The sequence below is a fragment of the Notamacropus eugenii genome, chromosome 1 (genome assembly GCF_028372415.1).
Source record: "Notamacropus eugenii isolate mMacEug1 chromosome 1, mMacEug1.pri_v2, whole genome shotgun sequence".
In the NCBI taxonomy this organism is placed as follows: Eukaryota; Metazoa; Chordata; class Mammalia; order Diprotodontia; family Macropodidae; genus Notamacropus; species Notamacropus eugenii.
In genome coordinates this window covers 140,379,492-140,523,670 of record NC_092872.1, presented here as the reverse complement: position 1 = coordinate 140,523,670, position 144,179 = coordinate 140,379,492, and the positions used below count along the sequence as shown (strand labels likewise).

Genomic DNA, 144,179 nt, shown 5'->3' with positions numbered 1-144,179 from the left:
TGTCAGTGAGTTGTAAACACATGACCTTACCACAAGGTTTCCCTTGGAAGTGGACACACATGCATATAACAGTTTTACTGTTAACATAGAAGAAATGGATGAATAAATAATATTTAAAAATAAGGAGATAATGCATAATAATAAACAATAAACATCAACCAAGCTGCTGGAAGCCCATTGCTCTCCCCAAACTAAGGAATTCCCCCAGATACAGAATTGATCTGGACCTTGGCCTTCCAGGCAATGCATGGCTTGCATCCTCCCTCAAACAGGCAAAGACATTTAACAACACCGTTTCCACAGGGTACTTAACCTATATTTCCTATAGGACTGGTCATCATATGCAGATGCAGAAATTCTAGAGTGAAGATCAGAGTTTACTCATGGACCTGGAGCTACGTGGTGAGACTGAAGTCTCATGGTTGATGATCTTGTCTTGGTCATGTTTTTGTTGGTGGAGACCTCTGGTCTTGGCTGGTCACAATTGACACTATGAATCATATCACTTCAATGCTTCAAAATTCTGTTTAAATCTTCTTGCAATTTATGGTCTTCCTTGACTAAGCAGAAATGTCCACATTTGTTAAACATCAAAACAACAACCACAAAATGCCGAATTATGTTAGTCCTATGCATAGATTTAGTTATAATTTCAGATCAATAAACATTTGCTATATGTTTACTACATATTTTCTCATGAAGATTATAATCTCGTATAGGGACACAAAGTGCTTCATGTGCATTATCTCATTAACTACATTTGACTATGTAGGGTACATAACTATTATTTTCATTTTATGGACAAGCTAAGAGACACTAAGAACCCTAACAAGATAACAATCCGATGAACAGAAAAAAAGGCTAATCTCTAATCCCTAATATATTCACTCAGCACTCTGTGTCATTCTGCTCACCATGCTCCAGTTGAGCTGCATAACCCAACCCATGTGCTCCACTGCCACCTCCACTCCCACCTCACAGAGCTAAAGAAAACCTTAAGTTACAAACTGGTTCTGGTTAGGACAACATCATGGCATCATGGACAGCATCATTTGTGCTGCCACGGTGCTTGGCCAGACAACCAAGGAACAGAGGGAACTGGGGTAGGTTGCTGTGTTTGTGGCTGTAAGGCACTCCACTAAGCTTGAGGAAAGAGTCCAGTATCCACCTAAGTCCAGTCTATCCTCATAGAAGTCATTTGGGGCAGAGACTGAAGCTGGTAAAGTATGAATTACCCAAACTGTAAGGAGGCTGAGATGACTTTGTGGAAGGAAATTGGAATGAGTCAGAAAGTAAGCCGTATGGGACTACAAAGAAAAAATTGAGTGAAATTAACAAAGATCTCAGAAGGAAAAAAACTCAGTTAAAGTCTTTTAGCATACTCTGATAAATCAGCAAGGAAGACTGATGTTATAGAAAAGTGTTATAGAATCCAGATCAGGTAAAAAAGTCCACACATCTATGAATAAATGTTGTAAGATAAAGGAAAACAAGTGGACACTTAGAGAGGCAAAAGATCTTGTGAATTCCCAAGAAAGTATGGGAACATAGCTGGATGTTCCTAAATGGTTTACCAGAGAAATGAGAATTGTGACAGCAAAAGTTATGGCCTATACATCAGAAATAATTGGAAAAATTATTGAATAAGAGAAAGAGAGAGAGAGACAGAAAGACAGAAAGACAGACAGAGAGACAGAGAGAGCTAGCAAGAGTGAGCGAGTGAGCGAGAGAGACAGAGAGAGAATGAGAGACAGAGAGACAGAGACAGAGAGAGACAGAGAGAGAGTGAGAAGGAGAGACAGAGAGACAGAGAGCAAGAGAGAGACAGAGAGAGAGAGAGACAGAGAGAGACAGAGAGAGACAGAGAGAGAGGATAACTGATTGGGAAAATAAATACAGAAGTAAAAGACAATCTAGAGGAAGAGAAACAAAAAGCAATCACATGGAAAAAAACCAACATGATCTCCATATAAGAAATACATAATGATCTTGAAAACAGGATACAGAGAAACAACTTGAGAATTGTGCCAAGTCTCCCGGAAGAACAGGACAAGTCAAAAAACCTAAACACCATAATGCAAGAAATAATACAAGAAAACTGCCTAGAACTTTTGAACGGAGAAAATAAAGTGCCAAATGAAAGAATGTACAAATTACCTCAGGGAGGAAAAAAGTTTATGCTGCAAACGTCAACATACAGAGTGATTAAATTTAATAAATTCCCATGACAAACAAAAAATTCTACAAATGACTAAGAGAAAGACCTTCAAACAAAAAGGAAAGGAAATTCAAATAATGGAAGACTTTTCTTCACCCATAAGAAACCACAAGAGGGAATGGAATAAAGTATTCCAAAGACCAAAGGAACCCAAGATGCAACTCAAGGTGAAATACCTTACAGACCTGAGCTATTAACAAAAAAAGAAACATTCATTAAAAATGAGGTGTTAGGAGAATTTCTAGAAGAAAAGTCAGACCTGAACAGATTATTTGCTTTTGAAACACTCCAGGAAACTGACATGTAAGAAAGGTAACCAAATAAAGCAACCAAGGACAACATCAAAATTACAAGAGAGACCATTAAGTGATATTTTTTTTGGTAAAAGCATAGGAGACAAGGTTGAAAGCAGATGTCAAATAGAAGTGATTATGAAGAAATAGGTCTGAAACATGATGGATTAAACCTTCCAACATATTGCCTACATGTGAATAAATGTTGCTGTGGAACTAAATTACAGAATGGGAGGGCATGTAAAAAAGAAAAGGGGAGTAAGAAGATAGAGAAGAATAGGTGATATATCCTAATCAAGTCAAAGGTTAACTATGAAGGGAAAATAACTCCTGTAGTTTCTCAGGAAGAAGAAGGCCTAGAAGAGAATGTTTTAGGAGGCAAAGGTAAGGATTGACATGGAGAGAACGAAAAGGGAAAACTTTGTTTCAGTGGTATGATGGGGTACTATTAACAACTGCTCCCATGGAGAAAGAGAGAGAGACATGGTGCCCTTACAATGGGTATAATCTGCAGGGATTTTGATGCTTACACAGACTAGTTATATAGCCTCAGGAAAAGGGGAATCAAGGCTCCATGAAGCAACTGACACCCAGAAGAATAAGAGGGTATGGATGCAAGGATGAGATTTCATGGCAAACGGAGAAAATGACCATGGGGACAATAAAGGTTAACAATGAACTGCACAATCAGGGACACAGGAAAATTACTACCATTAAACAACATTCCCTTTCTCACTTGTAGGTGGAGATCCGAGCAGGCTTCAAGGATGGAATCTCCAGCGGCCGAGCAGGTCCCTCCACCCACAGGTGCCAAAGGTCAGTGGAAGGGTTTTTTCAGCTTGTAGAGAGGGGAGGGAGGGGGGTCCCCATGACTCAGGCCCCCTCGGGAGGCAGCAGCGGACTGGGGCTCCCAAAGCAGGCAGGAGTCTGGATCCATTGTTGAAAGTCTCAGCATAAACCCCCTGAGGGAATTGAGCCCCATGAGGTGGCCCTGCCCCCACCTGAGCACCTGAACTTAATCTCACATTGAATAGCAGCCCTGCCCCTGCCCAAAGCCCTGAGACTGGGAAGCAGCATTTGAATCTCAGACCCCAAGTGCTGGCTGGGCAGATCTGGAGGCCAGGTGGGTGTGAAGAGGAAGCTCAGAAGTCAAGTCACGGGCTGGGAAAATGCCCAGAAAAGGGAAAAAAAAAAATAAGACTATAGAAGGTTACTTTCTTGGTGAACAGATATCTCCTCCCTTCCTTTCTGATGAGGAAGAACAATGCTTACCATCAGGGAAAGACACAGAAGTCAAGGCTTCTGTATCCCACACATCTCACTTGTAGGTGGTAAACACCAGATATAAGAAAACAGGGATTAAGATCTACAGGGTAATAATATGCTTAGAAGAGGGAACCCCAAATTGGTACCTTTAGAAGCTTTAATTCCAGAAAGAATATAGATTAAGGAAAGACTAAATAAATATAAGAGACATGAATCAAAGAATAAAACAATCAATAGAAAGGGAAAATAAATAATGATAATTGTTGGGATTGGAAGCTCAAATCCGTGTGGACGGTCTCAGGCGGGTAAAAGTGGGACTTCTAAATCTTAGAGTCTTATGAGGCCCTCCATGAACAGCGGGGGTTCGAGAAGGTCAGACTGAGCTAGCTCGGCTAGCTCGGGTATTTCCGCCTCTCCCCGGGAGATACGTGATGGGTGGAGTCTCCCTGCCCTCGAGGTCGTCCCGGATTGGAGCACACCTAGTTACCTAACAGCACGGTATTGAGATGCAAACTGTGTGGCTGAAGATTAAGTAGGATTGAGGAAGCCAGAAAGCTCTCTCTTAGCAGTGTGGAGCCAAGAGGACAGTAGGCTCTGCTTCTTTTCTTTCTCTCTCCCCTCCCCCTCTCTCCCCGCTTGTACTTCTACTTCCAATCCCTTAAGATCTAGCCTCCTTAGGAAATCTCCCCCTCTTCCTCCTAAGGAAGACCCCCCTGCACTTGTAACCCAGACCCTGAAATAAAGCTCAACCCCTGTTCGACTCTGGAACGTCCTTTCTCTCATATGTTTATCCGGTTTGGCCAACCGAAGACCTGGGACAGGTAAGAAAGACTCGGGTAGCCCAATACAGGCCTCTAGGCCTGGCAGTTGGTGCCCCAACAGGGATTGGGAGCGTAGATAATCCTGGGTGCTTTTGGGGTACACCCGGAAGGGGCTGTGAAAGAAGCGAGTCCCGAATCCTAGATTCGGAAGGAGAGAAAGTGGAGAGAAGCTTCCCAAACCCCTGGGAAAAGGGCAGGGATGAGGAATCAATTGCCAGTCATAAAGCCAGAGGAACAGGAGGTCTGGGCTGAGACACTTCACAGGGAAGGCAGGGAGGCGGGGGTCACAATAAAGTTAAACGACCTCCGAGAATTTTGTAAGGAAGGGCCGGAGAGGCCAGGGCGGGATTGGAATAAGAGTGGAAGCGGAGAGAGGGGAGGGGAGGACCCAGGCAAGCAGAAAGTTAAGCGGAAAGTTCTTTCCTCTCTCCCCGCTTGTACTTCTACTTCCAATCCCTTAAGCTTGGCCTCCTTAGGAAATCTCCCCCTCTTCCTCCTAAGGAAGACCCTCCCTGCATTTGTAAGCTGCCTCGGGATGAGGTTATCAAATTTTTAGTAAGGGCCATTGCTGTTGCTCTGGAGTCCCCACCCTTGAATTGGAAGTCAGACACCCCAATTTGGGTGGAGCAATGGCCTCTGACTCCAGAAAAACTCCAGGCATTACAAATATTGGTTAAGGAGCAATTAGCACCCTGGAATGCTCCTGTGTTTGTTAAAAAGAAAAAATCTGGGAAAGTCAGGTTCCTTACAGATGTTAATGAAGCATTTGTAAGCACCTGGCAGCAGCTATACCTAAGTAAAGAGCCAGTATGCATTCTTATCAATCTTACCTTGAAGGCGATCCTCGCTAAACAAAGAAGGGGAAAAGGTCGCCTAATACAATCAGAGCTTGATACAGCTGTCTCAAGGAGCGCACATACTACTCCAGCTATGAGACATTTTAAGATACTAATATGGGGTCGAGGGTATGTTTGTGTCTCCACAGGAAAAGGTCATGCGTGGATTCCCATTAGAAGGATCCGTAAGCGGGAACCGATGTCGGAGAGCCTGGAGACCCCGGAGAAGGATCATACACCACCTGAGCCTGCTGCTAACAGCAGACCTTGCTGCCCAGAGAGGAGGCAGCACTCATCGCAACCACAGACACTGCTGCTGACAGCTTCAATCTAGGCATCCTTTTTTCGCCAGCTGAATGAGGACTTTGATATCACAAACCCAGGACACTTGGGTGGGGAGGAGGTGACCAATTTTCCACCTGTATAGATCCATTTGCAAGATTAAGGGAGTGGTGATGTAAGGCGCCTACACCAGCTGCTCCTCTTAAAATATGCTTTGGGATTAGTTGATTGCACTTCCCCTGTTGTAACTCAGCCATTTAGTTTCATCTTTGTTTTATTTGATGCCTCCCTTTGTCAGTTGTGCTAGCTGTAGATTTCTGTGTGAATGAAGTCTTGTTGTAGGGTACTCATATGCTAAAGGCCTTCCTTAATCCACTCAGCCTCCAGCCACTGTTTGCTCCAGAGCCAGGTGCGCTCCGCGCATAACAAAGAAGGGGATATGTTGGGATTGGAAGCTCAAATCCGTGTGGACGGTCTCGGGCGGGTAAAAGTGGGACTTCTAAATCTTAGAGTCTTACGAGGCCCTCCATGAACAGCAGGGGTTCGAGAAGGTCAGACTGAGCTAGCTCGGCTAGCTCGGGTATTTCCGCCTCTCCCCGGGATATACGTGATGGGTGGAGTCTCCCTGCCCTCAAGGTTGTCCCGGATTGGAGCACACCTAGTTACCTAACAGCACGGTATTGAGATGCAAACTGTGTGGCTGAAGATTAAGTAGGATTGAGGAAGCCAGAAAGCTCTCTCTTAGCAGTGTGGAGCCAAGAGGACAGTAGGCTCTGCTTCTTTTCTTTCTCTCTCCCCTCCCCCTCTCTCCCCGCTTGTACTTCTACTTCCAATCCCTTAAGCTTAGCCTCCTTAGGAAATCTCCCCCTCTTCCTCCTAAGGAAGACCCCCCTGCACTTGTAACTAGACCCTGTAATAAAGCTCAACCCCTGTTCGACTCTGGAACGTCCTTTCTCTCATACGTTTATCCGGTTTGGCCAACCGAAGACCTGGGACAGGTAAGAAAGACTCGGGTAGCCCAATACAGGCCTCTAGGCCTGGCAGATAATAATGAGAAAATAAACTCCTTTTTTAGGAAAAAGCACAAAAAATTGAAATTAATAAAAAAAAAGCTAACAAACAAAACAAGTTAAAAAAGGGAAAGGGGTATTTTACTTGATTACTTAACTGAGACATAAAAAAGCAGCGAAGAATTAAGTAACTAGATAAAAGGAAAAAAGAAAAAATAGTAAGTTGAGTAAAACTTTAAAACTAAGGGATAACAAATGAGAGAGGGAAGGATTGAGAATGAGGGCCTGTGGGAATAGGATTGCCTTAAAGTATATTAAACTAAAATAACTGAAGAGATAAACTGTTGTGTTTAAAGAGGAAGAGGGATCCTAATCTGGAAAAATATTACAAATAAAATTAAATATAAGCCTAACATTCATAACCATAAAAATGAGTGGATTAAACAATCCAATAAAATGAATGAGATTGAGTTAGAAAACAAAACTCCACAATCTATTGCTTACAAGAAGCACACCTAAAAACTAAAGATATGCACAAAATAAAATTGAGGAGCTGAAACAAAATTTAATGTGTATCAGGTGAATAAAAAGCAAGATTTGCAATCATGCTATCAGATAAAGTAATAATAAACATTCACAATAAAAAAAGGGATAAACCATGACACTACATTTTGTTGAAAGGAACCAAGATGGCAAACTAATATTAATGTTAAACTTATGTGCTCCAAATGCCTTATCATCTAAATTCACAAAGGAAAAATTAATTGAATCACAAGAAGACAGAGACAGCAATATAACGACAAGAGATTTCAACATCCTTCTCTCGGTTTAAGAAAAGTCTAACAGAATGATAACAAAAGGGAAAATTTAAAATTAAAAGACGCATAGGAATTGAACCAAGTAAAGTGGGAGTCTAAAAACATTAGAGGCAAAAATAGTATGATGGACAAAATCATGATGGTGGTAAATCACAAAGTGTGTTCAGAGTGCATAAAGTATTCTAGCTTGGATAGAACATATAATGCATGAAAGGAAACAATATTAGATAAAGCTAGAAAAGTAGGACTTGACGACATGGAATCAGTGAAGGAGACTAAAAATTATTTAGTTTGAGGTAAGAAGAAAACCAAGAGAGTGGTGAAGTGGTTTCCAATCTGAAAAGTTGAGTTTCAAAAAAGATTAAATCATGTGACACATATAAAAAAAAGTCAGAAACTGCTACCAGATTTTCTGAATTACCAAATGAGACCACCTATTTTCTATTTACTATATTCCCCAAACTACTATTTATTTTGACCTGAAGAGATGTAGATATCAGAGAAAGGAAACTGTTTGCAGCCAAAATGCAGTCCCCTTTCCTTAGTCATTTTTCAGTTCTGTCTGACTCTTCATTTGAGATTTTTTTAGGCAAATATATTGGAGTAGTTTTCCACTTCCTTTTTTACAGATGAGAAACTAAGCAAACAAGGTTAAGTGACTTACCTAGAGTCACTCAGTTAGTAAGTATCTGAGGCTGGATTTGAACTCACAAAGATAAGTCATCCTGACTCCAGACCCAGTGCTCTATCCACTGTGCCACCCAGTTGCTCTCAGTTCTTTATAACACTTCTTCAATCTGGGTGCTATGTCATCCCAGGAATTTAAGACTATTTCTTCCTAAGTGTGCTTAGTACAAAACTTAATAAGTATATGAATACAAATGGGGGGGGGGGAAAGGAAACAATAAATATACCTGATGTTCTCCCAAATCAATAGGATTTAAAGCAATACAAGGGCTATTTGTAGTCCTGAAACAGGTAAAGCTACAGAAAAATTGGATGGGGGTTGGGGAGAAGAAAAAATATTAGAGCTGAAGACAGAAAAAGAAAAGAACCAACCAAAAAAGAAAGAAATGTCGCAGAGCCACAATGGCCTCTCAGTGGCAATAATCCTAAATTGCCTATCCTCATCTCAAAATAATGTGTTTATTTTGCTCTACTTAGATGTTCCCTTTAATTACAAACAAGGCCTATGTTATGACCAAAAACTGCAATATAGTCAGAGTTGGTAATGACTGCCACTTATCAACAACGACCTAAATACAAAGATTTAGTTAGAATCTTGAATCTCTATCTGGCTCATTGCCTGATCAAAATCTGTCCATGCTTATTTATGCAAGGTGTTATGATGGATAAAAACTATACTACTATTCAGAAATCAGATGAGCCATTTAATTAATCCATGGATTCCAACCGGAATGATTAAAGTTTCAGAATAGGAAATAGAAAGATATTAAATCACATGGCACATAGAGCAAAGCCAAAAAATAAAGTGCACAGGTATTGTGATTAAATAAACTCCGTACCTCTCTCCTAATGTTGGCATCCTACTGGGCAGGATAAGTCTACACCATAAACATCAATGTTAGTTTTTCTGAAATGGTTCTCAAAGTAATTTTGCCATAAAAATCATGTAGAAATCAGAAGATGGATATCATAGAAGATGGATTCCTGACAAACAACTGAAATTTCTTATGCTGTACAAAAGGTTCAGAATCCAGCTCATTCAGGATGGCTAAATGTTGGGAACAACATCTCTAGGAAAAGTCTTAAGTAAGAATAACATTGTAAGTATTCATTTTCTTTGGACAGTGTCTCTACAGCAAGTTTAGAGATGTCCATGGGACTCAGAACTGATTACAAGACTTGATCTAGTCTTTTCTAAGTAAGAGTTCAGAGGATTAGAGTTCTAGAATTCAAAGGGACCTCAGAAGTCACACAAGTAAATTTCTTCATTTTACAGATAAGGAAACTGAGGCCTGAGGAGCTTAAGTGACTTTCTCATCGTCACATAGGTAATAAGCATCAGAGCTGCCATTAAAGCCAGCTCTTCTGATTCCAGAGCTAGTGTTTCCAATATTTTTTACTGATAAGCCAACAGTTTTGAGGTCTGGGCTTCTCAATGATGAGCACTGACTTATCTCCCTTGACCTAGACCTGACATGCTGCTCCTTAGTCTTTGTACCTGACCTAGTCTCCACCTCTGGTCCTTTGCTAGTATGCCAGTTCTTACTCCAGGCTGTTGTTTGTCCACTGGACTTCTGACTTGTGAGTACTTACTATATATCTTCCTCAAATTAGATCTACTACTTTGCTGCTTTATGCGTAACCCTTGTCTGCTCCACTACCACTTTCCACCTTGGGCTTTTAGAACATTTGTCAAATCAACATCATTCCTGAAAAGGGCATTTCATTCACTATCCTTGTAACATCCTTGACAAAAATACCTCTGCCCGACCATCATTCAAATACAGAACAAATTACCTAAGGATTGAATGGATATTATGGATATAGGTTATTGGAGCTGGAAGAGATCACAGAGACCATCTAAACTAATCTCCTCATTTAAATAATGAGAAAACTAAGGCCCAGAGATATAAAAGTGATATGTGAAAAATTTCACAATGAAATAATAGCAGAATGACTAGAATTTGCCTATACTGAAATTAGTCTTTAATATACACATGAAATACATATATTCACTAGTTTCTCACACAAAATTAATAATAATAACTCACATATATGTGGCATTTTAAGATTTTCAAAGCACTTTGCTTGCTCTGTGTGTAAAATGGAAATGCTAATAGTTGCTATTAAAATAAAAAGTTATCCTGAAAAATCACCAGAAATTGGTTCTACTAGAAGTAATCGAGATGTACTTTTAACAACAAACAAATTTTACCAGTGGCATTAGGATACTTTAAAGTGATTATTTAGAGAGATGGTAAATCATGCAAGTAGATTATACATTCCATTTCTCTCCAGGAAATGTTAAGAGAAACTCAAATGTACACCTTTAATCTTTAGACTATTATTTCCTATATAACCCAAGTCCTTGTAGAGTAAGGATTGTGTGCTATTAGAGGAAGGGGAAAGGAATAAGGAATGGAAGCAAGACTGCCTTTCAATTCATAAGCCATGAGATCTGAATTCAGTCCTTGGAACTAGAAACATACACTGTAAATGACTGCCATCTTGGTGAAGTCAGAGATGATTTTACATGTAGCTTATACTGATGATACTTAAGTCCTAAAACCTTCATTGTTCTCAGGCCCTAACTTTGTATGCTTTCCATGAGCCTTCCTGTCTTTTAGCAGCTGTTGCCTGTGTTGGAGGTTAGTGGCTGAGAATTTTGAAGTCTACCACAAAACTCCAGTTGAAGACCCTGGAGAGAAACTATAGTAAAGCTCTCATGTGCCCCATATGTCCAACCAAGGGTCACCTCACCTCTAGTCCCATGAAGCAGAATATATTTTTTTTGCTCAAAAAAAAAATTAAAGATGAAGAGAAAATGAGTGAATGAGTGCCACAGGTCAGATGGAGCTATAGTTAGGGAGGTGCTGTATCAAACACACTTGAACACTAGGTCAGTGCAATTTGTTCCTGCACACACAATACATGTTCTCTTTTAAACCCTCCACAAAGTAAAAACAAACAAGAGGTTACATTAGCTGATCTCTATTCCAGCGGGACAAACAGGGCTTTCTTTAGGAAAGTATTCACACACAAGCATATGAGCAACTTCCTGCAGTCATCCAAACAGGAAGGGGTAAGAATGACTACCGGCAAAAACTGGACACACTGAATGATCTCTCTCAGGCAGACAAGTCAAGTGTCACCAGCCAGTGCATTCCTGTCTGGAGCAAGTCCCTAGAGTACTTAAACACATTTTTTAAATTTAATTTTTATTTTTTATCAACTATGTGCAAACAAGAATTTTTATCATTTCTTTTTCAAAATTCTGAGTTCCAAATTTTCTCTCTTCCTCCTTACCCCCTGCCACCGCTTCTTGAGAAGGCAAGCAATTTGATATAGATTATACATATGTAGTCATGCAAAACAACTTAAATACATTTTAATATTGTTAACCTCATAGGAGGAGGGAAGAAATTGGATTTAACTCATTGGTGGTAAAAGTATGGATGCCAAGGGAGACTTTAATATTGGAGTTACTACCCAAGTCCCTGCCTATTCCATAATCTCTCAATCCTGCAGTTTCAGTGTCACATGAGGCAGAAGGGAAAACAGAGAGTTACAATAGGACGAAAGAAGGAGTGTGACAGAGTCAGATCAGGACAAATGAGGATTCTATGATGTAGAAGAAGACATATGAAAAATTAAAGGAAAAAGCTGTGTCATAAGATCAGAAAATGTCTAGGACATGCAGTTTTCAGGTTGAAGCTAAACTTCTGATCACTGCCCCTTAATGAGGAAGGCTTTATAGTAATAGCTAAATTACAGCTCTTAATAACTGTATAATCCAAGTTTTGTAATAAGTTAACATTCATATAATAGTTACTAGGTACCAAGCACTGCGCTAAGCTTAACAATTATTATCTCTTTATACCCAAGGCTTGAATTCTTTCCTAACAAAAACCAGCTCCACAGTGACCACATATAACCAGTGGCAAAGCAACTCATTTATTCAAGTCAAATACATTCAACCAGGAAGAGTACAGAGGAATCTCTGCCTGGGGTACCTTTTCTCATTCAATTAAATAAATAAATATGAAGCACTTGTGGATGTATACTGCGATGAGTGCTGTGAGAGATACAAAGTTTAGGTAAGACCCTGGTCCTTGCTTTCATGAAATCTGTCAGAGGCTATAACATAAACACAAATAAACTACTGTATAAAATTGCAACCTGAGTTCCAAAGCTCATTGGTATGGGACTCTGTCTCCATTGGTGGAAATCAATGTCTTGTGTCTGGATGAGGGGCAGAGCACAGTTAACAGAGCAGGAAGGAATGCTTCAGTTTCTCCTGGTCTTTTCAGTGTCTTCAGGTATTGTCATTCTCTTCCAGTTCTATGCTTGCTTTAGGCACTTTGGGCTTTGGGCTTTGAGAGAGATAATGGACAACTCTTCACTCCAGTTTGCTGAAGCAGGAATAGGAGTCTGGAAAGAGGCTGACATGAGAGGAGCCAGCAATCTCCATCACATCTTTCTTTCCAACGTGCTACATTAGATACTTTGAGGACTTTCTACTTGTGTGAGATCTGAGAATCTCTTGGTTGTATTGATTTACCTTGCCCCCAATGGGAGAGTTCCTTCACTCTATACTGTCTATATACCTATAGTCTCCTATTACAATTTTGCTATTGACTTGAACAAATGAGTTGCTTTGCTACCGCTATGTGTGTTGATTGTGGAACTACTATTTGTTAGGAAGGAAGTCAAGTTTTGGATATAACATTATAGTAATTGCAAAGTGCTTAGCATAGTACCTGGCATATAGTAATCATTTTATAAATGTTAACTATTATTTTTATAAAGCTTAGGTCTTCCTTTCCCTATTAAAGAACAATGATAAGAAGTTTAGCTTGAATTTGAAAACTATATAACCAAGACCAGGGCTGAGGAACCTGTGGTCTTGAGGCCATATGTGGCCCTCTAGGTCTTCCAGTGCAGCCCTTTGAGTAAAACCAAACTTCATAGAACAAATCCCTTTAATAAAAGGATTTGTTCTGTAAAACTTGGACTCAGTTACAAGGTTGTATCCAAGGACCTAGAAGGCCACATATGGCCTCAAGGCTGCAGTTTCCCCACCCCGGCTAGACTAACAATATTAAAGGGCGAGGATATAATTCCAGCCTGGTACTCCACTCTCTGAGAAGAGAGTGGTCAAGTTTCTGCCTTCCACTTCCTCCTTCCCCTCCCAATGTGAATTAAAATCTCTCTTGGAAATGGGTAGGATTAGAAGAGTCTATTCTCCCTCCCTTTGAGCCACACAATGCCTTTATGCTACCTGTCAGAGACAGATTTTGCTGCAAAACAATACAAAGTACATAGAGACATGCAAACAAAGGGCTACATGAGGTTTGTTGGGGCCAAGATCATTAGTGACTTGGGAAATCAGAGAAGGCTTACAGAAGAAAATCTCATTAAAGATAGGTAGTATTTCAACACAAAAGTAGAAATTACTCAGAAGGTAAGTGTTGGTGGAAAGACATAAGAAGAAACAGATGAGCACACAGCTAGTGTAAATTTCAAGCTTTCTTTTGTCAGGGTCCTGCAATTCTCGCACAGATACACCAAAAGGAAGAGGGAAGGACCCAGAATGTGTTGCCAAGGACACGGTTGTCACTGACAGTGAATAACACCACTACTGCCCTTTATGCTATGTGGCACCTTAGGTTTTCTAACAGCTTTCAGTATAACTTACTCCAAGGGATTCTCCCTAGAGACACACACACAAACAGTAGAGAATTCAAATAAAGTTCCAAGGAAAGCCACTCAAATAGCCAGGTTTCTGGACCCACACTGCTTTGCCACAAAGAGCTCTCTCCCTGGCTCTTCTGAGCACAGTTCTGTCAACACAGTATAAGGGTCAATTTCAGAGAACAGCCCAGAAGACAGGCTTATCTCTGCTTGAATAAATTGGCTATAGGCAGCCTCAGAGCGAGGCTTACGCCCTTATTTGAGTTATTAACAGTTAACTGCTGCCTTCCTGCCCCACAGATCAGCCTTGCCTTTAAGCTAATTGCACCCATTTGAGGCATAGGTCTTAACACTAATCTTTAAAAAAAGTGCTCTACGTGAAGTTTCTATTTTTGGCATTTATTAGTAATTATTTCATAGCAGTTTATAAATTTGGAGCTGGAAGATACCTGAGAGATGATCATCATTATTTTTTTTCAGATGGAGAAACTGAGATCCAGCAGAGACTTGTCCAAGAGCATCAGTAACAGAGCATGACATGGATCCCCGATTCTTATGCCTTCCAAATCTAGTGTTGTTTCCACTATATATGTGTTCTTTCATTATCTAACAAATAACTGTAAGGTACTATATATGTGTATGGTACTGTATATGTGTAAGGTACTGTATATTAGGCACACGTTACAAGAAATTTGCCCTCTAACAGAGCATCAGCTTCTGTGGATCTAGCTATTTCTAACGTGAAAATGTTTTCTACCTTTGCTGTCCAAATCCGAAATCCATGTAGAAGACCAAAATTGGGGAGACTGGGGGAAGGTCAAGGAATTTTGCGGTAAACTCCAAGTACCAGGGTTCAAAAAGGTTTTGTTTGACATGGCTACTCTGCTGCAACTAAATTTTAAAAAAAATCTCTTCTGGATGAGCCAGATACCTGATTTTTTTTCCTTCAATTTAATTGAGCATTTAAAGTACCTGTTAGGGGTAAGGTACTGTATTTAGAACTAGGGATGGAAAGACAAAATGGATTGGTCTCTGTAGTCAAGGATGGAAGCTTTCTTGTTGCTTTTCACTCACTGACCTCCTTCTTCAGTGTCAGCACAGGCTACAGAGTATTCCTTTCTCACTTCTATCTCTAAGCATCTCGTTTCCTTGATAGCTCAGTTTTCTTCACGTGCTACTTGAAGACTTTCCTGAGCATGCCTAACTTTTTAGGGCTTCCACCTCCAAACTCTCAGTCATTTATTTTGCATGCACATGCGCATGTTTTTTCCTCCAATAGAACTTAAGCTTCAAATAGGGCATAAATTGTTTCTTTGTCTTTGTATTCACAGAGCCTAACACTTTGATTGATTGATTGACAGAAAGAACTTACATTAAACTGGGAGGATACAACTAAGTAAATACAAAGTATGGACTAAGTAATACAACATAATTACAAGAGGGAGAGAGTACCTTCTATGGTGGGATCAGGAAATGAATGGTTCCCATGAGGGGCAGCATTTGAGCTATGCTCTGAGGGAAGCTAGGCATTCTACAGTGGTATGCTGATCACTTAGGAGAGAGTGAAATAATAAAATTGTTGGCATGTAACAAACTATATTAAATCATTTAATTTGCAGTAATATGCCCCCCTTTGTCTGCAGTCACTTGCTTTACAGGACAGCCAGGTGGTGTAGTGGACACAGGGCCAGCCTTGGAGTCAGGCTCATTCTCATGAGTTTAAATCCAGACTCAGACACTTACAAGCTGTTTGACCCTGGGCAAGTCACTTAACCATGTTTTGCATCAGATATTCATCAGTAAAATGAGCTGGAGAAGGAAAAGGCAAAGCACCCCAGGATCTCTGCCAACAAAACCCTAAATGGTCACCATTGAAATGACACAACAATTTGTTTTATATAATTTATCATTGGGGTCACAACCTTTTGACATACTCATCAATTCTTCTTTTTGAAATCACACTTTCATCACCTTGGATATTAAATTGACCTTTGACAGTGCATTTTTTTTCCAAATCTAGCCTTGATTACAGTCCATAAATTTCCAGTCAGGCAAGTTCCCAGGCCATTGAAGCATGCTTATTTCTATTACTTAGATAAATTTCCTAACATTTCATTGATATGTGATATGGTATAATTTTGTAGTATTTCATTTCATTTGGGAATTTCTGTTACTGTAGAACAATTTTGCTTCTCAGTATATCAATATATTAATCAGAGTTCATCATTCTCTCAATGAAGAAAGACTGCAGGCCCAACTGAAGTAAAACAAAACAAAACAAAACTCTGAAACATTTTGGGGGGTTCATTAATTTTAAAGTCTAGTTAAGGTGACTCCAAAGTTATGAACTGGTATGATTGAACTGATAGTGTCAGAGCTGTGTTGATAAATGTTTAACCACTGTCTCTTGGGGGAAATACAGGATAGTACACCTTTAAGTTTAATCTGTATTATGAACACTTTCTTAAGTCTAGAGAATCAACAGTAGTTTTGTCAATTTCTGAGGTGTAGATGCTCACACTGAAAATTTAACAACCAGCTCTCCAAGCTGACTTCAGCACACCCTGGGAGACTATTTAACTAGACAGAAATAATACTGAATGAGGGACTGGATAGTAGCTGAAGAGATCTCCAAGGGAGGAAGTATAGAAAGGGAAGAGAATAGTGAGCCCAGTACAGAGAGTTAAAGGATATCCACATTTAACTGGTGAGAGAAGAATATTTATCCAGCAAAGGAAACGGAGAAGGAATAGTTAGATGGGAAGAAGGACTGAGAAAGAGCTATGTCATGCAAGTCCAGGAAGAGGTAATGGTCAACAGTGCCTGATCTTTGTCTGTGCTTGACAACTTTGTCTTTTGGATCCTTATTCTCTTGCATGGCATACCAGACCACACTTGTTTTGTTAGGTCTTTCCCATTCTGATGTTCCAGTAATGCTAACCTGTATTTCCAGATCTTGGCTACTACCTGTTTGCAACCTGGGCGATAAGAGACCTGTTGACTTAGTATAACTTTCCACTTACTTCTGATGCTTCTTTACAATCAGAACTATTTTTGCTACAAATACCTCTGCCCAGATTAGGCTGGCCTGCTAGCATCAGAAACCACTTCATGAGGTGATTAATGCTGTCACTCTGGGCTATTTCTGCACCTGTAGGTGGGGCTGAGAGAACAGCTCATAGAGGAGCTAAAACATGTATAGAAATCATTATCTTACAAGGCCATACATGACAAGTGCTGTAAGTACAATTATATCTAAAATTATATATTGTGCAACATAAGAGAGTCAGCCTTAGGAAGAATTCTGCCTCTGAACTATTGGTGAATTACTTAACTTCTTAATGCCTCTAAGGAAACTGTCAAAGACTACAAATTACAGTTATAGAAAATTTGTTAATCTTTAAGAGAGCCAGGCTTAGGAAGAACTGGGTTTGAATTCTGCCTCTGAACTGTTGGTGAATCACTTAACTTCTTAATGCCTCTAGGAAACTGTCAAAGACTGTAAATTACAGTTATAGAAAATTTGTCAATCTTTATCAATGGTAGGAATTTCCACAGTGAGAGCTTCCACATGGATAAAAGCCTGGGTTAGGACCAAAAATATATTTTTGTGTGTAACATATGTGTACAAATACATATGTATTTGTGTGTGTTTATGAATATGTATATATGTATACATATACATTCATATATAATGTACTTTTCAGTTTAATTTGCATTATTAACATTTTTTCATCACTTAAGTATAGATAAACAACAAAACAATGAATCACGCACTAATTCACAGTGTTTGTTCATTCAGTCCTGTCCAAATATTTATGACTCTATTTGGGGTTTTCTTGACAAAGTTACTAGAGTGATTTGCCATTTACTTCTCCAGTTCATTCTGCAGATGAGGAAATTTAGGCAGACAAGGTTAAGTGACATGCGCAGGGTCACCTAGCTAGCTAGTCTCTGAGGCCTGATTTGAACTCATGAAGATGAGGCTTCCTTACTTCAGGCCCAGGCATGCTATCCACTGTGCCACCTAGTTTCTCTTTGCTTTTAAAAGGGTAATGTTCACAAGGAAACCTGGTTTCTTTGTTATAAGGTAAGAGAGAAGAGATAGATATATTGAGAAGAAGTAAAAATAAAAAGATATTCATTGAATTAAATTTCTTTTTTTCTAATTTATTTTTAGTTTTCAATATTCATTTCCACAAGACTTTGAGTTTCAAATTTTCTCTCCATCTCTCCCCTCCCCCGCCCCAAAACATCATGCATTCTGATTACCCCTTCCTCCAATCTACCTTTCCTTCTTTCACACCCCTCCCTTCCTTTATCCCCATCTTCTCTCTTTTCTTGTAGGGCAAGATAGATTTCTATACCCCATTACCTGTATTTCTTATTTCCCAATTACATGCAAAAACAATTCTCAACATTCATTCCTAAAACTTTGAGTTCCCACTTCTCTCCCTTCCTCCCTCCCCATCTAACCCCACTGAGAAGGCAAGAAATTCAATATAGGTTATATATGTGTAGTTTTGCTAAAGACTTCCACAACAGTCATGTTGTGAAAGACTACCTATATTTCCCTCCCCCCCATTTATTCTATTCTTTTGCCTTTATTCCTCCCCAAAAGTGTTTACTTCTAATTACCCTCTTCTTCTCATTTGCCCTCCCTTCCACCATTCCACCCCACTCAACTTATCCCCTTCTCCCCTACTTTCCTGTAGTGTAAGACAGATTTTCATACCAAATTGAGTGTGCATGTTATTCCCTCCTTAAGCCAAATGTGATGAGAGTAAGTTTCACTTTTTCCCTCCGTTGAAAAAAACTTTTTCGTGCCTTTTTTATAACTTGCTCCATTCCATTTCTCCCTTTCTCCACCCATTATATTTCTCTCTCATCCCTTAATTATATTGTTAGATATCATCCCTTCCTATTCAACTCACTCTGTGCCCTCCCTCCGACTACCCAAATACTGAGAAAAGTCTCAAGAGTTACAAATATTATCTTTCCATGTAGGAATGTAAACAGTTCAACTTCAGAAAGTCCTTTATGATTTCTTTTTCCTATTTACCTTTTCATGCTTCTCTTGATCCTTGTGTTTGAAAGTCAAATTTTCTATTCAGCTCTGGTCTTTTCATCAAGAAAGCTTGAAAGTCCTCTATTTCACTGAGTGATCACTTTTTCCTTTGAAGTATTATACTCAGTTTTGCAGGGTAGGTGATTCTTGGTTTTAGTCCTTGTTCCTTTGACTTCTGGAATATCGTATTCCAAGCCCTTCCATCCCTTAATGTAGAAGCCGCCAGATCCTGTGTTATCCTGATTGTATTTCCACAATACTCAAATTGTTTCTTTCTGGCTGCTTGCAATATTTTCTCTTTGACCTGGGAACTCTAGAATTTGGCTACAATTTGGTCACAAAGATGACCAGTGAATTCTTTCAATATTTATTTTACCCTCTGGTTCCAGAATATCGGGGCAGTTCTCCTTAATAATTTCATGAAAGATGATGTCTAGGCTCTTTTTTTATCATGGCTTTCTGGTAGTCCCGTAATTTTTCAGTTGTCTCTCCTAGATCTATTTTCCAGGTCAGTTCTTTTTCCAATGAGATATTTCACATTTTATTCTATTTTTTCATTCTTTTGGTTTTGTTTTGTAATTTCCTGGTTTCTCATAAAGTCATTAGCTTCCATTTGCTCCATTCTAATTTTTAAAGAATTATTTTCTTCGGTGAGCTTTTGGACCTCCTTTTCCATTTGGCTAATTCTGTTCTTTAAAGCATTCTTCTCCTCACTGGCTTTTTAGGCCTCTTTTGCCATTTGAGTTAGTCTATTTTTAAAGGTGTTAATTTCTTCAGCAGGTTTTTGGGTCTCCTTTAGCAAGCTGTTGACTGGCTTTTCATGATTTTCTTGCATCTCTCTCAGTTCTCTTCCCAGTTTTTCCTCCACCTCTCTTACTTGGTTTTCAAAATCTTTTCTGAGCTCTTCCATGGCCTGAGACCATTGCACATCTATTTTGGAGGTTTTAGATGCAGAAGCCTTGACGTTTAGGTCTTCCTCTGATGGTATGCATTGTTCTTTCTCCTCTGAAAGGATGGAAGAAAATACCTGCCATGAAAGTAACATTCTATTGTTTTATTCTTTTCCCCTTTTTGGGGCATTTTCCCAGTCAGTTACTTGACTTTTGAGTTCTTTGTCAAGAGGAGGGTGTACTCTGGGGACCTGTAAGTTCTCAGTTTCTCCAAAGTGGCACAATCATGACATGCACTCTGGTTTGGGAGTAACTACAAGCACTCTTTTCTGCCCAGGATCTGCCAGTAGAATTCCCTCTCCAGAGCCTCCACCATCTCCACCATGCCAGTCAGCACTCCTCCTCCTCACCCCAGGGCTGCCACTCAGGGCTGAGATCTAGATCAGTAGCTCAAATCCCCCAGGGTCTTCAGGCCAGGGCTCTGAGAGTGGAAGCTGCAGCTGCCTGGGGCTGCCCTGTACCCCTAGGGTAGGAGGACCCTGCTCCCTTCTCACACAAGTGAAAGAGCTTTCTCATTGACCTTTGAAACTGCCTTAGGCATTTGTGGGTTGAGGTATCTGGGAATCGCAGCTGCTGCTGGTGGCACCTTGAATCCTGCTCCAGTTCTCTCTGCTGAGGAGCTGCCAATGTTGGGCTGTGCTCTGCTCTGCGCCTGGCGCAACAGACCTTTCCTGTTGGCCTTCCAGGCTACCTTGGACTGGAAATCTCTTTCACTCTGTCGTTTTGTGGCTTCTGCTGCTCCAGATTTTGTTTAGTCATTTTATATGGTATTTTATAGGCATGGGGGCAGAGCTTCTAGAGGTGTGTCCTTCTACTCCACCATCTTGTCTCTGCCCCAAATTACTTTTCTAAAATTCCTAAAATAAAGAGGTTTTTGGAAAAAATCATGTATTAGGGGAATACTGAATAGCATAATCCTTTGGATCAACAATTCCAAACATTCCACATGTATGGGGTGTTCTATCTTGTCCTGTGTGTGTACGTGTGTGTGTGTATTTAAAAATATAACAGTATAAAACCTACACTAAAATGTAGTACAATCAGTGTAAAAACTGTAAAAAGAAAGAAAAGCTTTAGTTTTAGTACTATGCTTCTTTTGTCCACAAACATTATTCTGGTGAATGCTGGTTTAAGTAACAAAGATCCTAATGTAAATTAAATGAATAAAGAAATTAATGAAAAAACATTCTCATGTGCTTACTATGCTAAGTGCTGGGCATACAAGTAGAAAAGTTAGACAGCCCCTGGTCTCAAGGAATCTATATTCTATGATGGAGAGACAACACATTTAGGAGGTTTCAGGAGAAAGTGCAATGGAAAAGCCCCAGTGATGTCTAGGGTACAGCAGCAATGCTTCTTCAGCATCATTTCCATTCATAAAATCATAGCTATTTTTGCTTTTGAAAGCATTCTTCTCCTCATTGGCCCTTTGCACCTCCCTTGCCAGCTGAGTTAGGCTAGTTCTTAAGGTGCCAATTTCTTCAAGATTTCTTTGGTTCTCCTTTAGCAGGGAGCTGATCTGCTTTTCATGCTTCTCCCTCATCCCTCTCATTTCCCTTCCCAGTCTTTCCTCCACCTCTCTAACTTGATTTTCAAAATTCCTCTTGAGCTCTTCCATGGCCTGAGCCCATTGGGTGGGCTGGGACACAGAATCCTCGATTTCTGTGTCTTTGCCTGATGGCAAGTATTGTTGCTCCCCATCAGAAAGGAAGGGAGGAAGTGTCTTTTCTCTGAGAAAGTACCCTTCAATAGTTTTATTTCTTTTCCCTTTTCTTGGCATTTTCTCCAACCAGTGGCCTGACCTCTGAATGTTCTCCTCACACCCACCTCGCCTCCTGGTCCTCCCAGCCAGCGTTTGGGGACTGAGATTCAAATGCTGCTTCCCGCCTTAGGATTTTTGGTGGGGGCAGGGCTGTTATTCAGTGTGAGAATTAAGTTCAGATGGTCAGGGGCAGGGCCGCCTCTCAGGCATAGTTCCCTCTGGGGGTTTATGCACAGACCTTCCACAATGGATCCAGGCTCCTGCCCGTTTGGGGAGCCCCTGTCTGCAGCCACCTCTCAGCCCCCACCTCCCAGGGGGGCCCGAGCCTTGGGGGCACCCCACTCCCCTCTCAACCCGCCAAAGAGACTCTCTCACCCACCCCCGTCAGTCACCTGTTGGTGGGGGGGCCCATGCTGCCGCTGAAGATCCCGCCTCCGGAGCCCTCTCAGATCCGTGCCTCTCGGAGCCGTGGCCGCCGCCGCAGGTCCAGGCTGGGCTCCGCGTCTGCAGCGCGACGGACCTTTTGCGAGAGGTTTGCAGGTCCCTCTGTGGGTGGGGTGACTCGCATGGCCGCTGGAGATTCCGTCCCCGTAGCCCTCTCGGATTTCTTCCCCTCAGTGTCGCGGCCGCGGCAGGGCCGCACTCTGCTCCCCGTCCCGGCGCCCAGTCCGTGGTGCGAAGGACTCCCCGCGAGAGGTCCGCAGGTCTCTCCGGAGCAGGAATCTCCCTCGCTCCAATACTCCATGGTCTCTGGGTGCAGAATTCGCCCTGGCTTGGTCCCCTCTAGCCGTTCTGTGGTTTGTGTTTTCGGAGCTATGTGTATGTGCGTCTTTCTACTTCGCCATCTTGGTTCCGCCCCCAATCATAGCTATTTTTGATGTTGAGTCATTTTACTCTGTCAAGGACTTTGGTGGTAAAAAGGTTCTTTTCTGTGTCTTCATTAGATGTGGCTGCTCTTCCTAGGACTGTAAGGCTCAGGATCCTGTGCTGCCTCCTCTTAGGTCTGATAGGAGGAAGTGGTTGAAGTGACAGCAATCAGTGGTCTGACCCACACTGCATATGCTGCTTCTTGTTTCTCTCTTAGGTTTTAATTTGATTAGCTTTTACATTTAGCGTGAGTCCTAGACTCAGTGAGAAGCAATTTCACACAGAGGTTAGAGGGCTAGCTCTATAGCCAAGGACTTGTCTTCAAGTTCTACTTCTGACACATGCTGTCTTTGTGACCCTGGACAAATCACTGAACACCTCAATGCTACAGGCAACACTTGAAGACTATATATTGCAAAACACTTGTCAATTTGTCTTGATAGATGGAGTTTCTTCACCAGGAACTCTACACACTCATGAGTTACAGCTCTAAAAGAAGACTCAGTCATAACTGTATTCCTTTATTGAATATAATTTTTATTGTTTTGTGATAAATAAAGGATGTTTAATGTGTCTAAGTGTCTGCATTTGTAATGTTGTCAATTTTTATAAAGGTGCCATGAATAACTTAGACTATTTATACTCCTTTCTATTGCCATTCACTAATTACCAAAAGTCTATCATATCTAACTTTTCTAACATTCTGTTCCTTAATTTGTTTATTTTCTTTAGATTTGCCTATGTCTGAAAGAGGTTACATTGAAGTCCCCAACTATTATTGCTGTCCATTTTCTTTGTGACCCTTGCTTCAAATATTTAGATGTTATGTCATCTGATGCACTTATGTTTAACACTGATATTAATTCATTGTTTATGGTGCTACCCCTGAATTCCCATGGCACCTACTAGAACCTCATTTTCCTTTATTGTTTCTCCATTAAGATATAAGGTTGTATGTGGTTGCCATGCCTTTGTATCAGCCAGAAAGGGGCTATAGGCTCTATAGACCTTGACAATTTGTCTCCAAAGTGCTTTACGTACTTTCCTCTAGCCACTGATTTTGATTCTGGCTTCTCTGCAACAATTTCCATGTTTCTATATTTCTCCTGCCCTTGGTCTGATTTTTTTCTTGTCCATTCTGTTTATAATTGTTTTACCCTTGTACCTGATCATTTGGTTTTGATGTTTAAGTTTTATCCCTGCTTGCCATGTAATAAACTTATCTGTTTTCTCTAGCAGTTCATAGAGACTGCTGGATAGCATTAACCATTAACCCTTTGCTTCCTACAACCCTTCAAACTGGTTCCAACAATATTTCATGATTCCTTATGACCTATTCACTGGGCATAGTCAATGATCTGTACCTAAAGTTTAGAGAACAGTTAATGATGTAGGTGACTAACTGCATATACAAAAAACAAAAATTAAGAATTATCCTAGAAGCCATGTTAACAATCAAAAGGAATGGATATCAAACATAATTCCTGCTTTATGCTAAGATTTAAGCAACCTTGATAATCACAGACTATCTACCATGCTAAATACATCCTCTCCATCAATCTGATATACATTTTTAATTAAAAATGATTTCACCATCTGTCCAAATGCTGCAGGGGGCAACTTTAATTGATTGTTTCAATTTTTCTGCATGATGAATAAATAGGACTAAAGCTCACAACTCTGGAGCCAAATTAAGATTTGCCAGATTAATAAACAGAGAATTTTTTTATAAAAAGAATTCAACTATTTTAGATCTCAAAAACTTGCATTTAAAACATATAAATGGATGATGAGAAGACGATGTATGCTAATTCACTTTTAAGGTTATAGTCTTACAAGCAAAAAATTCTAAGGATCTTATGGGTCTATATGTAATAATGGTATAGTTTTTAATGATTTCTTTAAAACCACATCTGCCTTAGGTGATCTCAAAACACAAATATTTAAATTTATTTCAGGTTAGAGAAACTGTCAAGAGCAAGATCTTTCCAATGAAGTGCCAGTTGAAATCTTCTCTAGACCCTTAAGAAGATCTTACATTTTGAGATTACCACTTGTGAAACAAAATCACAAATTCAAAAAAACAAAAACCTACTTGAAATTGGAATAACTGTGAAAATGAAATGGTATTCTTCACCAGGACTGATCCATGTAAAATGATCTGGATATGCTGGTCAGGGACGTCACTTTCAAACACGTTACCTCATCTGTAAAATGAGGAGGTTGGGCTATATGATCTGTAAGGTCTTTCTTCAGCTGTAATATCTTATATTCCTCTACGTAACTCATTCCCCTATAGGGGCATTCACCTTGTGAATTTATGTATGTATGTATGGAAACCTTATAAAATTGGCTGGGAGTCTCTCCTCCATTGGATCTTATCCAGTTTCATCAGTAGGAACAAGACAAAGAAATTTTTAGCCATTATGGATGTGAACTAATAGAGAGTGTTTGGAGGATGAACAAGGCTAGAAGTATATCACTGTGATAGCCTAGAGAATCTGGCTATCTTTCTTGCCTTGCCAAAGTGAAATGCTACTTCTTATGAAGTAGATGCAAAGTTACAGTTCTAAGACATAATCCTTTTCACCAACCGTGAAGTGACATCTCCCCTGTGGTCATGTGCAAGCTAGAATCCAGATTTAAGGAGTAGAAAAGAGCAAATCTTAGTTTGTCCATGTGTGACAGATATGGTCAAAAATCAAAGCAAGAGGACATTTATTAACTGTTTCCTGCAGAAGTCTATGGAGCACCTAAATGTGAGTGGCCCTGCTATTTTTGCTTTGTTTTATAAACAGATGAGTTATAGCACTCAATTAAACATTAAGTAACTACTATGTTCCAGGCACTATGCTAAACACCCTCCTCAAGGCACATGATTGCCGAGTCCATTACTGGATTTTATTTAGGGAAAAGCTCTGCGTAGCAAGCTAAGCATATTTCATAGTTTTGTTTTGTTATTATTATGATGATTAATTTATCATTAGAACAGGGAAAGAGAGAAGCTAAGTATGTGTACATATGAATATTTGTCTATTATAATCATGTGTAAGTATATACTAGTAAATGTTTATACCTGGCTCTCCAGAAGGAGAAAAAAAACCCACCAAAAGACACTGCTTAAAGTTTAGCTTGTGTCATTAATGTTTTCTCCATCATTTTCTTAAGTCTAGAAATCAATGCAACAATAAATCAAGCCTTTATTCAGAAAGTCTGCTGATTTCCTAGGTGTAAATATTCACATTGAAAATTTAACAATCAGCTTTCAAGAGCCAGTATAAGGTAACGTCCACATATTTTGTTGTATGTACATATATGTGCATATGTATGTGTACATATATGCATGCATTGTGGTTATTCGTGCATGTATGTGCATGTGCATACATACATGTGTGTTTATATGCACCTGTATGTTAACCAGGCCTATAATTCCATCAGCGTGAAGAACTCATGGTGAGGACTTGCCATATTTGTCTATACCAATACCTTTTCTGCATGGGGAATTCAGACATTAAGTGCCTTTCCTAGAGTCAATCAGTTTATGTCAGAGGCAGGACTCGAACCCATATCTTCTTACAGCCAGGGCCACTTCTCTATCCACTATGTCACCATGACTTTTGCATACAAGACATTTATGGGAGGTAGGTGGTGATATGAAGGATGCAGGGGAAAATGTGTCTTGATGAAACCACATTTAACCCCTTATTTGGGCAATATACCGGTATTGGAAATTAGAGCACTGATTTGGACTTTCCCATAATCTAGATTGCTAACAACTCCTGGCCCTGATATAGGTTGCAAAATTGGTTGTGTTATGATCATGGTGGTATAGGTCTAATATATGAAGAATTATTTTTCAGACTACCTAGCTAATTGTCAGGGACACGTCCAGGAAGTAGGCACGTTTGGCTGGAGATACCACATTCAAACCTCAGTTCCCTTTTTCCAAATTCGGCCCTCTTCTCACTATTCCTCACTACCTTTTTAATTTGAGTAAGTGCTTCCAAATGAGGAAAGACTGTGTATAATTTCAATAGCTCTAATCTGACTTGTTAAAATTAACTACTGACTCTGAAAAATGGGAAGTGTACAAAAGTAAACCTGATTCTATAGTTAGATACACTTTCCCTTATCCCTATCAAATATGCTGTCCCTAAATTTAGGGTACTTGGTCACTTCCCCCAATGTTTCCATTAATTCTACTTAAACAATCAGTTCATCCTTGTGGATCAGAATTAGGGCCAGAATAGTATTTCCTCATCACTTCCTTCACCTTTTGAAGGATGTAATTATCACCAATTACATGGTGGATATAAGCAGGTGTATCCTATTACCAAAAATAACTTGAATAAAGATTTCATAGACGATATCAATAAGCATACATATGACATCTGTATCAAAGAGTAAGGAAGAACAACCCCAGTGTTGCAGTAGAAAAGATCTTGGAAGGCTGCCAATATACTGGGCGGACACTCTATGGAGGTTTCATGGAGCTGAGAAAGAGCATTGACTCTAATGTCAGAGGACTTTGATTCAAATCCTGTCCCTGACATTTACTACTGTGTCCTTGAGCAAATCATTTAACATGCCACATCCTCAGCCTCCTCATTTGTAGAGTGAAGGTTAAATTACTGGGTCTCTGAGGTCCCTTTTTGTTTAATGATCTATGATGGACAAGAATCACAAGGAGTGAGAAGGTATGGAAGAAGTTATCTACATTAATAGATAAGAGGAGAGAAAAAGCTGTTTTCTTAAAGGCCAGATATTTAAATCTCAAAGTGTCCATAGGGAATATGATATATACTCTATAATATCTCCAGCTAGTTCTGGATAACTATATACACAGTACTTATATGTATATGATTTTAAGTGAAAGTGAGTAGTTAAAAGAACCTCGGGCAAAATTTTTGGATCATTAATGACAGTATCACTTCTAAATATGGTTGAAATGAATATTTGCCCATTTGTCTATTACTTGGATTGACCCAAATCATTTGAAATTTCCATTACAAACTATCACAAAACTGACTGAAGCAGCTTGTATTTCCCTTATGGTTTTATTTTGAAAAGGTACAAGATCCAAGGAGGAAATAAGCATTTACATCATACCTGTGCTGTGCCGGGCATTGTGCTGTTTCTTTTACAAATATCTCATTCAATCCTCACAACAACTCTATGAGGTAGATGCTGTCATTATTCCTATTTTACAGTAGAGGAAACTGAGGCAGACAGAGATTAGGTGACTTGCCCAGGGTCACACAGTTAGTAAGAAGTATGTGAGGTTAGATTTGAACTCAGGTCTTTCTAGCTCTCTGCACTACTCAGCTCCCCTAGAAAGCTTCACAAAAAGTAAGCCCAGAAGCAGAGAAAGACTTATCACAGAATATAATTCCATTTCACCTGGACTGCTGGAGAACAGTAGTAAAACTACACTATGAACTTAATTTATTAGAAATCTAGATTTAAAAAAATGACAAACTGAAGCTGAGGTATTTGTTAAATTTATAAGATAATAATGAGAGAAATGCAAATCAAAACCATGCTGAGGCTTCCCCTCTCACTCAACAGACCGTCAAAGATAACACAAGATGAGAATGGTTAATGTTGGAAGGCTCATGGAAGGACAAGGAACTCTGATGAAGGCATTAATGGCAGAAGGGTAAACTGGCATATGCCTTTCTGGATAGGTATGCCCAGAGAAAGTTGCTGATAAAAGCAAGGTCCAATATACACCAACATATTTACAGCAGTACTTTATTTTGACATCAAAGAAGTAATACACTGTAAAAATAAAATGAACCAGAAACTGAATTGGGAAAGACTATTTTTGACCTTGTAAACTCCATTTGGAAAAACATTATCTCTCAACAATTATTTCTTTTCAAAGGCAACATCATAAGAGATGGCAAGCATTTTCAAGATAATAAAAACTGTCTATAACTTCCAGCGTTAAGCCTTTTGGAAGACAACAAATACTATCTTAGAATAGAAAACACAAATTATCTGTTTAAGAGTTGAGAAGCTCTCAAACATTTTGGTGCTAAAAATCTGGTCAAAGAAGCTTGGCTATTGGAGCTTAACAGCTATTAAAAACCTAAGTTTTAAGTACTGTTATCAAAGGATTGAAGATTGAGAGCACTCCTCTATGACCTAATTTGACCTTGATCTTTGAAGTCAACCTAGTGAGTCTGAATGTGGCTACTGGCTGACTCTGATAATCATTGATTCTTAGCGGAGAATTAGCTATGGAATGCTTATCCTACTTTCTATAATACAAATTCAAGAAATATGGTTTAGGGTTTTATGTTATTTTAAAGAATGTCATATCAGTGAACTACTGCAGGGGTAGGGAACCTGTGGCCTCAAGGTCACATGTGGCTCGCTAGGTCCTCAAGAATGGCTCTTTGATCCAGTTTAGATTCAGTCAAAGGGCTGCACTTGAAGACCTAGAGAGATATATGTGGGCTGGAGGCCACAGGTTCCCCATCCCTGAATTAGTTAACCTGTAATCGGCTTGGGCTTGAACCTGGTTTTGTTATTTACTAAGTGTACTTTTGGGCAAGTTCTTTAAGCTCCCTGGGCCTCAGTTCCCTTATTTGTAAAATGAGCAGTTTAGACTAGATGGTTTTGGAGGTTACTTTTGGTTCTAATAATATTTTACTCGAAGTGACTGAAATACCATTAAGTTCCTTCTTGCCAAGTCCAGTAAGCCTTTTTTCTTTCTTCATCTTTTCAACCTCTCCCCTACCACAGACACTTCTGATCATCCATTCCTTGAAGCTCTTTCTTCCCCTGGCTTCCAAGACATTACATTTTTCTGGTTTTTCTATGTTTCTCATACTTCCTTGTCTGACTTGCTGCCTTTTCTCATTTCTCCTACCTCCTACCTGTAAGAATCGTAACAAGTTCAGTCCTTGGTCAGCTATACTCTCTAATCATTAAAGAACTCATCCATTATCACAACATGTGGGTTTGATTTCAGTAACAGCCCTTCTAACTCTACTACCGTACAGCCCAAATTTCTCCATCTTGTGCATAAGATATCCTGCAAAGGTTTACAGAAATTCAGATCTGTAAATCAGGTCTACAGTATTTCACTGTAGACCTATAGTTTAGTAACCCTGTCAAAAAGGATATGATGTAAGACTGTTCTTAGTAAAGTATGTTAGTCCTTTGTGATTACCATTTCCTTTTCTAAGTGTTTATAAACCATTTCTTTAATAATCTATTCTGGAATTCAATTCAATTAAATAAGCATTTATTAAGTGCCTATTATTTGCAAAGTAGATACAAAGACAAAAACTAAACAGTTTCTCAAGGAGTTTACATTATACTGAGGGAAATTTTTCTGGGGATGAATGTCAAGTAGATCAAAATATAATTTGCAGGAATCATCAATTTCCTCATCTGTAAAATGGGAAAAGTGAGTTAAAATGGAAGGTCCTTTCCAGTTCTCTATCTATAATCCTATCATTTGAGTCCTCTTTAAAAAATCAGTATACATACCTCTCTCTATTCCTATAGCATTTCTCCTATTTTCTAGGTTTTCTTTAATAAACTCACTGAGTGTTTTCAGAGGATTATTACTCTGGCAACTCAGGGGGACAAATTAGATAAATGCTTCCTAGCTTATGGCAGAGCATTATGGCGAAGTCTCTCATGCTGTTGTAGCTTGGGGACTGGCCTCCCAATCTCCCCAGATACTCTCTTTCTCCCTAGTCTGCAGCTGGCTTACTCTTTCTGCCTACACTCACTTTGACAGCTAATACCACTCGACTTTCAGGGTGCTAGGGGTAATGCTTGTGGGGGTAACACTTAGCCACTATAGTTCCTGAACTCCCATCGGTGTGCTTCTATTTATACAAACCATTCAAACGACATCACTAACTCTTAAACATGAAAATTTACTTAAGAAGACAAAACAATAATATTTCTAACATAAAATCTGCCCAACAGACTGTTAAAGCAGGAATAATTTCTACCTCTAAACCTAGATCACACTTATCCTGTAAATGTCCATGAGCAAGACTGGACACACACTTACAGAAACCTAGACAAGTAGGGAAGCCCACATGCCCTGGACATGGGGTTTAATATTCTGGACTGTAGGCCTGTATGCCATTGGTCTCTAGTAACGAATAGACACATCACACATCACCTACTCTTGTTCTAAGACTTTTCACTCTCCCACTGAACAAAGCCAAGTCTCTGCTACCTTCCAGTCACGAAGGCAATGTTAAACTCTTTTAGTAAGTCAGTCACATTACACTTTTTTCAGTTTAACAGAAGCCCTAAGCCTGGAGTTGTCAGCTCTCAGGTTTGTTCCCTTGTCTGCATGCTGAAAACAGTTTTAAAAAATTTCAGTGACTACCTGGAAAACTGCAAAGCTCCTTCAGCCCTTCCACGCAGGAATTTCTTATTCAAAAGACAAAGGTCAGTAGAGAGCAAACTAGTCAAGTCCTTTTAGGGTTTCCCTTTATTCAAGTTGTAGATAATGCTAAAGGGAAAAAAGCACTAGCAGCTCTAGAGCTGGAGGATTCTGATTCCTTTAATAAGCTTCCTGCAACTATGGGCCCTTCCTCCAATCAAACAGCTTTCTACATCCAATCACCTCCCTATCATGCTGCCTACACTTCAACCCCTCCATAGATTTAGACTCTGCCCTGTGTCCTCTAGCTCTGATTGGCTGTCTTTCATTTTCCATCTCCACACTCCGGATATCTCCCTACCTTTTCAGTACCTCTTTTTGTAATGACTTCCTTCATTAGAACGGGAGCTCTGAGAGTATGGACTGTCTTAACTGCTTGCCTACTGTCTAGTTAACATTCAAAAAAGACCTGTACTCTCTGTGGCTGCTAGGTGGTGCAGTCGATATAGAAAGCCAGGCCTGGAGTCAGTGGAAGAGATTATGTGCATAAGACACAATAGTAAATGACTATAGTCATTTACTGTTTGATAAACTCAAAGACTCCAAATTCTGAGATAAGAACTCACTATTGGAGAAAAACTGTTGAGAAAACTGGAAAATACTATGGCAGAAACTAGGTATAGACCAGGCCTGCACAACACATGGCTGGAGGACCACTTTGGTGGGCTTGGTATAAACCAGTATCTGCAAAATATACCCAAGATAAGGTCAAAATGGGTACATGAGTTGGGCACAAACTGGAATACCATAAGCAAATTAGGAGAGCAAGGAATAATTTACTTGTCAGATGGATGGAGAAGGGAAGAACTTAAGACCAAACAAACGATAGAGAGCATTATGAAATACAAAATGGATCATTTTGATTACATCAAATTAAAAAGTTTTTGCACAAACAAAATCAGTGGAAGCTGGGAAACAATTTTTACAGCAAGTGTTTCTGATAAATGCCTCATTTCTAAGATATATTAAGAACCAAGTCAAATTTATAAGAATATGAGTCATTCCCCAGCTGATAAATGGTTAAAGGATATGAACAGGCAGTTTTCAGATGAAGAAATTAAAGCTATCTATAGTTATATGAAAAATGCTCTAAATTGCTATTGATTAGAGAAGTGCAAATTAAAACAACTCTATGACACTACCTCATCCTTATCAGATTGGCCAATATGACAGAAAAAGGAAATGATAAATGTTGGAAAAGCTGTGGAAAAATTGGGATTTTTGGTGGAGTTGTGAAATGATCCAACCATTCTGGAGAACAATTTGGAATTATGCCCAAAAGGCAATCAAACAATGCATACTCTTTAATTCAGCAATACCACCACTAGGTCTGTATCCCAAAGAGATCATTAAAAGGGTTAAAGGACTTACATGTACAAAAATATTCATAGCAGCAATTTTTGTGTTGGCTAAGAATTAGAAATTGAGGGAACGCCCATCAACTGGGAAATGGCTAAACAAGATACAGTACACTAATGTAATGGAATACTACTGTGCTATAAGAAATGATGAGCAGGTGGATTTCAGAAAAACCTCAAAAAACTTACATGAACTGATGCTGAGCAAAGTGAGCAAAACCAAGAGAACATTGTACACAGTAACTGCAACACTGTGCGATGGTCAGCTATGATAGACTTAGCTCTTTTTAGCAATGCAAGGATCCTAAAACAATTCCAAAACACTTGATGGAAAATGCTATCCACATCCAGAGAAAGAACTATGGAGTCTAAATGCAAATGGAAGCACGCATGCTATTTTCACTTTCTTTTTGGGTGTTTTTTCCTTTTGTTTTGTTTCTTCTTTCACACGTCAAATGTGGAAATATGTCTAACATGTATAACCTGTATCAGATGGCTTGCTGTCTTGGGAAGGGAGAAAAGTACAAGAGAAAAACTTGGAATTCAAAATCTTAAAAAATGAATGTTGAAAACTATCTTTATGTGTACTTGGGAAAAAATACTATTTTTTCTTATAAAAAGACCTGGTTTTTGTTGTTGTTCAACTGTGTTTGACTCTCTGTGACCTCTTTTGAGGCAAAGATATTTTTCGTCGAAGACATTTTTTCTTTGGCAAAGATATTAGCTTGGTTTGCTATTTCCTTCTCCAGCTCATTTTACAGATAAGGAAACTGAGGCATACAGGGTGAAGTAATTTGCCCACAGTCACGCAGTGACTATATGTCTGAGTCCAGATCTGAACTCAGAAAAGATGAGTCTGACTGCAGGCCTGACACTCTATCCATTTCAACAACTATCCCTGAGATCATGCCATGTGACAATTCCTGAAAGGAAGTGGCAAGGTCTAGCCTAGAGGGAGAACAAAGACTTGAATCTCTACCTTCATGGATATCATAGGCCATCAAGTGTAAGGATTAGATTTGTCCTCCTGCGCCTCTGAGGGCGGAATTAGGTACAGTAAGAAGTTGCAAAGAGGCCAATTAGGCTTAAAGGAAGGAAGAACTTCTAATAATTAGAGCTGCTGGAGAGGGGGGTTGTGGCTTCCCCAACACCTAGATGACTGCAGGGTGGCTACGTCCTAGAACACATCTGTTCACACTGGCTGGACTAGATGACCTATGAATTTTCTTCCAAACCTAAGATTCTGTGAATTGCCTGGGTGATCTACCTTGGGGGCACGATTAGATTAAGTGACCAACTCGTAAGAGTTTCTTCAGGCTCTTACCTCATTGATCTCACTCATCTTCCTCAGCCATGTTAGTTTTCATTTTCAGTCCCAAGATAGGAAAGGTGGATGCAAAACTGGACTAAGTTTCTTTTTCACTCTGGGTTCCGTGAACATCTGCCCCTTCCATTTCCACTTGTGTGTTCGTCCTTCCTTGCTGACCATGCCATCAGAGAAATGATGACAGGACTGGCACTGGACTTGGTTTTGAGTGAGGTCTCCAGCCTCCCTTCTCCTCCAGAGCCATCTGAATCCAGTGACCAGATACTCCTCAGGATGACTGGAGATGACCCAGGAGGAGGCAGCTGGGGTTAAGTGACTTGCCCAAGGTCACCCAGCTAGTGAGTGTCAAGCATCTGAGGGGAGATTTGAACTCAGGTCCTCCTGACTGCTGCTCTACCCACTGCACCGCCTGGCTGCCCCTCCATTCCACTTGCCTCCCCCACCAAAGCACGAGGGATTACTATTCCTGGGGAGGTTGACTCGGGGCCGGGGCCTTCATCCCTCCAGCCTGGCCAGGGCAGAACCGCCCCAACTCCTGGCTAGCTTTCCAAGCCTCCGGAACCTTGCCCCGCTCCCCCGCCCCCCCCCCCCCGTTTGTCCTTCATTCCCAGCGTCTCGCTCCTGCCCCCACAGACCACCCCGGGGTCTCTCCCTCAGCCCCCGCCCCTCCCCCATCCCAACCTTCCTCTCCCCCGGGGCCGGCCCACGTCGGGCGTCCCCCGGACATCCCCCGCCCTGCTGGGCCTGTCTCGTGGGGCCCAGCGCGTGGCCCTGTAGCTGCCCGTCGTGCACGTGGTTCTCGTGTTCGGTTTTCCTCGTGAGCGTTCCCACAGGCTGATGGCTCCATTTATGGTCCTGGGGACCGCCCAAGTTGGGGCACGCGCCCTTTCAGGGCGCCCCTCCTTCCCAGTCGCCGTCGCACCCCCGGGGGCGCTGGTCTGACCCGGCAACATCTCCCCGAGGGCCTGGCTCTCCCCCCTTGACGTCAGAGGCGCCCACGGCGAGGCCTCGGACAGCGCGCCCCCAGCTGTGGGGCTCAGGGCTGCCAGGCCTGCAGGCCGCTCGTGGGGCGCTCCCAAGGCCGGCCGGGGCGTCTCCTCGGCTCCCCTCTACCTCGCTGGCGGAGGCAGCGAGCCCCGAGAGGGGACGTGGGGGAGGGGGTGGCGGGAAAGGGCCGGAAGAACTCTCGCGAGAAGGAACGGTCGCCTTGGTAACCACGACGCGTCCCGGGAAGATGGAGCGCTGGGAGCCCGACGGGCCGCGGGGCGCTGCTGCCGCCTCGGACTCCTGGGTACCCTGGGATGGGGGTAGGGGGCAGGGGTGACTGGGGGCGGGGGGTCCCGCGGCATCGCGTCTGAAGTGGGCCTGTCTTGTTTCAGAGGTGGGACCCCGCCGGGAGCTCGAAGCAGCTGAGAGACTTTCGGAGCAAGGAGGGGGAGTATCTGTAAGAAGCGCGCGGCGGGGCGGGGGGCCGGGGCGGGGGGCCGCGGCGCTCTGGGGCGGCCGCTGGTTCCCCTTCTTTAGCTTCCCGTCTTCCTCTCCTCTCCACCCGCCCGCCCTCGCTCGGCCGTCTCTTTCTTTCACAGTGGAGAACTTTAGTCCATGAACATTTATGAAGCGCTTTCTGTATACCAGGCTCTGAGAAAAGCGAGGAGCTCAGAGCCTGAGTGGGTGGGGTGGGGTCGGGGGACCGTAAGCGAATAGCCTCGTACCAGCACGATACAGAATAAATAGGGGAGCGTCTCCGAGGGAAGGGACTTTGTGTACAAAGGGAGGCTTTAGCGAGGCCAGGAGGGGGATGAGGAGAGAGAGCCTTCCAGGCTGGGACTGAGGGCGGGAGCGGGAAGAGGCAGGAGCCCGGGTCACCGACCCCCCACTGTGCGCGCGCGCGCGTGCGTGTGTGTGTGTGTGTGTGTGTGTGTGTGGGGAAGGTCACTGATCCCCCGCTGTGCGTGTGTGTGGGGAGGTCACTGACCCCCCACTGTGCGCGTGTGTGTGGGGAGGTCACTGATCCCCCGCTGTGCGTGTGTGTGTGGGGGGAGGTCACTGACCCCCCACTGTGCGTGTGTGTGTGGGGGGGAGGTCACTGACCCCCCACTGTGTGTGTGGGGGGAGGTCACTGACCCCCCACTGTGCGTGTATATATGTGTGTAGGGAGGAGGTCACTGATCCCCCACTGTGCATGTGTGTGTGTGGGGGTAGGTCACTGACCCCCCACTGTGCGTGTGTGTGTGTGTGGGGAGGTCACTGATCCCCCACTGTGCGTGTATATGTGTGTATGTGTGTGTGTGTGGGGGGGGAAGGTCACTGATCCCCCACTGTGCGTGTATGTGTGGGGCGTAGGTCACTGACCCCCCACTGTGCGTGTGTGGGGGAGTAGGTCACTGATCCCCCACTGTGCTTGTATGTGCGTGTGTGGGAAGGTCACTGATCCCCCACTGTGCATGCGTGTGTTACTGATCCCCCCCACTGTGCACGCGTGTGTGTGTATGTGTTTGTGTGGGGGGGAATCACTGACCCCTCACTGTGCGTGTGGGGGGAGGTGTCACTGACACCCCCCCCACTATGCGTGGGGAGGGGGTGTTTCAGGTACAAGAAGACTGGAGAGCCCCCGGTGGTTCGGGGTTTGTTTCTGGAGGTGTTAGGGAAGGCTTGGCCTTGACTTGTCATTTTTCCCACCCACACTGAGTGGAACCTTTGAGCGTTGATGCTTAACATCCACATGGTTGGAGCAGCTCCAGCCGCCTCTGACAGAGTCAGAATTGCCAAATCTGATTTCTGAATTCGAAGACTTTAGATTCTGAATCCTTTCAATGCAGGTTTTGAAGACTTGAGTCAGTCAGCTCCATGGATACTGTACTGTGGAGGACAGCTACAACTTTTTAGGTCCTGTTTCAGTGCCTCCTGTAAACTAGAAGGGAATTCTTGTGGCAGGTTCCCAATATAACCTTCTAACAGCCTTTGTACATTATCCTTTCAGATCTTTAGTAATGCACAGGTAGGACATAGTGTGCTCTCTGCTCATTGATCCCACGATCACTGATGAATGAATCATTTATGTACAAAGTGTACCAATGCCAAGGTGCCTGACGCTCAATTGCTTGTGATTTGATTGCTAGATATGTTCATCAAAAGTTATAATGAATCCCAGCCCTGCAGTGTAGTAAAAAAAAAAAAAATTTATACTGCTGTTTTTTTGCAGTGCCAAGAATAAATGGGCTAGGTTGGCAGAAGCCCACATGATCACTTTGGGAATGAGGGCCTTCAGTCTTCCTTTTCTGGGTACCATGGTTTTCTTCCTTTTACTTTTTCCATGATGGCATGGATTGTAATCTTCTCCACTGGAGGAAACCTACAACTCTCTGAGATCACAAATTCATTTGAATAGGGAATACTTTCATAGTTATACCTATTATAACAGCAAATTTTAAAATATATTGACCTCTTTTGTTTTCAAAAGACCTTCAGTTCTTAAATTATTCATCCTTCCTCTGCTATCCATCAATCCACCTCTTATAACAATGAATAAAAACAAAAGAGGAAAAAAAAGCAGTTCAGTAAAACTAACTCTTTGCTGTTCTTTGCACAAGATTCTACCATCTTCCAGGTCCCAGCATTTTCACTGGCTGAAAGCCTGGAGTTCTCTCTCCCTTCTCATCTTCATTCACTGGGTTCCTTCAACTCCCAGTTAAAAATCTACTTTGTAAAATAAGCATTTCCCAATCCCTATTAATGATAAGGTCTTTGGTGATTATATCCAATTGATCATCTCTATCTCTATATGTTTGTTTTATACATGGTTATTTTCATGTTAACTCCTCCATTACACTGAAAGCTCCTTGAAAGGAGGGGCTGGTTTGATTTTTGGGGGGAGGGTTGCCTTTCTTTGTATCCTCAGCACATGGCACAGTGCCTGTGTATAGTAAATATTTAATAAATGCTTGTTGACTGACTTACTTTTTCAATACTAGAATGTTTGAGGAGATAAAATACAATTTTGTTTTTGGTTTATGCCTCCCTATACTTTCTGAATCAAATATTTTTTAATACCAAATTCTTGGCACCACATTTTTTTCTGCTAAATTGGCAATAATGACTTCTTTATGGAGCTACAAAATAATGTATTTGGAATTTTTGAAATGATTATGTTTTGGTGTAACAGTCTCTTCCGTTGTTGATATCATAAGCTAACCTAATTTTAGCATTTTCATCTGGTATTTAATTTTCTTCAGAGACTTCAGTAAATCCTAATTTAACAGTTTTTTGTACATTTTAGACGTCTAAATGCAGAACTTGAAGCAAAAACAGCTGAACTGGTTCGTCAAGCAGAAGAAGCAATAGTAAGTAAATGCTGTAATTAGCTGAAGTAGTGCAAAATGCTCATTTGGGCTTGGAACAATTTTTTTAATATTATGAAGCACTTGCCTCCATCTTTTTTTGAGCACCTTTCCTTCTTGAGTTTGGGTAACATTTATGGACAGTTGTTTCTTTATTAGATGAATGACTTATTTGGTGAATTAGCTGCAGTAGAATTGTATATGAGTAAGCTACAAGGTGACCTTTAAAGTTTGAGACACCCCTAGCTCAATGCAAATTGAGCATGAACAGTCCACTTCCTTCTGTATACGTTCCTTTGGGTTCTGTGTATCTCTCTAGGAGTATAGATTAATTCCCCTAAAATCTCCCCTAAAAACTTACTCTTTGGTTTGTATTGTCCATACCTACTAGGAGCCCCATTCTTGCTTCCCTTCCTGACATTGTCCCAAATAATTTACTCACTTGACATAAGGCCTAAATGAATTTACCAAAACAAAACTGAAAGTAAAATGTAATAGTACTAATATCCACATGGTTGGAGCAGCTCCAGCCACTTCTGACAAAGTCAGAATTGCCAAATCTCCTGCCCTATTTTGTGTTCTACACCTTTGTTGTTAGAATGGAGGATTTGGTCATCTTGGTAGAGTGGTGTAATAGAGAGCTGCTAATAGGCATTCTCTGGTTCAACAGGTGGGGAGAACCACCCTCTGTCTCTTTGAGTGATCATTGGCAGTGAATGATTGACTTCTGGTCACCTACCAGGTGAAAATGGCATCTTAGATTGGCACCATGTTAGAATTACTGGCATGCTTTTACTATATAGCATACTTATCATACTTGTTTTGTTTCTTAATTAGAGAGATCAAAATGAGATACTGTCCAAAGTAGTTTCATCTCCAGTTAAACTACATGAGGAGAAAGATGACAATAGAAAGTAAGTACATTATATCTTTATTACTTATGGTCTTAATAACTTGTATGGGATGCATTTAAAAACAGTAATAACACATAACTTATATGTAACTCCTTGGAGGCAGCTAAGTGGTGCAGTAGATAGAGTGCTGGGTCTGGAGTCAGAAAGACTCATCTTCCTAAGTACATATCTGACCTCCAACACTTAGTAGCTATGTGACCCTGGGTAAAGCACTTAACTCTGTTTACCTCATCTGTAAAATGAGCTGGAGAAGGAAATGGCAAACTACTCCAGTAGCTTTGCCTAGAAAACCTCGAATGAGTTCACATTGTGGCCTCAAGTGCAGCGCTGCACTTGAAGACCTAGAGGGCCCCATGGGGCCTTGAGGCCCTAGGTTCCCCACCCCTGAGTTAGGCTGTCAAAGAAAAGAGGGAAATAGGATGATAATTAGATAAGAGGGATTTTTTTTTTCCTAATAGGCAGATGTGTTTTTAAAGTCGTAAGGGAAAGGAGCCAATGAAAAGGAAGAGCTTAAAGATAATGGAAAGAGAATGGATAAATGTGGGAATTTCTTCTGGTATTGGAAAGGATGAGGATCCAGGTGTGCAGATAAAGGGATAATTTAGAACAGAGGTAATACACCTTTTCTTCTGGGACTTCGGAGAAGGAAGAAAGAAGTTACAAGGTGTTGAGATGAATAATGGATAGACAGAAAAAAGTGTCAAAGTAAATTAGAGTAACAGCTGTAGCAGGGCAGAGGAGACTTGAAGGAGAAGAGTCTTTTGAATGGCTACTGTAGGTAGTAAGCTAAAGAGTTGAAGAAGGATAAAAAGTAGGACTGATGAAGAGAAGCTAGAACCAAGTTGTAACTAGACAGTATAGATACAGAGCAAACCAGATACGTTTATTTCTTTTAAAACTTATTTTCTCTTTTTAATATGAAGAACTTGAGAACATCAACAAATAGCAGCATTCTCCTCCACAAAGATTAATGGTAAAAGAATAGCACGCTATGAATTTTTACTGTTCATGGCTTGCATTCTTTAAAAATATATATCAAATTCATGAAATAATTCTCAACATTGTCATGCCTGTCCGTGGCTTCCTTTCAGTTTCCCTCTGCCATTTTCCAGTGTTTCTTTGAAATTTCCTTTTTTTCCTGTTCTTCCTCCTTTTTTTTGCTATCACCATTATGACCTTTCCAGCATTCCCCAACAACTTTCCTCCCCACCAAAAGACCCTCCCCCATAACAGATATATATGGTTAAAGCATTCAAACCCACACACTTGATTGTGTTGAATGTGTCTCATTCTGTATCTCTAATCCACTCTCTTTCTCTGTCAAGAGGTGGGAAGCCTGATTCATCATCAGTCTCCTGGAACCATAATTTGTCAATGTATTTATCATAGATCTTAAATCTTTCACTTCCTTTATAGTATTATAATTATGCACAAATTGTTCTCTTGATTATTCTCACTTCACTTTTCATTAGTTTAAAAGTGATCATCACATGTTTCTCTGAATCCATCCCTTTTGTACTTTCTGGATGGCACAGTAATATTCTGTTATAGTCATGTGCCATAATTTGTTCTGCTTTTCCTGATAATTCTTTGCTGCACGGAAAGTGATACTACAAAAATTTTAGTTCACACAGGTCTTTTTCTATCTCCCTTTGATCTATTTGGGGTATAGACCTTGTAGTGGTGTTACTGAGCCAAAGGGTATGTATATTTTAATAATTTGGGGAGTATAGTTCCAAAATGCTTTAGAGAATGGTCAGATCATTTCACAGCACCAACAGTGCATCAGTGTGCCTGTCTTCCCACATTCCTACCACCAGTAGTCATTTTCCCTTTTTTGGCATCTTTGCTAATTTGATCAGTGTAAAGTAGAATCTCAGAGTTCTTTTAATTTGCATTTCTTGTTAGCAAATTGGAGAATTTTTATATGATTGTTGATAACTTGCCTTTCTTCTTTTGAAAAATGCCTATTTGTTATCCTTTGACCTTTTACCTATTTGGGAATGGTTCTTGTTCTTATCTAATTGTATCAATTTCCTATATATCTTCATTATCATACTTTTATCAGAGAAATTTATTGCAAAGATTTCCCCCCCTAACTTTCCTCCTCCTAATTGCATAGATTTTGTGTATACACTTTTCAATTTTATGTAATCCAAATTGTCTCTTTTCCCTCCTATCTCTCCTTTCTGTCCCTTTTTTGGTTAGAAATTCTTCTCCTGTCCTGATTCTTTAAACTTATTTATGATATATATATACATATACATATATGTATATATATATATATATATATATATATACATATATGTATATATATAGTGTCTGTGTGGAATTTATTGTGGCTTATGATAGGGGTCTAATTTTTTTTGTTAAATAGTGAATTCTTACTTCACTAGTTGGAGTCCCTGGGTTTATCAAATACTTTGTTTACTATATTCCATTGATTTTGGGTCTTGTGTACCTAGATTGTTCCAATGATCAACTTTCCTATTTTTTAATTAGTTTTGATCATTGCTGCTCTTTATATAGCTTGAGATCTCATACTGCTAAATCCCTTTTTTCACTTTTAAAATTAGGCCTATTGATATTCTTCAACTTTTGTTTCTGCACATGAATTTTATTACTTTTCTAATTATGTAAGGCAATCTGTTGATCATTTGATTGGTTTGGCATTGAGTCTGTAAATTAATTTAGGTAGTATTGTCATTGTTCATGTTGGCATGGCCCAACCATGAGCAATAAATATCTCTCCAGTTATTTGTCTGTTTTTATATAATATTGTTTTGAGGTTTTACCTATATAATTTCTTTGCATATGTTAGTCAGTAACTGTCTGATAATGTTGCATTCTTTAATTATTTTGGAAAAGCTTTCTCCCATTTGGGCTTTTTTGGTAATAAATCAGTCTATGATTTTTGTGGATTTATTTTATATTCTTTTACTTTATTGATGTTATCATTTCCAATATTTTCAGTTGAAGTGTTTGCATTTTTTAAGTAAACCATCATATTAAAAAGAGTTGTCATTGTTTCCTCTTTGTCTGTGATTATTCCCTTTATTTCTTTTGCTTGTCTTATCACTCTAGCTAGTATTTCTAAATTTACATAAAATAATAATGGTAATAACAACCATCTTTGCTCTACCTAGATCATATTGGAAAGGTCTTTAGCATTTCTCCCTTATAGATAATGTGAGTTTCTTGGTTTTAGATAGGTGGGGTTTTTTTGTTTTTTTTTTACCGTATTAAGAACTGGAGCATTTGTTGCTATGTTCCTTAGTGCTTTTTTTACATATAGAGTTTGTCAAAAGCTTTTTTGCATCTTTATATAATCTTATATCTTTAGTTATTAATATGTTATACTTAGTTTTTAGTTTTCCTAAAAGTAAATCATAAAGTCTGAAGGAGGAGAGGTGTTCACTGTGGCCATCAGAAAACTAATGGACTAAGTGAAGTGGGGGAGAGTGACTGCTACTTATATTTCATTATTTCAATTGATTTATGGTCCCATCAGTAAGACTGTATGCCTCCAACAAAACTTAAATTTTTTTGAGCATTGAAAGGGACCTTAGTAGCTAACACATACCTGACAAAGGGTCATATAGAGTCTATTTGAAGATCTCCAAGGAAGAGGAACCCACCATAGGCAGCTCATTACATGTTTAGACAATTCTTAATTGTGAGGAAATTTTTCCTGACATTAAATCTAAATTTGTGTCTCTGCAACTTCTCTTTATTATTTCTTGTTTTGCCTTCTGGAACTTAACAGAACAAGTCTAATTTCTAGGCCTCCACAGTTCCTTCAACTTATCCTCATTTAATATGGATTCAGATTTCTTCCGACATTCTCATTGCCCTCTTCTGGATTCTCTTTGGCTCATCAATGTCCTTCTTAAACTGTGGCCTCCAGATCTGAACGCAGTATTCCAGATATGTTCTACCTGGGGCCGACCACAGTTTCCCTATCACCTCCTTGTTCTGTTGTTCTTCTGTTGATGCCATATTGATTGCATTCACTTTTTTGGCCATCACATGACTCTGCTGTCCCATATTGAAATTTCAGCTCATTAGGACCCCAACAAACTGCTACCTAACCATGTCCCTTTAATCCTGTACCTGTAAAGTAGATTTTTTTGAACCCAATTACAAGACTTTACATTTATCCATATGAAGCTTATCTTATTAGATTCAGCCCAGTGCCCTAGCTTATCAAGATTGTGGGGGACCCTGATTCTGTCATCTATTTTATTAATTTTCCCTTGCTTTATCATTAATACAAGTCAGGAAATTAGCATTTAGTTGTCAGCACATTTGATGGATGGGTCATCTGTGTTTTTATCTAAGCTAATGATAAAAATTTTAATAGCACAGATTGAAGCACTGAGGCACTCCATTGGAGATCTCTCAGTTTGACCATCAGAAACCATTCTTTCAGTATCTCCATTCAGCTACTTCTGAATATATCTAATTATATCACTTAGTTCATAGTTTTCATCTTCTCCACAGTAGTAGTCAGAAATACTTTATTAGATGCTTTGCTAAGTAAACTGTTTCTATAACATTCCCTTAAAATTCCAGTTTAATAGCCCTGTGTAAAAAAGAAATGAGGTTAGTTTGACATAAGCAGTTCTTGATGACTCTATGATCACTTTTTGTAAATACTGCTTCTTTTTCTAGATCATTTCTTTAATGACTTATTCTAAAATTTCCCAAGGAAGTGAAGTCAAACTCAGTGGCCTGTAGTTTACAATATTCTCCACTCTTTGAAAAGTGGTACAACATTTACCCTTCTCTAACATGTGGTGGGTCTCCTGTGAATTTTCTGGTCTTTCTAACGTCACTGACAGTTTCTTAGCAGAGAAGCATATCAGTTCTTTCAGTGCCTTGGGCTGTAGTGTATCAGGGTCAGGTAACGTGAATTTATCAAAGGTAACCAGGGGCTTTTTTCAATATCCTTACTTATTTTGGATATCAATGCCTTGTTAGTCTTTTTTATTATGGCATTTTCAGCACAGAAGTTATTCTTCTTGAGGAGAAAACAGGAGCAAAGGAAGAATTGAGCAGCTCTGTATCTTCTCTGTTTTTAGTTATCATTTGCCTTTTGGCCCTAAGGGATCATTTTGACCTTTCTGGGATACTCATCTTTCTCCTTTGATGCTTTAAAACAACCTTTTCTGTTATCCTTTGCTTGCCTTTGCCCACTTGAGCTTTTTCTGAGCTTGAGCTCCTGACAGATAGCACTGTGCTGCACTCATCGTTTTCCTCTGTTATCTGCCCTTTATTTCTGCCTTCTGTGCATATTGTTTAAAAATCTAAGGTGGCTGATACTTCCTTTGCATCCTCGAAGAGACATTGGTCTCTCCAGATTATTTCAGTTGTTCTTCCTCGTAGTAACTGCTTCCCTCTTTGTTTTCAGAATCTCGTTCTTGATGTTTCCATATTGCTTGAGTTGGCTTCACTTGCTGACTTTCATCCCTAAAATCCTACCTATTCTTGTGCTGGATCCTTTGAAATCCATTTTGACAAAATCTTTGAGGTATATCACATTATGCCCAACTTTGCTCTTTTCTGTCACAAACTCTGAAAGGGAGTGGTCGCTGCTTCCCATTGTGCCCATCATTTCCGCCCTTTAACCCACTTCTACCTAGTAACTAGTTCCTCCTTTTTAATGAAAATCAGATCCACAAGGGAATTTCTTCTTTTTGTTTCCCTTACCTTTTGAAAGATGAAATTATCGTTAAAGTGAGTCAAGAAGTTATTAACTGCTATGTTTGGCAGAAAAAAATCCTGTGGATATCTGAATAATTGAAGTTCTCCATCATTAATATATCATGCCTCTGTGCTGCTCCCCAGACTCCTCATCTGTTTCTTTTACTGGTCTCTAGTGTACTTTGATGACAGTCATTTCTATTTCACCCTCTAATGATCTTCACCCAAATACTCTCCACCATGGTTCTCTCCTCTGGCACCTAGATTTCCTCATGTCTCTTAATGCCTATTTTTATCTTTCCCTTCTTTTTACCTATTCTGTTTCTTTTGAATACTCATCTAGGGCCATAGTCCTGTCAGGGGTGGCATCCCAGAAAGTTTAAGTGATAATTATCAAATTTGCTTTTAGTCAATCAAAACACATTTATTAAGTGCCTCCTAGATAGAAATAAAAAGATGAAATAGCCGCTGCCTGCACAGAGCTTACATCCTTTAAAAATCTTTTTATGTTCCTTCTGTCACTGTCATTTGTGACCATATGAATCCCCAAAAGTTGGCAGTAGCCTTGGGAGGTAGTCTGTTATGTGATATATGTGTTATGTGTTGCCTGTAACAGAAATACAAACATTACTCACTCAATGCAAGTTATTTCAAAATCATCTCCAAGCTCTGTTCTGTTTGAGGTTTATAACTTTTTTTAAAAAAAGCAAACTACTTGTTAGTATTTAGTTTTATCTCTAAATCCTAATTATCTTTACAGCCATTTATCGCCTTGCAGTAACTTGACAGACAGCCCCATCCTGGATCCTTTTGTAGTTTCAGCACCTCCCCACCCTCCATATATCAGCTTCTGATCTGTTTAGTCAACTCGTCCCATCTACCAGTCCATTCCGTTGATTTGATATTCACCCATTTGTTCTGCTTACCTCGCCTTACTTTGCTAACTCTGTTCTTCTTGAGTCTTCCTTTCACTAACTTCAAATAACTCTTCTTGATCCTGCTCCCCACCCTTAAACCTTGTCTTATAGGAACCATACATGGAATTTGGATGTGGAAATTGAGCTTTTGATTTTTTTTTTTTTTTACTTTTCCTATGGGAGTAGGTGCCAATGTTCAGGCAACCGTGGCTTCAGTCTTGCTGCTATAGGTAATTGAAGATGCCTGATAAGCATGAGATCTTCAAAGGGCTTTAAAAGATATGGTTGCTGATATTGTAAAAATGACTATATCAAAATTATAGCAAGAAGAACAAATTATTTTCTGATTTCTCCCCTTTGTATCCTAGACTGTTTCTGTCCCAATCTCTTTCTTTTTATGCCTAAAGCACTGTAGCTCTTCACAGATCTGTTTTCTGGATTTCATTCTAGGCTTCTCCGTTTCCTTCATAAGTACACTTTCTTCTGACAAGATAATTCCTTGAACTTTTGAGAATACTTAAGGTTCCGTCATTTACATCTTAGCATGGGAATGTCTTGTGAGGGAGATTGTACCGTGATTCACAATCACTTTTTGGTGAGGGAAGTATTCTGAGACCACCTTCAATAGTTATAATTACATCAGAGTACTCAGAGGTGCTAGTAGAATCTTCTTTTTCTCATATAATAAAATGTGTAGCCTAAATTTAAAAAATGACAACACTCAAAGGTTAAAGCAGTTATACCAGTAACTGAAATAGAATAGAGGTACCACCAGAGGATGACTTATTAGCCCTATGTGAACTTTTCTTTCAATGTAGAGGTGGTGCAGTGGATAGAGCACCAGTGCAGGAGTCAGGAGGACCTGAGTTCAAATCTTACCTCAGACACTTGGCTCTCACTAGCTGTGTGACCTTGGGTGAGTCACTTAACCCCAGTTGCCTCACCCTAGGTCATCTCCAGTCATCCTGATGAATATCTGGTCACTGGATCCAGATGGCTCTGGAGCAGAAGTGAGGCTGGGGATCTGCACAGCCCTCCCTCACTCAAAACAAAGTCAAGTACCAGTCATGTCATCATTTCTCTGATGGCATGTCTTCTTCAGCAACGAAGGATGAACACACAGTCAGTCCTTTAATATTTTATATGCAGAAAATCACAATAGTATTTAAAATATCATTATTGAATTTATTGTGTTCACCATGTGACATGTACTGTTAAAATATATTTGCTTGTTTAGAAATAAAAAAGAAATACTTTATCTAATATATGTATTATGTCTATATAGTACTATATCTATATGATATAAATAGTATATCTAATATATATATAAATGATCTCTTCACAGCCCACAGAAATTTCTTGAACTAAAAGTTTCAAGCGATACAATTCCTAAAAGTTGTAGCTTGAAAATAATATTTTAAAATATAATTATAAATAAATTGTTAATGATTATTATTGCTATCGGTACAAGTACTTCTATATCAGTGGTATAAAGACTTAAACAAACCCTTCCAATGGAGGACTAAGGAGCTAAAGAAGGTTAACTAGTAGTCTGTTGTGTCTGTGAAATGAAGTGAGAGACTCATTTCACAAGTGCAAAAATAAATGTTATTCTAAAGAACAAAAATAAATGTTTTGTTTTTTATGCTAAATTTTCTTGAAGTATAAATTGGAAATGAATCTTTTATTTACCTATACAAAGTGGCTTTTTTTAAAAAATTACACTATTTCATATAGATACATTTTACCAAATGAAACATGATACTTGGATATTGGAAATTATTTCATACATAAGATAATTTGGTGTGCCAAATATCTATTTCAACACAAAACAGTGCTACTGTTGTATATTGTAGGTGCTCAATAAATTTTTCTTGAATTTAAATTTCCTTTTCAAAATGATTAAAGTAATTTTTACCACCAATATACAGTACAGTATATAGCAGTAATCTAGGGTTACTCTGTATCAAGCAGTGTGTTGACCAGAATTTAGTTACGTCCTATATGCATAGCATGTGGTTAAGTGGAAACTGGGCTCAATAATCGATCAAACATATATCAAGTGCCTATTGTATGCTAGGCAGTGTGTCAGTAATACAAATACAAGCAATGAAATTATCACTGTTCACAAGAAGCATACATGAGGAAGAACACAAATACATATATAAATCTACAGCAGTGAAATACATAATAAGTAGTTTGGAAAGGAGGCTGTAAGCAGTTGGAGGCTCAGGAAGCTGCATATTTGAAGGAAACAAGAACTCTGAAAGGTAAGGAGTACATTCCAGACCTGGGAGACAGCCAGTGCAGAAGCAATGGGGTGGAAAATGAATGGAATTTTGTAGTTGAGAGTAATAGAGAGAAAGCCAGTTTGGCTGGGTCACAAAGTACCGGAGGAGTAACATCCAATGAGGCTGAAAGGTAGATTGGAACCAGCATATGAATGACCTTTAAAAATCAACAAAGACGTTTATCTTTGAACCTAGAGGTCATAGAGACCACTAGAACTGATTACGTTAGAGGAGTAAAGTGATTGAATTTGCACTTAAGAAAATCACATTGGCAGTTGGGTGGATGGTAGACTAAAGTGGGGAGAGACTTGAGGCAGGGAGACCAAAGGAGGCTATTGAGATAATCTAGGTGAGAGGTAGTGAGACAGCTGATGCCATCAGACTGAAAATCAAGACAGAGACTAGGACTAGATATATAGACTTGGGCATCATCTGCATGGAGAGGATAATTAAACCTCAGTTACCGAGAGAATATAAAGAAAGAAGAGAAGGTGGTCCAAGACAGACCCTTGAAGAACATACACAGAGGATCAGCCAGCAACGGAGATGGAAGCAGGAGCTGTCAGAAAAGAGGAGAGCCAGGAGAGAGCAATTTCACAAAAACCCCCAAAGGAGGGAGTATTCAGTACAGGGTAAACAGCATTGTCATCAGGCAGCAGACACATTGAGAAAGATGAGAAATGACATAGACTTGGTGAGTTTGATCATTTTGAAGAGAGCAGTTTCATTGAGCTGTTGAGGTTGGAACCCAGATTGCAGAGTGAGTGAAAGGAGAGGTAGTAAGTAGAAGCACGAGTATGAATAGCTTTTTCTAAGAATTTGATTGAGAAAGGAACAGAAGATAGGGGGAAACCCCATACTTTGAGGGCGGTGGTAGGGTCCAGTAAAGTTTGTAGAAGATTTGAGGTGACTTGGGCAGGTTTGAAGACAGTAGGGAAGAAATCAGTAGACAGGGAAAGAAGAAAGATTTGAGAAAAGGGATGATTAAGGTTGTAGTCTGCAGGAACAGACAGGAAGGGATGAGATCAAAGACATATGTGGGGGGTTGGACTTGTCAGGGTAAAGGGCTATCTCATTATGAGAGTGGGAAAAGAGGTAAGAGTGGGAGAAAATGTCAAGGAGTTTTGAGATAGAATAGGAGAAGAGGGAGCTTGAGGAAGAAACCTTACTTTTCTCAGTAAAATAAGAAGCAAGTCCTCAGCTGAATGGGGAAAGGGAAAGGAAGCTTGAGGAGGGCAGAGAAGATTTGGAATAGCTTCTGTAAGAAGTGAGATTAGGGAATATTAGTCAGAAATAGAAGGACTACTTTATTGTGGGAGGGTCCAGTTAAAGTGGGTACCTACCTAATAGGCATTGTTGTGTGACTTCCTCTAGCTCTGTGCAGCAGGAATAAATAGGAACAGAGGAGGCCCATGGTGAGAGTAAGCCAGGGTTGAGTTTTTGGTAAGAGATAGCACATGTTGGGCAAGAGATTTGAAAGCAGATGGCATCGTAGCATTTGAAATGAATAACCATCAGGTCAGCCTTGGAAAGGAAGTATAATCAGAACAGGGACAGTGGCCGGAGAAAACACTAGGAAGGAGGGATTGAGGATGTCTCAATGAGGGCAAAGAATAGGTTTAGGAAGGTTGAGGTGTGGGGAACAATGGGATGAGTCAGATAGAGGAATATCAAGTTTTTAATTAAGGAAGTGGAACACTTATGGGTAATGGTCAGGTCCAGTGTGTGACCTGAAGTGGCATGAAGGAATAGGTTATGGGATTTAAGGAAGCGAGTGTAAGGGAGCATCATTGTGAATATTGAAGTTCACAAGCATAAGGGCAGAAGTTAGAGCAGAAGAAAAGGTGGCAATCCAGGTGCCAAACTCCTTGAGAAAGGAAGGAGAACGACCTGGGAACTGGTATACAGTAGCCATCATGATGTGCATTAGAAGAAAAATTGTAATAGAGTGGACTTCAAAGGAAGTCCTGACAAGGAATATTGCAAGTCACCCTACAGGACCAGTGTTTCTAAGTTGGGGTGGGAGCATGTGTTGTTTAAGAAGGCCAATGCTGGAGTGGATGGCCAGGGTAGGTAGTATCAAGAGGGATAAGAGATTATAGTGAGAGCTAATAGAGAGGAATGTAAGGGAAAAAAGTCCAGAATGAAGGGAAATTTGTTTATTATGGAATAGGAATTCTAGAAGATATAGTAGAAGGGGTAGGAAAGGAGACATGGTTGGAGTGGGATTGAGGAGGATGGGATCCTCTAGGTCTCTCTCTAGTTGAGGAGAGAACAGAAGATTTGGGTAGGGGGTAGTTTGCTAACTAGTAATTAATACAGGGCTAGGGAAAGAAATAGGGTATGGGAGATTGTTAGCCATAGGGGTGGTATTGGGTAGCAGATGAATTGTAAACTTCATAGTCTTGAAGTGGTGTTTCAGAGGGTGCTGCATTGGCCTGGATCTCAGTTCAACGTAGGCCTGCTGCTGCAGCCACTCCTTCTCCAGGGAGGGAGGGAAGCAGGGCAGGGCAGGGCAGAGCTGAGCAAAACAGAATGGTGGACAGTGGTTGGTTGAACCTTGGTCTGGTGAGTCAGTATCTCAAATTTTATTTTCATGGGAAAGCATAACAAAAGGCAGGCTGCTGGATTACTCTGCATTCTGCTTCTTTCACTTAGGTACACTAGAAATAGAATAGGTGTGTTCCAAATCCATAGAAGAAACAACTTTGCTAACGGATTTTAAGTTGAAACAAAAGGAGAAAGACAGCATTCAAGGGTGATGTTAAGCCTCAAATTCATACCAGGGTGATTAAGAGGGTTTTCTTAAAAATATATAGCATTCAGACACATTTGTGTCTCTGAAAAAATGAGGGCTTTCTTTTGTTCTGTTATTATAAATAACCTATTTGTGCTTTCTATATAAATTCTTGTTTTTGGAAGATGTATTCATTACTCTAAATTTTATACGTCTATATTTTTTAATTTTTTTAAAAGTCCTTGTATGTGTAGCTAGTTCAGTAGGTGGAATGCCAAGGAAAAGCTACTTTAGGATAAGGTCTGTGTTTATTTTTATATTCAGATTCCTAGATCCTAGCTCTGTATTTTGTCCTCAACAGGTATTAGTTGTACTTGAGGAAAAGAGTAAAGCTTAAGTTAACTTTTCCATCTTAAGAGTAGATAGCCAGCCGTTCACTTGACAGTTTTTCTGAGGTTTTTATGTTAATAACTTAAATATTGCTTTATTGTTTCACATGCTTTCTATACTTCTCATTTGACATAGCCTGATAAGCTGGAAAGGACCAAGGCGTCTTTTATAAAAGGAGTCCCCAGTAGCCCCATTTTACAGATGAAGATACTGAAGTCCATAGTGTTACAAAAGAATGTCCTTGGTCGAGGACACACGGAGTTAGGAAGGGGTAGAGTGAAGACTAGTGTTTAAGTTGTTACTATTAAATATTAATGTCAGCTTATAATGACCAATGATTAATTTATATATTTTCTTGCTTCCTAGAGTTCGCTTGTCTTCTGAAGGAGCTTTCCTAGTGACCAATAATAAGGTACTAAAATGAAATTTTCTTTGAATGTATATATGTCCTATAGAAAAACAAACTTATTTTCACATTTGGATAAATATAAACAGATAGGTATAAAGAGAGCATAGGAGGCATCATGGCATAATGGACAGGGTGGGCTTTGGAGCTGGGCACATGATAGACACATAGTCTGATCCTGGGCAAATCAGTGCATCCCTCAATGCTCTAGGTCTCTCTCTAAGATGATAAGTTGCAGAGAAGGTGTCTACCAGCTTTGGTAGAGGGAATTCCCTCACCAGGGAGTTCTCTGTATCACTGAATTCACAGGTCCCTATCCCTATAGAGAGCATACATAGCAAGCCCATTGTTACTAGAAATATATGTGTTTTGGAAGAGTTACCTGCAAAGTGAATTTCTGTACATTGATTCCTTTTCTCTATTGATTTCTCTGACAAAAATCAGAGCCTCCTTCTGTTGGAGTAAAAAAGAAAAAAATCATTGTGAACTGCATATCTGTACAACCTCATGGATTTCCTCCAGAAGCAAAAATTTTTCCTTCTCTAGAGGCACAAATTGAGTTAAATAACAGATCCAGTGATACAAGGAGAACAGAAGGATTTGAAGTCTTAGAACTGTGGCCCTCCTACTGCAAAACAGAGTCCCAGACAAAAGACATGGACATCTTGAAGTTAAATAAGAGAAAGACCTTCAATAATTGAAATTGAGCAAGTGGTTGGTTAGTAAGGAAGGCATAGTAGCTATTTAATATTCTTTACATCCATTTGAACTGTGAATTGTGAGACCCAAACTCTTGTCATAGCTTTGCCACTAAGAAGTTAGTGGCAAGTCATTTAACCTTTCTGGGTTCAACTTCACTCATCTTTCAAATGAGAGTTGTGAGATGGTTTTTGTCACATGCGGCTTTAAAATTCAGCATCCCCCTTCCACTATTACTATTTATTGAATAAAAATCAGTAACTGTTGTACAGGTAAACAGCAAACCCATATGTGACAAATGTATCATTTGGAAAATGATTGGATGCTAATTAATTGATAATTTATTTTCTCCCCTAGGAACCAAAGATCAATAAATCTGATTCCATGACTGAAATTCAAAACAAATCACAGTCTGGGAATAAAGGAAAGAGAAAAACTTCAAGGTATGTATTTTGAAGTATTGCTTTCCTTTTCTGGTTCCAAAACTTAGCAATATCATCACTATGAATAACTGAGCTTTCTGAACTTTTCTACATCTTGTCGTTTTTCAGTTGCGTCCTATTCTACATGACAAAGTCCATTGGATTTTCCTGGTAAAGAGATTAAAGTAGTTTGCAATTTCCTTCTCCATTGCATTAAGGCAAACAGAAGTTAAGTGACATGCCCAGGGGCACACAGTTAGTAACTGGCTAAGACTAGATTTGATCTGTGATCTTCTTCATTCTAGGCCCAGTGCTCTATCCACTTAACCACCTAGCTGCCTCCTTTTGCATAACTACTCTTACCTTATTTATGTAATTTTACATATGTATCATGCCCATTTTCATACATTTGAAACACCGGAGTCAGTGATATCTTGCAGGAGCCCACAAATGACTATGTAATGTGGTCATGAGTGAAATTGCTGTATTTCTTATTATTAATTTAAAGTAAACTGGCTTCTCAGAGGAGCTAGGACAAGTTCCTTGATCCCATCATTTAGAATAGTGCCTGGCATATAGTAATAACTAAATAATTTTTTCATTCATCCCTGGCCTCATCTTTTGTCTATTATACAGTCAGCCCTTCCACGCTGTGGGCACAGTGCCCTCCCTGATCTGAAAAGATGTGGAAAATCCATGTAAAAAATTTTGGTCTTGCCTTTGTACCAGAGAAGTAATCTGAACTTCTTTTTCTTTTATGGGGTGTTTACAGTACTTACTGTAAAATTTGGGTTAAGTGTTTGGTCATAGGCTATATTATACAATACTGTACATATATTTTATGCATTTCTGAGTTTTTAAACTTTTTCTGTGTCATCTACTGGCCCTTCTGTGTCATTTGCAGCTTCCGCATAACTCCCCCAAATTTCCATTTAATTTCTTATGCTGACTTGTGAGATATATCGAAATCACAATGGGGAAAACCATGATAACTGTAGTAGACTTCATCAATTTTAGATGCTTAATAAAAGCACTACAAGTCACTCTAATCTGAGAATACGATCTGACATGAAGCAACACTGAATGTACTTTGAATAGGATCTTAATATATTTAAATTTCATTTTCTGACTTTATTTTCTAAATTTTTGTTTTCAGTTCTAAATTTTTTCCCTCTGTTCACCTCCTCCCCTACCATTGAGAAGACAAGAAATACAGTGCCCATTATCCATATGGAATCATAAAAAACCTGTGTTGCAAAAGAGAAAGACAAGAAAAATAAAGTTAAAAAATATGCTTCCATCAGTGTTCAGAACTCATCAGTTCTGTCTCTGGAGGCAGGCAGCACTTTTCATCATGAGCACTTTGGAATGGTCATGGATCGTTGTGTTGGTCAGAGTGGCCAAGTCTTTCGCAGCTGATCATTGCTGTAATATCGCTGTTACTGTATCCAGTGTTCTCCTAGTTCCGATTACTTTCCATCAGTTCATAGTTTTCCCAGCTTTTCTGAAACCTTCCCCTTTGTCATTGCTTATAGCACAGTAGTGCTTCTTCACATTCATATACATAATTGTTTAGCCATTCTCCAGTTGATGGGCCTCTCCTTAGTTTCTATTTCTTTACCACCACGAAAAGAGCTGCTATAAATATTTTTGTACATATGGGGCCTTTTTCTTTGGTTTCTTTGGGGTACATTATTAGTAGTGATACAGTGGTATTGCTGTGTCAAAGTTTTATAGTCCTCTGGGCATAGTTCTAAATTGTTCCCCAGAATAGTTGAACCAGTTCACAACTCCATCAGCAGTGCATTAGTGTCCTAGTTTTTCCATGTCCACTCTAGGATTTGTATTTTCCTTTTATATCATGTTAGATAACCTGATGAATGTGAAGTGATACCCCAGAGCTGTTTTAATTTGTGTTTCTCTAATTATCAGTGATTCAGAGCACTTTTTCTTATGAGATTGATATCTTTGATTTCTTCTGAAAACTGCCTGTTAAAAGTATCTATTTTATCTTCTGTGATTCTCTCTCTTGTTTGGTCATGAATTATTCTGCAGTGTGTGACACAGAGGGCGAGGAGGGGGAGTCAGCATACTCTTTGCTTTCCACTAGCACTTGTAAACTGTTCTTTTGAAACCATTATTCAACAACCTCTCTTTCTTTGTAATCTGATTGTATTCTTCTGTCCAGATCTTTACTGCTATCTTCTCCCATTTTCCATCTTCCTCTTTCCTTGATTACTTCCAGACCTGGTTCATAGTCTTCCTCTACCATAACCTCTGTCATAATCTTTTTTTAATAAAAAAATTGGTATCCTTTGTTTTTATATTACCTTCATATCCAAAGATGACCCTTCCACTTCCCCTGCCCAGTGAACCATTCTTTGTAACATAGATTTAAAAAGAAGAGAAGGGAGGTGCATTTCCTCATCTCTTTTCCAGTACCAAGCTTAATCATTATAATTAAAGTTTCCTTTTTTGTTCCTTCTATTTATATTGATATGATCATTGTTTTTAGTTCTTTCCTGATTCATGCTGCATCAGTTATATGCCTTCTCATGACTCTAAATTCTGCATATTTATCGTGCAATAATATTCTGTTACACTTGGGTACCACAATTTAGTTAGCTATTCTACATTTTATGGGTAGCTACTTTGCATTTCCAGTTATTTGCTAACACAGAAAGGTGCTGTTATGAGTATTTTGGTGTACATGGGACTCTGCTTGCTGTATGTGGCCTTCTTGGGTCTTCCTCTGACATTGTCTTTAATTATTCATGTTGAGAATGCTTCTGACACTTTGGCCTCCCATTCATCAGCCTTTGCTCCCTTACCTACACCTCTGTTCTTCAGGGGGTCCTCAGGTCCTCATACCTTAGAACTTACCATCTCCCCAAACTCCTCCCCCTAAAATTGGCTCTGTGATCATGATCTAGCTTGCCATCTCACTGCTGTCTCATTTCTTCTGAACCTGCCATTTGGCCTCAGTGACACCCCTCGTCACCGCAGTTTCTCCCTGTTCTCCTTTTCTTGCCTCCCTTTCCTCAGTCTTGATATTATAGGTAGCCTGTTCAGTAAGGCATCGTCTTCCACACTGGAATTGCTTGTTCTTTTGTCCGTCTGCCATTTTCTCTTTATTCTCCTGCTCTGCCTTGGGTTATCTTTACTGTCCTTCTTTGTTTCTGTTCCCAAGCCGACCCATACTGCTGGAGGAAGCTGTAAATGATGTTGGGTGGATCTCCTTCCACTGGATCCTCATCACTGTGTAGTTATTCATTTCACTGATTACTAATCATGCTTCTCAGAGTGTCTTATCCACACCCTTTCCTCTCTCCCCAAGCCTCACTTCCTTTTCTTGGATGATCATTCCTTCTACTTTACTTATAGAGGCCTTCTCTCATTAGTTCCTGTATGTCCCATCCCTCTTTGCCCAGTCTCTCTGCCAGTGTTCTAGTCTTCCTCTTTGTGAGACTAACCCACTTTATTCCCTTGATCTAATCCCCTCTAGGAAGTTTTCCCATCGATCATCTCCTCTGTCTTTCATTTCTACTCTCTTCTTCTTTACTGTCTCCTTCCCTGATTTCTGTACGCATGCTTCTATCTTGTCTGTTCGAAAACAAACACATTTTCTCGATTCTTTCATCCCCTTAAATTATCCTGTTTTAGATCTCATTATTGCATTTCTAGAAGGTGTATTCTACACATTGCCCCCACTTCTTAATCTTCTAACCCCATTAAACACATACAGACTCACTTATGACTATTCATTGTACAGAACCTATTCTGTGTGATTATGTCATTCCACATACAAAGTAGAATAGAAAAAGAGGGGAACATGAAACAATGACTCTCATGTATAGCTTGCTTTTTAAAAAAAATGTATATCACTTTCAAAGCTGCCTTTCTTGTCTGTGTTTCCTTTGGAATCTCCTTTGTTTCTGTGTATTTTAGAACACTTTCATTACCCTCTTTTTCTTTTCTTCATTTTCTGGCAACATTATTGCTACCTCCCCCTCTCCCCATGACTTTTTAAATTGCTATTTCCAAGGACCTTTTTCAACCATTTCCCTGACCTTTGTACACCATTGGATGCCATTGACCATCTTCTCCTCCTGTGTAATGTTTTTCCTTAGTTTCCATGACACTGTTCTTTCCTAATTCTGTTCTTACATCTGATCATTTATTCTTGATCTCCTTCTCTGATTCTTCTTCTGCCTGAAATCTAAGTGTAAATATCCCACCCTACCCCCAGTTTCTTCTTGGCTCATTCTTCTTTCTTTACATTACCACCCATGCTGATTTTAGCTGCTCAACAAGTTCCAAACCCAGCTAATCGTTTTCCTTAAGCCAGTACCTTCCTTCTAACATTTAACATTCGTCTTGTCCTCTTTACTTATTTTAGAATTTAGAAAATCGAGGTCCAGAGAAGTTAATGACTTGGTCATCCAGGTAGTAAGTGGCAAAACTCAGATCCTCAGACTCTCAAGTCCAAACTTTTGTTGATGATTCCACCTCAGCCTCATCTTAAACTCTTCCCTCTCCCTCATCCCTCACATCCAATCAGAGATCAAGCATTGTAGAGTCTGCCTGTGAGAGGGCAGGTACTAAATTAGCTTTTGTCCTCGTATCCCCAGAACTTGACCTAGGACCTTGTTCCTGGCTGGCCTTTACTATGTGTATGTTAAATTGAATTGATCTTGAGTTTAAACATTTTTTATAAACAAGACTTATTTCAGCTTATTTCAGTAGCCTGTTAAGAAAAGCTTCTTATTCCCAAGAAATTATTAAATTCATATTGCTAAACTGAACTTACTAATTCTTGAAAATCTCAGTTTTCTTCTGTCTTCTTTGTGGAATATAATCAAAGATATTTTTGGTTTATTTTAGCTTAAGTTTTAGAACTATGGTGGACAAGGGAGGGAGGAAAAAGGGGAAATCAAGAGAAAGAGACAGAGAAGAAGAGAGAAGAAGCTAGGAAGTCAGTGTGTTCTGTAGTGAATGTCAGTTAAAGGTCAGCACATTGTTTTGATTGCCCGTCTTCTGATCTCTTGGGCAATATACATGAGAATTAGGATATTTGAAATGCATTGGATTTGGATTCAGACTTGGATTCAGATTCACATTCTCTGCGTGGTCTGTGATCTTTGAGCAGTTGTATATAACCTTCTTTAATACCTTAGTTTTCTCAGCTGTAATAAATAATCTCTAATGTACCTTCTTGATGAAGTCCTAAGATCCTCTGATGATTAATTTTTGAAATGTAAATTGTAGTAATTCGTGAGAACTGATTTATTTTCTGCTTTATAAGAAAAGTAAGTGATTAAGTAATTTGGGGGGTATGTCTGGTTAAGTTCTTACATGTATAGCTTGGGTCCTCCTCAGTGGTTGGCTCCCTTAATGCCTTTTACAAATTGTTGTTGTTGTTGTTAAATATGTCCTAAGTTCTAAGAACATTTGGGGTAAACATCTACCCAAAACACAGCTTAAAAGTGCCAGCCTGTTTCTTTTTTCCTTCCTTTTTTTTTAACCATATTAGAGGATATATTAATTTAAAGCAAAAGATATTTAATGAAGTAGCATTGCAAATGTCAAGGATAACTAACCCAAAATACCAAGAGGTATGCTTTTCCACTGATTTGTACCTCTGTTGTGGGGAAAGAGAGAGAGACACAGAGTCAGAGAGAGAGACAGAAAGAGAGGAGGAGGGGGAAAGAGAAGAGAGAAGAGAAAAGGAGAGAAGACGGGAGAGCGACATGGGAGAGCAGTCGTTTTCTTTGGCTGCTCCTTTCTCTGTCTCAGCTGAGCTCCTCTCTTCTAGGTCTCCAACACCTGCTGGTTCTCTGTTGAATTTAAGCTTTTAGACATTCATCTTTTTGGACTCAGACCCAGAGCTAGCCAGGCAGCCTGAGGAGCGCTTAGGCTTCCCTATTTTCATTGTTTTTTCTCCCCTTCCTCATCTACCCTCACAGGAATTGTCTAATTTTTTGAGCTAGGGTGAAAAAAATGGCTTTCAATTCCCATTCTGCCTGTGGCCCATGCAAATCACTTTGCCTGGCAAGACTTGAAGAAGCCAGGATGGATTGGTGACATTTGTCTGGCTTTCTTGCCAGTTCCTCCCAAGAACAAGAAGAGACAAAACATTCAATACTCTTCTGATCTTTATGAACTGAGAAGTTCCTTTTTAAATTAAGGGTTTATTTTCTCACAGAATTCTGAGGGTTTTGCTTGTATATAAAAATATTTAAGTTTTGAAATTTTACTTTATAATTAAAAAGCATTAATGATTTGTCTGAAAGTTCCTTTGGTATTCAAAAACTGTTATATTGTTTTAGCTAGATTTAGTTGGTTCAGTGGTCTGAGCAAGGGCCATGGAGTCAGGGAAACTGGGTTCAAGTGCTACTTCTGATGATTGTTTGACCTTGGGCAAGTACTTTCATCTTTCTTGGCCTCAGTTTCCTCAACTGTAAATTGAGAATGTTGGATTAGATAGCCAATGAGATCTCTTCTAGTTCTTGAGCTATGATTCTATCATTATTTTTGTTCATTGAAAAAGTTCTACTTTTTCCTAGTTTTCAGGTAAATATTAGTTTTTCAGACATAATTCTTTAGTTTGAGTTCTAAGTAGATATGATTTTTAATTGGAACAAAAAAAACTTCACCAAAAAAATCCACCAGGATTAAATGAATTAAATTTGCATCTCTTCAGCAGTTCTTCAAAAGATCCTTTGACACAGCAGCTCACACAAATGGAATTATTTGGTTCTGTAAAGTATGATCCAGGCAGCATAAGCCCCCATAACACTTTTCTAGAGCTCAGTAAAATGAAAAGTCATGGACTAAATTTGGTGCATGAATTCAAGACTCTCAGCTTTTGGCTTAGATGTTTACCTGTTTAGAAGCAGAGGAAAGCCCAGCTTACTAAGGACCAGTTCAAAGTCCTATGATTCATAAAGACCAAAATGACCATATAAGACATTTTGTTATGATATGTAACTTGTGTACGAAAGTATTCCTAGAAATAATCATAAATCATATTGTATATTTTGATTTTATGGTATTTTAACCTTTTATATTATGTAGCTAAGAGAAACAGTAACCTTTTATGCTTTATATTTTAGTACGAAATGTAAACGTGCAACTGCTAATGATGTCGCTGTCCCAGAGGACTTCAAAGACTTTTCACTTACAAACACAATTAATAGAATTGAAGGAAAATTAGAACAAGGAGATTTACCTGATGACATAGATGATGATATTTTCCCTGGTCTCAGTGAAGACATTGGAACAGGTAGGATTTCATTATCTTGGTTTTTTTGAGTGTGTATTTATGTGTGTGTACTCATATGTACTCATATTTATTCATATGTACTCATATTTATTCAACTACTGTGTTGAATAAATCTTTGAGGAAAATCACTTTTCCTTAATTTTAAAAATGTGCTATAGTTATATACAGTACTTGGCACTCAGTAGGTGCTTAGTAAATATTTCTTGATTGATCAGTGCTTTACAAAGATGTTAGAAACAAAATGGTTAAAATATTCATTTAAAGTAACCATTCAAAAAGATTTTTATCGTTTGATTTTTTTCCTCATTGTATTTGTGTTGGCTGTGTGCTTATTCCTCATCTTATATACAATACCTAAATAAGGATTATTATCATATTATTATTGGGTAATGTAAATGATTTAAATTTCTAAAGTCATCTTTGACTATTTGTATACTATCACTGTCTTGATGTGAACCATTAAGAACTAATATTAACTACCTAATTTAGAAATAATATTGATTATTTTGAGAGCTAATCTGTGGTGTTTCCTTAAGGTATCTCAAAATGACATTATGAGCTCAAGTTTCCCTTTGTATTCACTTTATTTTTTTATTTAGAATTTTTTTTCAATTAGCAAGCATTTACATTTTCTTCCTCATCCCTCTCCCCAACACTGGGAAAAGAAAAAGAAAAATCTTGTAACAAATATACATCATTAGGCAAAACAAATCCCCATATTGGCCATGTCCAAAAATGTGTGCTTCATTCTACATATTTAGTTCATCATCTCTGTCAGGAGATACATAGTATCGTTGTTATGTGTCCTTTGGAATCATGGTCAGTCATTTCATTGATCAGAGTTCTTTAGGTGTTTGAAAAAAATTTTTATAATTTGTTGATATAGTATAACTTATTCTTCTGGGCAAGGTAATTTCACTTTTCATTATATATACAAGTTTTTCCATGTTTCTCAAAAACCAGCTTTTTCTTCTGTTCTTACAACCCATTACACTTATAATACCAGTAATTTCTTTAGCTGTTCATTAATTGATGGACACTCCCGTAGTTTCCAGTTCTTTACCACTATAAAAAGAGCTGCTATAAATATTTTTATTGATAATCAGACTTTTATCTCTTTCTTTAATTCTCTTTGGGGTATAGGCCTAGTAGCGGAACTACAGGGTTAAAGGATGTGCACAATTTAATAACCTTTTAGTCATAGTTCCAGATTGTTTTTCAGAAGGATTGTTTCTATTTATAGCTTCACCAACAATGTATCAATGTGTCCCTGTTTCCCTCTAATATTTGTCGTTTTTCTTTTTTGTCAACTTTGTCAACTTCATGGATCTGAGGGAAAACCTCAGATTTACTAATCTTGATTTTCATTTCTCTAATTATTAATAATTTGGAGCATTTTTTCGTATGGCTATATCAACAGTTTATTTCTGTTTCATAGAAAATTGCCTGTTCTTTGACCATTTATTATTTGGCAAATGACTCTTGTCCTTGTAATTCTGAACCTGTTCCCTAGATATCTTGGAAGTAAGAGTGTCATCAGAGAAACCTGCTGCAAATATTTTTCCCCATTAATCTGTTTCCTCTCTAATTTTAGCTACATTTTTTTTGATGAAAAAATTTTAAAACAATTGTGTGTAATTAAAATTGGCCATTTCCTTCTCTGTGATCTTCTTTATCTCTTATTTAGACATGAATTATCCTCTAACTTGTTTAGAATGTGACTTTTTGTAGGTCACATATCCATTTGGATCTTATCTTGGCATATTGTGTGAGATTTGGTCTAAACCTAATTTCTGCCAGTCTACTATCCAGTTTTCCCAGTAGTTTTTTTCAGATTGTGAGTCCTTACCCATGTAGGTGAGGTCTTTGGGTTCATCCAGCACTAAGTTTCGAGGTTTGTTTGCTTCAGTATGTTATGTATCTAAAATATTCACTTCCAAAGGTATATAACTTATAAACTTATAACTTATAGGTTTGCTAAAGCAAAAAAAAGTGAGGAAAGTAGATCGTCTATTGAGAGAACAGATGTGTAGTAAGAAGCCTCAATGGTTTAAAAGTATTAAATATAATTATTTAAATTCACAGAGGCCCAGATCAGATTTCTAAAGGCAAAACTCCGTGTTATGCAGGAGGAATTGGATAGTCTTGTGTATGATTGCAATAAAAAGGTAAACATTTGTAGACTCTCAAAGTATCATCTGTAAGAAAATTATTATGTCCATGTATGTAAAATTATACTTTCCCTAAATATTTATCAAGCTTACTTTTATACATTTTTTAGCCCTTAAACTAGTAAGTAAATTTTAGGAGTAATATCAGTTGTTTCAAATTGTAAAATTTTAAAGTTGCATATAAATATTGAATATTATTCAATATATTCCATTCTGAGATTTTTAGTATCATTTCATAGAAGTAAAGCATTTTTCTAGTATGGGATCTCAAATTAAAACCTTTAAAATTAGAGTTATATGTTCACTATTTAATTTGAATAAAAAAATTGTCTTTTAAAGATAAATATTGACAGTTTTCTCCAGGAAATAGTTATAAACATCACACAATATTACATGAAGTTCTTTTATTTAAATGGTGTGCTAAATCTGTCTTGAAATTGTATATGTTCTTTTCACACAAACTAATATATAGTTATTTGACTCTAGGAGGATGAAGTTAGAAATTTAAAAACCTCTCTTAAAGATATTAATGAAGACCGTGTTAGAATGGAGCGAACAATCAATATTCAACAGTCTCAGATTGAAAAATATAAAACCCTTTCAGAGGAAGCAAACAAAAAATGTGATGGCTTTCAGCAACAGCTGACTGCGGTAGAAAAGGTAATAATTTTGCATTCTTTGTCTTTAGGCAAAGCTAGTCTAAAATCATTAAATATCCATACTTACAGAAGACAACAAGTTTTGTTGTACAATTATTTGTTCACTCAATATTTACTTAGGACTATTCCTCCATAAGGTGGCAAGGGATAGGTAAGAAGTAGAAAGAAAGATTACTGTTCTAGGGTTATTAATGGGAATGGTAAGTGTTGAAAAAAAATTTTTTCTTTTTTTTTTTTAGTTTTTTAATTAATTAATATTTAGTTTTAAACATTCATTTCCACAAGATTTTGAGTTCCAAATTTTCTCCCCATCTCTCCCTTTCCCCTCCTCAAAACGGCATGCATTCTGATTACTCTTTCCCCTAATCTGCCCTCCCTTCTATCACACCCCTCCCCTCCCTTATCCACATCTCCTCTATTTTCTTGTAGGGCAAGATAGATTTCTATCCCCCATTACCTGTATACTTATTTCCCAGTTGGATGTAAAAACGAGTTTTAACATTTGTTTTTAAAATTTTGAGTTTCAACTTCCTCCCTCCCTTCCTACCCAGACATCCCCATTGAGAAGGCAAGCAATTCAAATAGCTTATACATATGTAGTTATGCAAAAGACTTCCATAAAAGTCATGGTGTAAAAGTCTAACTATATTTCCCTCCATCCTATCCTGCCCTCCATTTATTCTGTTCTCTCTTTTTACCTTGTCCCTCCCCAAAAGTGTTTACTTCTAATTACTCCCTCCTCCCTTTTGCCCTCCCTTCTATCATTTCCCTCCACACACCACTTATCCCCTTCTCCCCTACTTTCCTGTAGTGCAAGACAGATTTTCATAGCAAATTGAGTGTGCACTTTATTCCCTCCTTAAGCCAAATGTGATGAGAGTAAACTTCACTTTTTGCCTTTCACCTCCCTCCTTTTCCCCTCCATTGAAAAAGCTTTTTCTTGCCTCTTTTATGTGAGATAATTTGCCCCATTCCATGTCTCCCTTTCTTCTCCCAATATATTCCTCTCTCACCCCTTAATTTTATTTTTTTAGATATCATCTCTTCTTATTCAACTGACCCTGTGCCCTCTGCCTATATTTATATAATCCCTCCAACTACCCAAATACTGAGAAAAGTCTCAAGAGTTACAGATATTATCTTTCCATGTAGGAATGTAAAGAGTTCAATTTTAGTAAGTCCCTTACGATTTCTCTTTCCTGTTTACCTTTTCATGCTTCTTTTGATTCTTGTGTTTGAAAGTCAGATTTTCTATTCAGCTCTGGTCTTTTCATCAAGAGTGCTTGAAAGTCCTCTATTTCATTGAATGACTATTTTTTCCCCTGAAGTATTATTCTCAGTTTTGGTGGGTAGATGATTCTTGGTTTTAGTCCTAGTTCCTTTGACTTCTGGAATATCCTATTCCACGCCCTTCTATCCCTTAATGTAGAAGCTGCCAGATCCTGTGTTATCCTGATTGTATTTCCACAGTACTTGAATTATTTCTTTCTGGCTGTTTGCAATATTTTCTCCTTGACTTGGGAACTCTGGAATTTGGCTATAATATTCCTAGGAGTTTTTCTTTTGGGATCTCTTTCAGGAAATGATCAATGGATTCTTTCGATATTTATTTTACCCTCTGGTTCTAGAATATCAGGGCAGTTTTCCTTGATAATTTCTTGAAAGATGATGTCTAGACTCTTTTATTTTTTGATCATGGCTTTCAAATAGTCCCATAATTTTTAAATTGTCTCTCCTGGATCTATTCTCCATGTCAGTTGTTTTTCCAGTGAGATATTTCTTCATTCTTTTGGTTTTGTTTTATAATTTCTTGATTTTTCATAAAGCTTCTATCTACTCCATTCTAATCTTTAAGAAATTATTTTCTTCAGTGAGCTTTTGGACCTCCTTTTCCATCTGGCCAATTCTGCTTTTTAGACCATTCTTCTCCCCGTTGGCTTTTTGGATCTCTTTTGCCATTTGGGTTAGTCTATTTTTTAAAGTGCTATTTTCTTCACATTTTTTTTGGGTCTCCTTTAGCTAGCAGTTGACTCGTTTTTCATGATTTTCTTGCATCTCTCTCATTTCTCTTCCCAGTTTTTGCTCTGTTTCTCTTACTTGATTTTCAAAGTCCTTTCTGAGCTCTTCCATGGCCTGGGACTAATCTATATTTTTCTTGGAGGCTTTGAATGGAGGAGATTTGACTTTTTCTTCTGTTTGAATGCTTTGGGTCTTGTCACCAAAGTAAGATTCTCTGCTCTGATTCTTTTTCCAGTTTTTGCTCATTTCCCTAGCCATTTACTTGACTGAGCTCTTTGTTAAGGTACTTCTCTGCAAGGTAGTGGGGGTGGGAGGGTGTACTCTCATCTGCTCTATCACCGCACAATCTGTGAACCTAGAGCTCCAGAAACACTCCAGTCTCCTGCACTGGTCCCACAGGTTTTCTCCACTGACCTTCCAATTTATCCTCAACTTTTTGGGGTTATGAAGTGTGGAAACCACCACAAGTACGAGAGATTCAGTTCCCCCAGTGCCTGCTCAGGTCCCCTCTGTCCCCTTGCGGCCCACACTGAATTGTGCCCTGCCCCCACTGCAGCATGATAGACACTTCCTGGTGACCTTCCAGTCTGTCTTGGGTTGGAGATTTGCTTCACTCTATCATTCTGTGAGTTCTGCAGCTCCAGAATTTGTTAGGAGACATTTTTTACAGGTATGTGGCTGGGCTTGGGGACAGCACTCTAAAAAGTCTGTGCTGTTACTCTGCTATCTTGGCTCTGCCCACTCCAATTTTTTTTCTTTCAAAAGTTTTAATATTAACGTAAAAGTAGTAAAAACCTCCCAGATGAAGTATATCACAAATTTAGGGAGTCCAGCAGTTATACATACTAGTATCTAAAGTTCATAATAAACAAATCCAGATCACATTTTATTAGGTGTCATTATATTCTTTATACTTTTAGTGTGCTTATACAATTTTTTACTTTCATAAAATGTCCTAATCTTACATAATTAATTTTTATCTTGTTAGTAAAATTTAATAAGACAGTCCATATATTATCAAGACAGCTCAGAAAAGACTTGATGCAAAGACTGTTATTAAATCTCTATTTTTCAGCTCTGGGCATTTTCACTGGCTGTGCTCCATGTCTGGAATATTCTCTTTCATCTCTGACTATGGGCTTTCTTTAAGTCCCAACTAAAATCCCATCTTCTACAGGAAGCCTCGTCCTAACGCCTCCTAATTCTAGTACCTTTCTGCTGTTAATTATTTGCTCTTTCTCCTGTATGTAGCTTGTTTGTGCGTATTTGTTTACTTGCTGTTTCCCCTGTTCAATTGTTAACTCTTGGAAGGCAGGGACCGTTTTTTGCTTTTTTTTTTTTTTTTTTTTGTATCCTTAGCACTTAGCAGAGGGCCTGGCACATAGTAGGTTCTTGGTAAATGTTTACTGAATGACTGATATTAGAAGAGGCAGCATGGAATAACGGATGGAATGCTAGATTTCACCAAGAAGATCTGGATTCGTATCTTACCTGACAATGAATAGCAGTGTAACTCTGGGTCAGTCACTTAGCTTCTCTGATAGAGACTTTATGTTGTAGATGTTGTAGAGAAGTTGTCTGTGTTGGTGGTGAGAGTTCCTGTGCCATTGAAATCAAGTCCTTGCTATGTTGACATTGTATTATAAACATACAAGTTTTAATTATGTCACCACTCTAGTACTTATGTAGCCTTGAAACCCAACTCTTCCATTCCAATGACATTTTCATAAGTCTGTTCCAACTTTTACTATCTCATACCTAAAAGTGTGATAGCCACCTAACTGGTCTCCCTGCCTTCAGTATTTACTTTCTAGTCATACATCGTTCACCACAGCCAGATTAACATTATTAAAGCCAGACTGCCTCCAGGTTTAAAAGCTTTTTTCGTGGTGTCTCATCATGTATCAAATAAAAGTCTAAAGGACTTGACATTCAAGGCCTACTGCAGGAAGGACCTTCTGGCTGCAATCCACCTTGTTACTGCTATCTCACATTGGAGAAGCAGCATAGCAACATGAAGAGCCCTGGATCTGGAATCATGTCAGCTGGGTTCAGACACTACCTTGGGCAAATCATTTAAACTTTCCATAAAATGAGGGGGTTGTACTAGATGGCCTGAGGTCCTTCTACCTCTCCATCTCAGTGCTCCTTTTCCTTTTCCTCTAGCCAAACCAAAGCATTTGCTGTTTGCAAACACTCATCCTGCTGCCTTTTCTCCATTACAAATGCCTGGATTGCTTCCTCCCCTAAAATTATTGCCACCTTCTCCATATAGCTTTCTCTGATTCCCCTTATCTGGAAGTGATCATTTAGTGCTTCTCATGCACTTAACATAATCTATTTTCTATTGGATTTGTGTCCATGTTTCATCTCTTCTGGTAGTTTGCAAGTTTCCTACAGGCAGGGGCTATATGTATTTTTGTGTCCCCTTCTGCCTTAGGAGCCCTATTCTAATGCCTCTTAATAGTGTAAAGGTGATCCAAGGTTCTCAAATTCTTAGCTAATAGAGTGAAGGCTCCAGCAAGATCTTATCAAATTGGGAAATGAAGTGAGGTAATGGAATGTCTGCCTTTTGGTTAATAACCAGTTTTTATGAGTTTGTATGATCACATTATTGATCAAGAGCTGGAAGGGCCTACCTAGTCCAACATTCTCATTTTACAGACAAGGAAACTGAAGCCCAGGGAGTCGAAGTAGGTTAAAGCACCAGGTCACACAGGTGCTCACTGTGGTCAGAGATTGAATTTTAAATTCAGGGCCTCTGACTCTGGCATCAAGGTTCTTTCCAACATACCATGCTGCCACCTGGGTTTAGGAGGGTTGGTCACTAGGTAATAATTTTTTTGGCTACAAGAATTCATGAAGACTTAGAGTTAAGGTTGTAGAGAGAGTTATCATACTGGTAAGATTATGTATGCTGGTGAAGTATTAAAGTTTGTCCACCTTAGTGGGCAGTGCCTGGTTTATATCATAGGCCTTGCAAATGCATTTGAAAGAGTGAAAAATATATAACCTCTTGTAGTTTGTTTATTCTCTAGTTATTTGTGAAATTGGAGCATGAGCCAGTATTTCCAAACTGAACTATATATTCATGTTTATAAGGATTCACATATTTATACTCATTGCACTAAAACCTAATTACCCATTTCCTATCTCTAAACTTTTCAAAAACTTCAGATAAAAGATAGAAAGAAATAAGCCCACTTTTAACCAAGCTGTAATGTCCATTTAGATCTATTTCAAGGCCTTAGATTCCAGGCAATTAAAATGGCAATGTAATTTCAAAAATTTTGACCCATTTACAATTAGTGGGATAAAAATGTAAAGCACTTTGCAAAACTTAAAGTACTCTGTAAATGCTAGCTATTATTATTTTTTAGAGATAGCTAGATTGTACTATGGATAGAGTGGTGGACCTGGGATCAGGAAGACTTGAGTTCACATTGCATCCTGTCTCTTACTCATTGTGTGACAGTGGACAAGTCACTTTACCTCTATCTCCCTTAATCTCCTCATCTGTAAAATGGGAAATATAAATAGTACCCATTTCCCAGGGGTGTTATAAGGATAAAACTAGATATTTATAAGGTATTTTGTGAATCTTTACGCACTGTTTTAAAGCTGTTAGTATTATTAGTGAGGCAGCATGACAGTGGATAGGAGAACTAACCTTGCTTATAAATAACTGGATTTAAGTCCATCCTCAGAAATGTACCGACCCCAAGTTACTGGGCAAGTCACTTAATCTCTTAGTGCCCTATAACTTGTAGAACTAGTGCTGAGCTTCACTGGTATAGGGAATTTCCTCAATGAAATCATAGGTCTGGTACCAACAAATGTTGGCTGATTTCAACATTTTTTTGTTTATTGTAGTATGACCCTATCAGGTCTCTAATCTAGCAACTCTTTCATCATTCTATCCTTTTTTCACTGAATGCCCAGCTAAGAAGTGTCAAACATGAAGCCTATGGAATATATGCAGCCTGTGATACTCCTGAGTGCAGCCTGAACTAGATTAAAATGTAATTGGAAAATATTTAACAAAATTTTAAAAATACAGTGAAATATAGATAATGTTAACATGTGATTTTCTAAGTCAATTTGGGCCTGCAGGGACCTTTAAGAAGTTTATTGACCCCAGTTTTTATTTATTTGACACCACTGCCCTAGTCCGTTGCAGTTTTCAAATCCCCTGGCCGTTGATATAATGATTAGGAAATCTTTGCAGTCCCATGTTTACAACTGAATAGCAGGCAATGTAGGTCCAAACCTGAGTGAGAAATAAAACTTAATGCTTTTTAAACATTTCTTTCCCCCCTTTATCCATCTAAGTATGAAACTGAGCTATCGGTGCCTCATAGAACCTCTGGGGTAGCATATGTTTAAACTGCCAACATTGGGAAGTACCAGGTTCCTTTCATGATGCCCATGCTCAAAGCTTAGCAAGTCATTCTCTATTAAATAGGTCTTACAAAGTTATGTGCACTTTAGTGCTGGTTCTCTTTCTTTTTCTAGTTGCTGCAAATACCTTGAGGATATGAGAAAACTCTCTTTTGTATAAAGAGCACAGGCAGAAAGGGCAGCTCTGAAAGTTTTGGGACTGTTAGGCTATTAGGATATTAGGATATTAGTAGTTATCATTTCAAATCTTCTCTTTTGCATGTATTGAAAAGAGTTGTAACTCGAAAGATGAAGCAGGACATTCACTTTCTACTTCTGATGTCACCTGTTGGATTATATGGCAAAATCACTTAATCTAAGATTCAGTTTCCACATCTGTAAGATGGGATAATGATATTTCTAGCACCTACCTAACAGGGCTGTTATGAGGGTCAAATTAAATAATACACATAAGATAGTTTACAAAACTTAAAGTGCTGTTTAAATGTTAACAATGATAATTTTGAAATGATAGATCTTTTGAAGTAAGGTTTAAGTGAGGGTTATAAAGTCATTAGCAAGATGTCAGAGCAAAGAGAAAGAGCTTATGTATTACTGTAAAAAGGAGCTGAAATGAGACAGAAGGAACTGTGGACTTTATAGCCAGTAGGGAATAGTTGTCTTTTTAGTTTGAGCAGTCAAATAAATTAGGTTTGCGCTTAGTGTAGCTACCACCCACAAAGCTGTGAAGAAGGCTGGTGATAGCAGATGGTATACATACACAGTTTGATTTGTTTGGGACCACATACAGAACAGCATGTGTTTTTTTCTTTTAATTACTCAGAGCCAGAAAGATTAGTTTTCAAATAAAACAGTAATACAGCCAGGAGAAAATTTATACTGGAGAGTACAAGCCAGCTTTTGACTACCTTCCCTTGTAGAATGTAACTCTTCTATTCAACTGCATTAGCTTAGGGTTCACAGTGATAAGGTATCGTGGATCTCAGGGGGAAAAAGCACAGTTAATCAGGGGAGGGGTATGGTAAGCGTGTGTGTGTGTGTGTGTGTGTGTGTGTGTGTGTGTGTGTGTGTGTGTGTGACCCTGAGCAGCAGCAGTTAGTGAGAAGGTCCCTGAGGAAAAGAAGTGGTCCAGTATTAACACTGGGAAACCACTTGGAATGCAGCAATAAGAAAGTGGCCCTAACCGTGGGCACCCCCAGAGGCCATATCTTTATCCCTTTACTCTTCTCCCTTGGAGATGTTGCTCACTCTTCTGACTTCACCTACTGCTTCTCTGTAGATATGGGAAGTAGCAAAGTGTAGTTGTAGACTTGGAGTCAAATCCCACCTTAAACACTTGGCAAGTCCCTTTGAACCTGTGTTTCCTCATTTGCAAAATGAATACATGAAATATATGTGTAAATATACTTATAATATTTTCATTATGTATATATGTAATATTGTAAACCTTGAAACACTAAGATGAGGTGAGCTATTTTATTATTACAACTCTAATACTTCTTTAGGTTCTAATCCTGCATTTTTAGCTGCCTCTGGGGCATTTCTCCCACATATATTTCACTGATACATCAAAAACATGTTTAACATGACTAATGTGAAAATATGCTTCGTATGAATGTATTTGTATATATATATGTATATAGCCTATATCAGATTGCATACCATCTTGGAGGGAGGGAGGAGAGGTGAGAGTATGAGAAAATACAGAACTCAAAATAGTATGGAAGTGAATGTTGAAAACTAAAAATAAATAGATAATTTTTTTAAAAAGAAAAAAGAAAAGACATTATTAGCTTGGTAGCATCCTGTGTATGAGTTGCCCTTCTGTGTGTGTGCCCTGCCCACAGATTTTCTTTGGCTATGTATCTTTCTCATATGTACATTCCTCCATGTGTGTACCCTAACCAGTTATGTCCCCTGTGTATGTGCCTCTCCATGTGTCTTTATCTCTATGGGCCCACTTTCTTGAGCGTATTTTGGGGAGATGACATCCCATGTTTACAGGTGAATATTTTGTTGCTGCTTTTCTTATTATACCATCCCATTCCAACAAAAAAAAATGTTTGAAACTGAACCCATTATCATCTGCCTTCTCCTAAGTACCTGTTAATGGCACTGCCATTCTCAGTGACCAGAGTTCAAAACCTTAGGCTCATCTTTAATTCTTCCTTCTCTCTTTCCCAATATATTCAGTTAGTTGACAGTCTTCATTGATTTCTTCTCTGCAATATCTCACATCTGTCTCCTCCATACTCATGCTGTCACCTATTTACACTGCTATCAAAATCAACTTTCTGAAGCATAATTCTGGTTATATTATTCCCTTAATCAAAAATCTTCTATGGCTTTCTGCTACCAAATGAATAAAGGTAACCCTGACATTCAAGGTTTCCACATTTTTCCTCTAATCTACTTTTCTTACAATATTCCTTTTCATACAGTCTTACCTCCTAGCCATCCTGAATTATTTGCTGTTCTCCAGTCTCATCCTTCCTTCTCCAGCCTCTAGGCCAGGGGTGGGGAACCTGGGCCCTCCAGGCCACATGTGGCTCTCTAGGTCCTGAAGTGTGACCCTTTTGCTGAATCCGTTTGTTCTGTGAAGTTAGAATTCGAAGAGCCACATTTGAGGACCTACAGGGCCACATGTGGCCTGGAGGCCTCAGCTTCCCCACCCTTTCTCTAGGCATTTGTACATGTAATTTCTGGAAATGTCTCTCCTTATTGAAGTGTTTTATGCATTCTACGCTTTCCCTACCTGGAAGAGATCCTTTTCTCATCAGGTATCTCAAACTACTATTGTTCTCTCTCTCTCTCTCTCTCTCTCTCTCTCTCTCTCTCTCTCTCTCTCTCTCTCTCCCTCTCCCTCTCTCCCTCTCTCCCTCTCTCCCCCCCCCTTCTCCCTCTCCCTCTCTCTGTCTTTCTTCCCCTCTCTCTGTGTGTGTCTCTCTGTGTCTGTCTGTCTGTCTCTCTGTCTCTGTCTCTCTCTGTCTCTCTCTCAGTATTGTGTATTGTTGTTAATCAGAGAGTTAAAGATCTTCCCCACCCATTAATGGTCCTGCCCATTAAGGAAAGCTTGATTAGGGGAGGCCCACACCTTTTGATAATTTCTAATGAGGCACTGGTTCTCAAAGGTTGTGATACCTCTGGCTCTGAAAAGTATATAAATACTCTGAGGTGAGGTTTTACTTTGGGGCTTACCCATTGGAAGTGTTGTGTGGTCAGACAAGATTCTGGGTAGCCACTAAGCCCCCCAGCTTTGAAAACTCAGTTGTTGGTGCTTCTGTCTCTGGTAAGTATGTATGTATGTCATGGTCAGACAGTTGAAGCTGTCTGTTGATCTGTGGTGTATGTATTGCTTACTGTCAGACAGTTGTAAACCCTGTCTGTTGGTCTTTGCTTCTTTGTGTTTTCTCTGAAGTTCAGGGTGCTGACTTTTCCCTTGAACTAAGTAAATGATACATGTGCTTGATTAAAGTGATTGTTTTCCTTTTAGAAAAGCAGATCTAAGATCCTGTACAGCTTGCCTTCCTGTGCTTGTCGGGGTCCTTGCTGGTACATTTAGTTATTCTATCCCCTATTTTTTCCATTTCAGTATAGCTCCTACAGTTTTGATGCACATCTACTTTTGCTACAACATAAAGAGATTTGGAGATACGATCATGTGGACATTGGAGTCTCCAAATAGCATAGGATCTCTTTATGTAATTCTCTCTTTCATGGATTCAGTTATCTTTGCAAGTGACTCAAAGATCTCTATATCTAATTCTCATTTCTCTGCTAAGCTGCAGCTCCTCATCACCAGCTGCCTATTGTGCATTGCAGACGAGATATCCTGTAGGCATCTAAAAGTCAACACTTCCAAAACATAACTTGTTAATGTCCCTTAAAACCAAATCCTCTTCTAAACGTTTCTATTTCTGTCTAGAGTACTGCCATCCTCTCAGGCACTCTCGTACTCAGGATATCTATTCATGTGCCAAGTCTTTTCAGTTCTTTCTCTGCAACATCACTAACATCCATCCCCTTTTCTTTGTACTTACACAGTTACCACCTTAGTTCAGACCTTTATCACTTCTCCTAACTGGTCTCTCTGCCTTTACCATCTTCACTCTCTGACCCATTCTCCATACAGCTGCCAAAGTGACATTTGTGTGGTACATGTCTGACTCCTTTGGCCTCCTGTCCCAAATACCCTGTCACAGCCTACCTTGTCAGGTTTCTTATGCTTTACTTCCTCTCATGCACTCTCTGGTCCAGTCAGATTGGCTTTCTTGCAGTTCCATCTCCCACCTCCCTTCCTCGATACAAGCTGTCCCACATGCTGGAAATTCATTCCCTTCCTCCTTCTGCTTCTTGGAATCCCTGACTTCTCCTCAAAGCTCAGCTCAAGCTGCACCTCCTACGTGAGACCTTTCCTGGTTCTCTAACTACCAGGGTTTCCCCACTGAGATAACCCTGTCCTTAATATACACACATATGTACATATGTATATGTGAGTACATATACACATATATTGTATCTGCTTATATATGTACATAGGCTGTCTGGATGAAATCGAATGGAAGCTCCTTGAGAACAAGTGCTTTACATTTTTTTGTATTCTCACAACAAAGCAAGTTAATGAGCAAATGCTCGAGTAAATGTAAAAAAACTCGAGTAAAACGAGTAAATATGTATTCATTGATTGACAACTTGGGATGTCTCTTAATAGGATGAATTTCTGTGGTATATGATTGTAACAGAATATTATTATGCTACAAAAAATGATAAACAGGATGATTTCAGAAAAACCTGGAAAGACACGAACTGATGCAAAGTGAAGAGAACAGGACCAGAACATTGTATGTAGTGACAGCAATATTGCACGATGATCAGCTGTGAATGACTTAGCTCTTCTCCGCAATACAAGGATCCAAGATAATTCCAAAGGACTCATAATTAAAAATGCTGTCTGTCTCCAGAGAAAGAACTCATGGCATCTGAATACCAACCAAAGCATATTATTTTTCACTTTCTCCCTCTCTCACTTCTTTCCTTTCTTATTTTCTCGTTCCTTCCTACCTTCTTTCTTGTTTTCTTCAACAAAACATGGAAATGTTTTACTTCATTACACATGTATAACCTATATCAGATTGCTTACTCTGTCAGGGAGAGGGGAGGAAAGGGAGAAAGAATTTGGAACTGAAAACTTCAAACCAATGAATGTTAAAAATTGTTTTTACATGTAATTGGGGCAAGATAAAATATTATATAAATAAATGATGAACTTTAATAGGAATATATTTGAAGGGATAAAAATCAACTTCACAAGAATAGGCTAGGGGAAGCATAGTTAGACAAATTTGTTTAAGATCTGGGGGTTCTGTAAGCTCAACATGAATCTGCAGCCAAAAAAACTAATGTGACCTTGAACAGCATTAAGAGAAGTATAATTTGTCCCTTTATACTCTGCAATGCACAGATTACATCTGGAGTATTGTGTTTGGTTCTGGGTGCCATATTTTAAGGAGGACATTGATTAAGTTGGAGAACACCTAAAGTACAGCATCCAAGATAGTGAAGGACCTTGAGCACACTGTATATGACAGTTAGTTGAAGGACCTGGGGATGTTTATCTTGAAGAAAAGAAGGTTCAAGGGGAACATGTTATTTGATGGACTGACATGCGGAAGAAGAATAGGCCTCTTCCAAACCTAGAGGACATAACTTACGAATAAAAGGTAGACGTTGCAAAAAGGCAAATTTACTCTTGATGCATACAGTTAGAGCTATCCATAAGTGGAATGGATTGACTTGGGAAGTGATGGCTCTTCCTTCTTTGGAGGCCTTCAGCAGAGACCAGATGACTACTTGTTGGTATGTTGTAATAGATGGCCATTGAGGTTCCTTCCAATTCTAAAAATTTGTGATTATATGATTATTTATATTTATTATGCTTTAGTCCAAGCCCCTCAAATTTGCGGATGAGAAAACTGAAGCTAGACACTTGAAGTGCCTTAAGATTTGAACTTAGTTCCTCTGGGTCTATGTCAAATGCTCTTTGCGTTATGCTGTACTCTATAGTAACCATTCTAGTTTTGAGTGTTCTAAGGTCCAGAGAACTCGTAGAAAAATACTTTGGTTCTATGACCCCTCTGTAACATTCATGTTCCTTAGAACCAGGAGAACAGTGTGCATGACTTTAGGTAATATAAATGAAAAGATATTTAAGGAAAGCTATATACTCCTGGTAATTGAGGAACCAGTAATGATTTTATAGAAAAGATTATTAAAAATCTTTCCTTCCCCTCAGCTGAAAGTGGGGAAACACATAGGCAGAAAGTTGCATTCATCGTCAAACTTTGTCATTTTATCAGTTGTTCTTTATTTTTCTTTATTACAAGGAGAAGGTTCAATTCATCTTCAATTCAATTTACTGATATTTATCTGAATTACTTAACCTCTACATCATCTACCAGTAACAAAGAGATGTCATTCTTTTTTTATAGTAAATAAAACTTTATTTTTTTCCTCTGTTCATCCTAGATTGACATTGCCAACAGTCACAGATCAGCATATGATACAGTTATGTATTAATTACTTACAATTTGCAATATTTTTTCCTGGAAAGTACAAGTACAAAAGCCAAGTAAACAAATGAGATATTGCTATTTGTATTCATCAGAAGCAAAAGCTTAAAAAACTAGTCTTTAGCAAAAAATTAACAAATCAAATCTGGATTATATAGTCAAATTCCTCGAATTCATCAGGATCTATAAAAAAATCTATCAGATCTATCAAATTTCTACCCTAAAATGTATTACACAACTCATTTAAACTAAAACAGAACCCCCCCCAAATCAAAATCACCCCAAAATACATAAATCTTAAAAGGCAGACCATCAAGAGGTGTTATTCTAATCTTTTTACTTTCTTGTATCCCTTATTCCCTGACAGGAGAATGAGACCCATCTAGTTGCATGCCATATTAACACTTTTTTGGGGCTGTAATAGCATGAATGGAAATATTTAGTCAACACCAATACGAAGCAACCAATTATGAATTTCAAGTTCAGACACAATGTTTGGGAAACTGCCATGTAGGTTGGTGTTTTCCATTTGGAATTGGGATTTCCCCACTGTGTTAATGTAGAAAGCACATATTTCCTGGAATCTTTGCAAATAACGCACTTCACACAATGCCTCTTGCCTCTGTGCTTTTCTGGGGACATTTTGTGTGTGTTTTATTCTGAAATTTTTTTGTTTCTAATTTGTTGTTTTAATAGCATCCTCAAAGGAGTAAAAAAACAGCTGCCTTTAGAAGGCACAGATGATAATGTATAACATTGTATAAATATTTTAAAGTATTTATATGCTAAAAGATGTAAGTTGTTTCAACAAAATGTTATGGAAAGGCTATTTTATTATTGCGTGTTTACATATCTTAGTATATATTTCCTTAGCTACGTTCATGTACCAATTTTCTCTACCCCTTTGTTGCCTGGGGCCTTTGTATACAAAGCCGTCTCTTCTTTTTTCCTAAGGTAAAGGATGGAAGAAAATGGACAAGAAAAGGGTACGGTCAAATGTAAAATGAGTCAAATAATCAAAAGAGTATATTATGTGTTACATTTGTTATAATATTCTATCCTTTTATTGGTTTGTCCTATAGGAATTAGACAACAGAAAGAAGCTACAAAAACAGGCTTCATCTAGTCAAAGTGCCATAGAAGTTCGCTTGAATAGAGCTCTTGAAGATGTAGAAAAGTATAAACTAGAATTAAATAAAATAAAGCAGAATAACAAGGTACGGTAAAAATGTAATAATTTTGATGATAATCACTTTCATTAGTATCATTATCTTTTATGCAGAATAGACAAGTAAAAGATACTCTGAAATTTTAAATTTAAAGAAAAATGCTCTCTATTCTACATAACAAATGTATTCTTTGTTTAAAAAACAATAATCTAAGAACAGTTGAAATGATAAATAACACAAAGATCAGTGAAGACATATGATATAAGTATAAATTGTGTTAAGGCATATTATCAATAACGTGCAAGAAGTGGCAAAGGAGACATCTGAAGGCAGTTTGTAAACAGAAAAATTGATGTACTGATCCCATAGCAAGAGAGACAGCAGATAGACAACAACCTAAATAGCTTATTAGTCATTAAGAGGTACTGAGGAAAAGAGGAAAGCCTCTGGCATGAGAAATAGCTGCCATGCAGAAGATTTATGGGGAAACCTGGCTAAGAATTACACCTGCTGAAGAGCAGTCTGCACAGGTGGAGGAAGTAACCACATGGATGCAGTCCATGTATATTTCCAAATATCAAAGAAAAACTATAATTACATACCTTGAATTATATCACAGTGTGGCGTCTGCCCGGTAGTTCAGAGGCTTGTATCCCCTAAATAGAGACTTAAATCTCTATGTCAAGCTGGAGAGAAAACCCTGGGATCTGCCATGTCTGTCCTTCATCAGTTCAATATTTTACGGATGACATAGATGATGAAACCTTCAATATTTTGATTATATTTGCACTTGACAGTAAATTGGGTATAATTAGTAACATCTAGAAAAAACAGAACTAAAATTGAAAGTGACCTTGATAAGTGGTCCAACATTATGTTCTTGAGATATATTTAATAGAGAGCAAATATAGACTTATTTATGAAAAAGTAAATATTTGTTAATAGAACTCCACGATGACACTTTACATGTTGTCTTTTTTCAAGTTTTTCTAATTCTCAAAAGCCATCTTTGATCAGTGGTTTAGGCCATACCTACATCTATATTTGTATACCAAAAAGAGTTGCGCTTTTTAACTGTTAGATACAATTGAATGCTTCAAAGATCTGTTATTTTGTCAGTGTGTATGCTCTCTACAAAGGGAGATTGTAATCCCTTCATTTCTTAGTAGATGAGTTTGTAGAGCACTTATGGCTAATTAGTAGGAAATGATATGTAGGCAAATATAGAAAAAAAGACTTGAGAGTCATGGTGAACCAGCAACAAGCTAATTTAAGCCCATAGTAAAGTGCTGGTTTTAAAACCCAGTATGGTCATTAGGTTATAATTGGAAAAATGTGATATCTATAGGTAGGGAATTAACTCCTATGGCATAGAATCTAATTAGTATGACATTAGATTTTATTCAGCATTCAAAATTCCTCCAAGCATTTATTAAGAATCTGCTATATGCTGGGCATTATGATAGGCAGTGAAAATACAAAGATGAAAACAGAACAGACCCTGACCTCAAAGAGATTACATTATATTCGGGGGTGAACAACATGTACATGTGTTTAAAAAATAAACATAAGGTCAGTATAGTATTGTTTTGTATACTGTAAGAGGGCCTCTCACCTTGAAGTGCTCATCATGAAAATGAGCATAAAAGATTATCAACAAGAAAACTGCATTTTGCGCATCAGTATAATAACAATAACAATAACTTAGTAGTAGAGAAATTCAACAAAAAAAATGAGATTCACTGCACCATATCAACATATATTTTGATGCTTACTTGTTGACTTCAGTGTGAAAGGAAGGATGATGAAAAAAATATTAGGAAACAGAGTCTGGGATTAAGGAATGAAAGGAAGCCAAGCATTTGTAGAAAACTGGGAAGTTTCACTCAGAAGAAGAAAACTTTCTTCAAAAAGAGAATCAAAAGATGTTGGATGTAGCAGGCACCAAGCAGAATTACAGAAAATGTAATTGACAGTGTCTTCACAAAGTCCTGTAGTGTAACAGAGTCAGTCAGTAGAACAAGAGGCAGCCTTGAAAGCCCTCTTCCAAATGGATATTGCCCATGTGTTAAGATCAGATGAGATTCCTTGATAAGTACAACAGCCAAGTTAATTTTGTTCAACAAAGCTTCTGATTGTCATTATCAAATGAGGCATAAAAGAATGTGACATAAGCTCACTAAGAATGTTTGCCATTGTCATGGAAATGCCTTATCCAAAGATCAAATAGAAGGATTTACTCTCAGTGGTGAGGCCCTCCAGTTGGTCTTGTTTGTAAGTGACAGTATGCCAACCACATCCATCCCAGAGCACCACAGGCAGCCATAACTACCCCCAAAACATCACTTTTTTGACAATCCACACAGGGAAACAAGTAGGTGAGATTTCTTGTGGTGTGGAGGAGAGAGCTTCAAGAACTGGACACACAAGACCTGGGTTCAAGCCCTGGATCTTCCAGTTACTACCTGTGTGACTTTGGAAAAGTTATTTCACTTGTTTTCTTATTTGTAAAATGACGGGATTGGACTGGATGGCCTCTAAATATGTTATGCAATGAATGCCTGTTCCCAGATAAAGAAACGTAGTTAGATGACAAACCCACTGATATATTTAGTTAGAAAAGTATATGTATGTATGTATGTATGTATATATATGTGTATACATGCATATATGTATACATATGTATATGTGTATATATGTGTGTATGTATGTGTATATATGTATATATGTGTGTGTGTGTATACACACACACACACACACACACACACAGATATATATGGTGGGCAGGTGCTAAAGATGAATAAGAACCAGAATTGGATCGGAGCAGGAGAGTAGGATGGATCCCATTTGGGGAATTGTGCAGTGCTTTCAGTGACCCCAAACTCTTACTCCCTGCCACCAAAGCATGTTATTGTAGTGAGTAATTTTACAAAAATATGGCTCTAGTCTGCTTGCTAATATTTCATTTACTGTTTCAAAAAAATTTCATACTATTTAGTACTATTCACTATATATTGATGTGTAATTTTCTTCCTCTGCTCCTCCCAAATTGGATAGGAGAACCGTGTTTGTCTCAGAGAAGGTATTTCATATGGTGCCTTTTTTCTTAAGAGTTTACATATAGCTTGCTTTATTTCCTAAAGATTAAGTTGTTTAGATTCTTTATTTTCTGTATTGTTAATCTAGGAATTTTATATTTTTGGAAATAATCATCTATTTTATGTTTTTTGCTATTGTTGCTTTATAATAGAGTATGCAGTTCCTGATAATTTTCTTGATTTTTCTCTCAATTTGTTATTAATTTCCCCTTCTCATTTTTATTTTGGTAATTTGATTTTCCTGTTCCCTTTTGGAACTGATTAGTAGTTTGTTTTTCTTTGAAGAATATAACTTATTTTTTCCCAGTTCAATAACTCTTTGGTTTTCAATTTTGTTTATTCAAAGAATAGTCTGCTCAGTTCTATTGTTCTCAAAAGGAAAACTCGAAAGTTTTCAATAGAGATATCTCTGTTTCCGACCCCCCCTCCAGCCAGAAGCATTAGGGTTAAGCAGGGGTGCCCACTTTCTCCAGTATTATTTAGTTTCTACAGTGCTAGAAATGCTAACTGTAATAGCAATAAAAGTAAACAAATAGCATAGATAAAAGTAGTAATAAAATAGTAATAAAAGAAACATAAATTGAAGATGAAAGTATTACACAATTTTTCAAGTGCAGTCTATCTCACTGCACTTGAGATGCAGTATTTGGGCACCCATTCATTATTTGTCTGTGTGAACTGATAGACTAACTTAGTTGATGGTCCGTCCATCTAATCAGTCAGTCACTAAACATTAAATGCCTACCATGTGCCAGGCACTGTGCTAGGTTGAGCCTTCAAGGAACTTTTAGCCTAATGGAAAAGACAACAAATAATCAAATATGTACAGACAAACTATTTACAGAAGAAATGGGATATAATTAAAGAGAGGAAAGGCACTAACATTAAGAGGGGTTGGGAAAGGCTTCCTGTAGAAGATGTGGTTTTAGTTGGAATTTAAAGAAAGCCAGGGAAACCAATACGTGGACATGAGGAGGGAGAGCATCCTAGTCATGGGGGACAGAGGAAATTTCCACAGCCAAGAGATGGAACAGCCAGGAGGGCAGTGTCACTGATTTGAAGAATATGTGGTAGAAACTAATGTATAAGAAGACTGGAAAAGTAGGATGGGTCTAGGTCAGGGGTGGGGAACCACCTTTTATTAAGGATTCACAGTTCTGTGAAGTTTGGATTCAGTCAAAAGGCTACACTTGCGGTCCTAGAGGGTCACATGTGGCCTCAAGGCCTCAAATTCCCTACCACTGGACTAGTTTATTGGTCCTTGAATGCCCAACAGAGGATTTTGTATTTGAACCTGAAAGTGCTAGGGAGCCACTGGAATTAAGATGGGGGTGGGGATGGGGGGAGCAGTGACATAATCAGAACTTCACTTTAGGAAAATCACTTTAGTAACTGAATGGAGGGTGGACTAGAGTGGGAAGATAACTTGAGGCAGCAACTCTAGTAATCCAGGAATGAAGTGATAAGAATCTACACCAGAGTGGTAGTAGTGTCACAGGAGAGAAAGGGACATATTTGAGAGCTGTTACAAAGGCAAGATCAATAGGTCTCAGCAAAAGATTGGATATGTGGGATGAGAGAGGTTGAGGTGTCAAGGATCACTCCTAGGTTACATGCTGAGGGACTAGAAGGAGGGTGTTGCCCTCTATAGTAATAGGAAAGGTAGGAGGGTGGGTCAAATGGGGAAGATTTGAGGGGAAATATAATGATGAAGTTAATGCATTTCATTTTGGACATGTCTAGTTGACAACCAGTTTTAGATGTCTGAAGGCATTTGGAGATGTGGGATTGGAGGACAGCAGAGAGGTTGGGCAGATTATCAGCTTTCGAATCATCAGCGTAGAGATAGATGGTAATTAAATCCATGGGAGCTGATGAGAACTCCACATGAAATATAGAGGGAAAAGGGAAGAGAAGAGAAGGGGGCCCATGTCTACGTCCTAAGTCATAATCGAGATAATATGTATCCTCCCTCTTAGTTTTTTCTTTGTGGATGACTAAACCAGTCTTTGAGTAGCCATGGATCTGCCTCACTGAGGCAATTCTCTGAGGCTTGGTTCAGTCGGCATTATGCCACTTGCAGAGAAGAGCGCTTGATAAGTTCAAGTAAAGCTTCATTATCTAGAAGGAAACCCTCTTTCATTAGAAATTTGCATAGAATATCTTTTGTTATACTGGCAAGCACTGTGGTCAAGCAGGCCTCCTATTCTATGCTTTACTTGATGTTGATACTTAGAAAATTATTAAACAAAATTGTCTCTTTGCTTACATCTATCAAAGGACCTAAAAATATTCATAGAAACAGGGTTTGAGAACATCAGTTTGGCAACTTTGTGGAAGATGGATTGGAGAAGGGAATGACCAGCAGAGGACCCATCAGGACGCTATCGCAGTAGCTTAAGCTATTGATAGTGAGGGGTGACTTTGTGAAGTGACAGATCTGGAGTCAGAATCAGTTTGAAGAGTCATGACTCCAAGGATCACAAACCTGAAAGACTGGAAAGATGTTGTTGCCCTCGACAGAAATAGGAATACTGATGTCTTCTCAGCTCTTTGTCTTTGGTAGCAATAGTTCTAGTGGTTTGCAATCTTCCCTACTTCACAATATTCTGAAAATTGATTCCTGAGTATATGTATATTTATATGTATATCTAGTCCAGTTAGATTGTGAGTTTGGTCCCTGGAGGAGACATTTCCCAATTCCATGGCCACACCCCTATCTCCAGTCAGCTGTCTTTCAAATGAATGAACATAATATCAAAGGACTGAGTTCAGTTCACAACCCAGCGAATACTATGAAAACAGCTTAAATCATATGCTTAAACAAGGATGTCATTTTGTTTTCCAAGAATAGGACACCTTGTTTGTTAAAATTCTTCATATTGGGATTGGTTTATATAGAAATACTGTTATTAAAATAAGGATAATATAAGGATAAGGATATTAATATGAGGATATAAGGATACTATTATTAATATAAGGATACTAATATAGAGATATTATTAATATAAGGATATAAGGATAATATAAGGATATTTAGATAACCATGTAATAGGGTCTAGATTCCTATACAGAGTTAGGACATGACTTGATGAAATAAATGAATGAAAAAACCCTTCAGTTTATTATGTTATCATGAAGAGGTCATTTTAAAGAAGAATTAGATTTCTTGGATATTTAAAATTCACTTATTTCTAGAGAAATGCTTATGTCTATAGTTTTCAGTTAATTTTATGTGCCATATTTCTCACCTAGATTTAAAAAGGCTATTTGAATTAAGTCTATAGTTAAAATGGTTTGTGGTTACATGTGCTAGAGGAAAAAAGTTGACAGATTAGGAAAAGTACCTGTGAGAATTAAGAAATTATGGACTCATGAAGAGAGTGCTGTGGCTACTTGACTGTCATCAGACACGATTGAATAATGCCTCAAGGACCTGTTGTTTTGTGTGGGGAGGCTCCCTCCAAGGGCAGGCTGTGTCTTAGATGAGTTTACAAAGCAATTTATGGGTAAAAAATTCACTACCAGTAGGCAACATAGTGCTGAGCTTCTGTGAATTTAGTCTGGTTCTCTGACAGCTGACCCGTAATTCATCAGATAAATGAAGATTACACAGACTATGGACAAACTGTCTTATGTAAGATCAGAAGAAGTGGCATATGATCATATAAGGCAAATTTTAGTTTAGATATGGGGTTCTTTACCTTTTTTTGGTTAAAGGTTCTTAATTGTCTTTTGGTTAAAGGTTCTTAGCTGTCTAGTGATGCCAATAGACCTCTTCTCAGAGTAATGTCTTTAAATGGTTAAAGGAAATACTAAATTTTAGTTGAGGCTAGTGAAAATAAAAATGTAATTTCTTTTCCCATCCAAGTTCATGAATCTCCTGAAATCTGTCCATGTCCCAGTTTAAGAACCCCAGTTTGGATATTTAGTTTAGAAGGGATTTGTAAGGCTGGAGCAGTCCACTGATATCTGTAGATATCTGATCATTCTGTTGACATTCTACATTAAGCTAGGCTAGGGGGTGGCTATTTAGACCACTTCCAGTCTCTTGATTCTAGGATTCATTTTAGAGATAATTTCTTAGAATGAAATTCTTACCTAAAATATGAAAATCAAAAAGAAGAGAATCACATTCTTAAAAATCAAATGGACTGCTTTAAAACTTGTACTTTTAGGTTCAGATATAGTGAGAGTGTTTCATTTTTTTTTAAATTTGAATACTTTATCACGTAGGGCATAGCTGTGTCATGCAGTGGACAGTGCTGGGCCTAGAGTCAGGAAGAGTGGCCTTCAGAAATGTCTAGCTCTGTGACTCTGGGCAAGCCATTTAACCTGTCTGCCACAGTTTCCTCAGCTGTAAAGCACCTACCTTCAGAGTTGTTAGAAGGATCAAATATGGTTTTGTAAAGCCCTTAGCACATAGTAGGAACTTAGTAAATGCTTGTTTTCTTCACTTAAATCAGTAAGTCAGGGAGCTGATGTTTTCTGCTCTGTTATAGGACTTAGCAAATGAAGAACACAAGAAAATGGAAGAATTAAAAACAGAAAACAAGAAGCTGGAAAAGCAAAAAGGAGAGCTAATGACAGGTTTCAAAAAACAGCTTAAATTAATTGATATTTTAAAAAGACAAAAGGTAAGCTTATTCTGAAAATTAAATCATAGATATTACAACTGATTGTGTATGTGCTTTTAAGAACATTTTATTACTAAAGAGTGTTTTTACCTTTTAGATGCCTGATTATAGTTCTCTTAAATAATGTTCACACATCAGATTTTATAAAGCAAGTTTTTTATCATCATCACAATCATGTTTTGTTAGAGAAGGAGGGAGTAAGCACTGACATAGCACCTGTGGTGTGCCAGGCTTTGTGCTTTGCTGTTTTACAAACATTTTGTTTTATCATGACAGTTTTGCAAAGTAGGTGCTGTTAGTATCCTCATTTTTACAGTTGAGGAAACGGAGGCAAAATTTTCGCTTAGGACCACATAGATAGTAAGTATATGAAGCTGGATTTGAACTCGGGTCTTCCTGACACTCTCTCCACTCTGCCACCGTTTGTTTCTGAGTACCTTGATATATACCTGAAATTGAACTAGACACTATGGAAGATGAGTACAGAAGATGTAGTGTGGACACTCCTCAGCTTAACACACTGTATGTGCAGAATGGTGGAGAGGAGGCCATTCCTGGAGTCAGGAAGACCTGATGGAGCAGCTTCACTGAAAGTCTCATCCCAAGCAGCTCTCTAAAACTGGAGGATAGAGACGACTCGCCATGCACGAATGGGAGAGAGTGTCTACAAACTGAAGAAATCACAGACTCGGAGGCAAAAAAAGCAGGAAGAAATCTTTTGTCCAGCACCGGTCACACATGAGGCGCTGTGCTGTATGCACTGTGGATATAAAGTTGGAAAACAGTAGTCTGCCCTCAGCGCTGTCTGCTGCAGAGATCTGTCAGGTGTACAGATACGTGTGAGACAAGGAGGAGTGTGAGAGGGGAAAGGGAAAATGAAGACACCGTGTGTTCTGGGAAAATTGGAGCGAGCTTGAGGTTCAGATCAGGGTGGAGGAGGCAACTAAGGAAGAAAGGAAAGAGTCTGCACAGCTCCTGAGAAGGGAGTGCGTGGCAGCTGTGGCAGAACAGCCTGTAGGAGGCCAACGAGTAGCACTGCTTTGATGGCAAAATGCATGCTAGGCCTGTGCAACAGAATTTTGGGAAGGTTTTTCTGTAATCTTTTAATTTGCACTTCATTCATTTACAAGGGGTTTGGACTAAAATTTATCTTTTCACCACATATGGGGAAAGAGGTTTTTTTTAACAAAGAAAATATAGTATAAACAATGCTTGGGCAGGTTTTCTTTTTTAATATAAACTTTTCAAGAAATTTATTATGTAGACATTATCCCCTATGTAACCATAGGTTAGCACTGCTTGGTTTGGTGGTTTTACTGACAAATCGTTCTCATCTCTTCATTAAATAATACTTTGTCTAGTAAAAAAAAAATTGCTCTTTTAAAAATTGACTCTGCCCAAGTCAGCAAGTGTTATTGTACTTTTGGATTTGATCTAATTGTTCTTGATTTAAGATGTGCAAACAGCTACTGCCTTCATATATATCAAAATGCTAAAACTTCAGGAAGGGCAACAATGAATTCCAATGTATTTATTGGATAATGCTATATTATAATAAAATTAAGTTCTTTTAATTCAACAGCATGCAGTTATGTCCACAGCACTCGTTAATATTTGTTGACTCATTAAAGAATAAATGTATTGCCCTAGTGTGCTTCAAATCTTCTTCCTTCATTCAGTTGTTTTACCATTTTAAAAAAGTGCAGTAATTTTCTTAAAAATAGTAACGTGAATAGTAACCTCACAGAAGTGATGAGACTTTTACATCCATTTTTTCACATTTAACCTTCCTGACCTCCTGCCTCATCATTCTTAATGGCAGGAAGAGTATAGAGTGTAGTGGGCAAGGCCTTGCTTTTGGATACAGAGACCCTGGGTTTGAATCCAACCAGGATTCACTTCACTTCCCTGCCTCCTGGGGGATGAGGTTGTACTAGATGCCCAAGATCCCTTCTAACTCTAAATCTGCCAAGGATTTTCATAGTGTTAGTGAGAGTCAGTTTTTTTCCCCAGGAGATTTATTTCAATAATTTAAGGATCTCTGACTTGGGCATTGTGGCCACCTCCTGCACAAATGCAGGTGAATGTTTGGGTGACTTAGTAGATGATTTTTGAGAATTCCTGCGACGGAGTCATTAACCACCCAGAGGCCAGCCTGGAGACAAGCCTCTCTAAGCTCAGCTTCTGGGCTGGCCCTTGGATGGCAGATCTCTCTGGCTATCACTGTCACCTGCCTGGTGTTTTAACCCTTTTCCAGAATCTGTATGTCACTGGCATAGCCTTTACAAACCCAGGGTCACCTCCATGCTACAGTGGAGCTTTGAAGTAGGACTTTAGCACGGAGGAGAGTCAGAAACATACAGAGATTATATTTTAAATACATCAACACTTAAACACTGAATAAAAATGGAATACTGTGGAAATAGTACAGAGACCTTAGCTTTGTAGTGAAAAAAATTCTTGAAAGTGTTCAGTGGAAATCAAGTAGAGTCTCAGGGGATAGCATGTAGATTTATCTGGCTGGATGTTATTTAGACGGTTGGGTATAGGGATTTCCCCAGAATCTATTCATACCCAACTTTGGTTACCTTTTGGCTTATTTTACAGAGGTTTCTTATTTCCTTTGTAAAATATTACATGTTAGTAACTAGCGCCACCACTTTACAAATAAGGAAACTAAGATTCGGAAAGGATAAGCCACTTCCAAGGTCATATGTCTAATAAGTGATAAAAGTAGAACTTGAAGCCAGGTTTTCTGAGTTAGAGCAGTGGTCTTTTCACTAGATCAAGTTCTTATCAACCATTAAAAAAAGGTGAAGATAGTGGCTTTTCCCCTTTCCCCTCCCATCTCAGTAATAAATAAGGTTTTCTTGGCATATCAAAAAGATTTTTATTTTAAATTTTAATATTTTACTTCTGATGAATAGGGACTCTGTGATTTAAAATGTATGTCTTTTATAATTCTATATAAAATGAAAGTTAATTTAGAATGTAAACTACAAGCCTAGGAATTTATTTAGAATTAGTTATTTCTTATGCAAGAAACAAAGAGAACCACTGCTTAAATGATGTAGTTAGGTACAGCTTTCCTCACCACTTGCAGCTATTGTAGTTTTCTAGAATCCTTATTTTTTTCTAAGGAGAAATTAAGATAACATGATCCTAAGTAAGAAAAAGCTAAATTGCTTCATCAATGCCAGTCTCAAGTGAGAGGCAAGTAATAAATGTAATTTTTCTCACTTATATTGAAAATCTCTAGTCACTTTTTAGGACAGATAGGTGGCTCAGTGGGCCTGGAGTCAGAAAGAACTGAGTTCAAATCTAGCCTTAGATGCTTACTTGCTGTGTGACCCTGGGCAAGTCACTTAACCTTGTTTGCCTCAGTTTCCTCATCTATAAAATGATTAGAGAAAGAAATGGCAAACTATTCTGGGATCTCTACCAAGGAAATCCTAGATAGGGTCACAGAGAGTCAGACATGACTGAACAGTCACTTCTTGGTTTTATTTATAATTTTTGTTTTTATTGATGTCTTTTGACAGTTTATTTCAAATATACTCCTTTTCTCCCATTACTCAGTGAGTATCCTTTATAATAAAAGCAGTTTAGCAAACTGACCAGTAAATTAAATCTGACTGTGAACAATGTTCTACACCCATAGTCCCCCACTTCTGCAAAGAAATGGGAAGGGGGGGGAGGAAAAAAGCATTTAGTAAATGCCTGCTAATGTGTCAGGCAGTGTGCTGAATGCTTTACAAATATTATCCGGTGTAATCCTCGTAACCCTGAGAAGTAATGTTATCCCCAAGATACTGATGAGGAGACAGACAGGTTCAGTTTCCCGGGATCTTACAACCCAGTGTCCGAGGTTGGGTTGAACTGTGTCCACGGCACCACCGACCTGCCTTCGAGTTTTCTCCTCTTTTTCAAGGCTGACCTTGGTAATATAATTGCATAGCATTGTTTTGCGGTCCTGTCCTTCCTTCATCCTTCTCAGTACACGTCTTCCTACCTCACCTCTCTGAATTCCTCATACTGTTCCTTGCAGCACAGCGATATTCTCTGTATCTGTGTGCCAAAATCCATTCCCTAGGCGATGGACGTGCGTTGGGTTTTTTTTTCCAGTTCTTTGCTACCACAAAAAGTGCTGCTGGGAGTGTTTTAGTATATAATAATTTCTCTTTCTTCCTTTGACCTCTGTTGTGTATATATATTTTAGCAGTGGGATTCCTCAGTTAAAAGTATGGATGTAGTTATTTTTAAAAGCATAATTTAAAATTGTTTTCTATGATAGTATTCGTTTTTATATTGAACATATTTCAGATTATTCTGATCTGCTCATTCCTAATTGCTACTAAATTAAATAATGTTTATTTAACAGATGCATATTGAAGCTGCTAAGATGCTGTCTTTCACTGAAGAGGAATTTATGAAGGCACTTGAATGGGGAAATAAATAAATTTAATATACCTCAAATACTTGCCCCCCAAATCCTCCCTACACGAAAATTCTGTGTTCCTAATAAAGTGGAAGTATTTGACTTTATTTGTGAGTTTGAATATTAAAATATTTTCAGTAATCTAGTGGATTTTATGGGAGGACTATGTAAAAGCTACATAATTCATATGCAAAAAAATGATAGTTTCTGATACATAGAGAATTCTAAAATTCCCTTAGAATTTCTTAGTTATTTGATTATTTGATACAAAATTTCATAGCACAGAAAAGATTTATCACTACACAAAATATCTTTTAAGGATTGTGTTACTGCTCAGGGGTGCAGAGATATTATAAGCACATTAGCTCAGTGATACTTTCAGTTCTTGAAGGTACTAGTGATAGTTTTATTTCAATATCTTGATTTTTAAGTTACAGTAATTACAAAGGAGTTACAAGAAAGTTACAACTTCAAGCTAGTCCATCTGCAAATTGCAGTATTTATATGCATTTCTAACTTACTTAAACATCTCAGTAAGAATACAAATTTCTTATTTTTGTGTAATGGGGAGAACTTCTCAGTCTAGTGAGTGCTACTAGCTAACTTGATGAGATTATAGAGCAGAGGCCTTTGTCAGGAGGGAGGAGCATCTTCCAAGGAGCCAGACTTGAACCATTGCCCCTTAGTGAAAGGACACAGCAGAATTCCACTGATTGGTCCCCAGTGACTGGGACTGCTTCTTGATGGTTGCTTAAGGTTCAGGAGAATACTTTTTTCACAGGAATTACCTTTCTTGTGGTCTCTTAAGAGTGAATGTAGACTAGTTCACCCCTAAATCCCCTTTTCATGCAATTTCTCTCCTTGGACTTTCAGACCAGAATATAGTGGAGGAGGGGATTTCTAATGCCCTCTCCTTCCCACCCCCCAGCAGGGTCAGCTCATAGCAGAAAAACATGGCAGAGCAATCTAGAGAAAGTAGATTACCTGAGAAGCAACAGGTTTGACAGTTTTATACATAGCCTCAAGTTTAGAATGAATGAGTTGAGTGACAAGTACCCAGGGAAATATTTTCATGCTGGTACCTTTTTCAGTAAAGAGGCCCATGGGCCAACAGGAGCATCCTGCAGGCTGGAGGGCAAAGGCACGCCGTAAGGGGCAATGAGATCCGGACCTGGACAATATTCTGTCAGTCAGCATGCTTTAAGTTGCTTGGATGGGGCAGGTTTGAGGTGAATGGGGTAAATTTGTTTACTGTAAAGCCTGTCATCTAGGGGGGTATGATTTCATCTATTTGAGTGTTTGACATTTTTCTAGTAATTTATTTTTGTTTCATGTTTTCTTGTGTCTGTACCTAGGACTCCTTTGCTTCACATACATTTTCTGTGTTGGGTGAAATGAAAGTTTTTAAAACCCTAGGAGACACATATTGTACGCTGAATATCTTGGTGTGAGGGACTTACGGAGCTCTAAATGAAGCTTTTTTAAGAGGATTTTCTGGTGATTGATTCTGGCGTAGCGTCAGAAACAAAAGACCGTGAAGCCTCCGAGGTTGGGCACCCCCACAGGGAACACAGTTCATGTGAGCCCAGAGCCTTTGGGGCCCCTGCACTACAGGGGGAATTTATATATTTAACAACTCCTCCAGAATCGCAGGTTGTCTAGGGAACATCTAAGGCAATCATGAACTCAAAGAACTCCAGTTTGAAACACATCACCCAGCAAGACAGCCTTTAAACCAAATCAGTCACAAACATTGATTATTGGTTAATTGGTTAAGGACAACACCAAGCAAGAAATATAATAGGTTCAAGAATGAAGGAGGTGAGATAGAAAGCAAATTCATAGATTTCTTTAAAAAATAATAAAACCCAGGATATGTGAGATACCATCCCCCAAACCATAATACATAAACTCTCCAGTAATACATCTATCAAGACACTCGAGACAAATACAAGTATAAAACACTTTAAAAAACAACGGAATATAAAGGCTAGAATTTTAATTGATCATGGTTGGACTGTAATAATATAACTGATGAAACTACCTAAGTCAATTTGCAAAATTTAGATGTATGTCGGTCTACTAAGGGTGTACTTTGTAGAGTCAAACAAAATAATAAAATTCACTTTGAGAAAAGGTACAGAATTGGAAGGGGAAAATGCAAATAAAGGGAAACAGTGCATGCCAAAACCTCAAACTATTATTACAAATCAGTAATCATAAAAATGATTTACTACTGGTTAAAAAACAAAAACCTAGGCCCATGGAACACGAGCTAAGGATAAGAAACAATCTTAGCCCCATGTCTGATAATCACAAAAGCATAAACTACTTGGAAGAAAGCCTGAAGTTCTGGAAAAATTGGAAAGCAGTTTTGAACAAAAGAGGTTTAGAGGAGCACACTATATACTCCACCTAATATATTCCAAATGGGTGTGTAACCTAAATATGAAAGGTCATATCTGTAAAAAAAACTGGAAGGATCTTCATTTGGTTATAACCGTGTCTGAAGGAGAAGTCAACCAAATACGGGTAGAGGACACTGTAAAAGATAAGACAATTGTGGTTATATGTGTAAGGGTAAAGCTCTATCCCCTACCCCAGCTCATCACAGAAGATCCAAATATGTTTACTGAATTAATCAAAAGGGTAGGCTAGGTATAAACATGTCCTGAATTTGAGGGAATTAAAGTGCTTACATTGCTGTATGAAAACAGATGGTGCCACACAGGAAACATCTTGTGACTGTCAAAGAGAATTAAAGATGCTCCTCATCCAATTTACAAAGACTTCAAGTCCAGTGGTAATCCAGTCAAGTGGTGGAGGACGTTGGGCCCAGAGGTACCTTAAAGAGGCAGTTCATTTGTCCTATACCAGAGGGCCCCAAGAGAGTGGGAGAGTGAGCCCAGGAGGGAGTGTTACATGCCATCTCCCTCACCCCACAATCACCACCATGGACTGTTATTGGAAAGAGGCCAAACCAGTAAGAGACAACGTATTCAATGTGGCACAGACACACACATACTGAGTACAGACATGGACAAACACAGACACGGATGGATACAGAAAGATAGCCACCTAAGAAAGGAAATAGCTACATAGGAGTACTCGACCCCTTGTGGTAGAGAGAATGCTAGCCATGGACTCTATAGAGGCACCAAACTTTGGAGCCCAGCTGAGCTACACCAATGCGGAACTTCATGAGAGTTACCCAAAGGAAATAAAGCCCTTCTATTAACAAGGAGCTGAATTTATCCCTTGTGGTCACATGTGTTCCCTACATTTGTGCTACACTTGTATGTCAAGAGTGAGCCCTTATTCAGAGATATTTTTTGGGTAAAAGATTTTAGGGAGATATTTTGTACCAACTGTTTTTACTAGACCACCGTAGTAAAAAATATTTTTCCTAAAAGTTAATTTAGGTTACTGGCTCTTAAGAAATGGAAAGTGCACCATTTGAAGGTTCCTGTGTAACAGTGCTAGAAACCACAGCCCCTCAGTGTTAGCCCGAGAACCTTCTTCTGGAGCACACTGTTTCTTTTTTAAAATTTTTCTATTTCTTTTTAGTTTTCAACATTCACTTTTATGAGATTTTGAGTTCCAAAATTTTCCCCCTCGCTCCCTCCTTCCTCCCCAAGACTGTATGCAATCTGATATAGGCTACACATGTACAATCATATTAAACATATTTCCACCTTAGTCATGTTGTGAAAGAAGAATAAGAACAAAAGGGGAAAACCATGAGAAAGAAGAAGAAAAAACAACAAAAAAACAACAGTCTGCTTCGCTCTGCATTCAGACTCCATAGCTTTTTCTGAGTGTGGATAGCATTTTCCATCATGAGTCGTTTGAAATTGTCTTAGGTCCTTGGATTGCTGAGAAGAGATAAGTCCAGTGGTGGAGAACCGCTGCTGCGGCCTTGAGGCCACAGGTTTCCCACCCCTGGCTAATTCTGTCCAAGCTGGTCATTGCACAATGTTGTGTCACTGTGTGCAGTCTTCACTTCCCTCATCATCAGTTCATGTAAGTCTTTCCAGGTTTTTCTTAAATCTGCCTCCTCATCATTTCTCGTGGCACAATAGTATTCCATTATATTCATATGCCACAACTTGTTCAGCCATTCCCCAACTTATGGGTATCCCCTCCATTTCCAATTCTTTGCCACCATAAAAATTTTTGTGCATGTGGGTCCTTTTCCCTTTTTTAATGATCTCTTTGGGATACAGACCCAGAAGTGATATTGTTGGATCAAAGGGTGTGCTCAGTTTTGTAGTCCTATGGGCATAGTTCCAAACTGCTCTCCAGAATGGTTGGATCAGTTCACAGTTCCACCAACAATATATTAATGTTACAATTTTCCTGCATCTTCTCCATTTATTATTTTCCTTTTTGGTCATATTTGCCAATCTGATAGGTGTGAGGTGGCACCTCAGACTTGTTTTAATTTGCATTTCTCTAATCAATAGTGACTTAGAGCATTTTTTCATGTGTCTATAAATAGCTTTAATTTCTTCCTTTGAAAACTGTAGGACACAGTTTCCAGCAGACCTGGAGGAGGAGCTGAGCTGAGCTGAGCTCCAGAGAAGTTGCTATACATAAAATTTTAAAACTTGCAAAAATAAAATGAGTGCAGCCAGGACAGGAAAGAAATCCTTCACAGCTGAGGGGGGCAGGGAGTCTTTGCATCAAATACCAAAAAATTCTGATAAAAGTTCTGATATCCAAGGTATTTAGGAAATTAATACAAATATATGACCAAGGACCAATAGATAAGTGGTCAAAGGACAGGAATAAATGCGTGAATGAACACTTGCGCTAAGCAGTGGGCATATAAATATAAGCAAAACAGTCCCTGCCCTCAAGGAACTTATGTTCTTAATAGGAGGACACCACACATATAGGTGAGTGGTGACCAAGGAAGAGTGTTTTGGTCAGGTAAGTCATAGGGATAGTGACGTGTCCTTTCCAGGGGTGGCTGATGGAAAGGAAGAGGGGAGAGGAAAGAGATGTGGTAGGAAGCATGCTGGTTGTAGGTAGAGCACTGGGAGCAGCTACATGTCTACACACTGCAGAAGAAAGTCATGCTCACTACCTGAAATCACTGCTTGTACAGATGCTTACAGTAGCTTCTCATGAGTCAATTGGGAGTAAATGGAAGCCCTTGCAGGTGTCTGAACCATTCTGTGTAGCTAATATTAAACAATATTGAGTCTGGAAGGTAAAAGACATTTCATTCTTAGTAACAGAAATATAAAAGGTTGGAATACTTGGTCATACAGACCCCTCATGATATGGCCAGTAAAGAAGGTATACAGTATATGGCAACTGACAATAGATTATCAGGAGAATAAAGATGTTATGTGCATGACTATAATCCTGACCTTGTCCTTATGAAGGACCAGGAGTCATAGGCCCTGGGCATCAGAGGTTAGCTAGATGAAATGACTATAAACTCCCTGATACAATCAGTCGCTTTCCTCTTTTGAAAACCAGTTGCTTGCCTGTTTGGGAACCTTGGTTGCTACTGAGTGTATGACCCAGAGTCCAGAGTTGCTTAATATAAGTTGGGTGATGAAGGTGGTTCCTTAATGGGTGTGTGTGTGTGTTCGTCCTTCGTTGCCAAAGAAGACTATGCCATCAGGGAAATAATGACATGACTTGCACCTGACTTTGTTTTGAGTGAGGGAGGGCTGTGCAGGTCACCAGCCTCATTTTCCTCCAGAGCCATCTGAATCCAGTGACCAGATATTCATCAGGATGACTGGAGATGACCCAGGATGAGGCAACTGGGGTTAAGTGACTTGCCCAAGGTCACACAGCTAGTGAGTGTCAAGTGTCTGAGGTGAGATTTGAACTCAGGTCCTCCTGACTCCTGCACTGGTGCTCTATCCACTGCACTACCTAGCTGCCCTAATGGGTAAGGCACCAGAGGTTTCCATCCTTAAGTATAAATGGTACCTCAATCAGGCCCCAGAGGTGTTAAGTGTGCTTCATGAGCTGGTTGTGATACAATGCTTTGCCTTTTAGTCCAATGTGCCCTAGTCTTCAAAAACTTCGCCTTAGAGGAATGTTGCTTTGTTTCTAGTCAATAGTAGTAGCCAGAATTGGCAACCTGCAGGCATAGAATCACCTCCATAACTAACATGAGGCATCACATAAGGTTCCTTTGTATAGTAACATAATGATCAGGTATAGACAAGCAAGATGGTAACCTGATCCTGAGCTGAAATGTTTTAACATTTCATTTTTGGTTCACACTTGTATCAATCCACAGGAAAACATCAAAATTTTAATTAATATGCTTCTTAATGTAATTATTGTAAGTAAATATTTTATGAAAAACATTCTACTGAATTGCTAGAATAAATTCTGCCTAAGTCAGACAAATGACAGTTTTCACTTTATTTTGGAGAGAAGACTTTTAAGAAAATAAAAGCATTTTGTCAACGTATTGTTTGTCATGAACATGTATTCCCTTCTCTCTCCCATGAATATTGACCGTATCTTAGTTGAAATAGTTGATTCCTTTTTAGAGATCACTTGTAAATTTTGTGCAGTTTCCAAGTGTTTTGTTATTAAATGAAAATAAAAGTCTTAAGAGTAAAATGAGATGTTCAATATAATCCTTCTTTCAGTAATTTATTGACAAAGAAGACAAAACTGTCTCCAGTCTCTTACAGACTGGATGTATGGGAATTGTCAGACACTATAATGGTTTTAAAAAGTCCAAATGTTTGAAGGATTCTTACCAAGACAATGTGTATCAAAACTGATACAGAAGTCAGGCTGACATCTAGTGGTGATATGAAGTAATCCAACTCGATGCCATTAGCAGTCTCCTAATGGAGAGTCTCTTTTCAGATAGGCTTTCCTAAAGGCGTCACCAAGCATATCAACATCTTGCTCATGTTGAATTACTCCCTAAAAGAAAAACATTTTAGGTAATTTTGGATACCAGAATATTTCACTCAGTGAAATTTATGCATACCTTGTGGCAAAGAGAATACAGGTCGGAGACAAACTGACTTTCAGAACTAGAAATCCCATGGAGATCATTTAGCACAAATCCTTCATTTGATAGCTGAAGTCCAAAGAGGCAGGTTAAGTGGCCTGTCCCAGGTATGTCCACTATCAAAGCAGTCTACTCAGCAACATTATGAATTTAGGAAATTAATCAATCAAGAAATGGACATCTGAAGAGAGTTTACAGTGAATCACCTAATTTAACAATACAAATGAGGAACTGTCAAGTCAGGGCTCTCGTAATAAGGAGCTAGCCCCTTCTCTTTCGCCCTCCCCTCTCCTCCCTCTACTACCACACCCTATTCTTATCTAGTTCTACCTATATAGTAGTGGGATCTTTGTATCCTTCCTCATTCCCCCAAAATGCTGAGTGTTGACATGAGGCAATTTGAACCTTGAAAGCTTCAAGGATTCTGGTTCTCCTTTCCTCAGTTATTTGAGCAATCATGGAAAATACTACAAAAGGGCATTTATGGGACTATAGGAAAGGTTCAGAATTAGGGAGAGCAGAAGTGCCTGGTTCCTCTTCCTTGGCTTTCTACAGGTTTCTCTACTGTGTGCTGATTTCCCCCTCCTGTCAACATCGTGCCATTTATGATGTGCCCTCATGGTTCTCCAATCCCATTAATACAGGACCCCTATCACTTATTCTGATGAGCCCTGATTCTCCTCAGGTTCATATCAACCTCATGTGACACTCTTCTAATCCCACTCTACTTTGCCTTTTGAAAATTCTTTAAAAACAAAACAAAAGCCCCCCCATCCTTGGACTTTTCCTTCTTCCAGTCTGGAGGCCACTCTCCCATTTGGAGTCAGAAAGAGGGATTTGCATGCTTCTTGCTCCCTTGAAAACCTGGTAACCCATTTAAACCACTCTATTCCTCTCTTTATGGCTGTCAGTGGTGAACCCTATGTTACTCTTCCAGATTCTTCAGTGACTTTAGTACTTGGTTTACTATTTTCACCTCTGCCTCATTCCCTGCTGTTTGGGAGACTTGGATATTCTTGGTCACCCCTCATCACACAATTCCTCCACCTCCTCCTCCACTCCTGTGGCTTAACCACACACAAACAATTACACCTTGGAAGTCTCACTACCTCACAAATTGTACAAATCGATCCCTCCAAGATCCTGACCAAAATGTTCTTCTCTACCCACGACTTCCTACCCTTCTGCTCCTCCAACACCTCTCACTCATGAGAAACCTGCTCATCATGCTGAGCATGACCTTCAGTTCCTCAGACCCCTCCTCATTATTCCAGTTTTACCCTTGCTTAGTTTTAACTGTCTTTACACATGTGGCTAAGATTTTGGCTGGTTGCAGGGGATGAGACCATGGGGAATGGTGGTTGGAAAGTGACAGTGACGTAGAAAAGGCATTATCAATAAAACTTTTCTTAACTGAAAGACTGATTTGGGAGCCACCACCCAAAGTCCTTACCTGCTTCACACCTTTCACCATTTTCCACCTGCTCGTTAACTCTAAACTCTTGGTAACCTTCACCATCTAGGTCATGGATTCTCATTTCTAGGCCGCTGAGGAGCAACAGAATTAAACTAGGTAGCACAGGGCAGCTAGGTAGTGCAGTGGATAGGATTCTAGGATTGGGTCAACTGTGTGACCTGGGACAAGTCACTTAACTCTGTCTGCCTAAAGTTTGCTTATTTGTAAAATGGACTGGAAAAGGAAATGGCAAACCACTCACTGGAGTTTACCTTTGTCAATCAAACCCCAGATGGGGTCATGAAGAGTCAGACTGAACAACAACAGATTTCACACAAACTGATTTTGTATCGGCAGTGCTTTTATTCTACTCTTATAAATTCCCTCTTTCACTGCCCATAAAAATTTCTTCATCCTTCTCCAAAGGCCCAGCAGTCCCTCACATCTACTGCAGACAACTGCCTCCAACTTGACTGAGAAGATAAGGTCCATCCAAAGGAGCTCTCTCTCAGCTGCCTTTTCCCACCTCAAACTTCTCCCTGCCCCTCCCCCAGACTCTCATCCCAGAGCACTGCTATTGTCTCACTCAAAGTCAATCCCCCTCCTCTTCCCTGGCTTGCTGCCATCTGCTTTAAAAAAACAAACGCTCAGGTCTCCCTAACCCTGAAAAAACCCCAAATGAATGGAATTTTTTCTTTAAGTTTCTTCCTTCATTCCAGCTCTTCCTTCTCTATGGTCTCCTTCATAGTTACTCTTCTTGGAAAGGCAGTTTGCCTGCTCCCTCTCCACCCACTCTCTCCTCAGCTCTCTGTAAGCTAACTTCTGTATCTACCAGTCTATTGAAACTGTCATCTTGAAGCTTACCGGTGCCGCATTCAAAGGCCTTTTTCTCCTCTTTTACTCCTGGGCCTCGCTCTAGCATTTGATACTAAAAGTCATTCTTCCCTTCTGTCTGATCATTCTCACTGCCCCCCTTTCCAGTGACACCACTGGTTCACTTCTTAGCCATCTGTTCCCCAGCGTCCATTCTCAGCCTTCTTTTCTCTCCTCTCTCCACAAAGTGACCTCAGTTTCTCCCTCGGCTTCCATCATAAACTCTCCACAGATGACTGTCTGATCCCCAACTTCTTTTTTAATTCTTTTGTCGTTGTTTCACAGTGTTCACCATTTTGTGACCCCATTTGGGGATTCCTTGTCCAAGATACTGGAGTGGTTTGCTGTTTCCTTCTCCAGCTTATTTTATCGAACAGGAAACTGAGGCAAAAACAGTGACTTGCCTGAAGTCACACAGCTAGTAAGTGTCTGAGGCTGGGCACTACCTTGCTGCCCCAAACTCTAAATTGGTATTGTATCTATGGTGTGTGTGATACGCCTGAATGACTCACTAACACCTCAAATGTCTAAAATCAGGCTTATACTTTTTCCTTTTAAATGTGTTCTCCTTTCTCACTTTGCTTTCTCTCAGTGATACATACTACCATTCACCCAATCTTTATGTTCAAAACTCTGGTGTTAGCTTTGACACTTTCCATTCTCTCTCAGTTATCTGGGTTTGTTGGTTTCACCTCTATGACATCTCTCACATCCAAATCCTCCTCCCCATTCCCACTGCCACCCCAGTATAGAACTTCATATTACCTTTAGACTAGTAGGTCTTATCTCTCTCCACTCCATCCCAATCCATTTTAATAACTCTGCCACACCTGGTCTTCACTGTCTATAAATCTAGTGATAGCACTCCTGTGCTCGATAAACTTTCTTATCTTTTCAATCTTACATTGAAAGACTTCTCTCCTCTAGCCAAAATGCATTTTCCTGCCTCCGTCTTTTATTCATGCCATTTCCTATGGTTAGAATGCCCACGCTGCCTCCCCCCACCAACCTCAGCCTGCTGAATTACTGTCCATCTCTCAAAGCTCAGATCACATGCCACTTCCTTTTTGAAACCATCTCTAATTCCTCTAGTGGGTAATGACTTTTTCCTTTGGGGTTCACACAGCATTCTCTGTCTGCACCCTTCTTAACACTAATTAGATAACTTAACTGTGTATGTTTCCCTCTTGTTAGACATTATAACAGTGTATATTCTAGGCTAGACTGTAAGTGCCATATCAGCAAGAACCAACTTAAACTTTGTGTTTTTCCTGGATCCTAGCATAGTGGTCTGTGAACAGTAAGGAAAATTGAATTGAATTATTCCAGCCATTACCAATTTCTTAAACTCCCATGTTACTTAGTTTTTTTAATATAATTTATCACTTACTCATATGTTTAGCTATAATGTGAGCTAACTGTTCAATGTACTTTAATCACTTTTTTCTCAATTAGATGGTTAAACTTCTTTAAAAGCAAGGGCCATACTTCTGTATCTCTCACAGTAGCAAACATAGTGCTGAGCATATTACATGAGGACTGTAAGCATTTGCTAAATAATCTTAAAAATTATGAGTAGTACAATGAGTTTTAATTTTTAAAAAGTAATTTTATGTACTTATAGTATAGTATATTATAATGTAATTCACTTTCTGTATGGTTTATGAAAATCCATTTCATTGCTTTATAGTCACAATATGTGTGTGTGTGTGTGTGTGTGTGTGTGTGTGTGTACATAGACATAAAGAGTCTTTAAACTCTACTTCAAACTTTAAAACAACTTAAAAAAAATTAAGGTATGTTGGCCCTCAGCTATAACATAACTCACTAGAGCTCATCTTTTTTTCATAAGACAGGTCTATTTCACAGTCAGTCTGGATGTTTATTATTAGAAGTACCAGAAGGACATATAACACAATTCTCTGGCTCATACAGACTTGTAATACGTGCCTCAAGTGCAGTTTAATTATAGATGCAATCTGCTGAAAGAGACGTATGACTATAAACCACACAGTTTTGGAGCTAGAGGTCATTTACGCTCTAATCCTCTCATTTTAGAAATAAGTCAACCAAGGTCTAGAGTGGCCAGAGTATGGACTCGTTCCATGCTGGGATCTAGTATGAATTACCTGGTCTCCTAACTCCAAGGTCAGTGGTAGTTTTCTGATCCCACTCTGCCTCCAAAATGACATACTAATTTATCTTTAATTTCACTTACTTTGGGAAGATAGCCCAGTAGATTTGCAGCATGCTCTCTGAGAAGTTTTTGTCGTTCTTCTTCAATAACTGCATTGACATCTCCTTCTCTTTGTTGCTCTAACCTCATTTCTTCAAGTTCACGTTCCTGGAAATGCAACCAGTTTTTGTTATTCTCTCCAAGGTAAAATTTTTTTTAATGTATCTATATTTTTTGTTTACATCATCATTTCTAAGTCTCTCTTTCTCTCTACCCCCACCCCGTAAACTATCCCTTATAACAAAGAATATTTAAAAAGGCAGTCAGTTCAGCAAAACTGATGAGCGCACCCACCAAGTGTGGCAGCAGGCTCTACTCTCGGAGTTGGCCTCCACCTCTGCAAAGAAAGGAGGGCAGCTTGACCGTTACAAATCACACAGCCTTAAGGTTGTCTGGTTCTTTTCACACACTTGCAGTAGTTTCTGTGTATCTTATTTTCATGGCTCTACTTACTTCCCTTTCATCAGTTCATGTGTTTCTTCTTGCTTCTCTGAATCTTCACAATCACTGTTCCTTACAGCATGATATTCATTCATCATAGTTATAGACCATGATTTGTTTACCAGTTCTTCAATTGATATGCATCTACTTAGTCTCCAGCTCTTTGCTATCACATTTTTTGTGTTGCTATGAATATTTTGGTGCATATGAACTTTCTATCTTTAACTTTTTTGACTAATATGTCCAGAAGTGAGATTTCTGGGTCAAATGATAAGTACATTTTAATCACTTTTAGAAACATAATGCCAACCTGCATTCCAGAATGGAAAGTACTGACATGCTGTTTCACTAATGGTGTGCCTGATTTTCAAGTCCTTTTCAAAACTGAACTTACACCTTTTGTCATATTTGCCAGCTTGCTGGGTATAAGATGCAAGCTGAGAGTTGTGGATGCCTATGTTTCTTGTTGCCAGTGATAATTAGCAATATTTCATATTATTCTAAGTAATTTGCAATTCTTCTTTTGTGAACTGCTTATAGGCTTTGACTACTTATATATTGTAGAATGACTCTTAATTCTATATATGTGCATTATTTTCCTACATATCATAGATATCACACCATTATTAGAGATATTTGATGCAAAGGTTTTATTGTCCCAAATGACAGCTCCCCTGCTTATCTGAGCTTCACTAACTTTATTCATGCAAAAGCTTTTCAATTTAATGCAATCAAAATAATCTATTTTGACTTTCAAGATCACGTCTATCCCTGGTTTGGTTAAGAACTTTTTCCCCAAGCAATAATTATGAAAGAGATCCAATTCTGTTTTCTTCTAAATTTTTTAAGGTACGACCTTTAATATTCAGATCACTTGCTCATTTTGTGCTTGTAATGGTACATGTGATGGAAAATGCTGGTCTAAATCAAACTTCTGTCAGATTTCTTTCCAGTTTTCCTGGTAGTTCCTGTCAACTAAGAGGTGTGTCCTCAAGAAATTGATGTCATTAAGTTTGTTTTTTATTCTTTCTCTTTTAATTTGTTCCACTGGCCTACTTTCCCTTTTTAACCAATGTCAAAGAGCTTTTGTAATTTGAAGTTTGCAAGTGTTATTCCTCTCTCATTCCCACTCCTCTCTCCAATTATTTCCCTTGCAGTGCTAGAATTTTGTTTTTTCAAATAAATGTTATTATTTTCTCTAGCTTTTAAAATATCCACTTTTATAGTGTGTTATAGCAATAAAATGATAAATTAATTTATCTAGAATGGGCATTTTAAATGTCAATGTGGTCTAACCATGAACAATTATAACTGTATTTATATGAAACTTCAATGTATTTTGATAGGTTGACTTCCACATATTTTATGCCATTTTGTAACTATTTTGAATGGAACTCCCTTTTCTATTAGCTCTCCTACATTTTTAATTGCTATATAAAAATGTTTCAAAATTCATTTTATATCCTGCTACTTACCTGAAGGTATTGTTTCAATTAATTTATTTGCTGGTTTTCTGAGGTTTTAATTTTGCTACCTCTAAACCTATGTTTATGCTGTTAGTTTCTTTCCCTTTGTCTTAGAAATGCTAACATTTCTAAAGCTCATATCAAATAGCAGTAAAGAAAGAGAAAGCTGTGCTTTATTTTTTATTTATTAGGAAGGTTTCTAGTGTTTCTAATTGCCAACAATGCTAGCTTTTAGTTTTAGATGTATGTTTTTTATCATATTAAAATTTAAAGTTAATTTTCACAAACTATATTAAAGAATATTTTTCAAACAAAGACTTTGACTTTGGAACAAATGTAGACATTTAGATAATTAGATTTGTAAAATGTGTTTATGTTCATATGTCATAATGTAAACTATCTTTAGCCTTTAAAATGAATAAGAATAGTAGCTGCATATTTTCCAAGATTATGAATCCAACCACTTGCATGTTCTAAACCCTAATTTATTCAGGTTCAGTACTCTTCCTACTTTTAGAAGGCCTTAAGGAGGCCAACACAATGCAAAACTTGAAATTTAAGGACAAAGCAATAAAGAATTCTATTGGAGGGAAGCAGAAAAAAAATGCTACTAGGCTTCTAAAACGAATTAATAGCTACAACTGGGAAGTGAATTTAGTTGTAAGTTTAAAGTGAAAAGGGAGATATTTGGGGTGGCTTTTTCTCCCTTTCTCTCTTCACCCAAAAAGCACATCTCTGCTATGGGGTGGGGTACACAGTTCCCTAAATTCCCCACATAAGAGTAAATGAGGATCTGGTCAGAAAATGCCAGTCAGTACTTTTGTTAAAGATACTACTATTCTTCTGGACAACTAGTCTAAAATACCAATGAAATACCAATGGCTTCCTCCAATTCTCCCTTCTCTTTCACCACTCCTATCAAATCACCTCTTCTTCCCCATAACCTTACTTTCATCATGTTCATCTCCTTCTCAAAAATCTCCAATGGGGAGGGGGGGTCAAACTCACATTAAACTTCCATTCAAGGACCTCCACAATTTGGTTACTCTCTAACCTTAACTACCATTTTTCCATAATATAAACATAGGTCACCTGACCAATTAATGAGCTAGCAAGTCATGACTAAGTCCATAAGGTTTAAAGGTAGAAGAGTTCTTTGTTATCATTTAGTCTGATCATCTCACTTGACAGATGAGACAACACAGGCCTAGGTAGGCTAAGTGACTTGCCTAAGATAACAGAGGTAGCCAGGATTCGAACCCAGGTTTTATGACTTTAAATCTATTCCTTTTTGATTACACCATGCTGCCTCCGAGCCTCTAGCTCCAGCCAAATAAGGCTCCAAAGACAACAAGCTCAAGTCCACCCCTGAATCTTTGCTCATGCTCTTGTATCCTTGTCCCTGCCCTCCAATCATCTAAATCCTAACCACCAAAGTTACTTCGTACTCCATGAAAAGTTCCCAAGCCCATCTGCTCACTCGTATCTTTCTCTTATTTGAATTCAGATAGTACCCATCCTACCACTAATTTTAGTACTTAGGCATACACATTTTATTTTATATTTTAGTTTTACAGTTTATGTGTTGGCCTGTTCTATTCAATAAGATCACAAGCTCCTTGAGGACAAAAAAAGGGCCATGTCTTTTACTTTGTTAGTACCACCCACATCTCACCCTGACCTTTCCAGAGAATTCTGAGTGATTTGCTGGATAAATATTGGTTGAAGAAAAAGCATCAGAAAGGCACCAGCCAAGTAACATTCTCTATGGAGTCCATCTGCCTGTATGAGCACAGTTTCTTAAAGAAGAATAACTGGAGCCCAAAGTCCTAGGATGGGACCATGTTCAGCAGATAAGCTCTGAAACAATGAAAAGGCAACATGTCCACTCTAATAATCTATAATAATTGCTGCATCCCTTTCTTGGAGAAATTTCAGATCCTATTTGGATCCCTCCCCCCAGATTTAATTAAAAAGTCAAAGAATTTTAGGGCTAGAGAGTAATTCACTGGCTATCTAGTACCAATTATAATTCACTTAGAATCCTTTCTACAACATCCCCAGTCTTACCCACTTCCCTACATTTAAGCTCATGTGCTCTTTATCTTGTATAGCCTTGTGAGAGTTTACTCTAGTTTATTACCATCAGTCTGGCATTTCATTGTCCCAAAGGGCTAAGTGTCACTTAAAAGCCTAAGATGCTTAATCTGCACATCCTTTTAAAAAGGTTATCAAAATGCTCAATTATACCAGTCCCAGAACTGAGCCCCAGGTCCTATCCTGTCTTTATATAGATAAGTAAATATTTAACCCTGTGTCTGCTTTCTATCATAATCCTTTTCTTGATCCAAGAATAAATATTCTTCCTGAATCCATGCCAATATTACTTTAAAAATACTGTTTTTTTCTTTTCATTTCTGTTTTGTTTTATCCACATTAGGAGTACAAAGGTTGGTAGGGTGCTCTTGATGTAGGTTAAAATAAAATAAATGGAGGGTTGGGCAATTTTGTGCCAAGGTTAGGACTGTTCCACCAAACCATCTACCAAACCTCCCATTTCCCTGGATACCATATAAACCTTCATAATAAAAAGTACAGGAAAGGGAAGGTTGAGCTAAAAAGATAGCAGTGTGGTTTGAATGAGATAATAATATAAATATTATAGGGAATGGTGGTAGCCTATTATACTACTCTGAAATCACTTTTTCTTTCTCTCTTAATCTGTGGGACTATGTATCATCTAAATGTATAAGAAGTAATGCAGAGATAACCTCCTCTTCCCTTATTCAATACTGATGACAGAATACTGAAACCACGAAGAACAGAATGCCTACTTTTTCCACGACAAGCTGCTGGTGACGTTCTTGAATAAGCTTTTCTGCGGCTCTCCTGTATTCCAGCTGCTTCATCTTTTGCTGATGAGCATTCATTGCTTCAATGCGATCGTCCTCAGCACACTTGGCCAGCATGCTCTGTCTGAACTTTTCTTCTTCTTCCCGAGTAGCCTGAAGAACCAACTCTTTGAAAGCCATTTGTTCTGCAAAATTTCTTTGTAGCTCTTCACGCTTTTTGATTTTGTTTTCGATTTCGTCCTAAAAGAACACAGTAAGAATCACATTAAAAGCTTAATTCCACAACTTTAAAAAAAAATCTGACTTGTACATGGAAGTTTTCAGCTCAGTATGTAACAGCAAACTGCAATCAAACACTTTGGGAAACCATGGCTGTTTAATGCATAGCACTGGGCCGTCTGAGGGGACTTAAAGGTTTTCCTTAATTTCCTTGGTATAATTTAAAAATTCTAATTTTGTTTATTTGCCCTGAGGCTACGAAGGGCAGCATTCTAGAGAACTAACATATAAATAACATTAGTTTCATATAAATGTCAAGTACCTCCACAGTCTTCCCCTACTCTATCCAACCTTTCTTTCTCTCTGCACCTGAACATGAACCATTTGCTAACAATAACAGTAATGATAATTCTAACACCAATCATAGCCAGCATTTATATAACACTTTAAAGTACAAACCTGGGAAGTTAGTGCTATTACTACTCCTGTTCTGCAGACAAGGTACAGTGAGGGTAAGAAGCTTGCCCAGGGTAACGCAGTGTCTGAGACTGCCTCTGAGCTCAGGTCTTCCTGACCTCAGGTCCAGCATCCACTTCAGGTCTTTGTAATGGTCTCAAACACGGAATGTTCAATTCCTACCTAACACCTTCTCACAAGTTGTCTTCTGCTGCCTGCAATATTCCTTTCACTTCTTTACCTAATCACATGTTGCTTATCCTTCATGTCTCTTTCAAATGCTAATCTCTCTATGACTCCTTTTCCCATAACTCAAGCCCACACTACTGAGCTTTCTTTCCCTCTTCTGAAATAATCTATGTCACTGATTTGTGGATTTATGCCTATGCTGCTTTGTTCTGTTATTTAACCATTTCATGTATGACTGTCTTCTCTGTCCACATAAACTGTAAATACAGTGTCCATAGTCTCTATATTTTTTTGGATGCTAGAAATCGCTCAATAAATCTTTGTGGAATTTACAGTGGAAATAATCTGGGATTCTGTACTGAAAAGTGCCATTCCTCAACACTTAATCCTAGATGTGTAACTTTATGTTCTGATAGCAGCCTGTCTTGAACTAAAAATAAGGAGATTTCTGATAAAATAAGAATCAGATTTTTTTTCCAGTTTCCATAAGGTTTCATGGCAGTGCTCCAGCAAGCAGCCCCAGTAGTTGGGAGAGTACAAGTCAGAGCCTGGGGAACCTAAGTTTGAGTTCTGGCTCCACAATTCATTCTCTGTGTGACTTTGGGCAATAAATCAATCAAAAAGAATTCATTAAGTACTTAAGAAGTTCCAGGAACCACGCTAAACACCAAGGCACATATACAAAAATGAAACAGTTATTGTCCTCAAGGAGGAGTTCGAATGTGGGAGACAACATGTACGTATGTATAGGTATGAATGCATGCATGCACAATGAATATACGCACAATGCATACATGCATGTGTTTGCATGTATGTATATATACATTTGCATGTATATATAAATACATGTATATATATGGGGGGGCAACATTTACAGGTTTGGGGAGGGAAGATACCAGTAGCTGAGAGTATTAGGAAAGGCTTCATGTAGAACGTAATAGTTAAACTGAAGTTAGAAAGAAAAAAATAATTACAAGAGATAGAGTCAGGGAGGAAGAACACTGAAGGCATGGAGAACAGCCAGTGCAAAGAGGACTAGAGACAGAGTACCGAGTGTGAGCAAGAGCGAGGAAGCCAGCATGGCTGGACCACAGAGCACACAATCTAATGGTAAGAATGGAGTTAAGTTGTAAGGAGCTTTCAATCACTGACAAGAGTTTCTATGTGGCCCTAGAAGTGGTAGGGAACCACGGGAGTTATCGGGGTGCAGGGGCAAATGACCACACTCACACTTGAGGCAAGTCTTTTTGGTAGCTTTGTGAAGAATGGAGTGGGCCAGCAGGAAGACTAAGTAGGAGGCGACTTCATTAGATCAAGAAAGAAGTGATGAAGGTCGGTACTGGGGCGCGGCTGTGTGTGTTGTGGGGATGTAGAAGACAAGATTTGGCAAATGAGTGGATCCCTGAGGTGAGGGATGACACCGAGGCTGCAAGGCTAGGTGACTGGATAATGGCACTAGGACAAGAACAGAGCAGTTCAGAAGAGTGGGGAGGTATATGAGTTCTCTCATGAACATGTCCAGTTCAGGAGATACACTATGAGGAAGGAGCTAATGTCACAGTGGAGCTCAGGAAAGAGACTCTACCTACATAAACAGGCAACTCACAATCTTCTAGGCCTCAATTTCCTCATTAGTAAAGTGGAGATAAAGTAAGTAGCAGTACCTGTTACAGGGTTAATGTAACATTTGTAATTCTACATCACCGTATAAATATAAATCTTGGGATTATCATTGAAGAGCACTTAAGATGAAAAATTTAATATGCTTTTTAGAAATGCCTGGTACTGAGCAGAGCAGTTCCTTCAATATGAAGGTACTAAAAATGCAGAGAGCTGGTTGTAATCACCATATCTTTATATATAAATGATTATGAATTTCCTATTGAAATAGATATTCTAAAACTCCATACTGAGCAAGAGAAAGCAAAACATAAAATCTAGAACAAGGATACCAATCTCTTTTAACTTACATGATAACGCTGGTGCAATATGGAAGCCTACGCCTGTCCATGTCACCATGTGTATGTTCATGAACAGGATAATGGTAATTATATATGCAGAGAAGGAATACTGACATTTTGGTGAAAAGAGTATTATATGGGTAAAATTAAGACAGATTAGGAAAGAAGCTATCTGTGCTTTTCCATTACTTTTGTTTTTTTAATATTTTAACAATGAAGTTGTAACTAATTTTGTTGGCTAGTCACAAAGTGTGAGATTCTTATAAAAACTGCACAGCTGTTCCTTCCTGGATCTGGACCAGATACCAGAGTAATTATCCATTTCTTGCTACAAGACGGAATTCTCAGACACTTAACTCTATTTAAAGTAACTTTGCTCAGAGGAATCTAGTTGTGAACTTAGTCACAGCCCCTTGGGTTAGGTGTTCTTGGTTACTCTTGGCTGGCGTATCCCAGGGACATGCTACTTCTCAACCAAGTATTTCTTAACAGTGTAGTATTACAAGGCAAGCCTACAGGAGTGGAAAAACATAGGATCTGGAGTCAAAAGACCTGCGTTTACATCTCAGTTCTGCTATTCAATCATTTTGTGACCCTGAACAAATCACTTAAACTATTCCACAGTTTCTTCATTTGTGAAATGAGATGACTGGACAAGTTCATCTCTAAAGTTTCTTTAGAAAACCTTTATGGAATCATCAATTGAGCAAATACATAGAATTTGCCCAAATTTCTTTTAAGAAGGACTCAAGGAGTATCCTCTTTTTCCAACAGTTTTCTATTCTCAGTTTTCTGTTGTTACGCACTAAATATGAAGGCAAAATAACATTACATGAAGTAGGCCAAGCTTCAGGAAATTTCCTATTCTCAAGGACTCTGATTCTGCTCTCTTGGCAGCTAGGGAATGAAGTAGACAAGAGTGCTGTATCTGGAGTCAGGAGGACCTGAGTTCAAATTTGACCTCATATACTTACCACCTGCATGACCTTAGGCAAGTCACTTAGTTTCCTCAATTATAGATATAATAATAGCACCTCACCAAGTTAAGTGAGGATCAAATGAATAAAACACTTAGCAAGGTGTCTGACACATAGTAGGTGCTATATAAATGCTTATTTTCTTCCCTCTCCTACCTCATTACTCTCCAAATGCTTTTTCCTGACTTCTTGTTTCTCTTCAGGTTGTCGAAACAGAAAACTGTTCATTCATCATGTGTTGGCTTTTCTTTTTCTTTCACGTAGAGCCTGTGTCTTATATGAAGAAGGTGGGTAGTTTTTTTCCTGTTTTCACCACTAGCTCTAAGTGAGCAGCTCTTTATTTTATTTGGGATGCTCTCCTTCAACCAAGTACATTCTTTTGGCTCAAGTGCTCGAAGTAAAACTTTAGGAAGGCTACAGATGATTCTTCTCTTTCCCTCTATCTATCTTTGTATCAGCACCCCTCTGGCTTGCTCAAAGTTCAATTCCTGCACTTTCTCAACATGCAGGGCAGAGTTTCCATGAATTCTGGTAATGTCTCTTCCTATACTTCTACCTCCCTTGGAAGAATGCTTGTCAATACCTTAATTAAGATCAATGTTCCCAAGCTTGTGGGATTGGAGGGCTGAGAACCATAACGATTTCTCATACATATAGATATATACTCTATAACAAACACCTGTTGAACAGCACAATATTTTAAAATAAATTTGACAAGGTCCCCCATCCCCTAGAATATAGCTTAAATCCAGAACAGTATGAGATTTTTATCTCTAGTTCCTGGAATCTTCCTGGTTCTAACACAAAAGCAAATCAATAATGGTGATGTAAAAACTGGGAAAATTTGAAATGTTAGAAATGGTCAAAAAAAGAAATCTTGAGTTTCTCTTATATTCCTAATGCAGCCTACATGCAAGGGATTTCGTTGAAATTTTTTGAATAAGATTGTTAATATTTATCTGACTTCTTGAGGCTACTATATGATTGGTGATATATAATTGCAGGCAACTAAATCTCTGACAGAAAACGTTCATTACAACTCCATGCGCCTGGAGATGAGCTGTTTGCTAGTTAAAAGACAACTATCCCATTAACAAAGCATCAGTGGAATAACACATTAGCTGATGGTGGAAAATGACTAAATACAAAACAACAACTGACTTAAAGATACATGAGATCGGTGGTAAGAGTTGAGAAGATCCTTTGATCACTGTTGGCTTGTAGTGAGTCACATCTTACCCAAACAAGATGTCCCCATATCACACTGAAATCACTAAAATATTCAGATAGAGCAAGAGCTTACTGTAGTTACTATTACTCTTCAACAATTATGTGATTTATTTCCAAGTAACAGGAAAACAGACGGCTTCCTAGAAAAGAAGCAATGTTTCATTGGGTGCCCTATCTGCTACATCTTCTATTCTAGAGTCAATGGCTGGATCGGCAGAGTCCTTAAAACCAGAAGATGAGCTTAAAATCCAGGGTCATGGAGTCAAAATAAAAGTGGTTACTCTATTTGTGAAGCAACACCATATTTGCAGTTTCACACTAGCAAATATGCCTATATGTTCTGCATTTTAAATTCCCTCCTTCTTAAGATTTCTGCTATGAATAATGATAAATGTCATAAATGGCGAGCATGGTGCCTAGGGACTTAAAGAGCAGGTATCATTTGACCGAGAGTTTTGAAATGTCCAACAGACCATTCACGTAGTATTCCTGAGTTATGATAAAATAGCATGGCCTATGCATTTTAACTTTTTAATCTCCAGAGTGCTGGGCCTGAAGTCAGGGAGACTCATCTTACTGAGTTCAAATCTGGCCTCAGATATTTACTAGCTATGTGACCCTGGGCAAATCACTTCACCCTGTTTGCCTCAGCTTTCTCAACTGTAAAATGAGCTGGAGAAGGAAAGGGCAAACCACTCTAGTAGTTTTGCCAAGAAAACCCCAGATGGTGTCATGAAGAGTTAGACATGACTGAAAAGACTGAATAACAACAAAAACCTCCAGAGAACATGATACTCTACTGTTCATTTTGTCAACTTTCCGGCACTTACCTGGAGCTTCTTTTTATCTAACTCAGCTTGTTCTATCTCATATAAATCTAGTCTCACTTGTTCCATATCATCTTGCTGCTGCTGTATTTTTGCCAAGTGCTGGGCAACCTATGAAAGAAAATTTTAAAAACATTGTTATGACTCAACACACATTTTAAGTAATTTTTTCTAATTTTAAAGCCAAGTATATAAATACCAAATTCTTGTACTGCTGCCTTTTTTCCTCCTGCTTTTGGGCTTGGGCCATCCGGTCTTCTTCTCTCTGCTGCTGTACACAGGCAAACTCTAGGATTTTCCTGTTTTCTTCCTCCATTTCTTCACGCTTCTTCACCCTCCACAGAGCACGCTCCTTTTTAAACTCTTCTATGTATCTATGAGTTGCAGCCATTTTTTCTAATTGCTGCTGTCTTTCCCTAAAGAACATACTCCAAAAGTTAATATTTCTAGTGACAAATATGATAGCTAAATGCAAAATAGGTTTAAAAAAAGCTTCTCTTTGACTTTTAATAGTTAAATGGAAAAGAAGAGCTTTGATTTCCCAAGTATCTCTATATTTGTAATTTATCTAAGTATGTTGTGAGAGATCAGTATTCTAATGTTGGCAGAATGCTTCATACATTTGTCCTTCAAAATCTACTCATAACTATCCTACTCATTTCAGAAAACAGAAGCCACCATGCCTTCTTGACCAACTCTAGAGTAAGGTTACCTGACAAAAAGCATTCACCAGGCCCCCAAAATTGAGGTGGTGATAATTTAGAAAGTAACTCAACTAACAGTAAAAAGAGATAAATCTTGAGTCAATTACAAATGGGCAGAGTTTTGCAAAGAAAGGCTGGCTAAACTCACATTAGGTCTTCTTCATAGACTTTTCTAACAATTTCATCTATCATGAGTTTCTCTTGTAATAATTCTTTATAAGCTTCTTGCTTCTTCCTCTCCTGATCCTCAAGCTGCTGCTCTAAGTCCTGCTGGTACTGGATTTTCTCCTTATAACGTCGAGCTTCTGCTTCATTCTGTTCTTTTGTGTATCTCTCCTCTTCTTCCTTCATGCATCTGGCTATTTCAGAGTCACGTTTCTATCATGGAAAAATGTGTTATTTGATGTTCCCACTTTCTAGTTCAAATATAACAGAAAGAATAACTATCTTAAAATGTACCGTAACCTTTTAAAAATTTAACTCTCTGGAATAAAGAAATTTTACAGGTAAAGCAGGAAAAATATACACTGTGATGCTTTTATCATGAAAATGTGCTTGGTTCAATATGATCATGGTGCATATAGAGTAAAAATGAAAGAATTCAATGCTAGGGAAATAACATAATTAATCATATTTTTAAAAAAATCTAAAACTATGTTTATTATCAATAAGGTCAGAAAAAAGGTTTGGAGATGCAGAAAAAACCTAAAGAGAGTTTTTCAGTTTTTTCAAGATGCCTTTATACCTTTACCACTACTAGGTCTGTCACCCTAAAGAGATAAATAGAAAAGGATCTATATGTATAAAAATATTTCTATCAATCCTTTACATGGTGTCTTTTTTCATCAGCCCCAGATCACACCGCATAAGTAGAAAAGTTAAAGACCTTTGTATGGTAGGTTTTTTTTATTTTATATATTTTAAGTTAGAAAAATGTGAATGTCATTATTTATAGCTAGTGTTTTTAGGTTACAATCTAGGCACAAAGGGATTACAAAAATCTTTATAGGTAAGGATCATTTTTGTTATCAGGGAGTATACAAAACTCTTCAAAGATTCCACACTTAATCTATTTATTCCTGAAGGAATAAGCTGGGTTGGATGTTCAAATTCACCTCCCATAGGATCCATTAAAACAAACAAACAGAAACTTTCTGAATTTGATTTTAGGACAGAAAAAACCCAACCCTCAGATCAATGAAATAATTAGAATGCAAGTATTAGTACACTGAGGGTAAGGACTGTTTTTCCTTTGGTGGTGAGGGTGGTGGTGGAGCACACAGTAAGTGCTCAGTGAATGTTTGTTTTGAATGAAAGTTGGCCACCTTGGGAATTGCAGTTTTTCCATCTCAGCCTTGAAGAAAGTGGAGGAAAAACTCACACAAGATTTGAGATCAAGGTATGAGATTCTTGCAGTATGGAGCTGGAGTGGCACAGGTGGAGGACAGAGGCAGTATGAATAGGGTTGAAAGCTACCAGGCTCCCTCTGGTATGGCCGGCATCATTGTCCACCATAAGCAGAGAGGATGGCAGCAACTAGAGGGGAAGAAAAACCTGAAGAGTAACTAACTGCCTTTTCCCTTCAGCTTATGCTTCTTTCTTCTCCCCTCTCTGTCTTTTCTAACAAGAGATTTATGCTGATGCTTGCTTGTTTGACTTCATTAGGCTTGATTTACTTAGATAAAAAGAACCCCATCTCCATGGTCTTGATGACCCAAGTGTGCACAAGAAGGACAGTTCTGGAGGAGTTCCATATTTCACAGACTCTCAGTGTCTTGGAAGGTTACAAGACTTCCCTAAGGGCTATCAAGCATAGTTTAATTTTATGAATGCTCCTAGAACTCACCCAAGAAGAACCCTAAAACAAGTTGGGCTCACCAGGATTTCCCAGAAGAATGAGCTGTTTGGAACCCTGGTGCCCCTCAGGTAAGGGTATGAGTACAGAACCAGGTTACTGAACTCTGCCTCCTTTGCCCAAAAGGAGGGGGGAACTAGGAGAAATCAGAAGAGAAAGTCCCATATTTAAGGCTGCTAAGAGGTGGAATCAGAGAGTTCTCCATCCTACCACTCTCTGGTTAGGAGGGAGAAGTGAAAGAGGGATGTTTTACCAAGAATTGATTGTATTTTGCTGATTCATAGATTGTGAAAGTCATTTTGTGGGAAATCACTGCCAAATTTTCCTAAAAGATAAATAACCCCAGGCTCTATTGGCTCTAAAAGAATTTCCTAAGGTATTGTGATCCCTGTACCTAGAGAATGACAGGGAAGGGAGTTTGGCTGCTGATAAAGATGTAATACTTTCTACTTTCCAAAAATAGCAAGTCAAGGTTTTTCCACTGTGGTAAATAAGCTAAAGAAAAGATTGATGAGAATTTTCTTCTTTCCTCCCCAATTTTTACAAAGAAATTCCAAAACATATAATATAAATCTATCAAAGTTTAGTCCTTTTTTATTTTTATTCTTTCAAATATAGAGGGTTGAGAATTTCCACTCTCCTCTCCAAAGATAGAACAGCAATCAGGTAAATAAGCTAATAATTTGCTTCTCAGTATTTCAGTAAACACTAAAGTCATATTTTCTCAATTACTGGCAAACTAAATTGCATTTTACCTCTAGGTGAGCGTAACAATGGTATAAGATTAAATGATACTTTTACAAGTTTTCTGAGTTTCCCTCGAGTCCCTTGAAGATAAAACTGCATCAAGAAAAGGAGGATGTTTTCTTGGTAATTGCTACAATTTCCTTTTATATATCTGTTACAAGGGAGATTACATTTAATCCATTCTTACTAAGAGTTTCTTTTTTTTCCCCACAAAGGATTTGTTTTTATGGGAGTCTTTAAGGTTGGTTTGCATTCAGCCCCATTAGGATCCACTATATAAACAAAAAACTGAATTTGATTTAGAGGGGAAATCCTCAAGGCAATCAAATATGTGCTTCCTACCACAAAAAAAAAAACCAAACCCAAACCAAAATAAAAATTTCTGGTATTATGGAATGAAGCTGTTCTAATCGCTCAAGAAAAACAAATAAGGTAATAGGGATTTTGCAAATGCACAAATTTGCAAATGTACAGCCTGTAAATTGATCTCTAAAGATTCTATAAAGGTTCAGAAGTGAAATTTCTGTTCTTCCCTTTTTTAAGAGTAGTCTCTCTACCTTCTCCAAGGCTAGAAGTACCAAGGTTACTCACAATTCTACTACTGACCAGTTCTTCTTCCCAGCTGGGCCATTTCCCCTCTTCCAGAAATCTGGTGGTGTCCTGCTCCCAGAGGCTAACTACATGGATGCCTCTTTTTAGGCCACTATCATCTGCATAGCCCCCTGTATTTCAAACCTCCTGAGCTTCATTCTCCAGGGAAGCTGGGATCACAGAGCCTCTGCCACTATACCAGTTTGGTAAAATTTAAGACACTGTTCTCTCTGTAACAGAAATCTCAAAAAAACACAAGGGAAAATAAACCTCAGCTTTTAAAGTAAATTCTGAGTTTTGAAAGTAAAAGCAGAAAACCTCTTTTCCTATAAATTTGTTTTTTGTTTTAACTTAGTGCACTCAGAATTTAAAAGGTCAGTGATGTTGTACTTAGAACTTTCTCAATGATTGCAACATCTTTGACTTCTCTTTCATATCCTCATATAATTACAAAACCTACTCTTCAGTATGACCTCTAGGACTTCTTCCCATCCCCACTGTTTGGCATCCACTCGTTTCAACACTGTTGGGTCCAACCAAATTAGACTTCTCACTATTCATCAAATACCACACTCTATTCCCCATGCCCTCTCAACTCACTTCCACATTGCAGAATCTTTTACTTCCTTCAAGACTGAGCCTAAGATCTACTTTCTATGTGAAACCTTTCCTTATTTTCCTTGCAGCTAGTTTCATTAGCCCTTTCTAAGTATAATCCAGTTCCTCATTCCTATGTGAAAAACAGTCATGGTCCCAAAATCTAAACCTCATTCTCAGAGCCCATTCTTAGCCAGCTATCCGTTTCTCAGATCTGCCTTTCGTTTATGAATCCCTTAACTTCAATAAGCAGGAGTAAATGAAAAGGTCACCTGTGCCACTGAGGCCTTCAGGTCCCTCCCCCAGGGCTTCCTGCTCCTTAGCAGCACTTTCTAAGTCCCTCCTGATGGTACTTTTTGTCCACATGTGAATCACTAACAATAGGTTTCACAGGTCTTAGGGGATTTTCCATAATGTTACAAATACATATCCTGAAAAGAAAGTAGGTTTCTGTGATGTTTATGTCAGCTTGGCAAACAGTACTCCTTTATACAACTTAATGATAATTTTATCCTTTGAGAGGTAAATGAAATGACAAGAGAAACTGGGATTCTAAATTTTTGGACAGCAGATTGCAAAGGCTTCCAGAGAAAGGAGAAGTAAGATGCAATGGTTTAATATTTTGAAAAGGAAATAGTCCTAAGAGAGATCAAAAATAGAATTCTGAAGACAAAAAGATGGGAAGGGAAAGATGTTGCTGCTTGAAGAGACCAATATAGAAGTAAAGGGAATTCATCAAATGTAAAAAAAGACATGTAGAAAATGGAAGCAAAGGCAAATAAAAAATAAACAACTACCACTATCTTTTAAGAATCATAGCAAAGCCTAAGAACCAAGGCTGGTAATGAATTCAAGGGGCAACAAATAAATTGTTGTTGTTTTTTTTTTAACTCACCATGGGGAAGAGAAGCAAAGAAAGGATAGGACCACTGTAGAAGATTAATGATAGTGGGTAATAGGGAGAAAAAGTTGAACTACTCTTACTCTGCTTTTGTTTTCTCTTCTGAGGACACTCTTTGGACTAAGAAGGCTAGAACAAAAAAGGCTATCAGGAAATAGAAACATAAGACCTGTGAAGAAACAGCACTGCCCTGAATGACTTCAAGTCCCAGACCCAGACCCTAGCATATTAGAACTGGCAGACATAATTGTGGAGCCATTGTCAACAATCTATGTGAAATCCTGAAGAACAGAAGAGAAAGGAAAATTCTTATTTTTTTTAAAAAAGGAAAGAGTTTAGTCTACAAATCATAGAGGGGTATGCTTCATTTCTATAACTGGAAAAAATCAGAACACATTCTCATGGAGATAGTTTGTAAGCACTTAGTGCTCACTAAAAGCTAGCTTTATTTCAACAAGAGGAGATAATGTCAGACTAACCTCATTTCCTTTTTTGAAAGGGTTACTCTACCAGAAAAACTGCATAGAGCTTTTAATGACTCAACTTCTCCCTGAAACAGAAGCCCAATGTTTAAAACATCAGTATTCTTCTCCTGATGCTAAATTCTTTCAAGTAATACAATACTGCAGACTCTGAAGGATGAAAGTGTAGGATCACTCCCAAGTACGGAAAGGCATATGGTGTGTGTTTATAGGCTGCAATACATTAGAATCACAGAATCTAAGCAGATTTAGAGATGTAAGAGACCTTAGTGGTCAAATAGTCCAACAGTCTCATTTTATGGAAAGGAAAGTGAACCTAAAGGGGTTGGGGAAACTGAGGTCCAAGCAATTTGTCCAGTGTCACTCAGGTCTTCTGACCCTAAATCCAGCACAAATTTCATTACACTAATCCTTACCAATGAGGAATTACACAAAACAAGCAACATAAAGAATGTATGACCAGAAAAGGAAGTGGGTCAGACAAAGTGGGGGGAGGGATCACTGATGGCCAGCTTCATTGGTACTTAGTGTCAAGAGATCTTTAGAAGGATACTAGTATGCTGATTGATCTTTTGGAAGATGTAAAGAATATGGACAAGAACTGCACAGGATGAGGAACGTGTGGACTGGTTGCAAGTGGCACAGTAGATACAGGGCAGGACCTGGATTTTGGAAGACTGAAATTCAAATCCAGCCTCAGATACTTCCTAGTGATATCACTCTGGGCAAGTCACTGAGCCTCTGCCTCAGTTTCCTTCTCTGTAAAATGAAGAGTGCTATCTCCTATATGGGGCTGTCTCTGAACATCCCAGCTGCTTGTCCCACCCCAATTCTGTGTACATTTTGTAACTGCTTATATGAATCCATGTTGTTTCTCCCAATAAAATGTAAACTTCATGGCAGAGATGTGGCCGTTTCTGTTTGTTTTTGCTTTGGATGTCCAGTAGTAACAGTTATATAAATATAATACAATAAATGGAATACAATTGGAGCTTAATAAATTTTTGTTTGTTGTTTGATTGATTTGGAACTGGCTGACTGGATAGACACTAAAAGTAGCCATTAAAGGGCAAGTATCATTAACAGAATGCCTCAGGTTATACACTATTCAACATTTTATCACTAACTTGGATATAGACATACATGGCATCTTTGTCAAATTTGTAGATGTCATGAAGCTGTGAGGGATAAATATCACCCTGGATGATGATCCCTAAAATCTCAACAGGCTAGAATAATCAGCCCAGTAGCATAAGATGACACTTAATACTGATAAACGTAAAGTTCCATCCTTTGGTTGAAAAAATCAATTTCTCATACAGGATGAAGGAAGTGTGACTAGACAATGTTTCATCTGAGAAAGATCTAGGAGTGTGAAAGGACTAGAAGTAACAAAAGGAAGAAAGGCAAAGGAAAAAGGAATATGCTAAGGGAGGAAAAAAGAATGTCTCATAGAAGGGAGTACAAAATGAATCCTATACAAACATGGAGGAAGAAATGGAAGGAACAGGCATAGCATTAACTTCACACTCTTATCTGGCTGGGGTAAAGAAGATTTGAACACAAACACAGTTTGATATAGAAATACATTCAATTCATCAGGGAAACAGGCAGGAAGGAGGGAGGAATGGAGGGAAATAATGGGGGAAAGGGAGTATTCACAAACAAAACAACTTTAAACACAAGAGTTATAATAAAGGAAAAGGGAATTAAAGGGGCAAAAAAAGGAGAGGATAAGAATGATCCGCCTCTGGGTGAGGCAAAGAGGAGGGTTCTAGAACAGAAGCAGATTGATCCCTATCACCGAACACACTGTATCTCTTCCATCTTTGTATTCTTCCTTGTAAAGAGAGAGGGGCAGAGAGGGGCAAGAGGGTGAGGAGAAAGTAGAAGAGGATAACATGGAACAAAATACACAAATAACAGTCATAATCATTAACATAAGTAGAACCTCACTCATCCTCCAAATGGAATAGGACATATCAGAAAAGATTAGAAAGCACAAATCAACACATTTGAAATACAAAGATTCACACAATCAATAAACAATTATTAAGTGTGTATTATATGCTAGGCACTGTTCCAAGAAAGCACAGGGGATACAAAGAAAGGCAAAAGACAGTCTCTGCCCTCAAGGAGCTCATAAACCAATGGGTGAGACAACATGCAAACAATTATGTAGCAACTTTTACAAGGAGTATACATTATTATCAGATTAGTTATACCAGAAATGCAAAAGCTGATTCAAAAAGAGGAAAACTAAAAAATAACAGACTATGTTAATATCAAAAACAATTTAAAATTGCCTTATACTATCAAAATATGCTGAAGAAAGCTTTTGAAAGAATATGACATCAATTTTCGTTAAAAACACTTAAAAAAGCATAAAAATAAATGTACCTTTTCTTGATACGGTTAAATAGTATCTAAGTAAATAAATTTATATAATGGACAAATTATTAAAAGGTGCTTCTAATATAATTAGGAGTAAAGCAAGGATTGCATTGTTACTGATATTATTTGATAAAATTTTTTAAATGCTCATCATATCAATAAGAAAAGTAAATTGAAGTAATAAGTATCAGTGAAGGGAATTCAAAATCACTGGGTTGATGGGTTTTTTTCAGATGACATGATGATCTACTCAGTGAACCCTAGTGTGTCAACCAAAAAAAATAATTAAAACAATTAATTTTAGCAAAGTTTTAATATATAAAATAAATTCACATAGATCATCAGCTTTTCTATATATATTACCAACAAAACCTAGCAGGAAGAGATGGAGAAATTTTATCCAAAATAACTACAGAATGTATAAAGTATCTGAGAGTTCATATACCAAATTACAGAGGAACTGTAACACTCTTTACAGAAACACATACCTACATAAATGAAAAGACATTTGCTGATCACTGTTTGACTGTGCCAATTTAATAAAAATGACGATACTACCTAAATCAATTTACTTACTCATTGCCATTCCAAACTACAGTAAAATAGACTGAGAAAAAAAATATAACAAAATTCAACTACAGGAAAAAGTAGATTATCTAAAGAAATAACAGGAAAAAAAGTAGGAAGAAGGGGGCCCAGCAGTACCAGGTTTGAAACTTGAACCACGAAGCATCAGATATCAAAACTATTTGGCAGTGGTTAAAAAGCAGAACAATTGACCAGTAGATGAGATTAGCTATACAAAAAAGTAGCACAATATTTTATAAATCCAAAGACTACAAGTACTAAGCTAAGGACTCACAATTCAACAAAAATTTCTGGGGAAAATGGAAAGCAGTCTTATAGAAACTAGATACAGACCAATGTCTCACAACTTATACCAACCTAGATAAAGAAGGTAACATCATGAAAAAGGAAAGCCATCAAGAATGGAGTGACAGTATCTTAGTTAATAAACTTTGCACTGACCCTGGCACCTAGAATGCGTCTCTCTTTTTCTTTCTCTTTTTCTCTCTCTCTTTACATAATATGTGTGTGTATGTATATATATACATATGTAATATATATATACATACACACACGTATTTACATATATAGATGTAGATACATATATAGAGATATAATACAGATACAGATATATATATATATAATTTCAACAATTTGTCATAAGAATGTAAGAAGATATTTTATGAATAAAAATCCATTATAATGAACTTGACAAAATCTAATGGTTTTGTTGTAATGAAAATATTACTAGAAATCACACTTCCAAGAAACTAAAAATGAAGATCACCTAGTGAATCAATAAGTACAAGGGTAGCAGAAAAGTGTCATATATACATCCATACATGCACATACATATGTCTATCTAAATGATGACATGCACTTAGACAATCTCTTAAGCTGTATCAGCACACATCTTGGAATATGGTATAAATGATAATGAGTTGGGTAAAGTGTAACAGGACAAGGAGAATAAGGTCGAATGCCCTTAAAAATCAAAAAGCTCTTTAAATATCTCAAACTTCTCCCAGAAATAAAGTCATGGAATCGTACTAGTCTCCAAAAAATTAAAAATCACTGAGGGCAACAGAGAGGCCATGGGGAGTATGAGAAACTAAAATACCCAACAAATAAGGAACTAAGAAGAATCAAAGTAAAGGTTATTTAAAAAAAAATTTGATAAAAAAAAAGCAGATGGGCTGATCATGTGGAGCATGAGGACAAGAAAGGACCAGTGCACAATCCATTTACCTCCCTAGTATTCTAAAATCAGAAAAAACCCCTTTAGCATGTTTAGTGTATTCTCTGTGGTGAACTTACTGCATAGGCATTGATGGATTACAATTTGTTTCACTGGATGAAACATCCACATCAATAAGATCACAGACCCTTTTGAGTATCTAAATATGTGTATGCAGGTGTGTATGTGTGTGTGTGTATACACACACACACACTCTTATTCTGTTGTTTTATTTGTATGGGTGGCAAAGGCTTAGGAATTTAATATGTGACGTTTAGATGGTTAAACATTTTGTAAATGGATGAAACTAAGTGTAACAGGGCAAAAGAAATGTTAAAACCTCAGCTACAGCTTATTTCAGTTCTCTTCACATAAAATCAAATTACTACATGTCTTAAGAAAAAAAATATTACCATCCTTTCATAGTTGATGGCCTCTTTTTCAGCAATCTGTGCAGCCCTTTCTTTATTCATGTAAGCTGCTTTCAATTTTTTCTCCAAATCTCGAAGTTCATGACTGTTAAAAAAATTTGTTTAACCAATAAAAGACATTAGGTAATTTATTTTCTTTAAGAAATATTCAAAAATTGGTTTGATTTAGTATATGTAATATATAAAAGCAAATTTAAATTATATTAAAATTTTTTCCTTTTTCTTTTCTAAAAATTCAAAAATAGACTTACAAAACCAATGTTTTTCAAAAATAGCATTTGCTAAATAATGTGATTAAATATAAATGATTTATGTAAAAACATGTATACATGTGTGTATTTCCTATTAGCCTGTAAATTCCATGAGGTCAGGAACCAGATCTTTATCTAAAACTTTTATCTCCCATGAGTTTAGTTTAACACAGTGATCTGTGCATAGTATTTAATAACTATTTGTTGAATTGGGTAAAAAAAAGCATACATAAATACAAGCAATATGTTATAATACAACTTTAACAAAACCTTAATTAACCAAAATGACTACACAGTTAACCAGAAACACTTTATTTCTATACTTACTGTTTAAAATATTTTTGTGATATACCTTTTCTGCTTTAGTTAAAACACCACATTAAATGTAATTAGATTTTTTTTGATGACTAAATAATTCATAGTACTTCTGAGCCATTGTAAACACTACAGTATTGTAGAATTAATATCACCATAAAATGTATGAAGCATATACTATGTGCAAGTCACTTTGCCAGGTAATAGGGATAGAGTAACAAAAATAAAATATTCTATACCTTGAAGCAGCTTACATTCTACTGGGATCATCTCACAAATATAATAGAAGGTAACTGGAGGAGGGAGGGACAGCATTAACTAGGGAAGATCCAGGAAGGCTCACTTTACAAGAGAAGGTAGGAAACTAGCTTTTAGGAAAGACAAGGGTTACAAGTAGATAAGATAAGGAGGGAGTACTTTCCTGCCAAGGAAGATAACAAGGGAAGTGGAGGTAGGAGGTGGAGTGTACAGTTTGGGCAACAGCTAATAGTTTAATATGAGTGGAATGCAGAACTCATGAAGGTGATCAGAATGGGGTAAAAGCCAGATTATGGAAGGCCTTAAATGCCAGGTTGAGGAATATGTATTTTCCCTTAGAAATGAGACAGGAACCATGTTTTTTGAACAGGCAAATTCAAGGTCAAATTTGTGCCATGAGAAGATTATTTAAAGTTTAGTTTGAGTTGGAAGGGATCTTAGAAATAATCCAGTTCAATTTCTGGATTTTCACTGTACTTTCAAAATGATACTCAACTTCAGAACATCCCATAAATACGAATTTGTCTGTGTCATGGCTGGAAAGACATATTCCTGGAACAGTACTGTTTCCTTCTCTTTCCAAGATATCCTTAGGGCTGGAATGGTAAGAATAGGGGTTAAACACATCCAGAAGAAGAACTATGGAGTCTGAACGCAGATCAAAGCAGACTATTTTCCCTTTGGGGATTTTTTATTTCTCATGGTTTTTCCCTTCTGTTCTGATTCTTCTTTTACAACATGACTAATATGGAAATATGTTTAATGTGATTGTACATGGAACTCAAAATTTACAAAAATGAATGTTGAAAACTATCTTTACATGTAATTGGAAAAAAAAAAATAATGATGAGGCTAATTTCTGCCCAGCAACAATGAGAGTCTTGCCTAAATCTAAATCCATTCAGTAACAGGGGGCTCTACCTGTTAACAAGAAAACCTTGTTATTTCAGCCAATATCCTGTGTTTGTGACTAGCCCTTATGGTCTGTGGCCATATCCTCGAATGTTGAAAGCTAAATCCTGTTTTGTGAACATCCTTGAACCCACTACACCTGCTTCCCTCTTCCTCCCTATTCCATGGTTACCTGCCCATGGAGAAGCACACCCCACCCCTAGGTAAGTGCCCCAAATCTGCGTATAAAAACAAGCTCTTGTCTCTTCTCAAGCTGCTAATACCCCTAAGGACTAGCCTGCTACTTCTACATCAATAAAGCTCTCTTGACTAGGAGATTATCTGTCTCTTGAATTCTTTCTTGACAACTTGACTCCAACCTTATCTACCTCATCAATACTATTAAGGAAAAAAAAATAGGAGTTAAAAATAAAATGAGGATGGAGGGAAAAGAGGATGCCTTTTTCCAATAAAAGGTCCATTTTAATCAATGATGTAGCTGAAGTACCATATGTCTGCAACATTATTGTTTTCTACTTCTATATTTTTTACATTACAAATAGATAGTATTTCAAATATAGTAAAAGAAGCTTTTGTGGGCTAGCATGGAAACATGAACATTACTTAGAGGATTTTTGACTTCTCTTTTCTCCATGAAGCCTTCTTTGATTGCTTCACCTAAGGTGATCTGTTCCTTTTCTAAAGTCCTGTTCAGTACGCCACTATCGTGGTACTTTTTACATACTGCTCTGCATCACAGTTCTTCACCTATGTTATTTTTTTCTATAAGATTCTAAATTACTGAAATACAGGGACTATGTTTTATAAATCTCTGGATATATCACAGTTCTCCAGGCAGTACTTTGTATATTGAAGGTACTCAGTAAATATTAGTTCAGTGAAAAAATGTATGCCAAAATGTGTTCTAAACTCTCAATTTACTTACAAGACTTACAAGTAAACTTCTGGAAGATTCCTTGTTTAAATACTGTAGACTTTCTATTCTGTTGATGAAGAAAGTATTGAAGATTTGGGCTGGATGAATACTGTGATGAAGACATGTTTTAATTCTGTGATATGTCCCAGATATTAACTTAATTACTTATCATTTGAAAACAGAATTGCAAGAGAGAAAAATCCCAGTTAGTTGAGTTTTCTGATTAGCTGAGTTACAGCTAATATTTAACTGATATCTCCTTAATAATATTTTACTTTTCCAATTACATGTAAAAACAATTTTTAACATTCATTTTAAAAAATTCTCTTTCTTCCTCTCCTCCCCTCCCTGAAATGACAAGCAATTTGATATAGGTTATATGTGTGCATTCATACAAACCATATTTCCGTAGCTGTTGTGAAAGAAAACACAGACCAAAACAACACACACACACACACACACACACACACACACACACACACACACACAGAAGCTGGGAAATAGTATACTCTGATCCACATTCAGACTCCATCAGTTCTCTTTCTGGTGGTAGGTAGCATTTTTCATCACGAGTCCTTTGGAATTCTCTTAGTCAAGGTATTTCTACTATTCTGTGTAATGTCGGGTTTTTCAAGTTTCATATGCAGAAATAATATGAAGAAATATACTTACTTCAGGTTAAATATTAAAAAAAGTATTTTCTACCAGCATAAAATTTATCCAGAAATAGCCATTTAAAATATTTCCTCTCCCCTTAAGATGAATGCTATAGTGCTTATAAATATTTACAGCATAAAATGGCTTTTATTATAATTTTACAATTTTCATTCAAACTATTATATTACAAATTAATACTAAGTGTTGAATTACACAAAATGAAATCTTATACATGATATGCAATTTAAAGAAATAAAGATACCTGTTTTCTCTTATTTGCTGCCTCATTTTCTCATCCTTTAGACTTTCATCCTTTAGTTTTGCCAGCTCTGCAGCCAATTTTTGTTCTTGTTCCAGCTGCATTGCCTTTATCCTTTTGTTTTCTTCTGTCTACCCAAAGAAAATACTTTTATAGTTCCTTCTCCAGAAATAGAAAACTGTATTTCAATACGAGTCAGTTTATTAGTTTTTTTATTTCAATTTCAGCAGAATGTAATGTTCTCCTTGAGGGCAGACAGTGTTTCATTTTTGTTTTCCATACCTCCCAGATCCTAACACAGTGTCTTGAACATAGTAAATATTTGTTTAATTGAATTAGACTAAAGCTCTTCAAAAGCAAGACCTATATCTTCTATTTTTGGTAACTCCCTACAGACTACCTTGTGGATTGGTCCGCATAAAGTAGATGTTTAATAAAGAATAAAAATTAAATACTCTTGTTAGTATAGCAAAAAAGGGAATGCATCTGAACCACAGAAGTGAGAAGAGACCATTTAGGTCTCTTTCGCCAAAAGTGTGAATTAGTATTTCTAGTCATATAGGAGTTAGATTCAGGCAAGATGTTTAAGGAAAGGAAGCAATATAAGTGTTACATGTATAATCTGAACCAAGTCTTATGACTGGATGGAATGATATGTTGCTATTTCAAAGTAACATCCTCCTAGGTTGGCTTTGCACAAAGTACAATTAAGAGGAAGTCTTGGGACAAGTGGTATGTCCCTGACATATATTAAGGGAAAGTCAAGGAAAAAACCTAATTCCTAAAAAACAGAAACTTAAACAGTAAGGTGGTTGTGAAGTCAACGGAATTTAGCCTTCTGAAATATTTCACAAGGAAGTGTTGTCCTCTACTTTCCCCTCAACAAAAACGGGTTCCTAACTGTTCCTAGGGAAAAATACAATTGACTCAGGCTAGCATTTAAGGCCCTCCACAATCAGGCTCCAACCTATTTCAAGTCCTATTTCACATTACTTCCTTATACACACTTTGAGCCATCCAAACTGGTCTACTAGTTATTTTTCAGACTCAAAATGCAATATCCCATCTCTATGCATTCACAGAGATTATTCCCTGTGCAGAGGTTCTTTCTTCCTTTCATGCTCAACTCTGTGAAGACCTTTTCTGTGAAGCTTTTTCTGATCTCAATTTATTATGTTCTCTCTCTCTTCCAGTATTCATAGAGCATTTAGTTTGGATCTCTCCTTTGCCTGTACCATATTCTGCATTGTCTATCTTTCTGTGTATGGTACAGTCATCATAGTAGATTATGAACTCTTTTGAGGAAAGGAGAAAAACTTTCATTTTTACATCTCCAGTGCCTAGAATCTATGGATTTATGAATCTATGATTTCATAAATTTGGATACTTCCTACAATAACCTATCTATTCATTTTCATCCAGTGCAGCTCTTGTCAATACCTTACCCCCATACCTCTACAAGTGCACTGAAGGCTTTCCTATGGGTCTTTTAATAAGCAGTAGATGCCAAAACAGTACTTGGGCTTTCTGTCTGTTATTTCCCTTGATAAATAACTGACCCATCTCTTTTTCCTGTCACACTCTGGAAGATATTTTTAGACAACATTTTTATGCACTGTTGCATAATGCATATGCATTAATTCATAAAAGAAATTGCATAATGCATTATTACTGGCAATATGTTACTATTTATATCCACCATAATTCTCTTCATGATGCCCTTTAAGCCACCCATAATTTTGATTCTTCAGATCACAGGCTTCAGTTAGGGAAAAACTGATGTTGAAAAGATGAGTTTTGGTTTCAGGGAGCAGCTTGGGATGGTGGAAATCACTGTGCAATTTCCTGAACTCAATATAACCCACTGTCTTTGCCTGTTCAATTCTAGACCCAGTTTACTATCCCTCTGTATGGTATTTCCAAAATATATGTACTGAATGGGCTAATTCAAAGGGTTATCCTTCCAACTGTAATCATATGGCATCATTCTTTAAGTTGGTTTTTCTTGTATGAATTGTTATGTCAAACTCTTTTGAGAAGGTCTGGATCTCACTGGATTAGCTTTATAGTATTCAGAGACTTGATGCAATCAGCACAATGTTATCTTCAAAGAAAAAAATCTTCACAATCTCTAAGGAATCTGTCTTCTATTTGCATTTTGTGTTTGACATGCCCTATGACAGTGGCAAACACCCTTTGCAAGTATATATCTTTGTTTTATTAACAACGAGAGGGTTGAACAAGGTTATTTCTACTGCTAACTTTTTCAAGGAATTTTATATAATCTGAAGACATATGGGAGACAATTTATTGAAGGAGAGTCTTTCAGGCTGCATTTTAGTCTACCAATTTAAAGACTTTTTGGAAATTGTCAACCAATATATTCGATGGGATCTTGAAATTCCTGAATCTTTAATAAGGGACAAAAGATAAAAAAACCAAGCATCACAATCATATCTCAAAGAGAGTAAAAGATCCAGAAGGTAGCCTCCATTGTGTTGAGTCAATCTTCTATGGAAGAATTAAGGAAATACAAGAAAAAGAACTGCACAGGAGACGAAGACGGGTTGTGAGATATACCAAAGGACCACAGAAATGAAGTCACAGATCTTTATATTAAGATTAAACAATACTCATTTTTCTTATTCCAATAAACTAAAGTTTAAAGTGCATATTTTAAAAATCACAAGTTTTCATCTGTAGAGCTTAACAGAAGTAGAATGGTATAGTTCTACAAAAACAGTAGAAGTTTAGCATTACAGCTTTCCATGAAGTCACCTTATTAGAAGGTTACTGTGAAGAAAGCCCTAGAACTACCGTTATTACCGGGCCTCCTTCTCAGTGAGCTGTGGGCATTCAGGGCTTCTCAGCAGGAGTGGGAAGAGGCGATCTGAGCGGGCCGACACGCCGGGAAGCACCTACCTTCTGAACAGCCTCCTCCATGTCCAGCTCAAACTGCTCGTCCTGCAGCAGCCGGAGGACCCTTCTCCGGGCGATGCGCTCATCGTCCGCCATCCTCACCCTCTGAATTCGCAGCTGCTCCCCGCGCTTCACCTGCTCCTCAACCTGAGCCTTTTTAAGGGCGCTTTCGCTGACCAACTTCTGATGTTTTTCCGCAACACGCAGCCTTCGTTTTTCTGCGGTAGCCTAAAATGAAGAACCACACCGCTTGTATTTCCTTATTTCTTTGGGTCTTGGAGGACCAAAGGAGACGTTTATTTAAAGACACTTGGCAAACCTTACGGCGCTCTACGTCCGCCGTTATTATCACCATCAGACACAATCTGGTCACAAGTGACGTCACGCTGTTTGCCATCATTTGAAATGGAGCGTAAGGAAAGGGTGCAACAGGAAGATGGAAGGAGAGAAGAGGCAAAGGGCTGGAGGAGGGAAGAAGCCCGAGGAAAGGGTGACGACGGTGCGCAGATTCTGTACCAACTGGGCGGAGGGGCAAGCCCGCCGGCGGCCCTCCTGCGCCCCACCTGCGGACTCCCCTAACGCCGCTCCGGTGCCGCCCAACCCAACCTCCCCAGGCTCGGCGCCCCCTCCCTCCAGACCGGAAGCCGGTGGTCGCAGAAGCTAACCCACCGCATGGTGGGGGAGGGGAGGGGAGGTCGCAGATCTTCAGGCTTTCTCGGGCTTGTTAGATGTAAACTAGATATCCAGGTTCCCGAGCGGCAGGACTGGATGATGAGGGAAGGGACAGGGCCTTCCCACGTCCCACTTACCATCCTGGCTAACGAAAAGCACCGCACTCCTGACTGAACCGGATACTTCTTTTAGCTACCAAGCCCCAAGCCAGAGCCGGGAGCACCCGCGCCACTCCGTCGCCGGCGGAGTCCTTCCCGCTCTTCTGTTTACAGAGCGTAGCCCGGGTAACGGTCCCAGCCCGAGGGCATCTGCGCAGGCGCCTTCCAGGCGGCCTTCAGAACGCGGCCTCTCATTGGCTGGACGGATGCCCAATCGGCGTCTCGGAACGGGGTCTCCCATCTAGGGAATCAGTGCTGGGAAGGCGCGTCCTAACGTACTGTTCGGGGCTGAGCCGCGATGATTCCAACGCGGATTTGGGGGAATGTCCTCTTAGCGTGGAAAGCTTCTGGACTGCCCCTTGTCCTCTCGGCTCTTCCCCCTCCCCCGCGGGGTCATGAGGGCGTCGGGCCTCCCTCCCCCTCCCCCGGGGGTCATGAGGGCGTCGGGCCTCCCTCCCCCTCCCCCCGGGGTCATGAGGGCGTCGGGCCTCCCTCCCCCTCCTCTGGGGGTCATGAGGGCGTCGGGCCTCCCTCCCCCTCCCCCCAGGGTGCGCACCTGGCAGGTGGAGGGAGGAATGAAAGCCTGATGTGTGATTTCAGGCGGGCCTCCCAGCTGTTTGTAAACTCGAATGCATGTGCCATTGGTCACTTTGGAAAGGCGAGTGTTTGTAATGGACGAGGCTAGCCGGCTCCCCTCTGCGTGTGTCCTGCCGAGGCCATAGTGTGGGATGGCTCAGGTCCCTACATAAATCAATTACTCACAGGCCTCTCAAAGTGATGACAGAAAAGTGATTTATTCGATTCTGGAGAAGCGGGGCTTACCTGTAGGAGTAGGAAAGCTGAAGACAAAGAAAGGGGCAGTGATTTATATAGACCCTAACGCAAGTCCCTCCCCCGCCACTGACCGTTATCCTCATTAGCTGAGAATATGGTCTTACATTCTAGACGTGAAATCTAGCCAATCCCTTTTGAAATGAAGACATTGAAGAATTAGGTAAACTTTATCCAGTCACTGAGACCCTAATGCGCTACACAGGTTTATATCCTTATATGGAACTATTCTGTTCCAAAAATATTGTAACCTTGAGCCTCTAGGTCTTACCTCACCCCTGGGGGAAGAATTACAATCTGAGAAGTCTTCACTAAACCTGTCCCACTCACCATGAAGACGGTGCCACGTGACCGGCCTGCTGCATTTCTTTCCCGCCTACTTCCAAGCTGTTTTCACAGTTCAGTTGGATTGACCGCGGGACCAGCGGTTCGGACCCTTCCGTGCTGCTCCACTGACTCTCAGGAATGCTTGGGGTCGTCTTGCCCCGGCTCCAGCTCCGGCCTCGGAGCCCAGCATCTATGGTTGGATCTCCTCTGGGTTCGCTCCAGACCCTCCTGGGGCCGCCAGGTGAGGAAGGAGAGCTGGGCCTGGCGTCGGAGAACACCGGCTCCTTGGGTTCCGGTCTAGACCCAGAGCTGTGTGACCCTGGCTACGGCCAGGCCTCCACTGCCAAATGGACTGGAGGAGGCAGTGGCGAACCGCTCCACCATCTCTGCCAGGAAAACCCCGAATGGGGCCACGAGGAGTCAGGCGGTCCTGGAATGACTGAGGGGCAGCTGCAGCCGTGCCAGGCATCGTGCCAAGCCATAGGGATGAAGATGCAGGCAGGAAGGAAGCCCTGACTCTCAAGGAGTGCGCCCTGATAGGAGAAGGCGGCACCCAAGGGGCACTGGAGGGGGGAGGGGAGAAGGGCCGCGCTGGGCAGAGCGTGGCAGGGAGGCCCCGGGAGCAGCAGGACGCGTGATGACCTCAGTGCCTTCAGAGAGAGCACGTGTCCTGAGAAGGCGAGAGGGGTGACCAGAGAATGGCCCGGGCCGGCGTGGGAGTCCCCTCCCCAACACGTCCTGCGCACCCGAACCCTGGCAGAGGACGTGGCTGGGGTTCCGACTGGTGAGCGTCGGGGTGCCCCCCCGGGGCCCCCTTCAGGTGGAGCTTTCCCAGAGCCCTGGGCGCCGTGGGGCTGGGACTTCCTCTCGGCCCCTGCTGGCTGCGGAGTTTGCACCATACTTGACTCGGTTCGGTCTCATAAGCTCGAGTTGCACTTCTTTCACCGCATCCTCCCGGCGATCGCGGTTCGCCTGCATTCCTCCGTGGCGTCCTTACGGATCTCTATGGCGCACACGCGGTCCGGGCCTCCCTAGTTCCACCATCCCCCCAGCCGGGCCTCTGGCGGCACATGGCAGGCGCGTCATCGCTGCGGACCGTAGTTACAGTCAGATGCCAGCGTGTGGCACACGATGCCAGCTCTCGCCTTCGGGTGATTATGGCGGGGATGGTGATCATGAGGCGCTACCGTGTACTAGAAGGTGTGTCAGCCGGTGGGCGTGCTGTGTGTCGGGTTAGCGTGGCCTACCCCAGGGAAGGCTTGAGGACCCTCCGAGAGGCGGCGCCATGACGGCGCAGGCGGGCGGGGAGAGAGAAGCCGAGACGACGAGCGATTAACGAGAAAAGAGAGGACACCAACTTGGGACTGAAAGCGTTTGGAAAACTGCTCAGTGCTCTCAGTAAAATGCATCTTTGAACCCGGCGCTTCTCCTGGTGACTTTGCAGGACTACGTCGCGGAAACATGAGGGTTCCAGGTGAGCCCGAACACAACGGAGAACAGCGTAAGGGAGAAGAGTCTGCGGCGTGGGACAGGACGGAACTGGGCAGCCAGCGTTGTGGACGTGGCCTTCAGGAGAGGGGCCGCTGTAGAGTAAGGCGGACCCATCGCGCAGGAGAGCAGGAGAGCAAATGGGCCGTCTGGGCCCAAAGAGCACTGAGGAATCTTGTGAAGGAGTTAGAGGAAGACAAGGACTGGACAAGAATTCCACAGAGTCAGTCAGCTCATAAGCCCGGTGGCGCAGCAGATAGAGAGCTGGGTCTGGAGCCAGAAGACCGGAGCTCAAGTCCAGGCCGTGCACTTATTAGCTGTGCGAATTTGAGTGCCTCAGTTTGAGAAGAATGATAGCACCTACCCCCAAGACTGTCGTAAGGATCAAATGAGATATTGGTAAAGTACTTCGCAGAGACTGGCACATAGTAGGGGCTATGTAAATGCTTATTCCATTCCTTCCTCCTTTTTTCCTATTGCCTGCTTCTGGGCCAGGCCCTATGCTGGATGCTGAGGACACAAATAAAAAGAAGGAAACAATCCCTATTTGCAATGAACTTATATTCTAATGGAGGAGAAAAGTACGTGCAAATATGTAAACAACACAATTGTAAAGTTGTTAAATACACATGCATAGGACATAGTTAAATATAAGGTAGTCTGGAAAGGATGGCGATAGCAGTTAAGGATATCAGGAAGTTGATATCTAGGGTATTTGAGCTGAATCTTGAAGCAGCCAGGGAAGCTAATTCAGAGGTAGAGCAGGGCATTCTAGGCATGGGAGACAGAGTGTGGAGGGCAGTAAAATATAAGAAGAATGGAAATTGGAAAGACCCCTGTTGTGAAGGGCTTTAGCTGCCAAAGAAAGGGCTTTATAATTGATCCTGGAGGTAATAGGGAACTCCTGGAATCATTGGGCAGTGGGGAGGAGACACTGTAAGTCCTGAGCTTTGGGACAACCCCTATGGTAGCGGAGGGAAGGATGGAATACAGTGAAGAGGAATCAGGCAGGGAGACCAGTTAGAAGGCTATTGCAATAGGCCTAGGTGTGAGTCGATAAGCACTTGATATATGGTGGACAGAAAGGGATGAATATATGAGAATAGATGATATGTGAGAGATGGTGGGAAAATAGAAATAGCAAGATTTGACAATAGACTGGATATGCGAGATGAATATCAGTGAGAAATTGAAGATCACATTACAGCTGCAAGCCTTGGAGAGTTTAGGGAGAATGAGAGTCCTGGGATAATTTTGACATGTGTAAGGAAGTTTAGAAGAGAAGTATGTTTGGGGTAAAGATAATGAGTTCTGTTTTGAACATAATGAATTTGAAATGTCAATGGGACATCCAGTTCAAGATGTTCAAAAGACAGTTGGTGATATGGTACTGGAAATGAGGAAGTCTCCTTAAAGACTAGTACTGGGTATATTGATCTGGGAATCATCTGCATAGAGTTGATAATTAACCCATGGAGCTGACGTGAGTGACATAGTGCAGAAGAAAGGAGGGCCCAAGACCAAGCCTTGGGGGCACCCAGTTAGTGAATGGGATGGATGATGAACCAGCAAAGGAGATGAAGAAGGAGTGATCAGATAAGAGGAAAACCAGGAGAAAGCAATGGCATGAAAATCTAGTGAAGAAAGGGTATATAGGAGGAGAAGGTGATTAAGTGTCAAATTCACAGAGGTCAAGAAGTATGAGAACTGATAAAAGGCCAAAAGATTTAGCAATTTAGCAACTAAATTAGAAACTTTGAACAAGGCAGTTTCAATTGAATGATGAGGGTGGAAAAGGATAACAAGAGCGGAAATGGAGACATGGAGTATAGATGGCTTTCTCAAGGATTTTAGCCATGAAAGGGAGGATAGATATAGGATGAGAGCTAGCAGGGATAGTGTGGTCAAATGAGGGTTTTTTAAGGATAGGGTACACATGACTATGTTTGTTGGCAAAAAGAAGAGAGTAATGGGGAGAAACTGAAAATGAGAGAGACAAACTGACACAGACACAGACAAAGAGCAAAAAGGGAGGGGGTGTGTGTTAAAAAAGGGGGCTGCTAGGTGGCAGAATGGATGAAGTATTAGGCTGAGTGCAAATGCAGACTCAGACACTTAATAGCTGTGTGACCCTGGGCAATTCACTTACCCAATTCCCTTATCTGTAAAATGGGGATAATAATTAAACCTACCTGGCAGAGTAGTGAGGATCAAAAGAAATTTGTAAAGCACTTAGCATAGTGCACTTATTAAGTGCTAAATAAATGTTATTATTGTTATTTTTATTATTATGAGAGAGAAAGAGAGAGATTTCAAAAGCAATAGAAGGCTATGGCATTACCATGGAAGAGAGGCATGACCTAGAGTATTATTGACCATGTGAGTGGAGAGAAGGTTACATATAAGAGAGATATCATGAAAATAGAATTGGTAATATTTGATAACTGGATATTTTGGTGGACATGGTTAGTGGTAAATGCACAGGACTTGGTAAAACTTAATCATCTAAGTATGATAAAAATAAATTGATTAGAAGTCATCTTCCACCCAATAAGAGTTTTGAAGAGATTTAAGGGTAAAAAAATTGTAAAAATGTTAGCTAAAATGTGTAATTTGTCATTATAGATAGCCATTTTATTAGGGAACTGTTGAGGCAGGATCATAGGTCTAGAGAAGGGAGGGCTATCAGAGGTCATCTCCTCTAATCCCTTCATTTTACAACTGAGAAAACTGAATCCCATAAAAGTTAAGAGGCTCACTCAAGGTCATATAGCATCAGAACTGGAATTTTAATCCAGATCCTCTGACTCCAAGTCATTGAAGCTTCCACTGTTTTTTCTATATTTAAACTGGTTGCACAGGTAAATTTCCCACCATAGAACAAATAATTTCATTTTTGTGCCTGGCAAGCTGTTGGAAATCATAATAAAGAACAAAAACATTGAAACAGATGTAAACTATGAATATAGTTTCTATATGGGAAAATTATAACTAATTTACTGAGACAATGGGGGAGAAATAATAGTCATACCTTAGACTTTCAAGAAAGCATTAAAAGGTCCCCATCAAGTTTAAAATATTGAATCACTTTGAGACTGCCATGGGTATAGTTATCATTGTTCTGTGTTTTTGTTGGACCTATGATTTCATCACCATAAGTTGCTACTTGTGAGGAACTTTAGCCGTACAGGTAGTTCTGTATCTTCTCTGAAACTTAGAATCTTAGAGACCTGCTAGGGGCATTGTGAGATTAAGTGACTTTCCCAGGGTCACACAGCCAATAGATGACAGAGGGAAGATATGAATTTGGGTCTTCTGACTTCCAGGTTGGCTTTCTATCTACTACACAATTACATTTCTCTAAGAAGTTGGTTTAGAGACAACAAAACAAATATAAGATCATAGAATTTGGAGCTGGATGTTTGAGCCAAACTATCATACCTGTGTTTTTCTAAATAGAATATTCCATTTTCTGCCCATGGCAGGAATACTCTCTTTCTTTACTTGGGACTCTTGGAACCATTCACCTCTTTCCTGGCTCAGCTGATATGCTATTCCCCCAGGAATCCCCCAGGAATCCCCCAGGATTCTCCCAGTTGTCATGGCTCTCCTTACCTTCATCACAATCGTTTTGTTCTTAATTTTCTTTGCCCCCATAAAATGTAAACTTCTTAAAGTCTGTTTGTTTTGTTTTGGTCCTTGTATACCTAACACGTAGCACAGTGCTTGGCACATGGCAGGCATTTGACAAGTGCTCATTAAGTTGAACTGAATCTATTCCAAATCCCTCATTGTGCTGATGAGGTAACAGATGTCCAAAGATGTTAAGTGATTTTTCTATAGAGAGGTAAAACAATATAAACTATGTATTTAAGATAGTAGGCATGGATTTATAATCTAGGAAAAAAGACTAATGTTATTGTAGCTTGTTTCTTGAAAATATAATGACAAGATTCTACAAAACATTGTTGGGCATCATTAGCAAAGGTCTTGAAAACACAGAGCATGAGACTAGGGGCAAACAAGCTAGCTTTCTTAGGTGTACACATACACACATAGGGGTGGTTAAGGTGCCTAGCAAGGTTCAGTTTTAAACCTTTCTTTTAATAAGTGTTCAGTTTTTTCAGTCATATCCAACTCTTCATGACTCCATTTAATATTTTCTTTGCAAAAGTACTGGAGTGATTTGCAATTTCCTTCTCCAAATGATTTTACAGATGAGAAAACTGAGGCAAACAGGGTGAAATGACTTGCCAAGGGTCACACAGCTAGTGTCTGAGGCCAAATTTGGACTCAGGAAGATGAGTCTTCTTGACTCCAGGCCCAGTGCTCTATCCATGGTGCCACCTAACTACCCAATCCTTGCTTAGATCAATTTCCATTGTAGCAGAAGAGGTTGAATTGGCCAGTCAGAGACATCCCAAGGAGTATGAGTATGAGTACAGAAGTCTTTGGGAAATTTATAGGGACTCCAATAACATGGCAACTCAGCACTTGGGGTGCTCGTTGGGAATGACAAACTTACTAGCTGCTTCTGTACTGACCCAGTCCTTAAACTCCTTGTCACTTTGGTATGGTTCAGAAAACCCTGAATGATGCACTGGTCCACCCCCTCCTCCCATGACTATAGCAGGGGGTGAGGGTGTTGTGACACTTTAAAGGAGATAGTTTCTGGCTTGCCCTTTTGAATTGACCCTCTAGGTGGCATCACATAACTGTGAGACTTCCAGGCAGTAAAGAGAGAAGGTGACCCTTCTCAGATCCAACATTATGGTGATTACTCTCATGTGACAACTAGAACAGAGAGATTTCATAGACAAGCTTGGGGCTGTGTCTCTGGGTGCCATTTTCTGTTTTGTTTCCTTTCTCAAATAAGGGATAGAACATCAACTTTGAGATAAATATGTCCAGGGTTGGAGGAGATCTTGTAGGTTCTAGAAGTACAGAGGTATCAGATCCAGCTGATTGAAACCAAAGGGAGTTTATTCGTTGGAGAAGATGATCCCTGGTAGTAGCATAACAAGGAGTTGTTTGAACAGAGCAGAGCAGAGCAGAAGCAACTTGTGGCCATGTCTACTTGGTAGTTCCACAAATTGCTTTGTTTTTCTGATGAGGTTTAATTGTCCTGGGATAAAATATAACTGTTGTTGTTCAGTGTTGTTCAACTCCTCATGACCCTGTGGATTATACTGTCCATGGAGTTTTCTTGGCAAAGATAATGGAGTGGTTTATTATTTCCTTCTCCAGTGGATTAAGGCAAACGGAGCTTAAATAACTTGCCCAGGTCACACAGCTAGTAAGTGTCTGAGGCCAGATTTGAACTCAGGTCCTCCTGATCTAGTACTCTAACCACTGGGCTAATGAAGAATTCACCACTTCTCAAAGTTGTATATTCAATTTTTGTGCAGCTCTGTTAGGAAGCATTTCCTTACATTGTCTATAAACCAGCCTCTCTGTAGCTGTGATCCACTATTCCGTGGTCCAACAGAAGAAATTTACTTCATTTTCTTCATGATAGCTCTTCAGATATTTAATAACCACAGAAATCATCTTTTCTGCAAGTCTTTTCTTCTCTAGGATAAATATTCTCAGGCTGTTAAACTGATTATTATATCCCATGATTTCAAGTCCCATTTTTGTCCTGCTCTGCACCCATTCTGGCTCATCAGTGTCCTTCAAAATTTCTAATCCTTTAATCAGAACTAGACAAACTGTTACAGATGTGATCTGACTAGTGCCATTACCTCCCTCAGGGTGGCCAAGTGACACAGTGGGCCTGCAGTCAGGAAGACTCACCTTCCTGAACTCAAATCCAGCTTCAGACATTTATTAGCTGGATAACTTTGGGCAAGTCAGTTAACCTTGTTTGCCTGTTTCCTCATGTGTCAAAGTAGCTGGAGAAGGAAATGGCAAATTACTCCAGTACCTTCGTCAAGAAAACCTCAAATGGAGTCACGAAGGCTGAACTGGACACAACTGAAAAATGATTAAACAGCAATATTACCTCTCCCATCCAGGTCCTATGTTCCTGTTAATATATATTAAGATAGCATTCTTTTTTGGGGGGGAAAGGGGTTGCTGGCCATATCACTCTGTTGACTTAAATAGGACTTACAATCCAATAAAATACCAGGACTTTTTTTTTTCACATTAATTATTTTCTGGCTATATCTCTGCTATCAGGTTTGATATCAATCAATAAATATATATTATAAATCAAGAAATATATGTTACATATTAATATATTCCAGGTGCTATACAAGGCGCTTGTGATAAAAGCACACAGAATGAAAGAATATATACTCACAATGACCTTACATTTTAAAGAAGGACACAAAAAAGTATGTATAAAAATGTATTGTTCTTTGGTCATTTCAGTTGTATCCAACTCAACTCTTCATGACCCCACTGACTTGCCCCATAGTCACACAGCTAGTAAGTATCTGAGACCATGTTTGAACTCATGAAGATGAGGCTTCCTGATTCCAAATCTAGTACTCTATCCATCATACCACCTAGCTGCCCCATAAAAATATATACAACATAAACATAAAGTTTATAAATATAAGATACACTTAGATACACTAGAAGTAACTCAAGAGGAAGGGCACTAAGGAAATGGCAGTAACTCTGGAATCAGAAGACCTGAATGAAAATCTTGCCTCTGGTGCTTGCTTGTGTGATGTTGGGCACGTCATTTAACTTCCCTAGGTCAGAGTTTCCTCATTTGTAAAATGAGAAGTCAATCTATACAATAGTAATGCAATAAACTGAAGAGTTGTCAGTTTTTTTCAGTCAGACTCTACTCTGCCATTTCCTTCTCTAGTTCATTTTACAGGTGAAGAAATTGAGGCAAATAGGGTAAAGTGACTTGTCCAAGGTCACACAGCTGGTAAGTGAGACCAGATTTGAACTCACAAACTCACTCCTGATTCCCAGTACTCCATCCACTGACAAACTACTCCAGTATCTTTGCCAAGAAGACCTCAGATGAGGTCACAAAGAGTTGGATATAACTGAAAAGACAATATAGTGCTTTTAAGGTTTGCAAAGCACTATACGTATTATCTCATTTGATCCTCAGAACAACCCTGAGAGGTAGGTGTGAATGTCATGCTCATTTTTACAAGTGATAAAACTGAGACTGAGAAGGTTAAATGTCATGTTCATGGTCACACAGCTAGTAAGTAGGTAGGGCAGGATTTGAACTCAGGTCTTTCCGGCTCCTAGTTCAGCACTCTAAATGATGTACCATTTAGCTGTCTTAATTTATGTATGTATGATCATTCAACTCATCCCAAATCCACCTGTCCTGATAGAGATCAAGCCTACATTTTTTCATCTCACCCACAGAGATATTCAAAAAAAGACCTTTGTCAAATATTTTGCTAATTTCCAGGTGTATCATATCTACTGTATTTACCACATGTATTAGCTCATAATCCTGTAACAAAAGGAAATTAAGTCAGCCTGACTTTACTGAGAATTATAGATTCATACAATTAGAGTTCCCTCATTTTACAGGTGGGGAAACTGAAGTCCATAGAGATTGTCCCTTACCCAAACTCATGCAAATAGTGATAGAGCTGGAATTATTGTGAATGACGAGTGTGGATGGAGTAAGCGTGAATCCAGGTCCTCTGTCTCTAAATCAACATTCTGAACTTGTTCTTTTAAAAAATATATTCTTGTTTTTATATTTCCTTCATTTTAAAAATATACCTTTAGAAGGAGAAAAAGAAAGGACACTTCACAAAGATATGTCTCTATGTTGAGTTTCTAAAGTTTCATATGACTGGAACTCCATAATAAGAAGGTAATGTTCACTTTACTCTTCTCCCACCCTCTCTTATCTGCTTCCCTATTGGAAGCTGCAACATTGATGTGACTTGGATCCATAGGCAATGTTACGTTACGTGTTCATCCTTTGTTGCCGAAGAAGACCGTACCATCAGAAAAATAATGACATGACTTGCACTTGACTTTGTTTTGAGTGAGGGAGGGCTGTGCGGGTCACCAGCCTCACTTCTCCTCCAGAACCATCTGAATCCAGTGACCGGATATTCTTCAGGATGACTAGAGATGACCCAGGATGAGGCAACTGGGGTTAAGTGACTTGCCCAAGGTCACACAGCTAGTGAGTGTCAAGTGTCTGAGGTGAGATTTGAACTCAGGTCCTCTCAACTCCTGCACTAGTGCTGTATCCACTGCACCACCTAGCTGCCCCCCCCCCCCTCGCCTCCCCCAGGCAATGACCTCCCTTAGGAACTACCTGGAAATCTACAATTTAATGGACCAACTCATCAAGAGAATTATACAGAAACTGTACACAGAAGAGCTTATATCTTATGTATAGTCTTACTTAAAATAAAGATTCTAAATGATACCTTAAACCTTGGCATATATAGAATATGCCCTGCATCTGCTAACAGACTCAGACACACTTGGACCGAGCTCCATGTATATCTATAAAATAAAATTTTGGAACCTAGATGTAAAATGGCTGTATAGTATTGTCCAGGAAGAGCTTAAGGAATTTGGAAAGGCTTATTATGACATGATCAGTCATAATGGGATGAATTTTTCTGCTCACTGAAATTCATAAAACTCTCTCCTAAGCATGCTATGTCTAAACAGCCTCAACAAATCTACTAAAATAGCATTGACTCAACAGTTTTAACATCTTAATGAACAAATGTTGAGATCAGATTACTATGGAATTTTTCCAATTTGGTCATTAAGATGGTCATTTTCCAACACGTTTGAGCAAACTGGATTGACCATTAGATGATGCAACTACTTGGCAACTAAATGGTAAACTCTACTTATGTAATCTGACTTAAAGATGATTTATCTGAAATGCTCATTTATTAATATGAGCTCTTTGTTAAAAAACACACACTATGCATCCACTGAACATTATTTAGAAAGGCTGAAAATGCTGAGATGACTTATTTACTTTTAATACTCATCCTTCCTCACCCTTCTCTGATGTTTCCTTATGCTGTGGAAGCTACCTGCACTGCGTTCTTTAAGGCTCTTGCAGTGGAATATGAGCTTTGGCAGGTCCTAAAAAGATGAAAGGACAGAAGATGGTCCTGAGGAAGATTCAAGAATAACCTAGTTAAGTTTGGAGAGACTTATCATGAGATGGTTGGCCATCATGTGATGATTTTTTCTACCCACAGTAACTCAATAAACCATTTATTAAGACATGGAGGGGTCACGTTCTGCACGAATGAAGCGAATACTTAACACTCTTCAAATCTGGGGGCCAGAATATATAAAGCAGAAAGGTAGCATAGATAGTACTGGCCTTGAATCAGGAAGACCTGAATTCAAATCTTCCCTCAAACATCTATCACCTGTTATGACTCTGGACAAGTCACTAATATCTCTCAGCCCCAAATTTCCTCATTTGTAAAATGGAGATAATAATAGCGCCTAGCTCATAGGGTTGTTGTGAAGAACAAATAAATTAACATACATAAGGAATTTTGTAAATATTAAAGCATTATATGAGTGGTAGCTATTGTTAGTAGTGGTAGTCAATTAAAACACCAGTAAAAGAAAGTTACTCCTAGCACAGTGGACTAATATATTAAGATATTCATTTTCTGAAATAGATGATTTAGAATTCGAAGAGTAGTTTATTAACTGAATGCAGAAAATGCTTGACTCATCAATATATAGATTGCATTTTACTGCCTAGTCAAGCAGAAATGAATCAATACTGTTTCTTCCAGCTAAACTTTCATTCCAAAAATATGTGGCTGATATTCAGACTTTACGTATACGTAAATATGCTGTTGTTTATTAATAAAGCTCATAATATTTGAATTAATAGAAATTTTAGAATTTCTTGTAAGAAAACTATTAGTATATCACAAAAGATGCTGTTAGCATATTTCATTTAAATTTTCAGGTCTCAAATTTGGGGGCTTTAGACATGAAGGGAATATTCATCAGAATTGAGTACAGGCTAAATATTACCACGGAGATTTCAATTACATTCTTAAATATTACAGAAGGATTCTTATTGTCAGAAAATGAGAGGTGTTTTAAATGAGAAAAGGATAGTACTTTGTAGATCTGATTATTGTCTCGATCATAGACGAATTGAATGGGTTACAACAATTAGCTGAAAGTCAGCTGCATTTTTTCTCATCAGTTATTTTTTTTACCCAATTAGCTATCACTAAACTTAAGAACTATTTTATCCACAGAGATGGCATAGTAGATAGAACACTGAAACTATAGTCAGGAAAACCTGATTTCAAATTCTGTTTCAGACATGAGCTGTGTGACCCTAGTCATTTAACCTCTCTTGGCCTCGGTTTCCCCATTTGCAAAATGGGGATAGCACTTCCCTTGCAGGGTTGGTATGAGGATGAAATGAGCTAACAAACTTTAAAGTGCTATATAATTATCATTGTTATCACTATTATAAATGGTGTTTATATGTTAAGACTTCAAGTATAGAATATTCCTTATCAGAGTTATAAAGAAATCCTCCCCTTCACAATATTCCTTTTCATGTTGCAGATCTAGAGCTGAGGTCTTTTCATTTATGAATCTACAGCTATAAAGTTATCTAGGACAAAAAGTTGAAGGGTACCATTAATCTTCTATTTATGAGGTTGATTTTTTGGAACTCAAGTTAATGACTTTGCATTTATCCATGTTAAATTTTATCTTAAGTTGAGCCCAATGTTCAAACCTGTCAAAATTATTTTGAATATAATACGGTGATTGTCTCTCCCAGTTCTCATCATCTGCTAATTTGATAAGCATGCCATCTATATATACTTTTATCCAAATCTTTAAGAAAAAGAAACAAACCTCAAAAAGCTAGATACAGATCACTGGGGCACTCCTTTGGAGACCTCCTGCCAGATGAACAGTGTGTCCTCTACACTGGACTGTGAATAAAATGTAGGATTTCAGGCTTAGATATGGAAGGAGTCCATTCCAGATGTGATATGGTGGAAAGAAAGATGGATTTAGTGTCAGAAGACTTGTGTTTGGACCTTGGCTCTGCCACTTGCTAGCTATGTTACCATGGGCAAGTGACTTAACCTTTTTAGGTTATATAAGGATATAGTAATATTTGCATTATCATTCTTTTGAAGCTCAAATGTGTATAATAAAGCATTTTGCAAATATTGAGTGCGATAACAATAATGATAATTGTTATTATTAAGTGAGATAGCATTCTCATTCTCATTCCAGTGATGATAGAAGAAATAATATGTATAAATATGTAAAAATAAAAAGAACTGAACAAGATTAGGGACAATTAGGATTCCACTTTGGAATGCAGCGTATATAGTACTATGTAATAGATTATAAAGGTAGGTTGGAAATAGACTCTGTATGTACTAGGATGCCAGGCTAAAGAATTAATATATTATCCTGGGGGCACTGGGGAGTCACAGAAGGTTTTTGAGCTGGGAAATGTAATTACCTGACTTCTGGTTGGATAAGAAGATTCCTTTTATAGCTATTGGAAGGCTAGTTCAAAGAAGGGAGAAACCGGAGGCAGGGAGACCAGTTAGGAGACTATTATGTCTTATTATGTTAATGCATCCACTGTAAGTTGCAACATTTGGAATTATTTGCAAAGTAAAATTTTATTCCGTCATGGAATGAAACAATTAGAACAAAACAATTTTTCTTTGGTTCCCCCCAAATGCCCAAATCTAATGTAATTTGCTGCAGCTGGACACCACCTGCAGATGACTGTTTAAGTGCTCTGAACATTACACACTTATCTTTTAAATATTGATAATGCCATTTTTCATTTTCATGACATGAAGTCCCGCAGGGAATAATTATGCTAATAAACCTTAATGATTCTTGCAAATAAATGATCAAACCAAATTGCTAGTGTTGATTTATATTAATGGATGCCTTTAGGAGGAGATTTGCCAGTATGTGCTGTCTCTTGAATCCCAATTCATCTTATTTAGCAGAAGAATGTACATAGTTTGTTAAATAGATGAAGTGTTTAAAATATAATGTGTTTTTGGAGTTTTTGTAGTTCATAATGTTCGAGCATTACCATTTTGCCTCATGGCAAATCTGCATTTAATGGTTTCATTGCATGTAACTTTCCTTCAGTTCTCCCTCCCTGGTCCTATCTATATTCAGTATAGAAAATGACTTCTTTTTGGTTGTTCGGGTCAGGCCATTGCCATATGGTAGATCTGATCATTAAAGACAGTTCAAACCTGTGTGGCTATTTTAGCCACTTTACTCACAAAATCAGAATGACTGCATGGGTGATATGAATATATACTGCCCAGTCTCTGTTAAAATGGTCTATTCAAAAATACATACACACATGCATATAAAGGTATATATTTATTTTGTTGTTGTTGTTCAGTCATTTTTCAGTAGTGTCCAACTCTTCTTGACCCTATTTGGGGTTTTTTTGGCCAAGAAACTGGAATGGTTTGCCACCTCCTTCTCTAGCTCACTTTACAGTTGAGGAAACTGATGCAAATATATTTAAATGACTTGTCCAGGGTCATATAGCTAGAAAGCATCTGAGCTCAGATTT

The 144,179-nt window shown here is 38.8% G+C and overlaps 2 protein-coding genes across 3 annotated transcripts; one reads left to right on the top strand and one right to left on the bottom strand.

Moving 5' to 3' along the window:
• Positions 1 to 34,762: 34,762 nt before the first annotated feature.
• Positions 34,763 to 89,057, top strand: TEX9 (testis expressed 9). Of its 2 annotated transcripts, XM_072615810.1 has the most exons (12): positions 34,763 to 34,976; positions 35,065 to 35,129; positions 37,962 to 38,025; positions 38,860 to 38,936; positions 51,344 to 51,389; positions 52,440 to 52,525; positions 59,620 to 59,789; positions 61,875 to 61,957; positions 62,447 to 62,620; positions 76,691 to 76,825; positions 84,378 to 84,512; positions 88,894 to 89,057. In XM_072615810.1, the coding sequence occupies exons 1-12, from the start codon at positions 34,920 to 34,922 to the stop codon at positions 88,969 to 88,971; spliced, it is 1,170 nt and encodes a 389-aa protein (XP_072471911.1). In that variant the 5' UTR covers positions 34,763 to 34,919; the 3' UTR covers positions 88,972 to 89,057. The 2 variants fall into 2 exon arrangements, with proteins under 2 accessions (XP_072471911.1, XP_072471919.1); XM_072615818.1 differs by lacking the exon at positions 35,065 to 35,129 and having other exon boundaries at positions 34,890 to 34,976.
• A 6,499-nt stretch (positions 89,058 to 95,556) lies between these two features.
• Positions 95,557 to 129,219, bottom strand: MNS1 (meiosis specific nuclear structural 1). Its single transcript, XM_072615796.1, has 10 exons — positions 128,948 to 129,219; positions 128,142 to 128,366; positions 125,223 to 125,350; positions 121,634 to 121,736; positions 111,998 to 112,227; positions 111,345 to 111,561; positions 111,149 to 111,256; positions 105,269 to 105,526; positions 100,510 to 100,635; positions 95,557 to 95,871 (listed from the first exon to the last, which is right to left on the bottom strand). Exons 1-10 carry the CDS (start codon positions 128,948 to 128,950, stop codon positions 95,779 to 95,781), a joined length of 1,491 nt encoding a protein of 496 aa, XP_072471897.1. The 5' UTR covers positions 128,951 to 129,219; the 3' UTR covers positions 95,557 to 95,778.
• Between the last annotated feature and the right edge of the window lie 14,960 nt (positions 129,220 to 144,179).

What these genes read in the sequence shown, in the direction of transcription:
- TEX9 (XM_072615810.1), top strand. Translation starts at nt 34,920, where the DNA reads ATGGAGCGCTGGGAGCCCGACGGGCCGCGGGGCGCTGCTGCCGCCTCG. An exon ending in GAGAAAGATGACAATAGAAA is followed by an intron (nt 38,937 to 51,343) that starts GTAAGTACATTA and finishes CTTGCTTCCTAG; the next exon opens with AGTTCGCTTGTCTTCTGAAG. An exon ending in TCCTAGTGACCAATAATAAG is followed by an intron (nt 51,390 to 52,439) that starts GTACTAAAATGA and finishes TTTCTCCCCTAG; the next exon opens with GAACCAAAGATCAATAAATC.
- MNS1 (XM_072615796.1), bottom strand. An exon ending in GTCTATGAAGAAGACCTAAT is followed by an intron (nt 111,562 to 111,997) that starts GTGAGTTTAGCC and finishes TATGTTCTTTAG; the next exon opens with GGAAAGACAGCAGCAATTAG. An exon ending in AGCAGCTTGTCGTGGAAAAA is followed by an intron (nt 100,636 to 105,268) that starts GTAGGCATTCTG and finishes TTGCATTTCCAG; the next exon opens with GAACGTGAACTTGAAGAAAT.